Below are 144179 nucleotides of genomic sequence, written 5' to 3'. Positions count from 1 at the left end.
TCACCCTGAGCATGTCTTAGGCAAAAAGAACAGCAAAAGTGATGATGAAAGGGAACATGGGAAGAACAGGAGGAAGGTCTGGGAAAATCAAACTTCCCTCAGCTCAGAAGGAGATCCTAGGTTCTACCTCACTTTATCATATGATGGTGTTTGTGGGACTCCCCACATTTCACGCCCATATTTAACTTAAAGCATTCACCCACCCATTTTAACAGTAAAAATAATTTTTAAAAACTAGATGCATCTATCATTAATTAGAGAGTATAGCATGAGAGTTAGGGGTTCAGTTGAAGCCAGACTATGTGCATTAGAATCCCAGCTCTGTCCCTTACCAGCTGTATGAGAAGTTATTAAACCTCATGTGTAAAATGAGAGCAAAACACAGAACCTACCTTACAGAGTTGTGGGGATTACTTGAGTTATTACACATGAAACATTTATAAATGTTCATAGCACAAAGTAAAGGTTCTATAATATTCGCTTTTTGATTTATTAGATGTACTCTATACATTTCCATGCATGAGTCCTCATTTGACCCTGAGACGTGGGGTCTCAGGTATTATCCCCATTTTGTTCATCAAGGAGAATAATGGACTCAACTGAGGTCAGAGCCATGCTGGTGTCAGAACTGGGCCTCAAGCACTAGTAGACTCACTCTAATTGTCCTTTTCCACTTTGCTTCAGATGCCTCTACTTAAAGAAAGCCATCAGAGTAAGTATTCCCTGAGAGTTCTGAGAAATTTGGGGAAAATAGACAAACGCATCAGATAAGGAGCAAAAAGTGTTTTGATAATAACAACGTCTGATTAGTGTTTGGATCTGAGCCTTTTCCCCCTGAGTTGAACTTCCCTGCCCACTTGTGGGCCAACTCCACAGGGTGTAGAGACTGTCCTGTGAGCTAAGGTCCTGGAAGAAGGAAAAATGTGTGTTTTCAATAGATAATTCTGAAAAGGGGAAAGTCAAAGAGGGGCTGAACTGAGTACTCAATTTCCACTTCTTCACATCATCAATCAGATAAGTTCCTCCTCTTAAAAAAAGAGGATGGAGACAGGAACCGAAAATGTTGCTCCATTACTGTTTCCTCCCAGAGAGTACAAGGAGCCCCATCAAGAAATGTGGACCAGTTGGTGAACGGTCACTTCCCACTGTCTCACCAGTAGGATCATTGAGCCTCTTCCCATGGGGAAGAGACATGACAGAAGCAGGACAAGTCTTCCTCTACTGTCCCTCTGAGCAACTGGGGTAGAAGTTGAAGCCGGATTCATGGAAAGGTGAGGAATGGGGTAAAGGTGACCCCCCTAAAATAAACTGTGATGTGAAATGTCTCCCTTCATGTTTTCAATTATGGTGGACATTTATTATGAATCTAAAAAGAGTAAACACGATATACAGTAGTCATTTCAGGTAGCTCTTGGGATTTGTTTCTCTAAGAATTCTCCTGTGGGGCTGGCGAGTGGCACATCAGTTGAGTTCGCTCATTCTACTTCCGTGGCAGGACCCAGGTGTCCTAGTTCGGATCCAGGTGTGGGCACGGCACCACTTGTCAAGCCATGCTGTGGCAGACATTCCACATATAAAGTAGAGGAAGATGGGCACAGATGTTAGCTCAGGGCCAGTCTTCCTCAGCAAAAAGAGGAGGATTAGCAGCATATGTTAGCTCAGGGCTAATCTTCCTCAAAAAAAAAGAAAAAAGAATTCCCCTGCCCTGTTTACTACACCTGTTTTCTCCAGACCTATCAGAGGATGTGGAAAGAGAGTTCATCTTTGGTTTGCTTCAAGTCCAAGACTATAGTTGTCTGGGTATCTGAGCTGCAGCCTGTAGGGAGAGAGAAGTCTATTCTGTGAGATACTGGAGGCTGCTGAGAATTAACAAGGTTAGAATATGAAGCATACTCCCCTGGACCCTTAACATTGTCGATTTTAGTTTGAAACAACTTGGTTTTCATTTTTCCCTCATTTCCTTCTGGGGCATTAAAACACTGCTCTGAGGGCAGTAAGAAATCCAGTCCTAGAAAAAGTTAAATCAGAGCATGGCAGGTGTTATCCTCCCTCAAATTCCTTCATCCCAGCCCCACACCCACTCTCTCTCTCTCCCTCTCGCTCTCTCTCTCTCTCACACACACACACACAGATGTTGGCTCCACTGCAATATCACTGAAGAGGGAGAGAGGTATGGTTATAGTCCAGCCCTTGACTCAAAATACTAGCCAACTACATTTTCAGACTTGAAACACGGGCAAACTGCCATCAGGTTACAGTCGAAACCAAGCCCCACGTCACGGGGTTCAGGCCAGATGTGAATGCAGCAGTCTGGAGGTGAGGCAATTATGTGCAAGAACCATGTGACAGAGCTTTTCCCAAAATGGACTTATTTAAGAGGAACATTTTGGTGTTTATAGGACTTCAGCCCTGCTTTCTGGAGATTTTCCATCACTATAAACACTGATACACATACACACGAACATACATGGACTTTTAAAATTGGGTCCAGCATATGTAATTTCATTAAATTATCTTATTTGCTAGAAATGGGAGAAATTCATGACACAATATCAAAACTTTGGCAGTTGAAACAGTCACATAGACAAATGCTGTATGGAAGCTGGAGCCCATAGTCTGGTGTCAGTAACCTGAGTTGGGAAACTTGGAGCTGTTAGTAACGCTTGGATGAGGTTGTAATGCAGAGGTGGACGGCCCGCCTGGCTAGAGGGGGTGCGTTGAGATAACTGAGCCTTTTGCTGCAGTGCTTTCTACTTCCTTTGATCTGAAGCTCACTTTGTAACACTTTCAACGTGTTACAAAGAGAAGTTTCAGGTTTGATAGGTTGAACTGAGAGCATTTTGAAGTTACAGTCGCCTCTAATGTCAAGAAGCAACTACAATCAGTAGTGCCCATTTCCTCTACCCGAGTGTTATAGGAGTTGTTTTTAAATTCGATCACACTCCAAGTGGTGACAGAATTGAGATCCAGGACTCATCATCAGGATGGGGTATTTGTCCTGTAGCAGGCAGACTCCCCTCCTGCATTCTGTTTTGAACTACCTATTAGACACATAAGAATATTTCCCCATGCTTGGAGAACAGGGAGAAATCACCTGAACATGAGAATCTTGATTTAAATTAAAACATAGTGTTAATTTATCTTAAAAAACCTTAAAGAATCTTGGGCTTCATTATTGTTCCTTCTCAGGCCTCTTGCAGCTTTCCGGAATAAAATCTGAATTTTTGAGAAGGCTCAATAGCCTCGAAAGTGGTTACTAGGCACACACAGATGATGGTCTGCAAAGCTGAATTAGGATAAAAGAAAAAATAAAACAAGTGGAAAATGGACTGATCGAATCTACACATTGAACATTTACTTATTGCATGTGAAACTGGCAAACAGCCCTTGATGATTAAGTATCTAGGTACAAAAGTTTTTTCCTTTTTGCAATTACTGATGATAGCTTTTAGCGGTTTAACCCGCCCACTGTTAACTGTGCTGCTTGGGCAATATGCTATCTGACTCCCACCAGGCTCCTATAGAACACATCTCCCTGGAGCCTGGGTCACCATGGTAACGGGTGTGTGAGCTGTTTTTCAGGAATTAGAACTCCTTGTCCACTCCAGGCCGGTTGAGACCACCAACTCATCAACTTGGTCTGTGCAGATGTCCGATAGGCGACCTTTTGACGTCAAGAGGCTAAAAACTCCACCCTCAGATCATGCTAATGCCCCCATTTTGTGAACATGGGTCCTATGAAGAGACATGAAGTCTGACTACGCTTGTGCAGATCATCAGTTACCTCACCCCTCCTCACCTCCAATCACCTCTCTCCACATTTCAGACCACCTTGCCCCCATCCCGTAAATATCCCTGAGTCCCTATTTTCGGGGAAGCGAATTTGAGGCTCATGCTCTCGCTTCTTCACATGGCTGCCTTGTGAGTAAAGCCTCTCTCTGCTGCAATCTCGTCATCTTGGTGTTTGGCTTTTTAGGCAGTGGGCAAAAAAGAACCTGGTGCAGTACCACAAGGATTTTCTTTTATGTTTATTGACTTTATGGAAAAATGACAGAGCCAAGTTCTAGACATTTATAACTGATGAAAAATAATTAACTTGATTATAAAACCTCTTAGTCAAAAAGAGAAAATAAAAATGTCTGTTTCAACCACTGGGAATTTAAAGAGTACTATGACCACTGCTAAAGACCAGAGGTCCTGAGTAGTAATTATTCATTAACTGACATAAATAGCAGTGGCCGAAAGTGGAGGGATCCTAAATAAGAGATTTTTCAGTAGTTTGAATGACAGACAATTGAGTCTTAGTTTTGGCCCAGCTTTTAAAGGTCTAGCATCTGATAACAGTAAATCATTCAGAAAACTTCCCTCAGTGAACAAAAGACTGAGGAGAGCTTGACTCTAAGACTGCATGAATATAGTAGCTACTAGCTTTATGTGACTATTTCACTTTAATTAAAATTGAATAAAATTAAAGATTCAGTTCCTTAGTCCAACAAACCACGTTTCAAGTGCTAATATCCACATGTGGCTAGTGGCCACCTTATTGGACAGCACTGATAAAGAACATTTCCATCATCATAGAAGTTTCTCTTGGATAATGTTGACCTAAGGGACAAACAGGAAGTAGTTTCACTTTGACTCTTCAGAAAAATGTTATCTGTTTCATGTCCCACATCTAAACAAGGTGCACTATCAAATAGGGAGATCTTTGGTGAATACGCGGGCTCTGAAAAGCAATAAAAGATGCAGCGCCCTCAAGGCTGACTAAAATTGAAAAACTGCTACAAAATGTAATTTATAACCCATACTACTTTAAGATTATATGTTAATCACGCTCTGACCTAAAAGCTGCCTCAGGTCATTTCTCCTGGCACTGGATCTAGTTTTTACTCACCTGCTATTTATAATACAGATGTTAGTTACCAAACCCAGCTGTGCTACTCTTTCTGGCATTAGATTACACGCCGCAGAAAGCTCCCAATGCCTTTCCTCTGACGCTAAACAACTTTGTGTGCTAACGTTCAATCTGTCCACAGTTGTCCCTAATTCATTCAGTCCAGTTTTGCAAGAAACTCGTCTTTTGCCCTTTTTGAACATTTGGAAAATGTGTAGATGATAGATAGGTCGATAGGTAGATGATAAATACATAGATAGATAGATAGACAAAGTTAAATACTGTTAAACCATTTACCCTGTTTTTCATCAACAGTTATTTCAATTATTTTTGACAATAACTCTGTTCATTAATTTTTCTACAAGCAAATGATTTGACAAATGAAAGGCATTAGTTACAACCATGTAAAATCTTATAGAAAAAAAAATCCCAGTATTATTAAAATTCGATGACTATATATTTATATCTTATAAAAAGGTGAAATGTGTCACATTTTCTCAAAAGCCCTCCCTCCTTTGAGATAGATTGCTATCAAAATAAGTAACAAACATTTAAAAATAATTATGTCAGAAAGGTAACTATTTTCAAGGCTAAAATAGAAAGTTGCAGGTATAAACTGGAAAAAGCAAACAGTTTCAGACACTCCAGTTGCTTCTCTGTGTGACTCTGGGTCTTTGCCCAGAGAAGCCGCAGTTTTAGAGGGGAAATCTTCAGTCTCTATGACCCAGGGAACAGACTTGCTTTCTATTTTCTGAAGGCTTACGTCCCCATAAAACCCTTAAATTTTTTTTTTTTTTTAACTTTCCAGGGTGCAAAAGTCGGTGTCAACTGACTGGAAGTGTTAGTGTTTGTGGGCTAAGAATGGGATCATCTGTGTGAAATAGGTCTTAGTTATGTTTTCAAAGTGTGCAGGTAACTCTAGGAGTTTTTTCTCAGTTATCCCATCTACAGAGACGAATGCGTCAATGAAAATGGGTACTGAATTCTTCATTCTTGCTTACAAGACAGTTTGGAGAAAAACAATAACTGAAGTAAGATTTTTGAAATGGAAACTGTGAGCAATCAAGTAATCAAGATGATAATATAACAACATGTGGGTATAGATAGTGTTATGGTTGAGAAGTGTTCATAAATTCTGATTGAGAAATCAGTAAATAAGCAGACTTATTTGGTTAGAAAACTCAGTAGACTTAAATGAAAGCCTTCTAAAGATGGGAGAGTAAAGAGTTCTAAGCGTTTGCTTTGAAATTCTTCCATGGCTCAGAATAAGTTATGATTCTCTTTAGCAGAGTCTCTTTCCCATTGAATGTGGGGAAGGCTCTCCCCATCCCACTACTTTTTCTCATATGTGGTGGGTAGACAGAGATGCCTGTGTGTTCACATGCACACACACACACACACACACACACACACACAGAGTTACAGAAAGTATTTCTCCAAAGATTCTCCCCCACCCAACAAATCTACATTAAACTCCCTCCAGTCTCTCTGATGCACCTGCATTCTGATTTTCTGGCTAGGAAAGAGAGAGTGGAAACTTTTGGAAGCTATCAAACTCCTCTTAAATCAGCCAGGTAAATGAGTTACACATGGCTTTTAGTGTTCATGGGAACTCCCAAATAATATGGTGAGGAATAAATGCAATCCACAGTAAGTCATGGGAACCTAACAACAGCCCATAGTTTATTTTAGCGTTGTGAATCTTGTGGTTGTAGAAATACTTTGTGCACCATAAAATACTATACAACTTTTAGTTATTATTGGTTTTTATGCATTGTATCTATCAATTCTTTCTCAATTCCCAATAATAAAAATCTAATAAATCTTCCCGGTTTTCTAATTGTAAAGAAGAATGTTAACTATACTCTTTTATTTACTCTGTAGATAATAGAAACAAAAATCATAAAATTCTAAGATCTTAAACTAACCTTCAATATGAATAATAATATTGGTAACAATATCTTTCATTTATTAAACAATAGACAATACTAATTTCTTTTCACAACATCTAACTTAATCTTTACAACAGTGGAACCCAAGACTTGGGGAAACTAAGTAAATGTTCAAGATATAACAGTTAATAAAAAGTAGACAGATTCCATTTGAACTCTGATTCGAAACTGAATCCAAAGCTAATGGTACAGTTATTATGACTGACAGACTTACTCTATTAATAGTGTTTACAACTTATTGTGGTGGCTGGCATACATGATGCCACACTGTGAGATATTATTATTCCCGTTCTAAAGATATTGAAAAGAGGCCCAAAGATAATAAGTAAATTTTCTAAATTTATATGACATGGAAAATTACAAAACTCTTCCCATTTTCTATTTTTTGATTCCTTATTTCACAATTATTTCATCATTATAACTTTTATTTATTCACTCCACAATATTTATTGAGCTCTATGCTGGACACTCTAAGAGTTGGGCTCTCAGAATGCTCACGATCTAGTGCACCGAGCAGGTGGATCAGCCGGCAAAGCAGAGTGACACAACAAAATGCCAAGGGGGCAGCTGGTGTCCTACCTGCTCAGAAATTCTTAGAACACGGATCGTATGGAGAGCAGCAATCAGTAACCTCTATTCTTGACCCAACAGGCGGTAGAGATGATTGTTGCTGCCCCAGGCTGACCATGAGAGCACAATTATCCAATTGCTAGAAAGCTGGGCTTACTGCCAGGAACCACCCGGAAAGTGCAGAAGCCATTTCCTGGCATCTGAGACTGATAGTTTCAGGGCATCTGGTCATAAATTCAATAAACATTTATTGAGCCTGTACAATATGGTAGGCACCAGGGAGGTAAAGTCATGTAACACACCGTGCAGACACTGATTTGCAAGCAAATAATAGTAATGCAACAAAAGTGCACTAGAGATGTGTGCTCAGAGCATCTTCAGATTCTCCCAACCCATGTCCCATAAGGAAGTCATCCAGATTCAGTGCTGATAATAGAGCACCAACCATTGTGAACGTTGTACAGTTTGAGAGGATGAAATTAAGAACCCTATAATCAGAATGACCATCAGTTCCCAAATTACATCTTTCATCAGCATAACTAAAGCATGCCCTTTCACTTTGATATCATAGAGTTATTGAAATTATATAGTCACCCAATTTATGTCTACTGGAGGTTAATACCAGCCTCACTTTAATATACAGGAAATGGCTTAATTTTCATTTCTGGAACACTGACTATGTGCCAGGCATGGTTCTAGGTGTTATTGGCATCTCACCTTTCACAAGAATTAGATGCAGTGGTATTATCCCTGCTCTAAGATGAGGGAATTGAAATTCTTGAGAGTTTAGTTACTTGCCCAAGCATCACATAAATATTAAATAATAATGCTGGGATTCAAACACAAGTGTATCCAGCTCCTTGTAGAAGCAGGTGGAGTTAAGTTTGACAACATTATTAAGGACTAAAGAAGACAACTTCCTCCTAGAAGCTGCAGATAACATGCTACTTGTCCAGGTGGACAACAACCAGGGGCTTCACCATTCGTGCAGAGGCAGGAGTCTATGGACATCACTGAGCCCACAAAAGGCCTGTATCCTCAGCCATCCCCACCCCCACTTGTCTAGGCTCAGCTCTCACTGACCATTTTTTCAGCTTGGACACCTCGATTCTGATCACAGCCCATGCACCAGGCCCATGGGGGCCTGACTGCCTGCAGAGGGGCATGCGCCCTGACAAGGCAAGCTCTCTTTGCTGGCCTGCCTCCTTCGGAGCCCGTCTTTGAGTCTTTTTTGCAAGTTTCCTTTTACCTCCTTCCTTATGGAGCCTTAATACAGTGCCTAAGGGTTATGAGAAGAGAGAATTTTTCACCAGTGAAATGGAACTTTTATGGTCTGTGAAAGATACATCTCTTTTGTTGGTCCCTTTATTTACCTCTGCAGTGCTATAAACGGAAGCAGGAAATGATACTTTGAGATTAGAAAACATTGTGGAAGACATAGTCAGAGATTTTCATGGAAATTTGCCCCAGTTGCTCAGGCTTTATTCCTATCTTCAATAATAGTTGCTTAGTTGGTTTATCTGATAAAAGTAATTTATCATAATTGTGGGAAATACAGACAACAGCCAAAGATATAAAAAGAAAGTGAAAATTGTCTGTAATTTCACCATTAAGAGACAACTACTAGTAATGTTTTAATTTATATTCCAGATACTTTCCCTTGCTAATTGATGTGTACACGCAATTTACTATTTTCATAAAATTGTAGCATACTGTACATATTCCTTTGTAAGCTATTTTCTGCTTAACATTGTATGAGTATTACTATGTTATAAATGGAGATCTATAAAAATTTTCATTGTAGTGTAATAGCCTGTTATGTGGCTACAGCCTGATCATGTAACTATTCCCAAATAGCAAGATATTCAGGGTTGATTATTTATTGTTTGTTTTCTGTTATTTCTTTTGCTAAAATACAAAATGATGCAACAAAGATCATTACAAAGACATTTCTGTGTAGTTTTCCACCAACTTGTTTCTTTTAGACATATTCCTAAAAATGGAGTCTTTTCCATTTTGATTCATATTGCCAGGCTTTATCCAGATAGATTAGCAATATACACTCCCACCATCACGATATAAAAGCCCATTTTCTCCATGGCCTATTCAATACTAGTGACTAACCCTTTTAAACGTTGCTGCTCCAACAAGAAATTTTTAATTTATTGTTAGTAAACAGTTAATTTTAGCTAATTGAATAAATAGTAATTAAACATAATTTAATTACTTAAATGTTGACTTAATTTATCTAATTGTTGATAAGCTTAAATATATTTTTAACAGATTTTTTAATATTTGTAATTATTTTTTTTAAGTGACCTGTTCATATCCTTTGCTCGTTTTGTCACTAAGGAGTTTGTGTTTTTATTATTCATTTGGAAAAATTCGTCATACATTAATGATAAGAAATTTTTATCTGTTGTTCATGTTCCAAATATTTTCCCCAGGTGGTTATCTATCTTTTATTGATTGTGAATTTTTTAAATTGACTATGCAGGTACGTGTGTATATATTTATACGTGTACACACACGGAGACTAGACATGGACATGGATGCAGTCATAGACGGTCACAGACACAGATGCAGATACAGATCAATACTCTATGTCATATCTTCGCTCCTACCACCTAGGAGTAATTATCTAACCTGAGACTTCTACGTGGAACTCTCTCTTGGCCTTCTGGTATGGAATTTAGTGCCTTCTACAATGTATTCTAAACATTTACATTAAACTTTAACTCTTCTCTTGAACTTTGAGCTCCTTGACCCGCACAAACCCAGCAGAGGGGCTGGCAGGTATTAAATCAACCAACAAGCAGAGGAAAGCTTTACACTCCCCCTCATCTTAGACGCAAGGAAGCTGTCCCACAGAGTTTAGCTCCGCGGACCTGCCCAGAGTCACAGAGCAGAGACGACCTCCTGACACTCCACCCGGTCCTCTTTCCACCATCATAACGGTAAAATGCATCACACAAAACCGGTGGATTGAGCAAAAGCAGCGCACGCCTACAGGGCCTCAGGCACAGAGGCTCTGACCTGCAAATGGAGGTACCAGAGCGCCTGACGCGGAGGGCCTGGGGGCGCTGGGTTCTGTTGCTGCTGTTTTATTTAGTCACCTCAGACCCTCTGACAACAGCAGCTGTCAGATCTCAACAACAGTCTGTTTGCTTTGGTTTAAAGTCTCCTCATGTAAGCAGCTAGAGCCCAGTTCGTTCTTCTGACCGCTAGATGGAGTCCAGTTATTAGCCTGAAGAGAGGAGCCTGCACACGCAAGCACCTGCCAACTTCCACTTGCACGCGGTGACCCTCAGGTCAACCAGAAGGTGACCCCGCCTTTGGGCAGAAACTGTTCTTAGGCGGCCCTTGCTGTCAAGGGGGACAATTCCAGATAAGGCTGAAGATCAAAGGGTTTGTCTGTCTCTTTCTTGTGAGCTAATTCTCCATTTGTGAGGCTCCAGTGGAATTTTGAAGTTGCATTTAGATGTTCATAGCCTCCCTCTCTCTCCTCCCATCTCCCTTATCTTTATTCCTTTTCAAGCGAAAGAGTAGTCTGTGCATCCTTGTCCTCAATGAGATATTTCTGCCCCCAAAGTATTCTGAGCTATTAGATTCTCCTGGGGAGGGAAGGCTGCTGCTCTGAAATAGGAAACAGTCAAGAAATAGTTTCACCTCTTAATCTAAAGGATTAAATGTCAAATGGATCTGGAATGAAACTCCTCTTGATCTTGGATCCAATCAAAACTTTTTCAGGAAATAATATTAAAGAGCGCCTTTTGTCACATTATTTACTGTTCAGTCAGTTTTTCACAGAGGACATGGCAAATTTTGTAATTTTCCTTTTCTATGCTTTGGAATACTTCTTAAATTTGCAGTTTTAAGCAGTCACCCACATTTCCCTGACCCATCAAATATAAACACAAATGAGACATGGCTGGAAAGTTAGACAGAACAAGGAATGGCAATTACAGCTCTGGGCATTCCCACTTTTTAAAATTTAAGATCATTTGCTTCACTTGTCCAAAAATGGATCACCCCAGCTTCCCCAGGAGGCACACCATCAGTCAAGTTAACTCAGGCCTCATTTAGAAGTAGAGAAAATACCACCTTATAGATTTACACTAATATGTCTAAATATTTTCCCCTCTAAACAGCTCAAGTTTGTCATGAATGTGCCAGAGTTCCCCAGCATCAACCTTCACATTATTTAGCTTCAGAATGATTGAGGCTTTTAAAAGACAGGCTTGGGAAAATACCCAATCATTTAACCAGAGAGTAAGTGTGTGCCATAAGTGTGACTTGCACGACAGAGGAAGCTTTCAGGTTAAAACCCCTGGTATATTTTCAGTACGTTAAAAAATATATAACATTGCCTATCCCTGTAGGTTTTCTTTTAATCCATGCAGTTCAGACAGAAAAATAATCTAACACCTTTATTTTCCCTCTCTCTAATTCCCTGATAAACACTAAAATTCTCAGGCAAAAATGCATGAGGACAGATTGGGTCTTGCAGCTCGATGTGAAGGTCAGAATGTTGGGATAAAGTGGATGGTCCCATATAAAAACTTAAAGATGACATCCCCTGAATTTGCTGTAAATCTTGGCATTACTAGATAAATTATCTACATCTCATTGCATTCATAAAAGTAGAATTTTGCATATCTGTGCACAACTTGGTCTAACGTGCTCTTCTATTTAATATGCTGATTTGAACATTTTAGGGTCTTAGGTTATAGCTCTAATTTTAAAAAAAGCAGTCAAATTCTAAAAAGAAAATATTTGAGAAATCAACAGACTCAAGCTATACTCTAAATTCTGTGGTTCTCGTGTAAGGAAACAAAATCTATTCATTTGGAAGTATTTAAAAGTAACAGACAACCAAAACTAATTCAAATTTGTGATATGGATAGCACAGTGATAAAAGAGCATACTGGAGAACTATCTTGGGTTAGGGAATCAGAAGATGGAGGTGCTGATGAAGTTTTGCTAACATGGGTGAAGCTACTTAACTGTCTGTGTTCAGTTACCTCATCTGTAATTCATGCATTCATTCATTCATTCATGCAATAAATTTTTGCTGAGTGCCTACATATGCCAAGCACTGTTCTAGACACTGGAGATGGAGCATCAAGGTTACATTCTACTGGAGGAAGACAGAAAATAAGCAAAGAATGTAGGTAAATACATAAAATGTATATTGTATTAGAGAGCAGTAAACTCTATGGAATAAAGTAACAAGGGGAAGAGGGATAAAGAGTATCAAGACACTTGCAATTCTAAGTAGGGTCATCAAGAAAAACCACACTGAGAAGGTGAGATTTGAGTCAAAATCTACAGAAGGTAAATGTGTTGGGGAAAGGCATTTCTGGCCAAAGGAGGAGGCAGTGCAAAGACCCTGAGGTGGAGTGTAATCGCCATGTTTGAGGAAGAGCAAGGAGGCCAATGTGATTGTAGTGGAGTGAGTGAGAGAAAGAGGGGGGACAGGAGGTCAGGAAGGTAACAGACAGAGGTGTAGTGGGTTAGGCGACAGGGACAAATGATTTTGGCTTTTCCTCTGAATGAGGTGGAACGTCATCACAGGATTTTGTAGAGAGAAATGATATTGTCTAGCTTATATTTCACAGTATCACTCGGGCTGCTGTATTGAGAATATACAATGCGGTTAGAGTGTTTCAAAGTAGGAGCTTTGAGAGCAGCAAGGTCACTCTTTCAATAATCTAGATAAAAGATAATGGTGGCTTGATCCAGTGGAGAGCAGTACAGGTCCTAGCTACACCTCAAATCAACTTTAATAATTCACATGAGAATGATTTGGAAGTTGCAAATTTCTTCACAAATATAAGATAGTAATAATGTTCTTATTTTTTAAAGTTTTTGACTATTCTTTTGAATATATTATTCCAGATCAACTTTAGAAACAATTTGTCAAGTTCATTTGAAAAAATACCTAGTTTCTCTTACAAAGAGATTTTTCCAAATTGGATCTTAAATTTTATCTTTTTTAAATGACCTATTAATATGATTATATATTCTTCCCTTAATCTATTTGTCTTATAAATAACATTAATATATTTCCAAATAGTTAAGAGTTAAACTCTACTTGGTTACAGTGAATGAATTTTTTTGTATATTTTGTAATATGGTTTTGGATTTGATATGTGATATCTAATTTAGGACTTTGCATCCATTTTTATAAAACGATTGCTGCACTTTTTTTCCATTCTATACTATAGTTGGATATCCTGGTTATACTAGCTATAAAGAATAAACCGGGAAGAGTTTGAGTATCATAGGAATTGTCTATTCAACACTATTAAATTTTCTGAGCTGACTGCCGTGTGGGGGTAGATGGTTACCATTTCCTTTTGGGCAATTCAGCTATTCGACATGCGTTGACTTTTAGTAATTTACATGCTCTTGGAAATTATCCTTTTCAGCTATATTTGTTATTTGTTTTCTCATTTAAATTAATCCAGATCTGTAATTATTCTTTTTCTTAGTCTTAGCATCATTGTTTTATGTTTTCTCTTTTTCCTCCAGGGTCTATCTTGCATATTTTTTGTATTATAATGATGTTTTCAAAAGATCCCCTTTTTTCTGTAGTAAGGATGTAAAGTCTTTTTTCTTTCATTAAGTAATGCTTTGATCAATAAAATAATTTCTTCTAATTTCCTTGGAGTTTTGTTTTTCTAGTGTGGGGACCTGAAATTGGCCACCCCAAGATATGTCTCTTTGTCATCAGGATTATTTGAGGCTCATTGCTTTTGATAAACTGGGACAGGCAAGGAGGCTCTGAGGAATGGAACTTGCTCTTAGGACACGTTTACATTTGTAAGGTAAATCTCTATCTGTAAAAGGTGCCTCCCTCTCTGTACCAGGAAGAAGAAAGGTGATGACCTTCTCTCTGAAAACTCTTAATCAATACCAAAGGCAAGGACTTAAATCTGCATTTTATTGTGCTAGTCTGGTAACCTCCTGTAACTGACTTCCCTCCCCCTCCCAACGTTGGCATTTTTTAAGGATTGAGCATCTTTCCTTAGGCTAGGAACTGATTGCTGCGCTCACCTGTGACCGCCCAGCTCCAGACAATAGACTTGCCTCCTGCTATGCCCACCGAGATAGCAGACCACTGCCTGCTGTGTCCATCAAGCACTGTGCCGACAGGGCAGCCTCGTGACTATTGTAAAAGGGACATTTCAATCACATGTGAAACACCCTGTTTGGGGGTATATAACCACTGTCTGCACCCCACTTCTTCGGTGCCCTTTCTTCCTTCGGGAAGAAAGGCCCCGGGCCATGGTTTCTCATAAAGCTTTGTTTAATTTTCTCTTGCTATTCTGTCTCATGTGAATTTAATTCGTTCTCCGGCCAGACGAACCCCCATTTGGGAAGAGGAAATGTCTTCCTCCCCTACACTAGCCTCTTCAGGTGAATATGGAGTTCACTTATTTTCAATTCTCATAGTGTTTTAATAAGTTCATGTAAAAATCTCAACCTTCTTCTGAGTACTATTTAACTATATCCCACAGGTTTTTGAAATGTATTGCTCATGTTCTTATTAATTTATACCATGAAATTTTATATTTTTAAGTCATCTTTAAAACAGAATCATTTTGAAAAAAATTATCTAATTTCCTACTGAACAGTTGTTTGGGGCCTATCCTATTCCTGGTTCTAGTTTTATTACATTGTGTGCTTGGTTGTTTCTTCCAATCTACTTTGAACACAACACGTACCTCTTTGATGAATCTAAAGACCCTTTATCCAAAATTTAATTTAACATAAAACTTAAATTTTAATTTGGATGAAGTGCTTTTAAGCAAAATGAATATAGGCAAAGTGGTTTTCTGTCATTAAATTTGTGTTTTGGGTAAAAACACTCTAACAGAAATACCAATGCTAACTAACAGAAATCTAGGCTGGAGGCAAGGAGAACAATCTTAAAGAGTTCAAATAACCCTAGCAAGAGATGGTGTCAGCTTTAACAGAGATGGGAGATGCAGAAGGAGAAGTTAAGGTGTTTTTTTTTCTTTAGGAAGATTAGCCCTGAGCTAACATCTGCTGCCAATCCTCCTCTTTTTGCTGAGGAAGACTGGCCCTGAGCTAACATCTGTGCCCATCTTCCTCTACTTTATATGTGGGACGCCTACCACAGCATGGCTTGACAAGCGATGCCATGTCCACACCTAGGATCCAAACCGGCGAACCCCGGGCTGCTGAAGCAGAACGTGTGCACTTAACCGCAGCGCCACCAGGCCGGCTGCAAAAGTTAAGTTTTGAACTGAGTTTGTGGTAACCTGAAAATGTAGGTGGATACATTCGGAGGACTACTGGTCTGCAGCTCAGCAGTAAGTTTCGGTCTGGAGGTGGGGACTTGGAGTTACTGTTACACAGGAGATATTAAAAATGAAGTAGGAGCTGGAGTCGTTTGTAAGGAGCGATGGGTCAAAGGAGTTGAGAAGAGTGGTGAAGATTTGATTTGATAGAGCACTTGTGAAGAATGAAGAGAGAGAGAACACCAGAGTCCTGAATAGAGGATTAAATTGAAAGTAGTGAATTTACAGTTGTATCTTTATATCAGCTGGTTGGCCTGTACAGGCCATGGAGGTTGAGTTTGACAGCCCTTTGGCTTCTCCATGGAGAAGTGGGAAGAGAAGCAAGATTTGGGGGATGAAAGATGAAGAATCTTGTTTTTAGATATGTTTGGCAACAAGTGAAAAACCTTATAATATGGTAGAAGTTGAAAATGTGAATTCCCAGAATTTGATTAAAGAGTAGCAGTAGCAGCAAGCTTTAACTGAGGTAGTAAAAAAATTAAGATGAAAAAATCTGGCAAGTGTAAGAGGAAGGTGGGAGTAGGGTAATATGACCTAATATTTAGCAAGCGTGTTAGAACTCACTCTTCTAAATGAGTGCTGCCCTCCATGCCTACAGCATGGAGGCTACACACTGACTGCAAAAAGTTTGGCTACACACTTACTCCAAAAATACTGGCATCCCTCTAGTTTACAGGTCCATTTCTTCTCTTGATAACAGCCCATTATTTTGAACCCAAATGGTACTGCTTATCATTCCTACTCATCCATTTTTTCAGACTTGGCTTGTATAGATTTCTGATTTGTTTCCATATGACCTTAGGTTGCCCTTTCTATCTAGAGATCAGTTGGAGTAAAGGATAAATTGTTTCATTACGTGATTCTGCAGGTAACTTCCCTGAGTAGCCAACAGTCTTTTGAATATATATTTACTACCATCATAAATAATCTTGTTCATTTATTTCATACTTGCACATCATGAATGCAAGTCATAGAAACAAAAATATCAGTAAGTCCTATGTGAAAAATAGGAGATAAATTTGATGGCCCAGACCTGCTGGGGATGACCAGAATTGAGCTTGAGTTTGAAAAAAGTACAGAACAGCTAACCAAGGGAGGCTATGAAAATGGCATTGGAGTTTGCGGATTGGGTCTATTCCATAGAAGGGAGGTGTAGACTCCTGCAAAAGAAAGACTTGATGTGACTAGTAACTGAAGACGACTGATGGAGCAGCCACATGAAAGAGCTGGTGTCCCCAACTCTGCTTTGTTCCAACGAAAACAAAAAAGGTAGTAGAAGTTGAACTTAGCACGCAGAGAGAGAGAAAGCTAAGTTTAGAACACTCCCCGTCTGGTCACACTCCACCATCTAACACCATTACAACCTTACTTACACATAATATACATATTTTGATGACATCCTGGTACAGTGTATGTTTGAGAATATTTTTGACCACAGCTGTTATGTCTGGTTTAAGTTAGTGCATGAAAGGCAAGGTCTTTCAGGTTAACTAGTTTTGCACCCAGAAAATATACCATACAATAAGGAGGATTTAAAACTCTTTTTTTTTCCCCAGTAAATGGTCATAGTAATGGTAATGATGTTACCCATTCTGATCATCAACTAAGAATCTAAGGCACACAGTAGGTCCTTTAAAAATGTTGGTTGAATAAATTTTGAAGTGCATTAATTTTTTTTCCCTCCATGATCAAGCTTCCTTATCTATTAAATAGTAGAAACAATAAGTGTGTAAAGCTGAGGGATAAATTCCAAGGGAGAGAACATTTATAAAGTACTGGGCACACTGTCTGTTACATAAGTGCTTAAAATGTCAATCCCTTTCCTTTTTTTATGTTGTATAGTTGTAATCAATATACAACCTGGCAGCCCTACTTGAAAAATAACTCAGATCACAGTCTGCAAATTGTTTTTAGAAGAAGAAAGGGTACTTTTAAAGAATTAAATATATATTTTTATATATACAAAGACATATACTTACATATACACATACAGATATGCACACATACATATACCTGTATATATTTACTCACCTAGAACTTTGAAAACCCCAGGAATCATCTTGCTTGCTTCCTCTCTCTCACTCTTCACATCCAATCCTGTCACCTCTCTCCAAAACACAGCCCCAATCTACCCATCACTCCTTGTACATGACCCATTTGACATGCTAGTCTGAGCCAGCTCCCATTAGTTTCCCCCTGAATTAAAGAATTCAACTGCCTGCTAACTGGTCTGCCTGCTTCCTTTATTACCTGATCTATGTTCCATCATAGCACAGCCACCAGAGTGATCTTTTGAAAACATAAATCAGATCAAGTCACTCCCCTGCTCCAAAAGACAAAAAAAAAATCAAATGGCTTTATATTTCATTTGGAATAGAAACAAATCTTTACCATGGCCTATGGGGTTCTCATAATCTGGCTCCACCTACCTCTCTGAGCTCTCACTATTCTGGAAATTTACAAGACTTCTTTCTGTTTCTCAAACATGCCAAATTCATTAATACCCCCACAGCTTTTGCCTTTGATTTCTCTGTCTCAAGGCTGTTTCCTTTTACCCTTAGGTCTCAGCTCAAATGTCACCTCCTTGGGAAAGCATTTCCTGACCGCTTAGTCAAAGCCCTTCTCACTTCTCAGCCCCACTCTATCACATCATCCTGTTTAATTGTATGAATAGAGTTTATCACTGCGGTGAAAGGTTCTTGCTTATTTATTTTTGCAAAGGGGAAATAATTCTCTTTTAAATGATTGATGTGATCTTATTTTTGCCTTCCTGAGAATAAATCTTGGTTCTTTTCTAGAATCATCCACCTGCTGATTAGGATTAGTTCCAGTAGGTTGCCCTGAGAAAGTCTTTGGTAACATTAAGCATTTGAAATTCAAAAGCTAAGCTTTGGTCTTGAGAAAGGATTATCTAAATTCCTCTATCTCCTTTAGCCTATAAAGGATCAGGCTTTGTGGAAGAGACCAGAGAATTTTATGTGTGTAATGGAAGTCCAGACAGAAGAGAGAGGAGAAAGCCTGCTCCAGGAGGGCACTTTGGAAAGAAAGAGAGAGGAGAGGAAGCCCCTCCTTCCCGTTTAGGATTCATCACAGGCTGCCCTACAGCAAAGGCAGCAGAGTAACCTTGGGGGCACAGCACAGCCTGCAGAAGCCTCAGGCAGTCCTCTTGCTTCTGCATTGTAAAAGCAGGACCTATAACTCTCAGTAGGTCTCAGCTGGGGAGCTTATCAGAGGAGATTACCTTGTAGGGAGCAGTGGCCTTTGTAGTGAGTTCTGCAAAGCAGGTCTCAGCTAGAGCTGGAAGGGACCACAGTCAAACCCCAAAGGTCTGCAGTGCCAGGAGTAGCCAAGGGGAACCCAAGTCATCAAGGGAGGCCTTGGGCCCTGTTTTGGCCCAGAGAGGACAGATGATGAGCTTCTCCAGCCATAAACTTCTGCCAAGAACATCAGTCAAACAAATAGCAATCAAGTACTAGACATCTGGCCTTGGAGCCTTAACTCATCCTCCATCTTGATCAGGGATGTAATTAGAAGAGACGTTAAATGAGAGCCTGAGCATTTTTGCCTGAGAGACTGAACATTTTATAGAACAATGGTTTTCATACTTTGTGGTTTATCAGAACTACTTGGGGAGCTAACAATGCCCACAGAGGCTCAGCTCCTTGAAGTGGAATGGGGGCTGGGCCTTAATATTTGCATTGTTCCTCATCAAAATTTGATACTCACCAAAACTTGAGAACCACTGCCCTAGAGAGACTGTTTAAATTATTTAATTAGATTAACTTTAAACTGGATGAGACTTAATTCCCCACCTCCCACTAAGAAGTAGGTGGAAGCTCAAAGGAGACAAGATAAACCACAGCTACATTTTTTTAATTTATATTTTCTCTATGCACATCCAAATTTTATGTTGTTTTGTAATGTTCTCCATTTGTTTAACTACTTACTGTCACCGTCTTGCAACTAGACCATAAGCTTCACGATCAAGATCTTGTCTACATTGCTCATTGCTGAACACCAGTGCCTGGCACAGAGTAGGCACACAAATTTTTGAGAGAATCAATCAAACAGTTAATTAACTAATTAATTAATTCACGCATATGCATTTAGCAGAGAGAATTGTTGTCAGGAGATACTCTGCCTGCGGGGGAGGAGAAGGCGGAGAGCCAAGGCATCGGAAGTCTGGCAGAAACAGAACTAAGTATTCTTCAGAAACAGCTAAAAACACCTAAAGAAGTAAATTACCAGCTGCTATCAAGTGGAAGGCTTAATTTGCATCATGTGGAAATGTGTCAGAATGGAGAGGCAAAGAACAAAGAGAGTCTGTAAGAGTTTGACTCAAAGGTTTCAGTGAATAGGCACCTAATGCTGGAGAGGCCTGAGAGGTCACGTCAGCCTGCTGCCTATAACCTGATGACGGTGAAATTTGTCGTTGATGTTCAACAGTCCTTTTTTTTGTGTCTGAGGAAGACTGGCCCTGAGCTAACATCTGTTGCCAACCTTCCTCTATTTCATGTGGGATGCTGCCACAGTGTGGCTTGACAAGCGGTGCTAGGTCGGAGCCCAGATCCAGGCCTGCAAAGCCCGGGCCACCAAAGCAGAGTGCACAAACTTAACCACTACACCACCAGGCCAGCCCCAAGAGTCCTTTTTTTAAATGATCATTCTGGTATCTAGTCTATCTCTCTGATTCAGATTTATCTTTTAAAGTAAGTTTGGTTCTTTATTACATAAGTTCAGTGTATAAAACATAGAAAATAGACAAGGAAGGAAAGTATCCATAATCACACACCACCTGGAGATCATCAGTGCTAGCCTAGTTGTCTAATAATTACTAGTACACATAGGACTGACTTCTGTCCCTCTGCTGTGTCCTCAGCACCTACAACAGTGCCTGGAACAGTGCTCCATGAATAATTGTTGAATGAATCAATTAAGACATGTATTAAATATTACTCTTCACATTCACTATCCATTAGAATAAGAGGATACCCCTTACTCCCTTTGATCCTCATGGACCCTCAAAAAGAAAAACATATATTTTAAAGTTTTTATCAGACTTTCTATACTTTACTTTTTTTTGGCCTTGACTCATGGATGGAATTTTTAAGTATTTCTAGGCATACTTTAATTTTTTGACTATCCTTCCTAAATACAAAACTGAACACAGATGCTAAAAGGGGCTGATCCAGCAGAATACAGAAGAGAGCAACTTTCCAGGTCCTGCCTTTTATGATCCACGGAGCCATCTAGCACCTTCCTGAATCGTAAATGGCAGGATTGGATAGTTGACTTGTTTTCAGCTTGTGTTGCAGTGTGACCCCTGGCACTCTCCCCACTCCCTCCAGAGTAAGCCCCATTCGCTCTGCGTGGTTTCCAGGACTGATGCACTGCTGGTGATCTTCCTTTAGCACAGCATATTTTCTTTTGTTTTTTTTCTCAGCACATGTCTGTTTTTTCCTCACTGAGGAAGTTTATACTTACAACACATTTCATATTACTTTTCATTATATCACTTCTAATTTAGTAACCAACAATTAAACAAAAATATCTTGGGTTTATATTTTCCAAAATTGAAAATGTTCCAGCTCTAGTTCGATTTAGAGCTCACCTGTAAATCACCTGAGACAAATTGTTATCGCTGGTTTCATCTGAGTCATGTGGCCCATGTCCTCTGTACACTTTGATAAATGTTGAGCAGAAAGAGAGGAAGAAAATTTCATTACTTAAAAATTCAAACTAAATAAATTACCTAATAACCATATATTACATATTTTACTAGGTTTGAAATTGAGTGACTTTGTACTCCGACAACTAGCTAAGCTAGAAATATGTTTCCCAGAATTCCCTTCTCTGTATGGTTCTGAGTTAGGCTTTGCTACAAGAGAAATTTGCATAAGATCTGAAATGCAGAAGAGAGTAGCAGCCATATTTACACTCTGAAGATCAGTGGAAGAGCAAGTACTACTGCGGTTCATGCACACTGTTGCCGATCTGCTAGCTCACCTTTCGGCAAAGGGTGGCACCCAGGTCTATGGTTCCTCCAGCTCCAGCAAGACTGCTCCTTCAGCATCTGCAAACCCCAAGCCAGGGATATGTGAAAGGTGCCAGGTTATCCTGCAGGCCACCCATCTGACCAAGGTTGGCAACCAAGAAAGGCAGACCCAGGTTCCACTTTGTCCTCCTAGGTCTGGTTTGTCATCACAAATTCCAGTTTTTTCCTCAAGAATTCCAGTTTGTCTACTTGTGTCCACTTTGTTCTTGCTTCTCCCACTTCATGTCCATCTTTCCTTCCCAACTTGGTGGTTTAGAGCAACAAACATTTCTTATCTCACAGTTTCTGTGGGTCAGGAACTGGGCAGTTGTTCACCTGACACCTCTGACTCCCGGACTCTCACTAGGCAGCAGTCGAGGTGCTGGCCGGGGCTAGAGTCTCATCTGAAGGCTCTACGGGTGGAGGGTGTGCTTCCGAGCACACTCCTGTGGTTGTTGGCAGGATTCAGTTCATCACAAGTTGTGGGACTGAGAGTCTCATTTCCTCATTGGCTGTTGGCCAGAGGCTCCCTCAGCTATTTGCCACATGGACCTATCCATAGAGAAGTCACACCATGGCAGCTGGCTTCCATCAGAGTAAGCAAATGAGAGAGCAAGAGGGTGAGCAGAACAGAAGCAGAGTCACTTTGTAACCTAATCTCAGAAGTGACATCCCATCACTTTTTATTATATTCTATTTGTTAGAAGGAAGTCACTATGTTCAGTCAACACCCAAGGAGAGGGGATTAGAAAATGGCATGAATACCATAAGTAGGGATCATTGGAAGCCATCTTCTAAGCTGTCTACCACAATCTTTCAGACAGACAAAAGGCCTTCTGAGCATCTTAAGCATGTGCTGTGTACACTATTCTAAAACACAGAACTTCTAAGAGTTGCTTTTCACACCGCATCTCTACAGGAAAGATTTGTGAGTGTAGCTTTGTTAAATGGAGTGGATCATAAATTCACACACAGGAAACTCATGAAGTTTTTAAAGGAAATGTATCAGCTTGGCATAAAGAGACAGACAAATTGAAAAGAGGCATCTCTACCACCAAACATTTATGGGCAGGGAACAGGCTAAGAAGTCAGCTGCAAATACCAGCCATATCTTATAGAAAAGGAAGGAGGACTCAGAAGGCAGAACCAAGATTCTACAAGGTGGAGCCGAGAGCTACAGAGAACAACTCACAGGGAGTAGGACTTATCCCTAAGCAGAGAAATGGTAACATGTGTCGGACCAAATTTCAGAATTCTAGGGGCCAGTGATTGCTTTGTGCCTCCCATCTTCTCCTTCTCTGAATGCAGGGATCTATTGTGGTTATCCTTTGATCATCTCAGGATTTAGTGTTGTGAGTGTGGGGACAGATATTTGTTTACTTAGTTCACAGGCCTTCTGACCTAAAAGAATGTATCCAAGGAACTATACCTGAGGAGCCTCATCCATCCCAGAATGGATTTAGATGACACATTCCTAACCTTGAGTCTGAGCCTGATGCTGTAATGACATGATATTTTTAGGGAGGCTCTTCAGAGGGAATGAATTTATTTTGCATATGGCAGTAATATAAGTCATCTGTAGCCAGATCGTGGGTTGTGGCAGTCTTAAAACTTGCTTGCAAATTTTTTGAAACTTCACGAAGAAGTGGAGTCTCTGCTCCCTCCACTCAAATCTGGATGGGCTTGTAAAGTGTTTCCACCGATAGAGTATGGCAGAAGTGATGTTATGTGACTCTAAAGCTGGCTTATAAAGAATCGTGCAGCTTCTCCTTTGTTGGCTGGAATACTTGCTCTTGGAGTCCTAAGCTACCATGCAAGGAGTGTGATTAGTTTAAGGACACCATGATATGAGGAACCCAAGCCATGGAGGAAACATGGGTAGGCACCCTGGTCAGCAGTCCTAGTCTTTGAGGAGCTCCAGCCTGGGTTCCAGATATGTAGCTGAACAAGACCATCATGTGATTCTAGCTCCCAGCTATTGAATCATCCCAGTCTTTGAGTCCTTCCACTTGATGCCCCAGATACTGGGGCACAGGGACAAGCCATCCTTGCCATGTGCTGTCTGAATTTCTGACCCACAGAATCTAGAACAATAAAATGGTTGTCTTAAGTGACTAAGTTGTGGATAATTTGTTATTTGATCATAGTAACTGGGACTAAGCCAAGTAAAACCATCACAGCAAAATTGTGAATAAAATGCATATTTGAGGCCAATATTTAGCTTTGAGAGCAGTCAACAGTCAGTGTGTTTATAATTATTTTAGAATTTTATGCAAATGAGATAATGGTATAAATACTTCTAGTACAATGCCTGCCAATAAAGAACAAGGATTTGTTATTATGCCCAAAGAAATATAAGCATATATTTATTTCCAAATGTTTATAATCAATGACCTACAAGTAATAATATTCTGGCCCAACGTTTCAAAGCTTTACATGTGCAACTCAAGTTACCGATGAATAAAGATGTGGTTTGTTGTTCAAGGTCACACAAATCTGGGCAGAGCTAGAATTCAAACCCAGATCTTTTTTATTCCAAATCCCTTCCTTTTCACCACTACATTCTCCTCCCTCCATATATTTTAAATTTAGAGAAAAAATGATTAAGAAACTATAATTATGAAAAGTTGACCCCACAGAGAAGAGACTCAAGAATGAAAAACTAGCTTTGCACCTAGGAAAGAGAGCTTAAGAATTATTTAATGATTAGAAATATGATGGGTTTGTATATAGAGGGATAATTTCCTAAGGAAAAAAATATACACATATATATCTCCTTAATTCATAAAAAAATTAAAATTTAGAAATTTAAGTGAGCTCTTAATAAAGCACTTCATTTTGGTGAGGGTTAACTCTTCATCTTACGCACTAAAGTTTGATCAACCATCTTTACTTCATGGTTTAAAAGAAAAGGAAAAGATAGATACTGGATTTAATTGGTACAACTGTGCATACAGATACCAATGATACATAAGATTCAGAACTAGATGGTTATTAAGGCCCCTTTAATTCTAACTGAGACAGTTAACAGTAGCTCTCACCTAGGCAGCATTGATTATTTCACAGATATCAGTAAAGGACTCTCTAGATATCTTATTTAATCCCCAAAACAGGCATCTAAAGTAGTATTACTTTACTGTGCCTTTTTCTACAAATGAGAAAGCTGGTACTCAAAGAAGTAAAGTTATTTTTCCCAAGGTCACCCAAATACAAAATAGTAGAATTGGGATCATATTATAGTTCAGTCTCTCATTTCTTCATCTTTATAAAGTATTCTAAAGAAACACAGTAAAATCACATGTGGCAATTACATATTGATATGGCCAATCGTAGGCAAAATAAACCTGTAGTAACCTAAGTTGGTTTTTATTTGTAAATATGTCGGCCTTTTTTGAATTACAACTATTAATCTCCTTTGAGAATATCATTACTATTATAACTGTACAGTTCTAATATCCACCCAATACATAAATTTCCTACATTTATAAGTGGGTAATTTAAAAATATATACATGGAAAAACATACAGTGCTTACAAACCAAATGCAAATAAAAATCTTTTAAAAATCTTAGAAACTCATTAAGCAGGTTATGTCAATCCTATTAAAAATGGTTCTTCTATGTACAGTACATAATCTTTAAAAATACTACTCCAGGAAACAAAAAGTCTTTGGTTCAGCAAAAGGATTCTAAATGTGGGAATTCAGTTTGTTAAGGACGCACCTTCTTGGGTTGGGCCTTACTTATCTGGTCTAACTCTTTGGGAAGCATATAGCTGACTTTCTCTGAACATTGAATATACGGGTGGGGTATGGATAGAGGCTGCTTTTCCCATAGAATATGAGCAAATGAAAATAGAACCAGAACCTTGAATAATGCAATAACTTAGATGTTATTTTTACTCTGCCAGATCAAGAAGTTACAGAGAAAGCCTGTTTCCCATCCGTTCTGGAAGGAGGATAAGGGAGTGACGGTGGTGGACACATAAAAACATTCACTAGTAAAGCTCGTAGGTACTGGTGTCCAATGTTATCGAAACTACTATTCTCTTCAGTATTTGGAAGACTGCAAGGAGGAGACAGGAGGAGGGCAGATGCCAGGTGACTTGTACTTCTAAAGTTCCATCACTTCTCCAGCGGCTTGCCTGCCTTAACCATCTAAAATCATAAACACATCCATGACTCAAATGTATTTTAAAAGAGTTATTAACACAGCAGTGATTAGAGTGTACCAACATTTGCCAATGGGATCTTCATTAAAAAGTAATTGTGGTTCTTCCATACTCTTGGTCTTTTAATAGCAACAATCACAGAATTGGCCAAAATATCTGAGAGTCTGAAAGTCAGCAACCTCACCTATTAGAATTTCCTCTTCCATATTTCATGGGAAGGAAAAGCCTTCACAATTTTGTTGCTGTGTGTTTTCTACTTTGATTGTGAAAACATTTAGTATATAAGATAAAACCTTCCCAAGGCCCATCGCTTACCACACAGTATAACCACCTCTAAGAAGCCTTTGGAAGAGTCTCTGAGGGATCACAGCTGGTCACAGGAGAATGAAAAAGAATTTTTGCTTGGTTTATTTTTTCTAAGTTCCCCAATAGAATATAATTACTTGGTTGGATTAATTAATTCGTTTATTTTAGGGAGTGGTCAATACTGACTAAATACTCAAACTTGCCTTTCGCCAGACTAGTATCAGAAGCATAGTAATGTGTTTCTAGGTTGAATGCAGGTAAAATCAAGAGCTCTACTGACTGCGAGATTTCTGCAAACCACCACTTTAAGACGCCATAATGACTTCACAGAGTTGTTGAGAGCAGGGAAATCTTCCCTTGCAAAATTCACCTTGCTCTTCCTTCTATTTGCACGACTTAGTTAGTTGCTCAAGGGCAAGACAGTTTGTAAGCCTTATTAGGACTCAAAGGAGATGAGTCTGCCTGGGGTGGAGCAATAGATTGCAGAGAAAACTATGCCCCTTCAACAAAGATGGTTCTGACTGTGGACAGCCTTCAACATTTGAGAAAAGCGAAGAATGGAATATATGAATAATTCACAGCACTAAATGAGATATTATAATTTAGAACCACCTCCATACCCACTATCGTCCACCTCAGCCCATGGGCAGCGATTTCTTTTCCCTAAAGGTCTTTCAAAAGATATTATAGTACTCCAAAGAGAGAAATTATCAGTGTTGGATTATCGGTGCTCATAGTCCTCTTCGGTAGTAGACAGGCAGTAATCATCTTTTTTTCTGTCAGAAGTCTTTATCCCAGCCTGACAGCTCATCTGGAGGCACTCCCTTCTCAGGAGGATACTTGTCAAAGTAGCTGTGATCTGTGGGTCCACTGAGCTAATAGAGAAAGGATTAAACCAAAGGTGAGGACAATGTTGACTGAGCATGCTATTACACATGGAGAATGCTCTCTACATCTTCACACAGATTTTATACTGCAACCGCTGGTAAGTTACACATAAGGGAAGGGTGACCAATTATTATTTTTCAGTCACACTCTCAACCTCATGAGATATCCCCTTTAGACCAAATGGATGGGGTCACTGAATTACATTCAATAGAAGCTATCTGGCCCAATAAGTTATTTCCAAAAGAAAAAGTGACCGAAATGACATCTATTTTTTTTCAAATTGAAAAACATTTTAAAAGCAAATACTCAAAAAAATCAAAATTTTCCAGAATCTTTCTTCCACTTTATAAAAGTTTCTCACCAACTTTGAATTTTCATATGGTTAATTGACCCATATAAAAGTTTCCAGAATGCCAAACAAAGGAACAATTCAAAATATTATTGACTCTGTTGAAAGAGTGAAATGACCTTGGAATTAAACTATTTTGTGAATCAGGTGCTTTCCAGTTCTTTGCTTTGAAACAAATTTAAGAAGTATCTAATTGAATTATCAGCTGATATATCATTAAAAATACTATTTATGACAGATCATAATGTGTTTTTTGGGAGGGTGAGGAGATCACTCAGAAGGCATTCAAAGTGACATTGCTATTATAAAATCCTCACTTCCATTTACTTATCTATGTGAAAACTACTCTTAGCACTTTCATCTATAAAATTTTCAACAGGAATAGAATTGATGTAGAGAATGATCCCTTTTTTGGAGGGGCGGAGGTGAGGAAGAGTGTCGCTGAGCTAACATCTGTGCCCATCTTCCTCCATTTTGTGTGGGATGTGCCACAGCACGGCCAGATGAGTGGTGTGCAGGTCTGCGCCCGGGATCCAAGCCTGCAAACCACAGGCTGCCAAAGCAGAGCACGCAATCCCAACCACCATGCCACCAGGCTGGCCCCTGATCCCATTCTTTTAATAAACAGCATATATCCACAGGTACATTAAATAATTTCTTTTCAAAAAATATTCATTTAATAATTACTCGAAAATTTTGTAATATATTTATGTTGTTTGATACCACATGCTATAAAAATGTAATTATAATTGAATCCAGAAGACATATTTGTGTTGTCACAGAAACTTCTGCTGTCACAACAATTTTACAGTTCATAAAACCATAATTGAAGGCACTTAAAGAATTATCAATTCAGGGCTGGCCCGGTGGCGTAGGGGTTAAGTTCACATGCTCCACTTCAATGGCCCAGGGTTTGCTGGTTCGGATCCCAGGCACAGACCTATGTACCACTTATCAAGCCACAGTGTGGCAGGTGTCCCACATATAAAATAGAGGAAGGTAGGAACAGACGTTAGCTCAGGGCCAATCTTCCTCAGCAAAAGGAGGAGGATTGGCAACAGATGTTAGCTCAGGGCTAATCTTTCTCAAAAAAAAAAAAAATTATCAATTAAAGATTGCCAAGCATAAAATTATTCTACATTAGAATGAAATTTTGCAGGGAAAATGGAATAGAAACATGGAAATATGAATTCAGAGAGAAAAAGGAATGATGTAATAATTCTCTCTGTATTTTTTAAATAGCTGATGAGTATCAAATCTTAACAGTATTTAGATTACATTGGACATATTTAAAGGAGTGAAGTAACAGTAATGTTTTACTTTAAAATGTCAATATTTACAACATACTAGAAATTACATTCTACACAATGATTTAAATGTATGATGAAAAAATCCAGATGTCATTCTAAAAAGGTACAAGGGGAGACACAGATCTCCAAAATTCCTCTAGAAAGAACACAGCATAAAGTCTGTAGGGTGTTGACCTAGATCATTCTTGAGTCATTGGCTCCCCAAGTTAGGAAACGTCCTACTTTCTCTGGAGCTGGGCTGTCCGACCAGCAACATGTGGTGAGTGAGCACTTGAAATGTGGCTAGCCCAAACTGAGATGTGCTGAAAGTTTAAAATCCACTTGGGATTTTGAAAGCTTAGTATGAAAAAATAAATGTAACATCTCATTAATATTTTACGTTGATTAGACATTGAAATGATAATATTTTGGACATACTATGATAATTGCACCTTTTTAATGCGGTTACTAGAAAATTTAAAATTACCTATAAGGTTCATATTACATTTCCAGAGCCCTCTGCCAGCCTGACTAACGCTGATTACTTGGGGACTATGTAGTTGGTTCCTGAGAGCTGAGTTAATGCCCAGCAAATAGGTAATACTATTTAGTCCTTATAATCACAATTGCTATGACATTTTAACTTAATTTTTAGAAACTATTTAAAAAATCTAAAATCTGTTATACACACGCCTCTAAAATTTATTTACAAAAACAAATATCTACAAAAGAATCAAGAGTAATATGGTAGGTACCATACCTCTCTTTGTAAGGGTGATGGAAGGTTCCGTGCTTTCAGTCCCTCCCAATTGAAACCATTCAACCACCTGAGAAATGAGAAAAGTACAGAGGACTATTACTTGTCTGATAAACTATTTGCAAGTCAAGTATTTGTCAATCCATTTTGTTGCCTGCTCCCTGCCTGCAACAGGGCAGCTGCAAGTAGTCGGAGAAAAACACTCAACCGTGCTGGTCGTCTGGTCTCACATTAAAGTCATGCCCATGAACTCCAAGGGGCCCTTAATGCTGCCCAGCAATCAGTCTAGATTTCCCTGTCCCACTCACTGTCACACTCCCTTAGACTCCTAATTCATACTTTGTCCTCTCTCCTCAAACTTCCAGAACCTCTCCCTACCCTCATTCCCAAATGATGACCTGGCTTCCTTTTTCACAGAGAGAACTGAAGCAAAAAAGAGAACTTCCACAACCTTGCACCAGCGTACTTGCCTACCCACCTACATCTGTGTGTTCCCTTCTCTCCTGTACTATGAACTAACTGCCTTTGCTTCTAGCTAAGGTCTGCTTCTCTCCTGTGTACTCCATCCCACATGTCCTTCTCTATTCAAAGTCATGCTCCTACAATTCTCCTCCTCCTGAATCTTCAACATCTTCCCTGCTGGATCACTCCCATCAGCAGGGAGACATTTTATTTCTTCCAAACACAAAACATCCTCCAATGAGCTGTGCTCCCTTCCAATTCTCACTCAACTCTCACTCCATTTCTCTCCTTCCATTGGGGGAAAACTCCTTGAGTTATCTAAAGCACTCTATCTACTCATTTTCTCCTGACCACACTATAATCAGGTTTCACCCTCTCTGCTCCATTGAATGGCCTCAATTCTCAGTTTCATCTTATTTGACCTACATAGCATTTGCCACAGTTCATCAATCACGCTTCCTGAAATCCTTCTTCACTTGGCTTTGAGGACATGCTATTGTCCCAGTTTTCTTCCTATTTTCTTGGTTGCTTTCCCTCATTTTCCACTGCTTTTTCCATAGGAAGTTGGTGTCCTCCAGGGCTCAGTCCTTTGACGTCTTCTTTTTTTACCCACTCTCACTTCCTGGGTAATCTCATTCAGTCTTGTGGCTTTAAGCATTTATATCCTGATTACTCCCATGTTTCTGTTTCCAACCAAGATCTCCCCATTGATTTACAGGCTAATATCTACAACCGCTATTTGTCTCCCTACTGGATGTCTAACATGCATGTCTAACACGCATGTATCATGTAGTATGTATCATGTCCACAGTGGAGCTCCAAATTTTCCCCAAAATACTTGCCTCAACTCTTCCAGTTGCTCAAACCAAAGACACCTTGGAGTTATCCTTTCTCTCACATCCTACCTCAGTAAGCAAATCCTGTCAGTACCACCTTCAAAATATATCTGTATTCAGGGGCTGGCCCCGTGGCCGAGTGGTTAAGTTCGCGCGCTCCGCTGCAAGCGGCCCAGTGTTTCGTTGGTTCGAATCCTGGGCGCGGACATGGCACTGCTCATCAAACCACGCTGAGGCAGCGTCCCACATGCCACAACTAGAAGGACCCACAACGAAGAATATACAACTATGTACTGGGGGGCTTTGGGGAGAAAAAGGAAAAAATAAAATCTTTAAAAAAAAAAAAAAAAAAATATATCTGTATTCAGAATCTGACAAATTCTCAACAACTTCACTCCACCTGCATGGGCCAAGCCACAATTATTCCTTGCCTGTATTATTACAATAACCTCCCAATGGGTCCTCTTGCTCTTCTTCGTGGGAAACAACCCAGGAGCAAGAGTGATCATTTAAAACCTAAGTGAGCTCGCATCACTCCTCTGTACAAAACTATTCAATGCTTCCCATTTCACTCAGTGTAAAAGGCAAACTCTTTACTATATAACCCATAAGGCCTTACAAAACCATCCTTACCCCCTCCACACTTCTCCCACTTGACCACTCTCCTACTTTGCTCTTAATCTCACTCTTGCTTAGTCATCTCCTCGCCACTTCTCCAACAAGCCACAGATGCTCCCACTTCAAGACCTTTGCACTCTGGCCCTCTGGGTGGATTGTTCTTTCGCGGGATTTCCACAGGGTTTGTTCTCTCAACACCTTCAGGTCTTTTCTCAAATCTCTTCTTCTTAATGAGGGCTTCTTTGGTCATCCAATCAACATTGTACCACCCCCTCCATACTTCCACTCTTCTTTCCCTGCTTAATTTTTTCTCCTTAAGACTATTGCTATCTAATTATCCAGTGTATACTTATTTAAGTGTCTTGTTTATTTTCCATCTTCCCCACAAGAATGCAAGCTCCCTGAGGACAGGGATTTTCATCTGCTTCCTCTCCTTCTGTGTCCCTAACACTTGGAGCAGTACTTGACACAGAACAGGGGTTCAATAAACATCTGTTGAACAACTGGATGACTCCACCAGAGAACATGCTTACAGAGGACCTCTTACTCTCACGTCTATAATGTCACACTACCATGGTGGAGATAAGGATCTAAAAAGTACCAAGGGTTTTAAAAAGTATTCTACAGCAATCTGTGAAAATATGGGATTAAGCTGATGGCCAGCTAAAGTTCTTTCACTTATTGCTTCCGTATCATTAATCTAAAAGGGTTGATCTGCTCTTTACGATACATGTCAAGCTTGGTGGGCTAGTAATATAACAGCAAAAGTAAGGAGGCCTTTCTTTTTTCAGACACAAACAATGTACTCTGTCTCTCAGGATCTTATAAGTAACATGGAACAATATTGTTCTGTATCCACTGATCTCTTCTATTAGGTCACCAAGGTCAGGTCAGCCAGGCAACAAAAATTTGTACAAAGTCAATTTGGGCCCAGGCATCAATGAAATAAAGACTCTGCTCCTACGATGTTTTTATTTTGGTGGAAGGTAAGAAACAAAAACAAGTAAACAATAGAAATACTTAAACAAATTTCAGATACTAGTAAGTACTAGGAAGATAAAAGAGAATAAAGTGGTAGATGACGACTGGGATGGGGATGGGTTAGGAGAGGCTGCTTTTAGCTGGGGTGGTCTTTGAAGAAGTGATATCTGAATTAAGGCCAGAATGAAGAGAAGGGGGAAGCCATGGGAAGATCTCTGGCAAGTGATTTCCAAATGGAAGGAAGTGATGGGAATGAGCTGAAGTTTGGTGAATGCAGGGAAAACTAGGGAAAAAAAAAAGTGTCTGAGAAATGTCCAGAGACCAGATCATGTAGGACATTGTAGGACACCGTAAGGAATCAGGATTTTACGCAAAATGGGAAGCAATGAGAAAGTTCTAAGGAAATGATGCAGTCTAGATATGTTTCCCAAAGATAATTCTGGCTGATATGTGGAGAATGACCACAATGGTCTGTGATCGGGCAGGATGGTGGTGGGAGGTGTGAGACTGAAGACTGGGAGACTTTTAGGGGGCTGTCACATTCCTCTGCCCATCAGCCATACCAGAAGCGACGCTCTTCCACCCTTCTCAATCCCTCCCACCCCTGGAGTTCGTTTTGGTTCAGTCCTTGACTGGGTTTCCCACTCCAAGTCTAAACTTAGCAAGCGAGACAGTACTGAAAACAGAGAGGGCAGGCTCTGGTACATTCCATTTCAGACGTCATTCTTAACCCAGAGTGCCATTTTGGGATAAGCTGCCGAGACTCTAAATCAAAGAGTGAGAGTCAGACAGCAACCTCAGCTGTACGGCTTCCCCTGTCCTAGCTACGAAACCACAGGAGTCCTCTTCTTGACCCATCCATCAGCTTCTTTGCATGACTGAAGCTCCATTTTTAGGGATTTCTAGGTACACAGTTCTGTGGATTCTTTTCTTTGGCCACCAAATACTGCCACAATTCCTTTTAACATATTTTATAATGCTCTCTATCCAGAAGCTACTCTATAAATATTAATAAAAATCATTACTGTTACTCTACTGAATCAAAGAGCCTATGCATTTCTTGCTGAGTACTTGTTACAATTTGACTTACGGCAATATTTACTCAACATGAGTGGCTATTCACTTAACACTTGGCCTTTTGACATTAACCACATTTTAAGTAATGCAAGTGCCAGCATGCACTCGTGTGTGAAAAATATTCACCAATGAATTATTAGCAGCAACAGCACATAAATTGCTTCTTCATTTTTAGAAGACTTGTAGAAGCTATTCTTGAAAGTAATTTTAGGGACTAGAAATATTAAAGGTAACATTAAGACACTTGAAACAAATTGCTCCTCTACCTAGCAGGAAAGATTTAATTGTTCCCTACAAATATATTATACCTCTTTTCAGACAGGAGTTGGGAGATATGACTGCTGCCTGGTTTGTAAGTTAGCTCATAAATAGGGGAGGGAAGAACTCTATTTTTAGGAAAGATGATTCAACACAGACTGGATACACATATAACAATATGCCATGTTTCACTGTATTGTTTTTACATACAAAGTTAAAATGAACAGTCCTCTAAAAAAAAAAAAATCACAGTTTTACTTTAGGGAAGAGTGGGAAAATCTGATGGCAAATTTTAGAAAGAATTGTTTTTTTAATTCCAAGAATATACTGGGTAGAGAAGCTATATACCTTGGAGACTTGTGGAGGGTTTTAGAACATTCCTATTTGAAGGCAGAGAGATATCTACCTTTCAGGCACTTCTGCCCAAGCTTTATATCTTAAAAAGCACTACGAAAATAGGGTGAATAATGTTTTTAAGCTTCCAGGGCTCCCGAGAAGGCACTGTGCAAATCTGCTACCGCTTATTAGCGGACTCTACCCTACACACTGCACTCCGACTCCGCAGTTACTCGGCAAAGAACACCCTGCCTTCTAAGAAGAGTGGGTGAGTTAATTCCTACAGGGATGGAAACTCAAAATTCTTCGTTACCAGGCCGAGGTGAGAAAATCCTTTAGTATTAATTTGCATGAGCATCCAACTGCACTTTGACAGCTCCATTTAAATGAGCCTCAGGTAAATGAGAAGTAAAAGATAAAACTGGAGCCTGTTAACAATGGCATCGCTTCAATTTCCCAACTACCTCAGAGCAAAACATGAAGATGCTTCTTTAATGAGGGAAAGGAGGAAAACATATTGGAAGAATGACTTTAATTGACAGGACACTTGTTTGTTCAATATGAATGGGTGTGTTTATGTGTCATTTTATAATGAGAAAAGAAATTGTGATAACAGCACGTAGGAAGAAAGATAAATTGGAATCTAAGACAAATAATGAGCTTTACACTGAAGGCAATTCAAAGGATGACACAGAACAAAACAATAAGCATTTTGATGTCTATAAAATCGACAGATGTGTCTGTCTGTCTCTATGACTCCCTCCCTTCCTAATACACCCCAAGGCAGAGCCCATATGAATTTACAATGCTGAATACATGGCTTTATTTCAAGTAAGTTCATGAATAGATAGAGCAGGGTTGGCAGCTTGGGGATTCTTCTTTTGAAGCTGCACTGCTACTGTTGAGAAAAATGAATAGCGTTTCTATTGAGCAGCATCTCTCCCTTTATTTTCACACTGTGTTGATGTGCCCCTAATTCTTCAGTAAAAATATCCAGAAAGGAATGAAGTATAGAGAAGTGTTTTCATGTCTGAAAGTAAACATCAGTGTGTTCGAAGGTTTTCAATAATGAAATTCTCAAATTTATTTTTTTGTATTATCAATGGTACTATCAATAGGTAAGATTTCATATTTGTGAATCATAAGCAAAATTAAAACATCTTGAGGATTGCAGGATTTAGCTAGGCATAGATTTAAAAAAAAATCTTGAAGGCTTGAACTTCCACATATGTCACCAAGTCAGAGAGGATATCTTATGGAACTTATCAATGGTCTGAAGGCCAGCTTTGGAAATTCACAGAACTGAAAATGTGCATGTTAGATTACCATGTAAGGATAAAAGATTGTTTGAGGTTTTGTGCAAATCAATGTACTTTACACAAAAAGTAAAATACAACATGAGGTTTCAAAATTTGGAGAGCTAGTCAAAGGAAAATTGTATTTAAAAGAAAGATATAATATTAATTAAAAGTGGAGTAGAGGGGGCCTGCCTCGTGGCAGAGTCATTAAAGTTTCACATGCTCCGCTTTGGCAACCTGGGTTCACGGGTTTGGATCCCAGTTGTGGACCTGCTCCACTCATCACCCCTGCTGTGGTGGTGTCCCACATGCAAAGTAGAGGAAAGATTGGCACAGATTTTAGCTCAGGGCTAACCTTCCTCAAGCAAAAACAGAGGAGAATTGGCAATGGATGCTAGCTCAGGACGAATCTTTCTCACAAAAAAACTCAAAAACAAACCAGAAAAAACTGGGATAGAATACTATTTAACAGTTGATTTAGGGCCAGCCCGTGGCTGAGTGGTTAAGTTCGTGCGCTCCACTTCGGTGGCCCAGGGTTTTGCAGTTTCAGATCCTGGGCGCGGATATGGCAACTCTCATTAGGCCATGCTGACGCAGCGTCCCACATGCCACAACTAGAAGGACCCACAACTAAAAACTATATACAACTACGTACTGGGGGGATTTGGGGAGAAAGAGCAGAAAAACAAAAAAAGAAGATTGGCAACTGGCCAATCTTTAAAAAAAACAAACAGTTGATTTAGCTGACCCATCCTCTTGAATATTGACAACAATGACTGTATCCTACTTTAATTAGAAGCCAAATGTCAAAATTAGAACTTAATTCCTCTATAGAATCCAAGTTGATATGAAAAACAATAATAAGCATAGCAGTGGATAAAAGGCTATGTTGCTATAACTTGAAGATGTGATTTTGTAACTTGTTTTATATCTTCATCTATTCTTGATATGAATTTCCAGCATTAGAGAAATCACTTTGAGGTTGATTATGGTACCCACATCTAGTAAAACACAAATTAAAAATAAAACACCAAAAAGGAAAAATTGAGCATCTGTAAAGGGACCCTTGTGGCCTACTGAGGGAACCATCAAGATTACCACGTTTTTCTAAAAATTGCTATATTTTCTGGGCAGGGAACTAAGTACCTGTGTCTCTTAATGTCATTGATTCCATTCTTCAGATTTCCCAGTCTTTCTGTTGGATTTTGCCTAAAATAAAATTTTTTTAAAAGGCAATTTATAATAATTATGCTTTGAATTAAAATTTAACATTTTTTCTTTATTTGTTCATTCATTTACTTAACAATATTTATAGAGCAGGTATCTGAGTATAGGGAGATGAAAAACACATGCCCCTCTCTGGGGGAGCCACAGTCAAATCAGAGAGAGAGATATATCCCAGCTTTCTGAATAAATGCTTAAAACAACAAGAGGGTGCTATCTTAACAACTCTGCTGAGAAAACCCAGGAAAACTTTAGAAAATCATTGACATCTGAGCTGGAGTCTTAGAAGCATGCAGAAATTTCTGTGGCAACTCAAAGCTAGGTGTCACGTTCTAAATTTATTAAATTTTAATGCTTTAAAAAAAGTTCAAATATGCAAAAAAAATGATAAAGTGAAGTTTAAACAAAAATTCTAGAAGTCTTCTGTTCTCCAATGAATTATTTTTAATGTAAGTAGAAACTGAGAGTGTTGAGAACAAAGCCAGAGGGGTATTTTTTTTTAAAAGGAAGCTTGAAAGAGGGCATATATATAGTAACACTTTTCCATCATCACTGATTTTTCTCTCAAAATAGGGTTGTAAATTAATTACTCCTTTATTAAATTAAGGTTTGGGGTTCTATTTTGCTCTGTTACAGATAAAGATGCTCCCTAAAGATAACCTGAAAAATCTGGATCTCTTCTAAACTAGAAGTAAGTACTGTGATTCGATAACATGAAGTAAACTCAAATTCCCAGCACAGATGCAAAACAGAAAATGACTTTCTTTAAATATAATTTAACTACGTGGGACAGTACCAAAAGTAAACATATATCTAATTTAAAAATGTGTGGAAACAGAAATTAGAAGCCTTCACACTTTCCCCAAGAACAAGGAATTTTTAATTGTCATTCTCACCTGCAAAGCCTCCGAATCAAATCTTCAGGTCGTCTTGTTATTTTTCTGGGAAAATCCATTTTCTCAATTCCTTTGAGAATCAAATTGTAGGTCATCATTTGGTCAATCCCAGAAAAGGGCGGGCTAGAGAAAAGCCAAAATAGGACATTGGGACCAGCGCCTGAGACACATTTACAACAAAGTTTCTCCTTGTTTTCTCTCCCTTTTTCTTCCCATCCCCCCATTAGTTGTTTTATAACAAATCTAGATATATGCTAGAAAATAATTTCATTAATTTCACATCACTTAACAAAACTACACACACACATACACATACAGATAATTTGTCAAGTGGTGATAATCACTAAAAAGAAAAATAAAGGAGGAGACAGAGAGTGACAGAGAGGTGTGATTTTTTTCGACACGGTGGACAGGAAAAGCCTCTCTCATAAGTTGACAATTGAGCAGAGGTATGAATGAAGAGACAGAGTAAATGAGCCACATGGTTTTCTATAGGCAAAGGATTCCAAGACAGCAAGTACAAAGACCATGAGTCAGGAGTAGGCATAGGCTGTTTCTGGAACACTGAGGAGGGCAGTGTTTCTGGAATGAGTAGGCAGGAGAGGGGTATCAGAGATAAGGGCAACATCATATAATCTAGTGGGCTATGGTAAGGACCTGGGAATATGTTATGAGTCCGATGATCTAATTTACAGCAGGCAGAGTAAGCTTTCTTTAAATGTGTGGATAAACTGTGATGGTGCTAGTGATCAGGGAAGGAAGGCCTGGTGTCCTGGACTAGTGGGGAAGGTGGTGAGATGTGGCTGGATTTCAGATCTGTTTAGACGGTACAGCCAACAGGATTTGTTAATGGGGTGTGTGGGAGAAAGAAAGGATTCAAAAATGATGCTAAAGTGTTTTGACCTATAGAATGAGGCTATCATTTACTAAGAGAAGAAAGACGGGGGGGGGGGGGGGAGTGGAAGTGCAGGGGTGCAGAGCAGGTTATGAAGAAGAGACTCGAGAGTTATGTTTTGAACATCCAAAGAGAGATGCTAAGCAGACAGTTGAATTTATGAGTCCGTCATTCAGGGAAGAGGTTAGGGACGGAGGTATGATTCTAGGGAATCATCAGACAGTACTATGGCCATGGAACTCGAGGATATCATCCAAGGAGTGAGTAGATAGAAAAAGAGGTCAAGGACTGAAGTGGCCTAATGCTGAGAGGTAGGGACAATGAGAAAGATCCAACAATGGAGACTGAGAAGGGGCCACCAGTGTGGGAAAAGGACTGAGAAACAGAGAGGTCCTAGAAGCCATGTGAAGAGAGTATGTCATGGAAAGTGTTGCTAAGATGAGCAGGAAAGTAAGAAAGCATTGGGAATTGACCATTGCATTTGGAATACATTTTAATGTGTATACTTTGCTTTTAAAACATTTTAATAATCTATTCTATTGTTTCATTTAATTTTTTTTTTAAAGATTTTATTATTTTCCTTTTTCTCTCCAAAGCCCCCCAGTACATAGTTGTATATTCTTCGTTGTGGGTCCTTCTAGTTGTGGCATGTGGGATGCCGCCTCAGCGTGGTTTGATGAGCAGTGCCATGTCCGCGCCCAGGGTTCAAACCACCGAAACACTGGGCCGCCTGCAGCGGAGCGCGCGAACTTAACCACTCGGCCAGGGGGCCGGCCCCCTGTTTCATTTAATTTTTGAAAATTAAAGAAGACTTTCATGAATTACTCTGCTGTATCTTGGTCATGCTTCAGACGAGACCTTTTGATTCTGAGAGTTCTCACTCTTGGTAATAAACTTGAAACAAGGTCAGTACACCAACTTCTCAATAATGTAGGTTTCACTTGTAAAGAAAATGAGGCAGGAAACAAAAACCACTGCTATATTTTCAAATTTATATTTATATAAATTTATATATTTACAACCATGTTGTGTTTTGGGTTTTTTAAGTTCTTTTCTCATTTACTCCTGACTCTCGTCATTTAAAATTTACTTTTCTCATGCTCTACCCTGAAAACCTTTACAAACACAATTTCTTACCCTCTCCGACAGCTCAAGGTCACCTTAGCAACTCCAAGTTATTGGTTTTTTTCCCCCTCTTCCTTATTCCCTCACTTTATTTCCCTACTCTTTGAAACAACTGATTCCAGCTGATAAAGACTGAGACGTACATTCCCCAGTTACCCACAGGAACCATCAGGCATCTCTTAGAAAGGCAGCTGACAAACTTCTCAGGGAGGAGGAAACAAATTCTCAAACTAGAATTCGTGTGTCTCAAGACCTTAAGCATTTCTCTCTGAATGACGGTCTGGAAATTTTTCTCCTCTTTACTTAAAATCTTAAGCAATGAATATTTGAAAATGATTACAGATAATATAAAATAATCTTTCATATCTGCTTGCTCCATGTATGTGGACAAGGAAGTAAAATGTAGCCACAGGCAACCTAACACTGAAATTTGTAGTGTAAAAAATTCAAGAAGTTCTATGAAACTCTCTTCTTGTAAAGTATGTGTTGAGACTTGAACCCCATCAATGGGTTCATTCCAGTATTTCTTATGCCATTCCATATGCAAATCCTCCCTTAAATTAAGAGTGAGAATATTTGGTTATAAAGGTTTATCGGTTAGTGAGAAATGGAGGTAGAAAACTGGAAGGAAAACTGATCTAAATCCTGTGTGTGTGTCCATGCATTTTATTAAAAACATATATATCCAGGGAACTTGTGTAAAATGGAAAGTGTGTCACATTTAGAGTCAGAACACCTGGGATCAAATTTCTGATCTTAGGCAGATAGCTCTCGGACCTGGTTTTCTAATCTTCTAATCTATAAAATTTAAATCATAAAATAATAATACAAATTCCTGCTTTAACTTTCACACGTTTGTAAATTCTAAACTAGAAAATACACATGTATGTGCTTTGTAAACTGTAAAGAGCTTTACAAATGTGAGGTAATGTTATATACAGCCTACAAATGTGTGTGTACGTGTGGATATGTGTGTCTGTGCATGTGTGTACTGGTGTCGAATATTTGGGATCTTGAATTCATGAATACAGCCCTTTAATCTCTTCAGGAATGACAGTTCAACTGCTAAAACTCCTGTTGTGTCTTGTCTCTGTTCATTAGCACCTTTAGAAAGCAGTTGACAAGGGGATTAAAATTTAAATCCAGCAATGTTGCTTTCTCTTAGCATTTCTTTCTCTCTCTCTCTTTTTCTTTGGTGAGGAAGATTGGCCCTGAGCTAACATTTGTTGCCAATTTTCCTCTTTTTGCTTGAGGAAGACTGTCGCTGAGCTAACATCTGTGCCAATTTTTCTCTATTTTGTATGTGAGGTGCCACCAAAGCATGGCTTGATGAATGGTGTGTAGGTCCACACCCAGGATCCGAACCCATGAACCCCAGGCCGCTGAAGTGGAGCAAGTGAACTTAACCATTATGCTACCGGGCTGGTCCTCTCTTAGCTTTTCTGGTTAATGATTTATTGAGGAGATGGAAGAACATGACTAAATTTAGTTTAATTGATCAATGGATTTAATGATTGCTATTTTCTCAATTACAAAAAATACATACAGGAGGAAATAATAGCCCACAACTTCAATTCCTTTTCTTTTTCTTATGATGGATTACCAAAATATTCACACACTTAATATGCTATCTGCAATAACAGGCCTTGCCATTTTAGGTAAACCACAGCTATTCTGTCCTTTCCAACACCTTCCTGAATCTTTTCTCCTGTTATAAACTAGCAAGCATGCTATGTGAAATAATGTAAAAAGGAAAAGGCATCATACTTAATCAAAAACATTTCCAAAATTTTAAACTCTTAAGTTATATATTTTTTATCATTAGGAAGTTATTTTTGCACTTCTCTGAAGAAGAAGCTGAACACAGCTTGAAGGTACTTACTTGCCCGTTAGGAGCTCATACACTAGAATTCCCAGGGACCAAAAGTCCACACTGAAGTCATGTCCTTTGTTAAGAATGACTTCAGGAGCTACATACTCTGGAGTTCCACAGAACGTCCATGTTTTCTGTCCAGATCCTATTTTCTTAGCAAATCCAAAGTCAACCTGGAAAAGAATGTCAAGGAAATTTTCAGAGACCATAAAACTCACGTTCGTCTTTAAGTTTCTCTCTAACTTCTCCAATCTTCTTTCTCCACCTCCACCCTTCCCTTCACAGTATACACACACACACACACACATCACGGACCCTCTCATCTATTCTTTTGCAGGGCCAGGTGTAAATCTAGTTACATTGGAGAAAGTCATATGCACACACATCTACACCCAGGACCCTTAAGAACAAGAGGAATAGTTTAGCAAGGGGAGAACCAAATAACAAATGTGAAGCTCAGGGCAAGCAGAAAAATAATTTTCAAATCAATGGTGGGATTCATTGGGAAGAGGGGAGAAGGGGGAAGTGATCAACCCTTGTGCACTTCAAGCTCCATCCTAAAAGGAAAAACAGTGGCAGAATTGAGTTTGGGAAAGGGACTATTGTTGAGAAAGGGTGCTTAAAATACTAGACAGTCTTTAAAAACCATATGCATAATGTTTGTACCCTCTAAATTTTGGCAGTCCACAGAAAAAGCCAGGATCATTCCTTCCCAACTTTGGCTGGACTCTGTGCACTTTCAGTCCTTCTTAGGGAGGCGGGTTGTAGATAGCACCTGCAGTAACTTATTTATTCTGAAAAGATACAGTCAGCACCTAATATAGGCCAGGCTCTGTGCTAGGCTCACAGATACCAAGTTGACTGGAAAAGCTCAGAGTGTTGGGAATACTTACACGTACATGATTAACACTGTATCATGTGATACAGGATATAGTAGAAGATTATGCAAAGTGTAAACTCAAAGGGCCTAAAAACATGTCCTTCTGGAACATTAGGGAGAAGATGGTTGGGGAAGATGTCATTAGGAGGTGACATCTGAGGTCTGCCTTGACTGGTGATTGGGAACTCTCCCAGGGTAATGAATTGGAGCTACCCTCATCTTTCTTTTCAGAATAGGCCCCTCCCCTTTTCTGAGACTCTATTCAGTGAACTCTGTGCACAAAATAGAGAGCGGAAAGAAGGCTGGAGCAACGGAAGACTCGCTCATCGAATCGAGGCAGTGTAGACGACCGAAATCGTGCACTGCAAACCAAACAGTTGGTTTTCTTCCACAGGGGTTGTTTAGCACTTTTCATCTCCAATACATACAGACATTGTTTTAATAAAATCGCCCTCAACCTCCTTCAAGTAAACAGACACGCACATTATACCTGGGCTTCAACATGCACATTTTAATGGCTGCATTATGCATGGAGTGTCTCAATAAAACAGCAACCATCTTGGCTAAAAAGCTAAATAAATAAGGTTAACGTATCAAAATACACCCTTACCTAAAGAAGCATGAGTTGGCAAACTATAAAATTCAGCTCTCACTTATTTATTCAAATATTAATACTTAAAATCTTTGTTTTACTTTAAATAAATCTCTTAGAAATTTATCTTCTTACTAAAGCATTTTAGTATTTATCACAACAGCAAGGATTTCCTTATTAGAAAAAGGAAATTTAAACAATCTAATTTGAAGCAGGCTTTTACTGTTTTCTTTTATCCACACAGAATGACTTACAAAGATTATATCTAAGAGATGGCTGGGGATATAACGAAATTAAAATTTGTAACCATCTGAGATTAGCATATCTACTTACTCCTTAGAGAAAGAACCAATATGAAAATCCTAGCTAATTTTATAAACACTGAAATTTAAGAGACAAGAAAGCAATGCTCATAATTGCATTTCTATGCATGTATATATGGAAACATTATATTTTGTTATCTTATAACAGCCTTTCAACTCATTCTTTTCATTGCATTTAAGTTTCCTTTTAAAGATGACTGGAAGTTCATTAGATGTTTAGGAGAGATTTCTAGCTCTGAAAGTGGTAAGGTTTAATTTGAATAGCTGGTTTTGCTTTTATAATATTTGCATATTGTCCCAAACAGATGGTAATAATTATATTAAGATTTTAGGATTTATGAAAACTTACTACTTTCTTTAACTCCTTTGATCTTCTGAACTTTAGTCTAATCCTTTTTGGTCAGAGGAGGCTGACACTTGGACCTATCCAAAGTCATACGCCTAATCTAGAAGGCCTCAGATCTTCCGATGTCAAGTTCTGTGTATTTTCTATAAAAACTCACACTACTTCTGTGTTGTACCACCATGGATATCACCTCAAAGCCTCAGTCTTTTTTTAACCCTATCTCTTCTAGGCAACAGAAATGTAAGTTCCTTCTTTTATTCATTCAATGAATATTTATTGAATACCACTATGTACCAAGCACCAGGATACAGACAAGTCCCCCTCCTCTTGAAGCTTACATTCAAGAGAATGAGGAGAACAAGCATAAAACCACAATATCATAAATAATAATGCCAGATAGTGACATATGCTATGAAAAAACATACGGCAGAGTTTGGTACAGAGATCAGCAAGAATTGTACTTTAAATAGAGTGATCAGGAAAAGCCCCTCTGAGGAGGTAGCATTTGAGCAGATTTGAGCAGAAATCTAAGTGAAATAAGAAAGAGAGCTCTGTAAATATCTGAGCAAGAGCGATCCTGCCAGTGGCTGCCAGGCTAGCCCAAAGGCTAGCCTTTGGGAACATGCATGGCAAGTTCAAGGATGGGCAAGAAGGCCAGTGTGGCTGGGCCACAGTGTGTGAGGGGAAGAGAGGTAGGAAGTGAGGGCAGTTTATGTAGTGGTCTGGTAAGCCACAGAAAGAACTTCAGATTTTTTTTTCTAAGAGGCCACTGGAGGATTAAAAGAAGGGGGAGGCATGGCTTAACTAACGTTTTAAAGGGATCATTGCTAGAATGATCTAGAAGACAAGAAATCTAGAAGACAAGAATCTAGAAGACAAGAAAGTAGACCTCCTCCCCTCTTTTAAAAAATTCTACTAGCAGAACTGAGCTTTCAAGAAGAATCTCTGGAGAAGCTGCATACAGGTTTTCCCTTGTTTCTATTAAATTCTCAGTATTAAAGATAGCTTACATAATGCTGAAAGCTTAAAAACATTAAGTCTCCAAAGATTTTAATAAACTATAAGGTTTTAAAATGCTCCTAAATTTGCAGCGATGATTGCATCATTCAGAAATAGAAAAATTAGCACTGTGGCTTGCTGGAGCTGGTGTCCAGTAAGTGTTAGCTTTTCCCAGAAGTTTCTCTCTAGTTCAGTAAATTTGTCAGATATTGGTTGTCTTGGTCACATAAAAAATGGACATAAAATGACCAGTCTCATTAAGCCAGATGATTCATGGAGACATAACATTCCGAAAAAATATTCATGTGGCATTTTTAGGGCACTTACTTTGCCCAAGTCTAGACGAGGGTAAAATGGAATCTGTTTATCTGTCCACCAACAACCAAAGATGATTTCACGTCCTTGTGATACTAACATCCCTCCACTAAAACGGGCAACACTTGAATGGAAGTGAGAGTGAGGGAGGCTAAGCTATGGGATGGATGAGTTTTTCACAGCAACACTCATTCTTTACGGGGGTGTGGTGACTCACTTGAAACACTTAGTGTTTAGTAGAAAGTGGGCAAGATGAAGGGGAGCTTTGCATCCACGAGATCAAACTGAAAAAATCATTGGAGGCTCATCTCATATGCCACAACCTCTTTCAAGCCTTCCTTGAGTTTAGAGAAACAAATCCTTTCTCCTATGAGGTTCTTTCATACTGTTTATGTTCCACAATTACATCCCTCACGGCAGCATCGTCTAGTTGTGTGTGAATAAATCTAGCTCCTTGAGGAGAGGCATTATATCCTATCGTTTTGTAGCAGATGTGCAGCATGCTTGGTGAAAAAATCTGCATGAAGAGATAACCATTAACATCAGTTTCAATAAGATATATATAATCTGCACGACAACTTTGTAAGCTAGGCACTACTATTTCAATGTTAAAGACGAGAAAATTAAAGTCTAGGATGGTCCCAGATACTTGGGGTAAGACGTGAACCAGGTTCCAAAGAGAATCTTCCCATTATAGGTAAACTGATGAGGAAGCAGAATATTTTTAAGGAAAAAGAAGCAACATACGTCAAGCACACTGGCGGGAAAATCTTAACTGTCACTTAATAAGTACAGCTATTAATGGTCTGGCAAAAAGACTATGGTTGGAGCCAATGATTACTCTTATTTTTCAAATTATGAATACTTGATACATATAAATACTGTGACATATAGCTACGTCATAAATGATGAGAATAAAAACACGCCTAACCCGACACCAGTTTAATAGACTAGAACCAATACAGAAGCCCTACATGCTCCTCCCAAAGAGTCCTCCTGCCCATTGCCAAGAGGTCACCATCACCCTAACTTCTGTGTTTATCACTGGCTTGCATTCATTTTTAATTTTATCACATATCTAATATCATTGAATGATGTACAGTTCTCATTTTTAAAAAGTTTAGATAAATCATATCTATTCTTGGGCTAACTGCCTTTCTCACTTAAAATCATATTTAATCCATATTGTAGTATATTTATTTTCGTTGCTGTGTCACACACCACTGAATTAACATGCCATGATTTTTTTTGTCCATTATGCTGTTGATAGACATTTGTCTATTACCTAATTGTGTCCTGTCACAAAAATGCTTCTGTTAACATCATTTTTCATGTCACCTAGTGAGCATGTCTAAGAGGGTAGAATTGCTGTGTCAAAGATGTGCTATCTTCAACTTTATTATAATAGTCAAATTATTTTCCATAGGCGTTGTACTATGTTAGCACCCCTTTCACCAGCAGCAGTGTATACGAGTTCCTGTTGCTTGCCTTCAGAAATGTCTTGGCCATTCTTGGCCCTTGGTGAGTTTATATAAACTTTAGAATCAGCTTGCCAAGCTTCATGGAGGGCACTGCTGGAAGTCCACTGGAAATGTATCAGATCTGTAGATCATTTTGGGGACTACCGATATCTTTAGGATGTTGAGTCTTTCTATTTTTAAACCTAGTACTTCTTTCTGAGTTAGGTAGGGTAATGCTAACTAGTGTAACAAGCATATCCAAGAAAGCATAAAAGCTTAAACTCTACATTTTTTATTTACTTCCTCACATAATGGGCTTTCCTGAGCAGCAGGGGGATCTTGAGTGAGACTGGACATTAATTTGCCTTCCTTAGGAGTTTCCTTTGGAGAATCAAGTTTATACTAAAGTCACAGAATAAGATGGAAATTATCTTTGACTGTTTTCTGGAAGAATTTGCATAAGATTAGATTAATATTATAAATTCTTGAAGCAAATTCCCTGGATCTGGTGTGCTATGGACTGAATGTGTCCCTCCAAAATTCCTCAGTGGAAGTTCTAACCCCAAGGTGATGATATTTGTTGGAAGGGCCTTTGAGAAGTAATTAGCTCATGAGGGTGAAGCCCTCAGGAGTGGGATTAGTGCCCTTATCAAAAGAGACACAAGAAAGATGATCTTTCTCTCTCTGTCATGTTAGGATACAGCGAGAAGACAGCTGTCTGCAAACCAGGAAAAGAACTCTCACCAGAACCCGACCATATAAATAAATATACAATAAACATATACCATATACGAATAAATGTATACAGTTCACATATAGTAGTAGAGTTGCCCAAATACTTTCTAATCCATGTAAATCTCTGCTTAAACTGTAATTGCGTTGTTGTAATAGTTGTAATAGTAATAGTCTTTATCTGTACCTCTTCTCTTTTTCTTTTGATCAGTACTACCACAGTTTGTTAATTTTATTAGTCTTTTCAAAACATTAACCTTTGGCTCCATATCCCTTATCTTTTATATTTTATTAATTCATGGTCTTAATTTTATTTTTTTTTCTTCTCTTTTCTTTGGTTTTGTTTCCCCCTTTTCCATCTTCTTAAGTTGGATGCTTAACTCATTAATTTTTAGCCTTTCTTATTTCCTATTGACACATTTAAGCCTATAAATATTACTCTTCCTATCATTTTAGTTGCAATCCACACGTGTTGATATGTAGTATTCTCTACTGTGTAACTCTGTTTTGTAATTTTCATTAAAATTTCTTCTTCACTGATCCTTGAGTTATTTTGAAATATCCTTAAAATTCCAATGAGATGAGTTATGATTTTTGTTAGTGGTTTTCTTATTGATTTCTACCTTAAATACACTGATATCAGTGAACAAAACTTTTATGTTCCCATTTTGGGAGTGAGGAGGAAGCTGCCTCACTGACCTTTCAATTCATTCTTATATGCTCAGCAATGTGCTAAATCCAGCAGTAACCACTGCAGCACAGTTTCTGCCATCGTGGGGCTACCAGCATGAGGGGCAGATCGATCACGAAGAAGCAAGCAACAATATCAACATTTAGTATGTTTTAAATTGTATTTTCTTACATAATATTCATAAGCAAGATTAAGTTGCTCTGTCACCACATGAGATATGTTACTCACATGAGTTAATATCATAATCATAGAACATTTGTTGATGAGTGACAGCTGAAATTTATTCGATTACAACCAAGTTTTCTCCTGAGCAACTGCAAGAAGGCTAGCTACTACACAAATTCTTCTTGGGTTGAGAACAAGGTGGGTTTTTCTTTAAACTCTAAGTACTGTCTTATATCTTAATATAGTCCGTAATTCATTCATGATAACCGTGACTCTTAACCATTATTACCTTCATCAGTTTTCCTTGGGCTTGAAAGTGCAGAAAGATTTAGAAAATTATTAGATGGGCAAGTGAGAGATAGGGATGTGAAAGTCTTCATGGTCCTTTACTAATACCAGCTAATTCTTAATCTCTACCCAATGTGTTTCCTGATGGAGACATCCTGGATCAGTTGGGATCCATTTGGGAACAAATCAGTCTGGCAATCTCAATCATGAATTGGGGAAGAAGTGTAGAATGTGGTCTTCATCCTTCACTACAAACTTATCCTTTGTAATGATCACAGAAGGGCATACCTCTATAGCTTCTAGAGGAACACTTTCAAAATCTAGACCTTTCTCTTACTGAGGTCTTTTTTCTAGGCTTTCATTGTTATTCCTTGCTGGAGAAAACACCTTTCCTTACTTGTTGTCCTTAGATATTTTATCCCTCACAGATATTGCCGAGAAAAGATGAAGGAATATGAAAACACCACATCACAATTTGAAGAATGAGGCCAAGGTCACCCTTATAAGGAGTCTTTCATTCTCAAAGACTTGGTGTCCAAGTCTGGTCTGCCCAATGTCCATCATCCAGATGTGCATTCCTGCTGTGCTGTCACTAGGCACCCCCACCGCCCCCACCTCTACAACAATGCCCTCAGAAACTCTCAGTGGAGACAGCTTTGCTGGGCTGCCAGGCAACAGCCCAATTACTGTTTTTGATATTTACTGAAACTTGCTTAATGGCCCAGTATGTGATCAAATTTTGTTAATGTGTATTCTCCAACTATTGGAACAATATTCTATAAGCCCATTAGATCAAGTTTATTGTGTTGTACAATCTTCTAAAGCTTTAGTGATTTCTGGTCTGAATGTTCTATCAATTTCTGATAGAGGTGTATTAAAATTTCCTAGTTGTTCATTTCTCTGTATTAGTTCTTGTCAAATTCTGCTTCTTATTTTTGAAGCATTTTAGTAGGTAAATACAAGATCGGGATTTTTCTATCATCTTGGTAAAATGAAACTTTCATCATCATAGGCCAACCATCTTTGTCTCTAGTAATGCTTCTTCCCTGATACCAACATAATGAAACCTGCATTTAAATTTGTTGACTATTTCTCAGACATATTTTCTATGCTTTTAATTTCAATCTTTCTGCATCCTCATATTTCACGTCTGTCTCTTATCAATATCGTATAACTGATTTTTATTTTTTAAATCTGTTTGACAATCATTGGTTTTATCTGGCACATTGACTATTTATATATGCGAGATTTCTTTCTACACTCAATTTATGCTTTCTCTCTGATTGTTTTCTGGGTTTCCCGTTTCTCCTTTGCTGCCTTCTCTTAAAATAACTGACATTTTCTCCTACTTTAATTCCAATTATTCCTACTCTGTTTTCATGCTGCTGTTGGTCACTTATTCAGCATTTTCTCATTTTTAATACTATTAGGGTAGAATGATTATTATTACTTTATACCTTAATTTTAAAAGATTTTACAACATATTTGCCATTTTTCTATGGTCACCACTCCCTGTTGCATCTTAGACCCTTTACCAGGGATCATTTTTCATCCCCTTTAAGCACATCCTTTGAGGTAGGTGGTAAGCACCCTTCATTCTTGTTTGAAAATGCCTTTATTTCACCCTTCTTGAAAGAGAGTTTCCCTAGATTTATAATTCAAGTTGTCAGTTTTCTTTTCTCAGAACTTTTAAGATATTATTCCACCACATTTTGGCTTCCATTGCTGCCATTGAGATGTCAACTCAAAGCCTAATTCTTACTCCTTTATATGTAAACTATCTTTCCTCTTTGAAGCTTTTAAGACTTTCTTTTTGTTTTTGTTCAGTACTTTTGCTACTACAACGGCCAACAGCCAAGATAGTCCCAATGATCCACTTTTTCTGGTAATCAGAGGTGTCCTCTCCCACAATAAATCAGGGCTGGCCCTGTGTGGCCAACAGAATACAGTGAAAGTGCCCACATATAACTCTGAGAGTAGATCTTAAAAGACACTGTAGCTTTTCCTCAGTCTCTTGGATGACTCATTCCAAGGGAAGCTAGCTGCCATGCCATGAGGACATTCAACCCAAAAAGCAGCTCATGTGGAACAGAATTAAGGGCCCCAACTAACAGCCAGCATGAATTTGCCAGCCATATGAGCAAGTCTTTTTGGATCTGGATGCCCTACTCAAACCCTAATCAAGCTTTCAGGTGACTGCAGCCCCAGCCAACACGTGACCGAAACATCATGAGATCTCTAGTCAGAACCATCCAGTGGAACCACTCCCAAATTCCTGACCCATATAAACTGTAAGACATCATAAATGATTCTTGTTTTAAGCCATTACATTTTGGAGAGATTTGTTATACAAAGATAGGAGCTACAATAAATACAATTTGTCCCAGTTGGGATTTGTTGGGAATCCTTTACCTGATGATTGGTGGGTTTTTTTTATAATTTCCGGAAAATTCTCAGCCATTATTTCTTTAAATCCTGCTTTTCCTTCATTTTCTATGTTATTTTTATCTTTGACTCCAATTAAACATTTTAAGAACTTCTCACTCTATTCTCCAAGTTGCGTCATTTCTCTTATTTTTCATCTTTTTGTGTCTCTATGCTATATTCTGTGTAAATTACTTAAACTTATCTTTCAGTTCACTGATTTTGTGAATCATCTGCTATTTAATTTATTATATTTTTCAAATTGATGTATCATTCGCAAGCAATAAAATGCACAGATTTTTGGTATACAGTTCATTGAATTTTGGTGCAGATTATACTCATGTAACCACAACCACCATACGGTCAAGATATAGACACTTCCCTTATCTCACAAAGTTCCCTCAAGCCCCTTTCCAGTCAAATGCCCCTACCAGAGGCAACCATCACACTGATTTGTACCATCTATCCCAGAACATCAATAAATGTAATCATACAGAAGATAATCTTTTGCATCTGGCTTCTTTTGCTCAATAGGTTTTGAAATTCATTCATGTTGTTGCTTGCAGTAATTCATTCCTTTATACTGTTGAGCAGCACTCCATTGCTGAATGGACTACTATATGTTTATACATTCAATTGGTGATGGGTATTTGGGCTGCTTCTGATTTGGGAACTTTTAGGAATAAAGCTGCTATAAATATTAGTGCTCAAGAGTTTTGAAGACATAATTTCAATTTTCCTGGATAAATACCAAGGAGTGGAACATCTACCAGGGAGTGAATTTCTTGTCAAAGAATTGGCGTATGATTGATTCTATGAGAAACTGACAAACTATTCTTCAAACAGCTTTCAATTTTCTTTTCCCACTAGAAATTTAGGAGAATGATCTCATCAACATGTGGTATTGGCAATCTTTTAAATTATAGTCATTCTAGTGGGTGTGAAATGGTATCTCTTCATGGTTTTAATTTGCACTTCCTTGATGACGACTGACATGGCTTATTGATCATTCCTGTATCTTCTTTTGTGAATTGATTTTTTGAGATTTTCACCATTTTTCTTCTTAGATTGGGTTGTCTTTTTATTATTGAGCTGAAGGAGTTATTTATATACTTCAGGATACATTCAAGTCCTTTGTCATATAAATAGATATTGCAAATATTTTCTCCCAGTCTATGGCACAATTATTCATTTTCTTAACAATATATTTTAATGATCAGAAGTTTTTAATTTTGATGAAATCCAATTATGATAGACCGCATGTTTGTGTCCCACCAAAATGCATATGCTGAAACTCTAATCCCCAGTGTGCTGATATTTGAAGGTGGGGCCTTTGAGAGGTAATTAGGTCATGAGGGTAAAGCGCTCATGATGGGATTGGTACCCTTCTAAGAAGAGACAGGAGAGAGGTTTCTCTCTCTCTCTCCCTCTTTCTCTCTCTCAATCTCTCCCATAGGAAGAAGTGAGAAGGCAGCTGTCTACAAGCCAGGAAGTGGGCCCTGAACAGACACCAGATCCACCAGTGCCTTTATCTTGGACTTCCCCACCTCCAAAACTGTGAGAAATAAATGTTTGCGGTTTAAAACACCCAGTCTATGGTATTTTTGCTATAGCATACTGAACGTTTTAAGATTACTACTATTTGTGTTCTAAGAAATCTCTGCCCACCCGTGTTGTGAAGATATTACCCTATGTTTACTTCTGGATGCTTTATAGGTCTATGATCCATCTGGAATTAATTTTTGTATATAGTGTGAGGTGGGAGCCAGGTTCTTTTCTCCCCCACACATGAATATCCAGTTGTGTCAGCAACACCTGTTGAGAAGACTAGTCTTTCCCCTTTTGTTAAAAATCAGTTGACTGTATACGTCTATTTCTGAACCTCATTCTGTTAGATTAAGCTATTTGTGCATCGTTACACCATTTTCACACTGCCTTGATTACTGTAGCTTTATAGCATCAGATGTTATAAATTTCTCAATTTTGTCCCTTTTCAAAGTGGTTATTAACACTTCCAAACACTGCATCTCTGAGTAAGCTTTTGAATAAACATCTCAGTTTCCAAAAAAGTGGCTGCTTAAATTTTTATTGCAATGGCCTTAAATCTGTAGAGTGATTTGGGGAGAATGGACATCTTATGAAGTATTGAGTTGTCTAATCTACGAACATAGTGTAGCTTACCATTTAGGTATATTTTTCCCAGTAATATTTTGTGATTTTCAACATAGAGCTTTATTTATTTATTTACTTATTTATTTATCTTATGTTTTTTTTTTTTTTAAAGATTGGCACCTGAGCTAACATCTGTTGCCAATTTTCCTTATCTTATTTTCCCCAAACCCCCCAGTGCACAGTTGTATATTCTAGTTGTAGGTCCTGGTTCTGCTGTGTGGGATGCTGCCTCAGCCTGGCTCAATGAGCAGTACTAGGTCCACGCCCAGGATCTGAACTGGCAAAACCCTGGGCCACCAAAGCAGAGCGTGTCAACTTAACCACTCGGCCACTGGGCTGGGCCCTCAACATAGAGCTTTTACACATTAAATTTAATCACATTTATTTTATGATTTTTGACGTTATTATAAATGGTATTTTTAGTTCATTTTTAAATATTTATGGTTAGTATATAAAAATAGCATGTTTACTGGTATATTGACTTTGTACCTGTAATCATGCTTAATTTACTTATTCTTTCTAATAATTTTTGGCAGATTCTTTAAGCTTTTCTACATAAACAACTATGTTGTCTGCAAATAAAGACAGGTAAGTTCTTCCTTTCTAATCTTTTGCTTTTCTTGGTTTCTTTCATTTACTAAGATCTCTGCTACAATGTTAAAAAAAAAAGTGGTAAGAGAAAAATTCTGGCCTTGTTAACAATTTAATGGAAAAACGTTCACTATTTCACTGATAGGTGTGAGGTTAACTAAAGGTTTATCCCACATGCCTTATACATTAAGGAGTATCCTGAAATGAACAGCTGTAAACAGGTACAAAAATGTCAATTTTTCACCTAGTGTGGTTCCCTTTTGCCAAGGTTTGACTGTCTATCTTTCATTGCTCTCCAATGCCTTCACACATTTTTACACATACATTATAATTAATCTCAGTAAGAAGCATCGCCTAATGCAAGCTACTCCACCATTACTGAAAACTTCCTTTGAATATTTAATTTCAATTAAGTTCTTAATTTCTTAATAGAATTTTTATTTGCTAGCTCTTTTCCATACCTGTTAGATCTTTTTCTTGAAAGTCTCTGTCCCTCATTCACTTGTCATTCCCTCTCTTGTTTTAAAAAGGCATTAAATGTATTCATTTTACATTCAGTATCTGATTACTCCAGTACATGAGGCACTTACATGCCTGTCACATAATGCTCAAGGTACCTTTTCTTCCTCATACATTTTTTTAAAAATTATTTTTTCAAATGTGAGCTCATCTTCCTTGGAACTTTATCTCTGGGAGTTCTTTGTATCCTGGGTTGAGACTACACTATTCCAGAGGGAATACACATTGATTCCCGGAAACTTGGGCATGCTACCAACATGGATCCATTTTCATTTAAATTCTTGTTTGGCTTTTTCCACCCTTGAAGACTTGGCACCCAGCCTCCATGAAGACCAGCCTATGGCCAAAAATTCTTAGAAGAGACTCTTTTGTTCCTCCACCAAGAGCCCAATAATGAGAAACGCATGTTTTCTTGCATGCGTTCTGTCTTTATAAAATTAGATATTTTTTCTTGCTTTCTGTTTCTCTGAGAGTGTAATCTGTCTAACTCCTGGCTCAGGGCAATGTTCTCTGATTCAACTTTCCACATTGCCCAGGTCCAAAACTTGGTCTCCTGTTCCCAGAGAGTGCAGCTACTAAAATCAAACCTCTGGGCCACCTAGGCTTGCTGGGTGCCCGCAAGACAGCAGCTTCAGGGTTTGAGTTCCACCCTACACTACTGCTCAAGATGGGTTCCCCGCCTCAGGGGAATCCCAACGCTGTCTTATAAACTCAGCCATGCATGTAATACTGCTTTTTCATGTTCAATCCAGTATTTTTAGACTGAATTTTGTAGTGAGAGAATTTCAGTACATCTAGTTTGATATATCGCTAGAAATGGAAATATTCAACATTTACTTTTTAATCTCTCAAGGCTTTTGTTATGACTATTCACTTAGCTAGCTGGCAAATAAGTAAGCTAGATGGGTAACAATGGCTAATAGGAGGGATATTTACTGATGTCTCTGCCTAAAAATACTGAATATGCAATCTGATTTTTTAAAAACAGCTAAGATAGAAAGGAATGAATCTACTGGATAGTCTGCATCCTCCATGAAAGTTTTACTTCTAGAATATTCCAAAGGGTTTCCCTAAAGAGCTGTAAGAGGCATAGCCAATGAAGGAATTGTGAAGAAGAAGAGTGATTGAGGCCTTGTGTTAGCACCTCACCAGTTCTCAAAGCTGTCTTTCATGAATAAAATAAAGCTTGAATGGATCAAAATGTTTCTTGGAAGTTAGCCAGATTTCACATGAAAGGACTTATTTTGCTCCTTTACTATAGAGAGAAATCGCTTAGCAATCGCACATAATGAATTTAATTCCTAAGGCTAAATTACACACTGTAACATGTGGACGATAAAACCTATTTCATCACTTTTTAAATATCCTAATTGCAAAATGTTTAGCACAGTAGCTTTACACATAGTAAACTGCTCATTAAATGGTACCTATTATTATTTCCATATATAAATGTTCTGATGTGAGAAACTAATATCTTTGTAAAGGTTCAATTCAGAGATGGTTTAATGTCCTCGAGGTACTGAGAAAATGGACTCAGGAAAACTCAGCCTGGGTTCCCCATCCTGAGGGAGTTCCCTCCTGAGGTCCGTAGTGCCCGGGTTTCTCCTCAGTTATGACTGCCCAGTTCTCTTGTAGTTTCACACTGCGGTTTATGTGAGTGGGAGCATTTTTTTCTGTGGTGTGACATCCAAGGGGATTCATGTTAGTATAAGAGGGTTACACAGATGGATAGCCTCTGTCCTTAAGGAGGCTATAGTCTGGTGTTGTGATTCTCAACCCTGATTGTACTTTGGAATCACCTAGAAAGGTTTCAAAACAATGACCAACATGCATATGTATATTTTTTCTCCGTATACAGACAGTGGACATGGGGGGCAGAGGCCATGCAATCTTCTTTCCTTGTTCCTTATAGCCAGCCCCTATATGTAGCAGGAATCGATTAAAACATGTTTAAAATTATTAAACAAAAATACTAACACAATCCAATTTTAAAGGCATGCTATTATGTGAATCCTTAGTAAGAGTCACAAATATGGTTGAAACATTAAATTCCTAGGCCCAAAAGAAAGTGCCTGTAACACTGCTCCCAGTGTTAAGTGTGCCAGTTTCAAAGGTCACATCCCCCAAAGTGAAAATAACAGGCGTACCAAAATTAAAAGAAAATTGCAATTATAACACAACTTTGCATTTAGAAATATCTTGTATGATACTGTCACGTACAGAATTTGTCTTACCAATTTAAGATAACCCTCAGCATCCAGAATTAAGTTTTCTGGTTTCAGGTCTCTGTAGATAATACCCAGTCGATGCAGGTAATCAAATGCTTCGGTCACACAAGCAACGCAGAACTTGGAGGTGGGTTCATCAAAGCTGCCTCTGCAATGAGACCATTTTCCCTATTAATACTCTAGACACACCACTTTGTTGTCTGTTCTAGGTGTCAATTATTGCTTTGGTAAACTGATGCAGTATAAGTGTTTTGTAGGGCATCAACACTAACAGGTATTTAAGCTGCCAATGAATTAGACTACTGATCATAAAGACCTTCAGCGGTGGTACTTGATACAAACAAGAACTACTACTTCACTAAAATTAAAATATCTACATCCAAATGATTATTTCTGGTAGCCATGTATGATCATATAAAATAGAAAGATAAGAAAACAAGACTTTTTAGACATCTATGGCCAACTCTGGAGAAAATGCAACGATTTCAATGGAGAGCTTGACCCAGACTTCTGTAAATGATTCCCCGACTAAAAAATGACTCAAATGATCATTTTCATTCTCTGTTTGTATATGTAACAACAACCCACGTAGAAACAGGGTCATAACCTTTTCTGTTTGGTGCACCTTGATGATATTAGAGTTTCCCTGGGTCAGCACTGTCAGCAGGTTTACATGCTGAATTATGAAAATGTGGAGGTGATTTGTGGCATGGTGTAATAGAAGGGTGTGGCTTTGGAGTGAGAGAAACTGGCTTCAACTCCTGCTTCTTCCACTCACTGTGTCCTTGGGCAAGTTGTTTAGCTGCTCTGAGACCCACATCCCCTATCTGTAAAACATTTACTACTTCCTTACCAAGGTTTATTACTTCCTTACCAAGATTGTTTTGAGGATCAGGCACAGTGCATAACAGGTAGTAGGAACTCCTGTTTCTAAATAGATTTGGATTTTCTAAATAGATTTGCCTGTTGAAGTAAAGACGGAAGATGCAAATGCTTTTGCAGGTATCATGCAAATCTCCTCACCCTTCCAGGTTTTCCTCATTCAGATCCATCCATCAAGATGTTCCTAACACAACACAGTCAACTCTACTCAGATGCTCTAAGGTCTCTGATTACCTAGGTCCGTGATTCTCGACCATGAAAGCATGTTAGAACTGCCTGAGAGGCTGTTAAAAAATCACTTACGAGACCCCATCCCAGATGAACTGAATCATAACCTCTGGCATTTGAGCCCAGCATTTTTACTTTGTAAACGCTCCCCATGTGATTGCAATGTGAAGCCAGGGTTGAGAACCACTGGCCCAAGTAATACTGTCTAAGTGTTTGGCCTGTCATTAACCTCCACAACCGAGTGCAAACCCACTTTTGCATCTCCTCTTCCACTGCCTTTGTCTTCTACTCAAATTCTGCTGTCAATCATCCACAAAGAGACCCAACCCTATTCCAACTTTTCCGCCGAATCTTCTATCAGTTTCTCTTCCCCTCTGCCTTTACAAATTTTGGTCATCTTTAGAGTTTAATTCAAGTCCTTCCTCTACCATCTCCTTTTTCTATCTTTTATCTCCTCTGAGCTGACTATCTACAACACTCATTTGGCATTTAATTACAAATTGTCAACTTCTTTGTCAGATTTAGTTTTTGCATTAAATAATGAAATGTTTTAAAATTGTACATTACATGATCTCCCCAAATAAAATCTCAACTCAGTGGAGGAAAAGTTTATACTTTTTACTCTTTCAGCTAGAAAAGATTACACTGTCTAGAAAACCCCCACACCGTCCACTGTGGAGCCTTGTACCAGGTGGTGCTCAGTAAATACCTGTGGCTTTGCTTGTGTGGAAACCATCCCTTTCGTAAAACTGAATCTTTGCAGACCTCTTACTCTGCTTTTCAGGGAGGGCTTCACCACTCCCCACCCCTTTCTTCATCTCCCTTCCAGAGATTTAGAATCAGTAACATCCGGGTTTAGACCCACTCTGCCTCATACAAACCATGTGAGCGAGGATAGTTTACACTGTGTCTAGGCCTGGGATTCTTCAATCCCTAACATGCGAATGGCCATGACAGCCTTACAGGGTGCCTATCACGTGATTATAATGCCAGCTAAGAAAATACCACTATTACCACTTTATTTTATCAAGGGCTAATATTTTCTTGGAATCATTTCTTAATGACTTTCTTCTCATCTCTTTAAATGATCATGAACAATAGCATCCTTTAGACCAGATGTGAGTAGACAAAAGTTATTGTTTCTAATCCTTTTTCATTACCTGTCTCTTAGTATACTCCATAACTCCCCTCCTAAGCAGGCCTCCAGAAGCATATATACATACTTATTGTCCTTGAAAGTACGATACAATCTGTGAAGACAAATAAAAACATAGTTATTATTAGAAATCTAGTGTTTTTTGATTTTTTTTTTGAGGAAGATATTAGCCCTGAGCTAACTGCTGCCAATCCTCCTCTTTTTGCTGTGGAAGACTGGCCCTGAGCTAACATCCGTGCCCATCTTCCTCTACTTTATATGCGGGATGCCCTGCCACAGCATGGCTTGCCAAACAGTGCCATGTCCGCACCCAGGATCCAAACTGGCAAACCCCGGGCCACTGAAGAGGAATGTGCGCATTTAACCGCTGCACCACTCGGCCGGCCCCAGAAATCTAGTCTTAAAGTCTTGTTACAGTTGCCTAAGAGCATCATGAGTAACATTTTGAACAATGGTCCTCATCTCTTTCCAAATATCCTCCAGCAACACTGGGCTTCCCGCTGAATACTCTGATCTTTCCTCGAGCCTTGCTTTTGCTCATGTTGACCCCTTTACATAGACTGCCCTCCCTCTACCCACAGACTGAACTTCTTACTCTCAATTTTGCTGTAAAAGTGTTATTCATTCCTCAAGGCCAAGATCAGGGGCCACCTTCCTAATAAGGCAGCTCATTATCCTACCTACCAAATGTGGCCTCTCCTTCCTCCAAATACCCAGAGACTTCTGCAGATATCTCCTTTAGGATCTGCCTTGCATAACAGTTATTCATGTGCATGTCTTATGTCCTCTAGTTGGTCTCAGGAAAGTGAATCTGAGACAGAGATTTGAGCAGTAAGTTTAGTGAAGAGGGCACTTGGGAATAACACCCATGGGGAGGAGGGAAGCAGTGCTGGGCAGAGGGACAACTGGGCTATACTCTAGTTTCAACAAAACCCTCAGCTTCAAGGAGCTCTGCCATCATCGGATGCAGGAGAGACCTGGAGAGAGAGTATGATCGCGGGCAAGGTGGTTCTCTTCACTTTAGAGCAACAGCCAGAGAGGGACTGAGCTAAAGTCCTCAGCTGGCAACACCCTCAGAAGCTGGGGGAATGACAGCCTCAATCCTGACGTGGGACGCAGGCAGATACCATATTTCAACACTGACTGAAAGCAGGTTCTGGGTCTTAATCAAGAGACCTCCCTTTTCTCCCTAATACCACGCCCAGGCTACAGCCAACAGTAGAGCAGCCATATCATGTGCAGACGGCAAAAGTAATCTAGTAAAGTGGTTCAGTGTGTGCTCTGGAATCAAGCTGCCAAGGCCTGAATTGCTGATTGGCCATTTATTAGATATGCAACCTCAATTTTCTTACTGTTCTTGTTCAATAAGGATAATAACATTTACCTGATTGTTCTATTATGAAAATCAAATGAATATTTATATGACTATATATGAATATGAATACATACTCATTTGATTATATATTGATTATATATTGATGTATATTATTGATATATATTAAGGTAATATAGATAAAATAAATAAATATTATATATTCTATTACATATATAAGATATATATAAATATATTTTGGTTAGAAGAGTGCCTGGAACATGTTAATTTCTCAATAAATGTCATCATTAGTATTTATTCTTAACATTATTATTGCCCTACTATACACCAGGCATTTTGCAAAAAGTTGGAAAGGAGAAAATGAATAAAATCTAATCCATGCCCTCAAGTTGCTCATGACAGTTTTTTAACGGATGATTGACAAAAAAAAGGGGGGTGCATTCTGGGAACATGATTAATATAAAGAAAATTGGGTGACTCTATTGCCAGCATTGCCAGGGTTCAGACTTCCGTTTTTTTTTCTTTTTGAGGAAGATCAGCCCTGAGCTAACACCTGCTGCCAATCCTCCTCTTTTTGCTGAGGAAGACTGGCCCTGAGCTAATGTCCATGCCCATCTTCCTCTACTTTATATGTGGGACGCCTACCACAGCATGGCTTTTGCCAAGCAGTGCCATGTCCACAACTGGGATCCAAACCAGCGAACCCCAGGCTGCCGAAGCAGAACATGCACACTTAACCACTGCGCCACCGGGCCGGCCCCCAGACTTCTTTTTTAGTCTTAAAAAAAATGGGTCTGGGAATACGGATAGGCCGGAAAATTCTCTTAAGGCATTTGATCAAAAAGTATAAATGCTATTTATTATAGGGGCACTTTACATCACCCAGAAATCACTAATGCTACACTCTGGGGAATTGAGACATATATGAAAATACGTGAAAATCTATGTCTTAACTGGCCTACACCACTAACCCATGAATTCACAAGTAAAGAGAGCCATGGCCTACAATAACATATTTCTCTTCCAAACTCTGGTGATAGCTACAGAAAGAACAGTAACTATTAGGAGGTGGCTCTTTCGGCATCGAGGCACTGCTAGGACCATAGTCCGTTGCTCCTCAGCAGCCTACATGTGCCCAAATGCCACTTCTTGCAGAAATTCAACAGCAGCATACCCCCTGAGGGGTTTTGAATGAATTCTTGCTTCCCAAATTCTGCATTAGGTCTGGATTAAATAATCAGTTCAAATTATTCCACAATAATTTTATATTCTCTCTTTCTCTCTCTCTCTCTCTCTCACACACACACACACACACTTTCTTGAGATTTACTCAAGAATAAAAAAATCTGGACTCTTGCCTCTAGATCTCAAATTTCTCATATTTTATGTATTGTTGCTATGACTGGGATGGAGAATTCAGAGTGGGGCCTCCTCTTTCTCTTCTGTCCTCTTGCAAGGAAATACTCAGAAGAGCCTAAAACCCTAAATTCTGGGTGCCAATGTGCACTTACTTCACAATGAAGGGAGAACACAGCTCTTCCAGGATCCTCTTTTCTGAGTAGACGTGCTCCTGCTGCTTAGTGTCAACTATGTGCTTCTTCCTTATACACTTCATAGCAAAAGCGACATTCTCATTTTTTACCTTAACCTACGTAAGAAGAGAAAGATCCTTCAAAATTAACTTACTAGGAAAGAGTTACAACATCTACAAAAAATATGTTAACTAATGAGAGTTAAAATTCTTTCACATTTAAATAGCAAGTAAGCTTTTAACCACTTATCCCTCTGGGAACTGAGTTTTTTCAGTATACACACTTCTCTTTTGTTGTAATTTCCCAAAGAGCTTACATATCTGCAACACGGTTCTAAAACACTGGTATTGAAAGAAGAAAAAAACTCTAGTTAGAAGATTCAATGTTTAGAAATCGATTCAGTTTCAAGTGTGTGACATGAAAAACTGACCAGAATTGCCAAAAATTATTCTGTCTTTATATTCACTTCTTTGATTTTCAAAACATTAAATCAAGATCCATATCCGCACTATCCAATGTGACAGCCACCAGTCACATGAGGTTATTTAATTTTAAGTTAATTAAAATTAAAAGTTCAGTTTCTCAGTTGCACCAGCCACATTTCAAATTCTCACCAGCCATATTCAGCTAGTGGCTGCCCAATTGGACAACGTGGATACAGAACATTTCCATCAGAGCAGAAAGTTCTATTGGACACTCTGCTCTAGATGGACAAATAAAATTTTCCCTTAAAAGGAAACAAAAAATTTTAATAGGTAACTATTCAGATGGGCTTAAAACTCCATAAATAGACTATATTCGACAAGTAATGAAATTGTGCAGAAATGGCTGCACCCCATATTTTGCTCACATTTGCCACTAGTGCTGCCTGTGACTTTTAAATCAATGGTGGAATTATTGTTTCAATCATTATTATCTAACTATATAAGAAATAGAACTCAGCATTGTTAATTCAATCCTTTTGCCAAGATCCTTGATGAAAAATACCACTGCAGACGGATACTGCCCTTCTCTCTCCACATGGCAGAAGAAACATTACAAATACTCTTTGGCCTATTAAGAAACTGTTTCCTCCCCCCTCACCCATCCGAGATGAAGTACTGACTGTGAAGGGTACTAGCCAGAGTGTCCTGGAAGCATTTGAGATCTGCTCGTGCCCAGGGCCATCCAGCAGACGGAGGTGTCAGCTTAGTTCCCAGAGGCTAAGGTACAATGAATCATTAAAAATCCGCTAGGCAAAGACGGGCGTGGTAACTGCCAAGGGTTCAGAGTCATCTGTACCTGGTAAGGTCACAGATCTCCATTCTACAGTTTCCTCAGAGGACTTGATCTGACAGCACCACTCTGCTGCTCCTCTGAAGCTGGTGATAAAGCTCAGAGAGGTGGTGATGTGGAAGATGCAGCCGAAATCAGGCCATAAGTTCCCAGCTGTCCTGATCAACACTACAGGAGGCTGCTCTTCAGACATCCCTTGCATTCATCTTCTTTTTTTTTTCGATAGAAAATTCTGAGCAACCCAAAAATAGGATAATGAAGGCCTAATACAGATATGGCAGTGGCATTGTTTAAGAAACAGAACTATAATGTTAAAGATTTTGTTTCTATGACACTTCCACTGGACACATTCTTCTTTTCTTCAGTATATAGTTAGCATCATGAGTGTATGTATACACACATTTTGCTGTTAGGAAATACATTTTTTTTTTTATGTTTTACAGCTTTTGGGAATGCTTACTTGGTACATTCTCCAATAATTACTATCAAGAAAGAAATTCACAAGAGGATATGATGTAAAAAGCTTAAAATAGCAGCTATGTTATTACAAGTTACTAGCACAGACCTGCTACTATACAATATACAGAGTGAAAAGTGTACTTTCTCAATTTCAGTTCAAACCAACATTTAAGACAGCAATAACAATTCATACATTCCTCCAGGATACACTGGAATATAAAACAAAAAAAGTCAAAAGGCTTCTCTCAGATGCTTGAAACGTAAACCCCTTACAAGCTCAACTCTTCCGAACCCACCAACGCCCAGTGTTGCAATAATCTCAAGGTTCTGGAATGGGGACGATGAGGAAAATCTGGCCACCTTCTCCTTGAGCTGAATCATCTCCAGAGAGAGTGCTTTGGACAGCTTCCAGTTAGACATGGATCTCCTGCACAAGAGAAGTGAAATTTACATACACCCCTTAGTCAAGCAGGGGCTACACCACACATAAATTCCACTCTCACTGCAGTCCTATTTCTGCCAGTAATTACCGCTCATAATTTCCCCAAAAGCTATCTCAGCTTTTATAGGATCAGATTCAGTTATATCTAGGGAGAAAAGCAAGAGAATATACAAACAAAAACCTGAAACATGCACAGTAAGAAATAGACAAATGTCAACTGAATCCCTGAGAGGTAAAAATGGAATTGTCTCGTATTTAAAATATATCTCAATAAAGCAGTTAACATAAAAAGGGGGAGGGGGCTGGCCTGGTGGCATAGTGGTTAAGTTCGCACATTGAACTTTGGCAGCCCACGGTTCACAGGTTCAGATCCTGGGCATGGACCTACATGCCACTCATCAAGCCATGCTGTGGTGGCACCCCACATACAAAAATTAGAGGAAGATTAGCACAGATGTTAGCTCAGGGACAATCTTCCTCAAGCAAAAAGAGAAAAATTGGCAATAGATATTAGCTCAGGGCCAATCTTCCTCACCAAAAAATAAGGAAGAAGAAAAAGAAAGAGTCAGTGAGAGGAAATGAAACCAGAAAGTCATTTCCTTTGCTGCACATACAGTAGAATGCTACACTGATCTTTGCAGTGTTTTGATATTTTGTCACATCTTGAAGCTTTCCATGGCTGAACCAGAATAACTGGTTTTGTGCAACAGGACATATACATTTCTTACTTTCTGTCTACTGTTATTTGGAAATACTCATTTTTTTCTCTTAATTAAGGTTTGCTGCTCTGGATTATATATTCATAAATTGTTCTGACTACAAAAGGTCTTTGGCACAAAAATTGCAAATACATGCCTTGCAAAAAAAAAAAAAAATGAAGTCCTGACTGAATGCTCTAACTTAACTCAAATGTCAGTTTTCTAAAACTTTTGAGTCTTCAGCTTCGACAGTACCATCTGGTGAATATGTTCTTAATTATTCACTCTACAAAATGTTTTAGCAAAGGATTTTCAAATAATTTTAATTTTAAAAAGTAGATTTTTCTATTAAACAAAAATTTTTTCCTTAGTATTACTACATTTAGAGCACTATCCAACTCCTTCCTAGACACACACACACACACACACACACACACACACACACACACACACACACAGAGCCCTGGCCAAGAGCTCCCTTATATTTGGAAATCATTCTAACTCTACCCCTAGCTCTTTACCTGGAATCAGAATGAATGGGCTACCCTAGTGCGTGGCAATCCTGTTTGATTTCCATGGGCAAGAGCAGCTTCATTTCCGAATTAATGTCCTTTTCAGCTAAGTCACCAGGCAATGTAAAGAATTCCTTTCCCAAGGCCCCCTATCAGGAAATTTCTCCCTAACCTTACTGCTCATCGACCAAAGTAACGAGCTGACTACTTGTAGACTAAAATAACATCCATGCTAGTGGTAAGTGGTATCCTTTTTGTAGAACAATTTAAAAGAACACCGCCCCCCGCAAAAATTTTCTACTGATGGCACACTAAGAGTTACCGCATGGTAAGTCACAACACCATGTCCCCTTCATCATATCCCACTTAGGAAAATATTCCTCCACTTACTTCGCATGTCTTTTTTCATCATCGCGGTTCAGGTTTGCCACATACCCTTCAAGGTATTTTTGGAGTTCTTCAAAAGTCCCGACTGTTTGGTTGAATGTTCTAAAGGAGTAAAATAAAATAAAATAAAAAGCCCTGTGCTGACAGTTACCATTGCAACTTGACATTCTTCTTAAGCTTATAAAACACTATTTGTATGGTTATTAGCAGCTTTGTAAATTGTTTCTCAATAATTTATGTCACATTGAAGTTGCCATAATATGTAGAATAGTTATTAGAAGTTATATATAATTGATCCTTTGAGTTTATGAAAGCAAAGAGGCTATCAGTGAGAAGAGAATTGTGCAGTTTCCTGCCTTGCAATTCACATTTACCAACAATTGCTCCTTCTTTTTTTTTAAGAAGACAGGAGAAAGGAAATAGTCTACATAATCTGTTTACTGAATCACCAGGTTCATAGGTTACAGATTTTTCTAACTTTTCTTAATCAAATTAAGCTCTTTATTTCAAAAATTCAGAATAAAATTTACCTCTTCTTTGTCCCTAGATAATACTCCTCATTTCACATTCCTTCATAGTTAAACCCCAATTTTTACCTTAACTTCGTAGTGCTCTGTCGGAGGCTCAGCCAACATCTTCCCTTGATCTCCCTCACCCTTTAAGGCTCAGGTGTGTTGTGGACCCCATCTGATCTCCCCACCCCCAGCCCACTGTCTCTGGGAATTCTTACATACAGCACTGCTCAAGGAAAAAATAATCTTCCTTACCAATAAAACATACTTTCTTGATTAGTCTTCCAATGCTTCCCCACCCCAACACTGGACAATCTACCTTGATGTGTGATTTTTAGGGTAGTTCTCTTCCCTATTACAAAATAGTATCCTTCTAGAAACCATATTTTAATCATCCAGTAAATCTTAAGCATCTGGACACAGCAAAATGAAAGGAATGAAAATTTACCTCCAAATACCTGAAACTAATAAACCAGAGCCACATCCTTAGTACTGTTGCTACTTACTGCCTGCCTAGCCCTGAAGACCCCTACCCACGTTTAACTGACCACCAGTCTATACTTATGTTATTAAGCATATCTTAGATACTGTGCTGTGTATTTTCCATTTTCCCCTCCAGATCTACTCTCCACTCTTTTCCACCCTTCTCTGTGGACTGTCCTTTGTTGACTGCAGAATAGTGAGAAACAAAACAGTACTGCCATGGAATTTCAAGTTTCCAGTGATCGAAATTTTCAAGTAAAAAGGAAAGACTTCTTGTACTTTGCTTTGTTTTTACTTATTCCATACCTGGCCATTATTTTGCCTGCTATTAAACTAACTGAAGTATTGTTGTAAACAAATCTTATTTTTTAAATATAGGTGACACTACTGTCACAAGTCCCTAGACATTCTCCACAAACTAAAGTCAAGTTTAAACAACAACAACATTCTAGCTGTAACATTCAAACAGACTGTATTCATTCTGATGTTATCGCCTGAGGGGTAACTAATCAACTCCTGTGAGATTGTCCCAGCAACCAACAATGATAGAGATGTCCCAAATAATATTTCCCATTTGTTTAGAGCTATTGCCATTTTTCACAATTATTTCACACATTTTTATTACATTTTAAAAATAGGAAATATAGCTCAAACTTTAACTCTTCTTCTTGAAATGTATTCATCCTATGCATTTTTTTAAAAGGATGAATTAGGAAAGAAGAAATAAAGAGCCATAGGCTTTCAGTCACAATATTTCATTGCCAGGATGGTGCCCTTCACTCAGCCAAAATCTGGAGCACTTCCCATACGCCAAGGACTGTGTCAGATGCTGGCAGTGCAATGGCAGTGAGCAAGTAAATGTTTCTGTAATCATGAAGCTTACAGAAGAGTGGAAAGACAGATATTAAATAAAGCAATTAAACAAAGTATGAATAATGATATGATAAGGAGAGAGAGGGTGCTATGGGAGAATTATAACGGGATCTTAATCTAGTCTATAAGACACAGCTATGATGATCATCTAATTTATCATCCAAACATAATACTTTTCAGAGTGAAAGGGGGTGTTAATAATAAATACACTGGCATAGCCAGAACTGTCTGAGGAAATCCAGGCTGTAGGTCAACCTTGTCATACCTGATATTCAGCTTCTCACATCCATAAAATAAACCCACGTAACTTTTTATGTCTCGTTGTGCCTAACCCAAGATTTTGTATATTATTGAATCTCAACTATATACACGTAAACTAAACATTTTAAAATTATAAACTTCCAAATAATTTATAAAGTCTATAAAATCACTGCATCCTTTTCATGGATTAGGAATACATGAGATATTGGGCAAATATTTGGTTATGTGATTACAAGAAGAAATAGAGAAGGAGTTCTTCCTTTCTATCATATTTTTAACCCTAGCATTTTGGGGCAATTTATAAGATTTAACCCCACAGCTAATGCTATTCACTGCATGCATGTATTTTTAAGGAACTCAAACAATGCATTATCAGGACAATATTGTACAAACATATTTTCCATTTAAGAGCTGGCATCCAAAGATTACCTGTATCTGAACACACTTTGCACTTTCTAGCACTGTACCTTTGTTTTTAAGTTTTACTCCACCTGGAGTGACTTCTTGATTTCCTCTTTGCCTAGAAAACTCCTATTAATTTTTAAGCCTCGTTTTCTCACTTAAAAATAAAATAAAGCCTTGCAATTGTGATTGCTTCCCTTCCTGAACCCATGCTATGGGAGCCAAATGGCACAGTAGAAACAATGCGGAAAGGAATGGGGAGACCTGGGCTGTAGCAGTGCTCCAGCACAGATGGCACTGTTGGGGCAATTCATTAGCCGATCTGTGACTAACTTTTCCTATCTGTAAGGGAGAGATGAAAATAACTCAAAGTGATATTAAGAATTCCTGTTCTCTCTTTTTATGTAAGGATGTTTCATCTTGAAGAGTATCTGGCTGTTTGGGACTAATTATTTCTAATTTTCTTTTTACTAAAAAGCTGCCTGTTGGACCAGCAAAAAAGTCATGGTGTTGCAGCGTCAGTGCAAGTTTCTAACCAGTGGACCAGGCTACTAAGCAGAAGGCAGGAAGAACCCGGATGCATGTCTCACTCTGAATACATGGTCATTACTGACTGTAACTTTGGGAACAGCTGTCATTGCGTACCCCTCTGACCACGTGGCTTTTTCTGGTGGAATAACGATGGGCACCAAGGCATTTTTGCTGTTGTCCTAACTGGAGCACTAGCCCTGTGTGTAGTGAGCCAGAACTCACAGACAACGTTACACGGCGAAGACTGGAAGCAGGAAGGAGGGGCAGAAGGACCCAAGGCAGTACAGAGCCTTCAGTGATGAGGGACCAATAACCAGCACCTGGCTATACTGGATACTAAACCCTGAAATCCTTGTGCCTTTGAAACTTTAAGTCTCATGAGCATTGATCTTTACATACAAATAAAATCTGGCTTCTTAAAAAAAAGAGAGAATTACTGTTCTATGTGTGATGATGGATGTTAACTACACCTATTGTGGTGATCATTTCACAATATATACAAATATCAAATTATGTTGTACACCTGAAATATAAGGTTATGCATGTGTTAATGATATCTCAATAAAAAATAAATGAAAAAAGAAGTATTGTTAACTTTTTGGGCATGTTAATGTTATTGTGGGCTTGCATTATAAATAATACTTAGCTTTTAGAGATGCTACTAAAATTTATAGATGAAATAATTTTACATTTGGAAGTTCCTTGACAATAACGTGGGGAAGGCAAGGAGGGGTGGTGAAGTGGTATAGATAAGGCATTAATTGATAATTGTTGAACTTGCATTACAGGGTTCATAATACCATCCTATTTTTTAATATGGCTCAAATTTTCCATAATAAAAAGATTTTTTAAATCTTATAAAGTTCTTTCCAGCTCTAAATCTCTAAAGTTCTTCATTCAATAAATATTGTATTCAATTAGCAATCAATGACATTCTCCCTTGTGATACCTCTTGTCACTTTATTATTTTTTGTTAATATTTCATGAGTATGCCCTATTTCTTTGACTACACTATGACTTTTCTTAGACAATGGCCTAGCTTTGGTATATTTGAAATTTCGATTATTACATCTAGATTATCAATAAATATTCAACTGATTAATGAGAGATCCAAGTGGCCAGATTCAAATATAATTTGAAGTGAGTTAAGGACACAAAATGAGACTTATTCTAAAAAATAACCCAAGACATTTAAAGATTAATATTGACATACAACATTTGCAAATTACTAGAAATATTCAATTAAAACTTCTCTGGAAATATATATAGTTAATGAGCATCTCATATTTTGTCTGAGAGAGATAGGTTTTGTTTAAAAAATTTTTGGCTGCTTGTAGTATTTTAGAAATAAATCATGAAATTGTTCACTATATTGTGTTGGGAAAAAATCCATAAGAGTATATTACTAATAAGCTTATTTCTCTGGAAGAGGCAGAATTTAAATCAGTCTATTGCTGATATTTATGTACGAACTTTGCACACAAAATATTTAGCCTGCCAGCATCTGCCACTGCCACAGACAGATTCAGATCAGAAGGCCCAGTTCCTTCCCATGAATTTTAATAGAATGTACTCGCAGCTGAGGATTGGCCCGCATTTCCAAGTGATGATGAATGAGAAGACAGATGGGCTCCTGGAGTAACAGAAGGCCAACTCTTCAAAGGTGGCACTATCCTGCCTTCTCTGGCAACATCAGTATACTCACTCTCGATCTATAACCAGGCAGGCGACATCATTTTCTTCAGCTATGATGTTAGCTGATCTGACATCTTCACTGCAGACAAAAACAGGAAAGTCAATTTCCTACAGTTAGAAAACAGTTAAACCTTCCAAAGACTATGCTTTTTTTAACATCATAATTTATATTCCACCTCTTTCCAAAAAAAGGACTTGAAATGTGTCCCAATAAAGGTTATGTACACAAGGAATTTAGAGGAGAAGAAGAAAATTGCACTGGGAACATGGAGGAATCAGTGACTTCAGCTGTGTATGGAATCTCACTCTGCACTTGTCAGCCAAAACAAAATAGCTCTCATTGGGCTCACACAGGAATTGCTAATTAATAAGCAGGCAAAACGGAAATTAACTGATCAAAGACACTTACTTGAAAAATATTCAAGTAATTAATATATAATAAACCAATCAAGAATAAAACCCAAAGAAAGTGTTTTGGGTGCCATATCACTCAATGAATTAAATAATACTAAAATACCTTCATTCCATAGAATCTAAGATGTACATTTTCTATTAGAATCTCTGAAATCAGAGCATGTCTTACAATCGATAATGAGTCATTGTGTCATTAAGAGCATTGTCTTTCTTTCTCAGGAATACATAATATAATGATGCATCTTACAATCAATAACTTAAATACAATGAATTATGGCTTATGATCCAATGATGGTAAATTTAATTACCTAATGAATACCAATGGGTCAAGCATCAGGTAAAGTATTTCTTTAGACTGTTATTGATGTTAGTTTCCTCCCTCTGTTGGTTATGAACTAAAGACACTGAAAAAAGTTACACCCATATGGTACCCAGTGCTCTGAGATTCATTTAAGGTCAGCTGGAGCAGCAAGCATATTGAGACTGCTCTAAGCAACTTCATAAAAAATGGCATCACACAAAGTAGAGTTCTTTTATCTTCCTTCGTGATGGGACGGGGAAAACCCGGTCAGCCCACCTCTACCATTCCAAAGAAGTCCCCCATCCACATAGCTGGCATCCAGAGACCTTCTGACAAACCCGCAGTCCCTCCCAAGCTTATAGGGTCCTTGCTAGAAGGCATGAGTGAAAGCAGTTCAGCTTCATGGGCTTTTGAATTGGGAGCTGGGTAATTTGTACTGAACTTGCATGTTTGTAGATATCTATAGATATATAGCTATAGATATGATCTTGGATGTAGAGAAGTATAGCATCCTTTTCACTTGTCAGTGTCATCATTTTGACTAGGAATATTTTCTGCAAACACTTTATAAGTATTAGATGTTTACAAATACACATATGTTTCTTTCACAAGAACTGTAAGTGCCGTGGACTTATTTTTGCACATAAAATTCTGAAAGAACACCTGGGACTATTTAATGTCAAGTCATGGAAATATATAGAATATAAGGAACATTGAGTCACAGTCAGTGGCCCTAAAAAGCGACAGCATAAAAATGCACAAAACTGTAGAAATATTTGTATCCAGCTCTCCTTCACACTGATTTTAGCTTTATGCTTTCAAATGCTTAGGGGATTTGGGTGTCTATATTAAGTATAAATTCCCATGTTTCTCATGGGAAAACACTGTAACTGGCTAGCTGCAACATACAGCATAAATTATTTCAGACCCGGCAAAACCAGACAGCATATTTCCTTTCAAGAGTTATTTTGACTCTATAGCACATTTATAAAGTTCTCTGCACTTTCGAACTTTAGTTGTTTTGCTTGGAGGCATGAGAAAAATAATCTGTGAATGCTAAGAACAAATACATTGAAGTCTTGAATAATGATATTACATGATTACATTGCATGAGTGTATTCTATTTTGCCACAAACAAACAAAGAACAATTTCCCCATTATTGAAATAAATTCATTACCACCTAGAAAATGGAAAGTAAAATTCAACTTGTCTTTAAATTTCATTTTTGAATTGTTTAGTAATAGCTGTAACTTACAAAGTTTAAATACTTGGATTTTCTTTTTTAAAAAAAGAACTCCATGATTTTTAAATAATGAAATTTGTCTTCAGATATGAATTTATGAAGACCTTTTCTTTGCTCTGTACTTATGTAATCCTGACATACAAATCAGCAGAACTAGGCTTCCCAGACAAAAGGTAGGAGGAAGATAAATGAACAGAAATACCACTCCTTTTTATAAGCATAAATCTGAAACAAAATCATTTAGTAATAACATACATTTTTATAGATTTCTTAACTAATTTCAAGTATGCATTTAAAAATATATATAACTCCAAAAAGTATGTTACTCAAACTTTAACTTGATCTTTTATAAAGTTATTAATATTTAAGAAAATGTATGTCTTCAGACTTAAGGTTGTTTTCTGAGTTCCAGGAAGAACAAAGTATCTCCTGAGCCATTTGATTAATTTTTATAAATATTTCTTCTATAAGTTAGATCAACAGTAAGTAGACTCATATCTCAAAAGACCTAAGGTTCAGGTAGAAATTTCAAATACACTATTTTGAGTTGTTTCTGAGCTGATAAAAATTCTTAAGAAAATATTACCTTTGGCATGATGATTTAAAAACACACAAACTATGTAAAGTCATTTATTTGACAATTTTTTTAAAAGGAGGAAGAGAGGGCAATATTTCAAACCTTGGAAATATAAAAACTCATTCTTAAGGGAAGATTATAATTTTCACTTCTGTAATCTCTTTCTCTTTTTTAAACTAAAAGAGACTTTTTTAAACTAAAAATTCTAATAGAACTCCAATTTTATTTTCACTAGCAAACTGAAGACTTTCCGATTTATTTCCTGTGCAAAATTAGCATACTTCTTTGCTGCATAATACTGAAGTTTTTTAGAAGTCAGGTTAAAATTTTTGTTTAATTCCTGGACTGCCATTAGTTTGGTAGCTTAATTTAACAACTCTAAATCAGTAGTTGCATACACAAAAGAGTCAAAGAATTATTTAAGTATGGTATATAAATTCACAGATTCACCTGATAAGAGCTTTTTCTCCAAAGTATTCTCCTTTCTGCAGTGTTTTTATCAGTTGTGGTTGATCGTGGCCCTCTGTACTCTGGGTGACTTTTACCTAAACGATGTCAAACAATTAAAAGCAGAGAGAGAAAAGAAAAGGAGAATCTGAACATATATCCATTCAAGCAGATCCTCCAGATCTCTATAAACTTGACTGAATAAGGAAAAAAAGACAAGTCTTTGCTTAAATTTTGCCAAAGTTAGGACAATCTAACCACAGTCTGCTCTGGATGGACTGAGAAATCCTGTGATTTAACACAGTCAAATGACTCCACCCTCTCTAAGAGGAAGATTCTCCATTTAAACCCCACCTCCCAAAGCTAAAAATTTTATGTGAATCCAGTGACTCCTTCCTAGGGATTCTCAAAGCACGTAATAATGGTCCTGTGGGAACTTTATTTCAAAAAGCCAAACAGAAATGACAAATGAAGAATAAGACTGAGTATGAGGAGTTCTGAATCTGGTATCCACCACGGACTCACTGAATCCTGGGGATCCTCTAAAACTGAACAAAAAATGTGGATACGGAGAAGGGTCCACAGCTTTCATGTGTGTCTCAACGTGATCCACGGCCCAGGAAGGTTTACGAACCCACATGGCAGAGCCAAACAAAAACTTCACCATTGTTTGTGGCTAGAATTATTCCAATTCAACATAGTAACAAGGGTTGCTTCATGCTGATTAGAAATTCTGATTACCATTTATCTAAATTTCAATGAACTAAAATTTAAAAAAATAAATACATGCAATTTGTTTATTAGGCAGAATTCTTTCAAAGCATGGGGTCCAGGCTGGGGAGAAATGATAAAAAGCGTTTCTGAGTGTTGAAGAGTTTCTGAGGTTTGAAACTATTTTGTTAATTTTTTTCCTTTACTGGGGGCCCAGTTCAAAGTTCAACCATAAACCAGTTTACCGAGGGCAGTGCCTGACTCTCTGATGATAAACTCTTCCGTGGAAGAAAGGACATTTGTGAAAGTCCGACAGTTTATAGACACACGTGCTCAAGTCTACTCTTTCCTGCAGAATTTCACAAATGCTTTTCTTCTCTGAGGAGCATTGTTAAGAGTCAACATAGGAGCGACTGGCAACACGTTACCCACCCAACATCTAGGTAAAGATCTATTGCATATATTAGTATAAAACCTTCATCAGCATCTAAATCAACTTGAGCTATTGTATGAAACAAAGTTCTGAGCCATATCGTTCTACAGCTTGATGTCTGGACACTGCTATCCTCAAATGCCAAGGTCATTCTCCTCTACCTGCTGCTCGTCATATCTGTTCGACAGAAAAATGTTCCAGCCCTCATCTAGGACCCTTGGGCTGACTGAGAATCACACCCTCACAGCTAGAAAAAACCTTAGAAATCATCCAGTCACTTTATACACAATGAGACAAGGTCCAAAGAAAGTCAAGTGACCTGCCTAAGGTCACCAAGAAGTTACTGTCTCAGCTGGAACCCATCACAAGTGTTCTGTGCCGCCAAACCCAGCATTCAGACCAAACCCCATAGGACTCTTCTGGGAAAAATCTCCTTCACCAGTCACCGAAGAAGACCTCTTAGGATGCGATGCAGAGCACCGCTGTGTTGATGGCAAACTGACTTGAAAAAACTTTTGATTTACGTGAAGTAAGCTTTAACTAATATTTACCTTTCCTTTTGCTAAAATGAAAAAGGTACTTCCTTCCTCGCCCTCTCTAATAATGTAATCTCCTTTGTCATAGTATTCCTGTTGGGATGAGAGAAAAAGAAAAGGTTAGATCCCGTGAGGACATACAGATGAAGATATAAGGAAATAGAACAGCTTGTGTCTCTGAAATCAGCATTCCACACCTGTTTCTTTTATTTTTTTCCTTATTATAACTGTAATCTTTTTTTTAACATTGCAGTGGTAAACTGTGAAAAAGTAAGGATACTGTGGATTTATCTGAATTTATGTTTATCTTTCACAGAAAAAATTCCCCCGGAATACTGAATTTCAGGCATGGACATTGAAGACATGAAGAGAAAGGAGAGCAAGGCAATCACCACTGATACACGGGTCAGCTTCCACCTAAATAATCGAAATATAAACCATTTCATGATCTGCAACAGTCTGAACTAGGTCTAGAGTTTAGAAAAAGAACAAATAATTATCTAACAAATTGAAAATACTACCCTCAATGGATATTAGGAACATCAGCCCCAATTTCTAATCCCTTGAAGAGCAGCTGCTTAGAAAATTCTACACACACAGTAAATAGCTCTTTCATATGGATTCTCTCCAAAGATTTATCATCACAAAGATTGACATTGGAACTTTTTACATATAAATTCTATTCTTCAATGTAGGTTTATCCTCATGAAATCTCAAATTGTCACGTCTTTCTTTCTTGCCCTCATATGTGTGTGTGTGATCAGAGAATTCTTGGCCAGAGAAAATTCATTCACCTGTCAGACCAAAAGAGCAATTCAGTCTCTTAGAAAACAAAACATGGATTAAACTGTCCACTTGTACTTGGCTTTAATTTGATATTGTCTCAAAGTCATAGAACTAAAATAGATCTCTTAATTATTTATACAAACAAAAATGGGCTTGTTTAATTTTTTAAGAGGTCCTAATTAACAACATAATAGCTCTCTCTTGTTTTTCTTTTAGGCTTGAAAATAAAATCCAAACAAAACTACTTTTGTATCTGCTATATTTCAATATCATTTTGGTCATTTACTCTTAAAACCTATTTATATTTATGGAATAAATATTACTCCTAATACTAACAAACATATCTTTTACTTAAATAGCACGATTTACATTTTACAAGACATTTCAACATTTCAGGGAAGGAAACAAAATATCTTAGGGCTAAAGTCCTTTGAAGCCAAAGAGATCTATATTCAAATCCCAGTTCTGCTTGGAATTTCACTTCCACCAATTCATAAAATTCACATACGAACATTCACCTTCAAAGGATTTAGAGAAGAGAAGCACATTAGTTTTCTACTGCTGCTGTAACAAATAACCACACAGCACGTGGCTTAATAACAATACCCATTTATTATTTCCCAGTTTCTTTGGGTCAGAGTCCAGGTACAACATGGCTCAACTAGACTTCTCTGCAGAGGGTCTCTCAAGACTGAACTCAAGGTGAGTAGGGCTGTGTTCCTTTCTTGAGGCTCAGGGGAAATATCTGCTTTCAAGCTCATTCAGGTTGTCAGCAGAATTCAGTTCCTCACGGTTGTAGGATAAGGTCCCATTTCCATGCTGGCTGTCAGCCAGGGGCTGCCCCTTAGCTCCCAGAAACCAGAGACCTCTCTCTGGTCCTTGCACAGAGACCCCTAAGTTTCAGAACCAGTAATGGCACATCTTCTTATGTGAGAAGAAATTCTTTTTACATTTGGAATCTCTCTGACTTCCAATTCTGCTGCATCTCTCTGGCTCCAGCCAAAGAAAATTCTCTGCTTTTAAGGGCTCATCTAATTATACTCAGCCCACCACAATAATCCAGGATAATCTCCCAACTTTAAGGTCCTGAACCTTAATTGCATCTGCAAAGTCCCTTTTGCCATGTAACATAATATATTTACACATTCCAGGGATTGGGGTTTGGACATTTTTTGGGGGGTCCATTCTGCCTATCACAATAAGCCAATTAAAGACATTGTTTTTTGATGAATTAAAAGCATCTAAAACATAGTGAGCCTTCAATTAGTGATTGCCATGTTAAGGAGGAGCATCATGGTTTGCTTAGCTGGTACTTCAATCCTCTACACCTCAGTTTCCTTTTCCGTAAAAATTAAGATGATATGACCTAAGGACAGTGTCAGGATGGCAGCGTAAGCAGACTCCGAACTAACCTCCTCCCACAGACACAACAAATTTACAAATACTGTTGGAACAAGTACCCCTGAGAGAGAACTGAAAACTGGATAAACAGAATCCCCGCAACAAGGGACAGTGGTTACTGAGGTGGAAGAGGCAGAAATTCCTTTCTGGAGAGAAAAAACATCACCATCATGAGCCACATTGCTTCACAGCCAGCTGGGAGCAATCCTAAGATACAAAGCCTTCCCTGGAGGAGTGGGGCATCTGAGTGGGAGAGCATTACAGCTATAAGTAGCTTTTGGACTCAGCACAATCAAGACAAGTGTCATAATGTCTGGCTTTGCTGGCTACTAACAACAACGGGGAATACCCCCAGAAAAGCTATCTAACATAAGGAAAAAAAAAAGCCTGCTCTTAAAGGGCCCATGCACAAATTCACTCATTTCAGAAAGCAACTTAAAAAAAAAAACAGAAACAAAGGTACACAATCCTTTGCTGTAAAAGAGATTCACCTGATAGGCTCTGGGTGCATCTCAGTGAGAGATGAGACCTCTCCAGGGACTGAGACATTGGTGGCAGCCATTATTGTGACCTAGTACAGGTGTGCTCACACAGACGATGGCAGATGCCATTAGAACTTTTCCCTTGGCCTCTTAGCCCAGGAATCTGCCCTACCCACTAGAGCACCAATTAAACCCAGCTCAGCCAGGACAAGCAGCCCACCCGAGTGACCAGCCCCACCCAACAGCAAACCCTGGGCCTGCATAGGCCAGGAGCCTGGAACCTCTGCAGCCAGGCCAGTGGCTCTGCCTCTGTGGGGCAGGCCTGACCTGGTGGAGTGTGTGGGGACTCTACAGCAGGGATGCAGGGATGGTTCAACATCCACAAATCTATTGATGTGACACATCACATTAACAAAATGAAGAATAAAAATCACATGATCATCTCAATAGATGCAGAGGAAGCATTGGACAAGATACAGCACCCATTTACAATAAAAACTCTGAATAAAATGGGTATAGAAGGAAAGTACTGCAACATAATAAAGGCCATATATGACAAATCCACAGCTAATATAATTATAAATGTAGAAAAACTGAAAGCTATCCCTCTAAGAACAGGAAACAGACAAGGATGCCCACTTTCACTGCTCTTATTTAACAGAGCATCAGAAGTGCTAGCCAGAGCAAGCAGGAAAGAAAAAGAAATAAAAAGGATCCAAATTGGAAAGGAGGAAGTGAAACTGTCACTATTTGCAGACAACATGATTTCATATATAGAAAACCCTAAAGAATCCATCAAAAAGCTTCCAGAAATAATAAATGAATATGGTAAAGTTGTAGGATACAAAATCAACATACAAAAATCAGTTGTGTTTCTATACACTAACAACAAAGTAGCAGAAAGAGAAATTAAGAATATAATCCCATTTACAACTGCAACAAAAAGAATAAAATAGCTAAGAATAAACTTAACCAAAGAGGTGAAAGATCTCTACACTGAAAACTATAAAACACTGTTGAAAGAAATTGAAGACACAAAGAAATGGAAAGATATTCCATGCTCTTGGATTGAAAGAATGAACATAGTTAAAATGTCCATACTTCCTAAAGCAATCTACAGATTCTATGCAATCCTTATCAAAGTTCCAATGACATTTTTCACAGAAATAGACCAAAGAATACTAAAATATATATAGAACAACAAAGACCCTGAATAGCCAAAGGAATCTTGAGAAAAAAAGAACAAAGCTGGATGTATCATACTCCCTGATTTCAAAATATACTGCAAAGCTATAGTAACCCAAACAGCATATGTGGTACTGGCACAAAAACAGACACACAGATCAATGGAACAGAATCGAGAGCCCAGAAACAAACCCACACACCTATGGACAGCTAATTTTCTACAAGGAAGCCAAGAACATACAATGGAGAAAGGAAAGTCTCTTCAATAAATGGTGTTGGGAAAATTGGACAGCCGCATGCAAAAGAATGAAAGTAGACCATTATCTTACACCATACACAAAAATTAACTCAAAATGGATTAAAGACTTGAATGTAAGACCTGGAACCATTAAACTTCTAGAAGAAAATATAGGCAGTACATTCTTTGACATCAGTCCTAGCAGCATATTTTCAAGTACCGTGTCTGACCAGGCAAGGGAAACAAAAGAAAAAATAAACAAATGGGGTTACATCAAACTAAAAGCTTCTGCACAGCAAAGGAAACCACCAACAAAAGGAAAAGACAACCTAACAACTGGGAGAAGATTTTGCAAACCATATATCTGATAAGGGGTTAATATCCAAAATATATAACAAACACATACATCTCAACAACAAAAAACTAAAAACCCAATTAAAAATGAGCAAAAGATCTGAACAGACATTTTTCCAAAGAAGATATACAGATGGCAAACAGGCATGTGAAAAGATATTCAACATCACTAACTATCAGGGAAACATAAATCAAAACTACAATGAGATATCCCCTCACTGCCTATCAGAATGGCTATAATTAACAAGACAGGAAACAAAAAGTGTTGGAGAGGATGTGGAGAAAAGGGAACTCTCATACACTGCTGGTGGGAGTGCAAATGGGTGCAGCCACTATGCAAAACAGTACGGAGATTCCTCAAAAAATTAAGAATAGAATTGCCATACGATCCAGCTATTCCACTGCTGAGTATTCACCCAAAGAACATGAAAACACGAATGCATAAAGATACATGCATCCTTATGTGCACTGCAGCATTAGTCATAATAGGCAAGACTTGGAAGCAACCTAGGTGCCTGCGAAGGGATAAATGGATAAAGAAGATGTGGTACACATACGCAACAGAATATTACTCAGCCACAAAAAAAGATGAAATCTGGCCATTTGTGACAACATGGATGGACCTTGAGGGTATTATGCTAAGCAAAATAAGTCAGAGGGAGAAAGTCAAATACCGTATGATCTCACTCATAAATAGAAGATAAAAACAAGAAACAATCACAAAGAGACAGAGATTGGAGTGGTGGTTACCAGAAGGGAAGGGCAAAGGGAGGAAGGCAAAAGGGGTGATTCAGTACGTGTGTGGTGATGGATTGTAATTAGTCTTTGGATGGTGAACATGATGTAATCCACAGAGAAACTGAAATATAGTGATGTACACCTGAAATTTATATGACGTTATAAACCAATGTTACCACAATAATAATAATAAAAAAAGATAATATGACCTACCATACCCATAACGTTGTTTGAGGACTAGGTGAGATAGTGTATCTAAAGCACCTGGTGGCATGTTTGGTACACACTGGGCACCTGGTGACTGTTAATTCCTGTGAAAGAGGCTGTGAGCTGGTCATCAATGTCTTCCACAGTGACCTGCACTATCCATCCTCCCTGCTGTTAACTATGGCCATGTGATGAACTGGCAGCTAAAAGAACCTGAGCAGAAGAGATGTGTGCCACCTCCCCAGGCCCATGAACCATTTCAGGGATGTGACTTCATACTTTTCCCCCAATTGTAATGGCACAGCCCAGAGAGGTTTTGCGGGACAGCCCATGTGGAAAACGACAGAGTAGCCATCAGCTTGGCTTCCTGAATGAATCTTTGGAGCCAACAGGGACCACCCTCCCTGGACTGTTATATAAGCAAGAGACAAAATTCTATTTTATTTGGAAGATGATATTTTGAGTTTTTGGCAACACAGTTTGCATACTCCAACTCTTTATTCTTTCTCATTTTAGCTTTATCACAAACTTTCATGGTATACAAGCTCAATTTTACAGTTGAGATGACTATGACCCTTAGAGGTTAAGCGAGTGACCACGACACTGCAGTCCAGTTTTCTTCATTACGTAGCTAACGTTCTTCTCTTTTCTAAAGCTGCTGGTGCCATGTTAGATGTTCCTGCTTCAGTCTGCTCTCCTGTCTCTCCTGCTCCCATCTCATCTCAGTCCCCATTACCCACATGGAGCAGAAGGAACAGGAGAATTTTTGAAGTGCTGGTAGGCTGCTCTTTAGTTATTATAAAGTCTCTGGTGTGTGTGGATGTGCAGCTTTAAGTCCTGTCAGCCAGATAAATTAAAACGGAGAAGCTTGAAAGGAAACACTGAGAAAGAGCTTTGTTGTTTCCTAAGGGGCAACCTTCCTAGTGGTATTTTTCCCAGGGATAATTCTTTGTCACCCAAAACCACAGGAGGAAGATAAATAATACCTCCCAGTGTGTTGACAGTAACTTCATAGATCAGGACAGGCTGTGGATGTAGGTCAGACCAAAAATATATAGTGGCAAGTACTGGCTATGATGCTAGACTGGCCAATGTTTGTCAACTGGGGAGTGCAGCCAGTCTAGCCAGGGTGGTCACCAAGACCAAAAAGAGAAATGCAAACAGTGTCGTTATTGCCCTGTGGTTACACTGCAAAGGGGTCCCTTGGAGGACCAAGAAGCCATAGACTCTATCCTGTAAAGAAATGGTTTTCAAACATTTTTTATTCTTTTCTACAGTAAGAAACATATTTTACATGTATGCTAAAACACACAAACGTGAGCATGCACACATAGGGATATTTATGTAAAATTGAAACATATTTAAACAATACTTATACTTACTATTCTGATATTAAAAAAATGTTCCTCTAAATTGCTTTTATGGCCTACTGATGAGTTGTGACCCCCAATTCATCTGTCAGTCTGAAAAGATGTTTTAAAAGATGTTAGAAACCCTGAGAGTAGTTACTTAGTGTTAGGCAAGAGTGGGAAATAAGAAAATCAATTCCAGGGCAGATTGAGAGGTACAGGTAAGAAGAAAACTACACAAACAGCCACAAATCTAGCAAAATGCTGGAGTCTAAGTGCATGTAAATAGAATACATAAAACCAGAAGAAAAATCCAAGGTGATGGAAGACAAAGAAGTGAGCCAATGATTTAGAATCTTTAGAGCATGGCTAGAAATCTTCATTACAAGGAGGTATTGATGATACACAGAGTTATGATTCACACACACACACACACACACACACACACACACACACGCTCCCTGTAGCATGTGACTATGTACCCACGTTGGTTGTTTAAAAAACTACATACAGTTGTTTGGGTTGTTACCAGCTGTTTTTTTTTTTGTTTGTTTGCCTAAGTACAATAGTTAAAACGTCTTAGAAATTTGAAAGCAAACACATCTGGATCAGGTGGACCTTCTCAACTATTCAGGCAAAATTTAGTAGATTTGAGGTTATTTATTTCCAAGGAACCAGAGCCTACAAAATGAAAACCAACAGAAATTCCTCCAATTTAGGTGAGGCAACGATATAGAATTCTGTAACTGAAGAAACGAAAGGGCCCTTAGAGATGTGGTCCACTGCCCCTTTATTTTAGAGATGAAGAGACCCTAATGCTCACCACAATTAACTGACAGCTGCTAGTGACAGAGGCTTGACTATAAACTCTAATCTCTAAACTCTGGACTAGAGAACTTTCTACAACACCTAGCTGCCCAGTGTTTAACTAACTGGTCCATAAACTGTGGCAAAATCCACAATTATCTCAACTTTCTTAAGGCTCTGGATGTAATCATTAAAATGAGACAAACTCTCCAGCTTAGGCAAGTGTTAGCAGAAACTATAAGAAAGGAGGACTATACTTTTAAAAAATGATAAACAGTGAAAAATTCCTGAATAAAGAAGCAGACTATGGCTAACTCTAAATATATGTGTAGTCATGCACTGCATAATGACGTTTCGATCAATGACAGACCACATATACAATGGTGGTCCCGTAAGATTAGTACCATATAGGCTAGGTGTGTGGTAGGCTATAGCATCTAGGTTTGTTTAAGTAGACTCTAGGACGTTTGTATGACGAAATCACCTAATGATGCATTTCTCCCCATCATTAAGCGAGGCACGGCTGTATTCTATTCAGAACATTAAATTAGTGCTTCTCAAACTTTAATAAGCATAAGAATTGCATATTTAAATGTTAAAATGTGGATTTCTGGGCCTCTACCCCAGAGTTTCTGATTCACTAAGTGTGAGATGGTACCTGCGAATCTGCCTGTTAAGCAGCACCACAGGGGATCTGAGTAAGGGCAAGAACATTCCACACCACCCCACCCCGGTCCCGCTCCCACTACACCTCGAGTTCCATGCAAGATGGCAAATGTCAGAGTCACAGTGCAAAGGGTCACTGGGTCAAATGCCAAAGCTCTGTGACAAAGAGTTAGGTGACTCAGGTCAGCCCTACAGTCACATTCCATGCTTCCTGGATTGATCACCACACATGGGAGCAGAAACTCCTTCCACTCTTGTCTTCCGTACTGCACAACTGCCAGGTGCAGAAGTAACATTATCATTTTCATTATCATTAACAGTTACACTGCTTTTGGAATCTGTATCATGCTTCATGATGTTCATTAGTTAACTCTTAGAGCACATCAGTGAATATGTTGGTACTGTTCCCACTCTCCCACAAGAACAGGCTTAAAGGCAACGTCTGCCTCTAGAACTGAATGTTCTGAGTGACTTAAGCTAAAAGAAGAAATGCCATTGGAACACTGCCCAATCAGGGCTATTTGGTCTAGGAGTTTAACAGTCAAAAGCTTAACAAACACATCAGATCAATGGCTTGGTGATGGGAAACTCCAGACCCCTTTCCCCACCCCCACGAAAAATAAAAAACCTTCCAAATCAACTACCAAACAGCATTCGAGACTCAGCCTGTTTTTCTCGAAGATTATGCAGCAAGTTTGTGGGACAGCTGGTCCTGGAACTCAGCAGGCGTTCTGTCATAATTCCGATGCATTAGTGATTGGCTGTTGTCAGGACCCTGTTGATGGGTCATTAGTCCAGGCTATGCTGGTAAATTATGTGCTTTTCTTAGAGCTAAACAGATCCCACGACGCCCTTGTTAATCACTTTCGCATTTGAGAATTTTCACACATTACAGAGACACATTTTTTGCCAGGTATTAATAAAGAGCCCTTTATAAAACTGCCGCCGTCTGCAAATGCTGAGATATAATAAAGCCTTTCTAAGGTGTTTTAAAAGATGAGACTTTCAAACTCGAATTGTGTGTTAATTAATACTGGATTTGAGCCCCCATCTATATATTCTGTAGCTATTGCCTGTGGCTGCTATAAATATGTCTAATTTACCACTTATTTTTAGAGATACTAAATTTTAATATTTGCTGTCAGCATGGAATTCCCCTCTGGTGAATCTACTCTATTAGCATTATATTAAAAACAGATTTCCTTGGTTAAGAAAGAAAATATAGGGCCTCTCCAGCTTTAAAAAAAAATTTCTCAGAAATTACGATGAATTATTAATTTGTAACATCTGTGATTGGGTTATGTTACACCGGGAAAATCCCAAGAGATGCAGGGCAAGCAGTCCTCTTGAAAATGACTTCATATCTGAACGCTCTGGGGACACAAGGCCAGGCACTGTGTCATCATGGCCTGTCCTTGATAAACTGTTGGATGGGTTCCATGAATTGTAAATAGAAACATTACTGGTGTCACTTACACTTAAGGATAAAATGGTCAGTGCTCCCTTCTCAACAGATATTAGTTTACATTGTATATTGTGATTGACAGAGGCATGAATCTGTCAACAATCAGTCTTGCAGAGTTTTTTGGTCCCCCACTGAGAACAGCTCTATAAAAGCTTAAAGTCTACATGTGACTCCTTTACTATTGCTTACCTCCTTTAAATTCTATAAAAGCCATGTTGGTTCCAATGAAACTGACCCCAAAAAAAGTTAGAGAGAGGTTATTTGCTTTGAATTTTAATCTCCGTACTCTGAAGAGGTTTTCATACAATGCATATCATAATAATCCAAGGTACATGTCATAAAAGCATTATTCACGGAAGACTTGACTAGTCTTGGACTAGAACCAACCATCTGGGTGATGCCTAATATGAGTTTTTGAACACATTCCAATATGCTCTTTTTCCCTCGATGTTAAAATAGGCAAAGTGCGTCTTAAGTGCAGTTTTGTTTTTAGTTTTCAAGTATGGAGTATTTCACAGGCTGATTCAGAAGCCTGTCACCAAAAGCCCCAATATACCCTTTCTCTACTCCATTACCTAATTATGCATCACTGACTCCTTCATACTATGAAAACTCTGTAAGGAATTGTGATGTTAATTGCAGAAAATCAAATGCCTCCTGAGTAAGGTGGATTAGTTTTATAAAATATACTAAAAAGATTAAAATATGTAAATCAAATGTCAAGTTACACATGCAAACCCAATTTCCTTTTATACATTTCAGATGAGTCACCCAAACCCATCCCAGCCCCTTAATTCAGTGAGTCGGTCTAAGGTTTTTCACAATAGAAAAAGGCTCTTGGCCTCTGTAGATTGGTGATCTACCATCTTTTCCTTTTTATTCATCAACAGTGCTAATAATGATGAGATTATACTATCTTTTAATAAAATGTATTTTTTACTTTAAAATTTCTTACCACTTCCAGGCAGTCAATAATCTTGGTTAATTTATCTTCAGGTAGATTCTTCAGCAAGGATACACTTCAAAATTAAAAAAAAAAAAACCTTTATTTAATTATCTTCCTGAATTAAACTGCAAATACACACCTATATGTAGATTCAAAAATCTTTATGTGCATTTAAAAAAATAAATGCACTTTTATTTTTCCAAAGTAAACCTCCAAATAATGTCACACATAGATAATTGATTTCAAATACACTGAAATTATATAATCACAGACATTTATCATAGGTAAATGAATAAAAATAGTAAGATACCATAAAGAGAAACAATCAAATTTTGCCTGTTTGGCGAGAAAATATTTTACATTTGTTGGTTTTCAAAGTGAATCATGTCCAGAAATGCGTTTCTCTCCACATCTCAAGATCTCATTCTTATTACCATGGGTGAGGAGCTCTGTATCCAGAGAAGGATCAGATTTTCATCTAAATCCTTGAAATTAAGTAAAGACTGAGTCCAAGGGGGAATAATGTAGGAATTAGCATGGAAATGATCTTTGATTATCAGTCATACTGTACTGTCTTTTGAAATTAATGGTAGCCAGAGGCATGTAATAGAAACATTTTTACAGATAATATACAGAGGATGAGACAGAATCCTGAAACATTATTTGAAAAATAATCAGAAATCTCACTATGATTAACCAATCAACAGATTAAATTGTTCTTTTAGAGAAATTCCTCGTCTACTTTACCCATTTTTACTCAAGACTGTTAATATAATTTCTCTAAGATAAATACTTCTTTCTTACCATCTAAAATTTGACACTGCTATGGAAAAAATAATGCTACTCCACAAATACATGACTGGATCTGATTTGTGAAAAGAGAGCTCTAGACTGATCCTTGCACACGTGCACCAGGAGGCATGTGGCCAGGAGGTGTGTGTAAGAATGTATGCATCCGACACATTTGTAATTGCAAAACAGTGGAACACCCCCGCAATGGGAGCAGATAAACGCACTAAGGTAGTCATATAATGGAACTCTACGACCGGAGAAATGACTGAACTAACCAAATGGATGAATCTTAGAAAAAATATTGAGTGAAAAAATTGAGTTGCAAAAATAACACCAATTTTATAAAGTTCAAAAATAGGCTAAATCAAGCTATATATATAAATCAAGCAAAACAATAAGGAACACCAAGGGAATGATTACTAAACTTCAGAATATAGATTACCCCAAGGAGAGGGGATAGGCGGCTGGGAAATGACGTTGGGGAGCACATGAGAACTCCAACAACGGGCTGACTCTCTACCTTTTAGGCTGGGCAGCGGCTTGACAGCACTCATTGTGTTATTATGTTTGATAATTCATGTACTATGTATCTTTTATATATATCACACACTCCATAATAAAAAGATGTAAATGGAAAAAGAAAGAGCTTAATGTATATTATGAAACAAAGAGAAATGTATTTCTCTAATATGTCTCCCTATTGATGAAAAGGTAAAAGGGAACCAGAACTTTTTTTTTTTGAGGAAGATTAGCCCTGAGCTAACTGCTGCCAATCCTCCTCTTTTTTGCTGAGGAAGACCGGCCCTGAGGTAACATCCATGCCCATCTTCCTCGACTTTACATGTGGGACGCCTATCACAGCATGGCCTTTGCCAAGCGGTGCCATGTCTGTACTCGGGATCCAAACCAGTGAACCCTGGGCCACTGAGAAGCAGAACATGTGAACTTGACCGCTGCGCCACCAGGCTGGCCCCAGAAATTTTATATATATATATACACATATAGTGGCACTTACTGCAAAGGAATACTTCTGTTCCTTTTTTTTAATTGATTAACACACGCTCATCATGAAAGTTCTACTTCTGGTCCAAACTAGGATCTACAATGTTAGCAAGATTCTCTCCTGTAAACCGTCACTTTTGGGGATTAGTGAGGAAAGTGATATGAGGAAAAATCTTCTTTGTCTCCCCTCTATGAAGGCAGAGATCAAGTTTTTCTTGTTGAGCACTGAATCCACAATGTTTAGAGCCTGGCAATAAGTATTTGTTGAATGAATGCCTGACTGACATAACAAAATGAAGAAAGGAATATGTACTAATACATTCTCTCAGCCCCTTCCCCTAAGACAGAACACACTAGACTCCAAGGGAATGAACTGCTATGCCCAGTGGTTCAGGTTTTATCTCAGACATTCAACCCATTAGCACTGGTTTATTTATTTATCCCTTTTTGGCTTTTGTGTGAGAGTCATTCATTAGCTTTAAATGCTGACCTGTGTTGCTCAGTTGTTGGATTTTGAGATCACCTATACTCAGGTAGACCCCACAACACGACGGCTAAGGCACTGGTCGACATATAGGTAAAGGCACCTGCTTGTCATTATGGCTGCCCTCTGCCAGGAGTCATTATTGTCTCTGTGAGAGTAAATCAGCAAGATTCTATAGGAGAAACTTAATGCCTGCCACATTCTACTGATTAGCAATGCCTTCATTCACTATTTATTGAGTCCTCACTATATGCTAGGCACTGAATAGCCCGAAGATCACTGACTTTGCAGGCTAGTTACACAAGATAAAATTATTATACTCAAACAGAACTTAGGAGTTATTTTTTGAAACTGCAGGATATTTTACTATTATTGCCACTTATAGGTAACATTTCATTACAGTACGTATTGCAGCTTCAGAGACTGTCAAAGCTCCCACAAAGGCAGAAATAGTTTAAATAAGAAAATTGCATTTGCCAGAAAAAAAATTTTAACATATAACTGACTTTTTCAGTTACATAAGTATTTGTTTCTCTATAATTTGATGCATCCAAGTCGTTGGGGATACAGTACGGTTCACAAAATAAATATGTTCTGAGGATCCATGCCATCAGGGCAAGCATAATAACATTTTTGGTAAGTTAATTTGCTACAAATAATAGTAATTTGAAAGATGGTGTGGCTATGCAAATAAGAAAAAGAACGTCTCAGGTAAAGCAAGTAAGGACAGCAAAATAAATTAATTTTAGTAGTATTCTAGGCAAAGCATTATTAGAAAGATTATCTTTAGCTATCCACTTCCAAATTATAGAATGTCTTTCAAATATCAACTGAGCAATCCAGGTGAATATTTTAGGATTCTTTGCACATTTTTCTATACTATATACAATGACTCCATCAATACAAGAGCAAAATTAGCAAGAGAACTAAACCAGTGCACAAGGCTAATGGGAATTAAATAAAAATTTTTATATATAGTGGCATTTACTGCAAGGGAATACTTTTGTTCCTTTGGTTTAATCACGAGGAAAGTGCTTAAATGAGAGAAGCTATAGTAAAGTAATTATTCTGATAAAATCCTTGTATCCACAATATGGCTTCACCATCTTCTGCTCTTTCCACCAATGTGTTTTTCTTACCTTCTAAGGAAGTTTCTGTACTGTTCATCTCTCGCTTGAGCTGTCCTTCTCATTATATTCTGGAATACCTCTCGATCTAGTGCCCAAGTTTTAACATTGGTAATAGCTTTAGAAAAATCAAGAAAATAATAAAATATTATTTAGCCCCACATTAAGAAAACACTCTAAAATGTTAATCAGTAAATTTTTCATATATTCTCATAAAATGGTATTTCTTGGAAAAACGCACAGTCCACAACAACAAACATGCAAATAGAAGAAAGTAGTGATATAAATAGTGGGTAATTTTATAAAATCATTTTTGGCTTTGAAATGAAGCGATTTGGAAGTGAGTAGCAAAAAATTTCCTTTCTAATTATATTTTGCTTAGGATGATATCAAAATTAGTTCGCAATTCCTAATTACACACTACATCATCAGAATGTATTTCAGATTTGTGCTGTGATACAGGAGAAAGCCAGCCAGCCTATAGCTAAACAAAGAGTGAAGAATTCACAAGCAGAAAATTGAAAGTAAAAGATCTCTGTGTGTATAAGTGTGTTTTCATGTCTTTTTATGTTGTTTAGGCATCGTTGTAAATGAGAGCCAAAATATTTTAAGGGTATCTTTACGGTTACTTTTGTATAAAATGTATACAAATCATTTTCAAAGAGACTATGCAAGACAATTTTTGGAGATAATTTTTTTATAGGAAAGACAGAAAGCAAGAATAAAATCTAAAAAGGAAGAGGAGCAGAAGTAGCAGGTCTAAAAACATCTATATGAAATTATGGTTGTAAGCTTTTTTAAAAAGGAGAAATGAGAGCCTATAAAACAGAACAAAATCCAAAGCTCTGGTTTATTAAACTTTAGAGTGAATTAGAATCATCTTGGCATTCTTGTTAAACATGCAGATCCCTGGGCCCCATTGCCAGAAGTTGTTTAGAGCGAAGCCCCAGAATCTGCATTTTTTTAATCAAACACTGCAGTAATGATGAGACATGTAATGCAGTCCCAAACACTGAGAAAAATTACATCTAAGTAATTCAGAAGAAAATCCCAGATCACCAAGAATAAAGTCAACAAAAACAGGAACCCTAAGGAGAAGCAATTAAACTAATCCCAAAAGTCATTCATGGAAACTCTCATTAATTAATTCATATCTCTTTTGATATATACACATTTTCATTGGCTTAATTATTTTTTTCTGATTTATAATATGGTCAGAACCTCATGGAGAAGAGAAAGCAAACATTCTGGATGAGCCAAAGGCAGATGTCTACACAGTAAACAAGTGAAGTGGCCATTAAAGCAAATATTGGAATCATTCAATTTAAAGCTATTTTCCTATTTGATATACAGGTATCTGATGGGAAGGTTCTTTTAAGCTTAAATCATTTAGACAAGGTTTCAATATAAATTCTTTCATAAGCATAGCACTTCTATTAATAACAGCATATGAGACACAATGGGAGACAAAAACCTCAGGAGGCAATAGTGACTTAGGTTATTTTAACGCTGTGTAACAACTCAAAAATACAGCATTTCATCTCCTGTTACCTTTCACAGAGGCAGTCCTTGTACAGTTGTATAAAATGGCTAGTTCCCCAAACGTGGTCCACATAGGGATGGACGATAGCAATTTCTCCCCTTGGAACACCTCTAGTTGGCCCTCTATCAAGTAGAATTTAAGAAAAACACAAATAGTCAAAATCCACCTGAATTCCATCAATTAAAAAATAAAACAATCAGAAAGTATAAACAAGAACACAGGTAAGATATCTTATGGTTCTCATTATAATCAAGTGGTTATGAGTACAGACTGAAACCAGTACCGCCACTTACTTACTGTTAACCAATTCACCTTAAAGGAGTTACCCACTCTGCCTGCGTTCCTCATTGATAATGGGGATGATAACAATATTTACTTCATGCAGTTGTTGTGACAATTAAATAAGTTAATATAGATAGGGAACAGAGACACATAATAAAAGTCAGGAAGTCTTAATGATGCTGTTAATATTATTATCATTGTTACAAAGCTCTTTCCCTAAAGCAGTGGATGGCAAATGTTTTATCTAAAATTCATTCCACCCCATGAAAAATGCTGTACATGAAACTATTTCTCTTGTGCAAGGAACACAACAATCACTGTATGTCTTGAAAACAGGGCACAGACATTCATACCGGCAGAAGGACTAACTTGTCATAACTGAGAGGTGAACTGGCCCTGGAGTCACACTGCCTGCCTCTGACTGGTCACTGGCTGTGTGACCTTGGGTGAGTTACTTCACCATGCCTCAACTGTTGTCTAAGCCCCATTCACTGAGATGAATTAATGAATGGAAGTCACTAAGAAGAGTGCTTGAGAACAACAATATCAAGACAATTAGAAGACAAGCTACAGGCTGGGAGAAAATATTTTTGCAAAAGACACATCTGAGAAAGGACTGTTTTACAAAATATAAAAAATATACTGTTTTCTTAAAACTCAACAAAAAGAAAACAATCCACTTAAAAAATGGGCCAAAGATCTTACCAAAACTCACCAAAGAAGATTTACAGATGGCAGACAAGCATATGAAAAGATGCTCCACACCATATTTCATCAGAGAAATGCAAATTAAAACAATGAGATACCACTACACACCCATTAGAATGGCCAAAATCTGGAACACTGACAACACCAAATGCTGGTGAGGATGTGGAGCAACAGCATCTTTCATACATTGCTGGTAGGAATGCAAAACAGTACAGCCACTTTGGAAGACAGTTTGGTGGTTTCTTGCAAAATTAAACATATTCTTACCATACAATCCAGCAATTGTGCTCTTTAGTGTTTACCAAAAGGAGCAGAAAACTTAGGTCCACACAAAAATCTGCACATGGATGTTTATAACACCTTTATTCCTAATTGCCAAAACTTGGAAGCAACCAAGAAGTCCTTCAGTAGGTGGAAGGATAAACTGTGGGACATCCAGACAATAGAATATTATTCAGCACCAAAAAGAAATGAGCTATCAAGCCATGAAAGACACAGAGGAACCTTAAATGCATATTACTAAGTGAAAGAAGCCAATCTGAAAAGACTACATACTGTATGATTCCAACCATATGACATTCTGCAAAAGGTAAAAGTATAGAGAAAGTTAAAAGATAAGTCTTTGCAGGGGTTGGGGGGGTGGATGAACAGGCAGAGCACAGAGGATTTTTAGGGCAGTGAAAATACTCTGTATGATATTATAATGATGGATATATGTCATTACACATTTGCCCAAACCTATAGCATATAAACATCAAGCATGGACTTTGAATGATTCTGATGTGTCAATGTAGGCTCGTCTTTGATAGAAAAAAAAAATGTACCATTCTAGTAAGTTATGTTGATAATGGGAAAGGCTATGGATCTCTAGGGGCAAGGGGTATATGGGAAATATCAGTCCCTCTCTCTCAATTTTGTTGTAAACCTAAAACTGCTCTAAGAAATAAAGTCTTATAAAAATAAAAAGAAGAATGCTTGATATTAATCTCTATCTAGGCAAAGGCTGGGGGAAGAGAGAAACAGAACTTCAGGCAACCTCCTCACAATTCTTTCGCCCTGGCAATTCTCCTCTCCTTTCCCTTCAAACATGCAAATAAAGCTCACCTAACCAAAACCTTAGGCAAAAAAGATCTATATTCTTAGAGGAAGAAAATTGGTGGGGTTATTTCTCTTTCCCTTGAAGAATTAATCTTTCCTTCTCCCAATTACCACTATGTAGCTCTAGTCATCTCTGTCCATCCATTCATTCAACAAATCTGATCTGAATACCTACGTTGTGCCAGGAACTAGTCCAGGTGCCAGAGAGACAGGGTGGACAAAGCAGAAAAGATACTCATGCTATTAGAACTCCTATTCTAGTAAGAAATAAACCCTGTTTTGGCTCCAAATCCTAAAGATTAGATATGCAGTTTAATAATTTCTCATTACAACTAAATTCTATTCCATTGAAAGCACTTAGTTGGACTGTTGAGTTGATATCATGGATCTCAATGCATTTCAAGTTTTTTTCCTAATTGGTTATGGCTCATGCAACTTGAGCAATACTGAATAATTATATGGAATAACAAAAGTTTAAGCTAAATATGCTTTTATTATTTGTTATTCATGCTATATTTTATAAAGGCAAGATTTTTAATTAACAAATTAATTAGCTCAATTAGTTAAGTTACACAATTCAGTCTTTAGGTAACATCATGATTAACTCAAATAAGAAACTATCCGATTTTCCTTTTCAAATGTGATATATCCTGATTTCAGTGGCTGTACTGATGCTGACTTCTGTTCAAACTCCTCTCCCCAAGCCTTTCATCAGAGTTACTGACAAGGAACAAGATGGGCTGACGTGAGTTCATCCTTTCCTAGCAGGTTCCATAAATATTTCTTGACTTAATGACCTTTCTTCTCTTGCCAGAACGTTCTAGCGTTGCTAAAGTAGAAGTGAAATGGCCAAGAGAAAAGTTAAAAGAGGAGAGGATTGTTCTCGATCACCTGTCCCTAAAAACTTGAAGGCTAGCTAAATTGACTATAATCTACTTCTTGGGTAGAAAAATTACTTGAGAATCACTACAATTTTAAGGGTGTCTACAAAGATGTTTATAGCATATAATACATGAATACTTATGAAACTGGCATGTTTAAAGAATCAAAGTATATGAAAACAATCTTTTATACTCTATAAATAGAATAATAAACATTTATTTGTTTGGATAGGTAACTTCTGCCCCACACCTAAGGCCCCAAGGAAACAAGAATCATAAAAGATTGCCAGGAATTATAATGCAAAATAGAAGGCCACAGCACATCTCAGGTTACCACTCCATATGAGTAAGCCAGTTTAACTTTTTTCCCTAAAACTCCAAAAGTTGGGACAAAATCAGAATTTGACAGAGTGTTCAATAACCATAAGCCATGTTCAGATAATTTCTTGCTCCTATATCTAAAAAAATTTCTTTAGGTAGCACTATAAGATTTATGCATTTGATATGCATTTGAGAAATAAATCCTTTGCCTATCCAACCATTATAATCCACCCAGCATGTAAGCATGTTCAAGTGATCATATATGGTGGAAACCATTGAAATGGCCCTAAAAACACCAGTTTTAACCTTAAGGCATTCCATTTGATTCATCTGTTGGTTAAATGTACCTAAATTATCTTTTGAAATCATTGGTATATAACCAAAATACTTTACAGAACCATGGAAATAATTGTTTTCTTTTTCCTGGTATAACAACCTAAAAATGTCAATATAAGCAGCAGTATTTTCTATACTTTGAAAGACGTTTTTGTAGTTGTAGGGTGAGTGGCACTGTGATTAAAAGTATGGACTCTTGAGTCAGATTGTCTAAGGTTGCATTCTGCCTCCACCACAAATGAGTTGTGTGGCCTTGGGTAAGTGACCTAACCTCTCTGTGACATAGTTCACATTAATAACATGGAGATAATGGCACTTGCCTAACAGAGTCAGTGAGCTGAAATGAGATCTCTCTATTAAGTAGTCAATAGGATGTCTGACATATAGAAAGCATTCAGTTAATACTAAGTATTATTATCATCATGATTGGATCAACAACGTAACTATTTCATGAGCTCAATCTATTATATTTTCTACAAATAGAGCAAGTAGTTTTGTATTTTTATAAATGTTTGCAAAAAATTATGAGGCAAATATTTGTTATATGATAACTAGAAAAATCTGTTATATAATAACTAAAAAACACTAGTTTTATGATAATTAGAAAAACCCACCTGCCAGCACAAAGATATGGTTTCCTGGTTCTCCTTGCTTAATAATGTAACTCCCTTGCTGGTAGTTTCTCCCATACATGCATTCCACCATGTCTTTGATCTGCTGAGGATCCAGTCTCTTCAGAAACTGATTTTTATTAAGGGCATCCGTAATGAGCTTCTTCTCACTGTTATAATGGAAAAGAGACATTAGTTACAGTTAATGAAAACCTGAATCTTGCCATTACTACTATATACTTACAACTTTTCCAGCAGGGATAAATTTTTTTTCTAGCCCCACCAATACCTGACCCTCATAACTATCATACTTTACATGGAAATCCTTTAAAAATATTTTTGAGTATTTTTCTGGTAATCATTATTAAATCAATTTTTATCATCACTCCTAATTGTCATCATCACAAATGTACCATTTATCAAAATCCCTGACACACTACCAATGGATATATGACTTTTAGATGGAAAGCAAATCTGGTTGGCAGGTGGACGGTGTATTTAACAGATTACAACACAGTATTCATCCACTGACATGCACACACGCATAGTGCCGATGGCAATAACTTTATATTTTATTTAATCCTCACCACTCTCCAGTGAGATAATTACTACCCCTACTTTATCAATAAGTAGACTAAAAGGTAAGAAGCAACTTATTCCCTCTAGGATTTATATCTAAGTCTGTGAATTTGAAGTCTGAGCTACTTCCATGCCATCACTTGCCTCTTCTGAGCTGGAAAAGTCGGCTCCCTTGGGACTTGGTTTGATCAATCACAGAAGATACTGGTGGTGGTCTGGGTTTGCCTAGATTTTGAACTCTTGGTATATCTAGACTAGACAGAACCTACATTTCCAATCTCACAGACTATTCATTCCCAAATTCAAGGTCCACTTGTTGATAATCCTAGAACATTCTATTTTCTTTTGGAAAAGAAGTATCTCAAAATAATTACCCAATCAACATTACTATAAATTTCAAATGTTTTAATTACCATACCTTATATGGAGCTATCATAGAATTAATGAGCTGAAGAAAAGTTGCCTTGTGGGCTAAGTCAGAATCTTTGCACAATATATTTGCGCTCACTCAAACTCAGTGTGATTTTTTTAAAGAGGTTTTTTTTTCTGTATTTGTTATTCAAATTCTCTCCCATCACTAGCTTTACTGTTTCAAAATTTGTTATCTTTTTCTACATAGAAAGTTTTCAAACCCAAGGTAAAATTTCACGGAATTAGATACTTCCTTTATGACCCCATCCATCAGATCATTAGGCTTCATGGAAGAAACAGAATGAATTCTTGTACAGAAATCTCTTCTTCCCTCCAGTCACTCCATCATCCTCAGAGCCATCTAAACCTTGAGAACTTCTTTCCTCCTTCACCTAATCTATCACCAAATCTTGTCAATTCTCTTTACAAAATATCACTGTTATCCATTTTAGTTTCCATTTTCAAGGACGTCACTACAGTCCAAGAAAAAACCTTAGGTCTGGACAACTTTAACAGCTTCTTTTTTTGGTATTTTAGTTTCTAGCCTCTTTCTCCCACAGTCCATTCTATACTGTATTATCAGGTTAATCTTGCTAAAAAACTAACTTCACTCTAATCTCATTCTTCCTTCATCCACTAAAACCAACAATTCATTCAATTGATATAGCGTATACTGAGAAAATACTTTCGCTAGATGTTCTTGTCAGTGCAAGTGGTAGAACTGTGAACAACAACCAAAAGCCCCAGCTTTCATGGGCCTTTCATGCTAGTGTAACTTTCCAGGAAATGTTTCCTCAAGGCCTACATATCCCAATATCCTAAAATACATTCCAAGAAGCACTGCTCCTTTATAAGCAAAAGTGTGCTGAGTTTAAACAATTTTGGAAATTCACAAAGCATACCTTAAAGGTTCAAAGAAATCTTGCGGTAAACAAATCTTTTTAAACCTTTTCCAAAACCTCAATGGCTTCTTTATTTATTTCTTTTTTTGGTTTAACTTTTATTAATACTCCATGGAAGTATTGTGAAAACTCTTTTCACCATAGAAGAAAATCAACATCCCACAATCTGATATTGCCCATTTCCCACCACATGGCTTCAGTATATCCATCTTGCACTTACTCCTTAAAATAAATCCTTTGTTATAGATAGACTGGTATCTTCATTGTCTCCTATGCCTGCCAGCTTTACCTTCAGGCTTGGCATGTGTTTTCTCCCCTAACTTAGTTTCTTCTCCCCTCAACCTATCCAAACCTTACACTCTACCAAGAAACCTCTCATGACCTCATCAATCCTGCCCGGATACCATAGCTCAGACAATCTTTTTATTCTACTCTAAACTCCTAAAGTACTTGTATTCATGTCCATTCAATTCAACAAATTTATCAAGCATTTACTTAGGACACAAAAATTAACTAAGCATGGCCCATGGCCTCAAAGAGTTCCCAGATCCTTTTAAACTAGTTTAGTGAATAAACATACTGTAATATTCCATTAGAAAAGAGCTCTCTCTGAGCTTTCCTCCAAACTAGATTATAAATTCTTGGAGGAGTGGGTCTTGTCTTGAATTTTCTGTTTAAGCAGCAGAATAAAGCACTGATTAAGTGTGTGAACTTTGCAACTCCTCCTACAACTGTGATACGCCTGCTATTATAAGCACAACTCTCCCTGCTCACAAGAAACAACTATAACAGGTGATTAAAATATAAATTTACAAATCTGTTTGAAAGCTTTGGAGATCTATGAACATAACAAAAGCTTGATGAGCCATGATCAATAACAGAACATGAGCTTGACATTCACCTCTGCTTTTCTTTTCAAGGCATTTACTGACTTATAGGCAGCACTGAGTAGAGTTTTGGCAGTCCCAAAGGGTTAGAAAGACAAAAGTTTGTGTTCAAGACACACCATGATGAAGGGGTCCTGTTAAACACTGAGGATTTCAGATGGGATATCTAAAGGGCTGCAACCTAGAATTAAGGACTAACCAAAAACAAGCTAGCTCTCAAAAAGACTGAAAACCAACTTTGAAATGACTGATTCCTATTTCCTATTTTGGTCAAAATAATTTTCCCCTAGCCTAACCGCCTGGTAGAAGCAAAGGTAAATCTTTTCTGTAGGATGTTCACAAAATCTAGAACTCAAATTTTCTCTACAGTTTTTCATAAGAAACATCTGGTATGAGATCAAAAATGACTAGGCATACCAGTAGAAAAGATCGAATGACTGAAGACCAAGAAGAAAAAAAGACAATAGAAATAGATCCATAGTAGATAAAAATGTTGTAGGAATCAGATACATACCTTAATATAATTGTAATTAATGTTTAAGAAAATCAAGGACAAAATGGAGAATTTCAGCAGAGAATACAAATCTTTTTTAAAAGTCAAATATAGATTCTAGGATTGGAACACATAATATTTAAAGCTTGGAACTAATAGATGAGTTTAAAAATCTCATAAAACACAGTTGAAAAGGGGTAGAAACTGAATATAGGCATGTAGAGTATATCTGGATGGAAGACTGAAGAGAACCTAAGATGGAAAATAGAGCAATAACAACGAAAACAAAATGAAACATAGGAAACATATAAGGCATGACAGAGAAGTTGAACATATGTGTAATCTGGGCCACTGAAGAAAGGGAAAGAACTGGCCTGAAACAATATATGAAGGTATCATGTTCAAGAATTTTCTTAAATCAATGAAAATACATCAAGTCACAGACAAGATGTACAACAAATCCCAAACAAAATATATGCAAAGAAAACCATATCTAGTCTCATCATAGTCAAAGTACTGAAAACCAACTACAAAGAGAAAACTCTACAAAGTAGCTGAAGAAAAGAGACACATTATCTTCAAGACCAACAATAGGACTGACTTACTCTTCAACAGAAATAATGGAAGCCAGAAGACAATGGAATACCTTCAAAGTGCTTGAAAGTGCCTATTTTAATATCTTTATCCACTGAAAATGTCTTCAAAAATGAAAGCAAAATGAATATATTTTCAAAAATGTTATTCCATTGACAACAGACGCAGAAGAAAAATTATCCCAGATGGAAAACAGTAAATGTTAGAAGGAAGAAAGAACAATGGAAAAAGTAAATACATGTGTGACTAGAAGAAGCTTACCTTGATAAAAGAGTAATACCTTGTAGAGTTTAAAATATATGACAAATAAAATGTAGGAAAACAACAGCCAAAATTATAGGGGTGGGAGGGACAAAGGGGTTGTCAGTAAATGGAGTCAACGTAATTTAAGGTCTAGAAATGCATAAAAATATTGACCTATAGTAGAAATTTAACAAATTAAGGATGCATGTTATAATGTAGGGTAACCCCTACAAGATTAGTCAAAGAATGTTTAACTAGAAAGCTTTTCTCTTCACAGAAGAGAAAATGGAATAATAATACATACCTGATCAATCCAAGAAAATGGCAAAAAAGTAAAGAAAAAGAAACCAATGAAGTGGAGCAAATAAGAAACAAATAGTAAGATGTTAGAGTTAAGCTCAAATATTTTGTATTTACATTAAACATAAATGTACTAAAAACCCTAATTAAAAGACCAAATTGTCAGACAGACTGATAAAAAAATTAAATAAAAAAGAAATACTAAATATGTGTTGCTTATAAGAGGTATGCCTTAAAGATAAAAATATAGAAATGTTCAAAGTGAAAAGATGGAAAAAGATATACTATGTAGACACCAATTATTAAAAATATTTTCCTGTATACAGGAAAGTAGACTTTAATGAAAAACACATTTCTAGAAATAAAGAGGAATATTTCATATTGATATCATCAGGAAGACATAAATATTCTAAATGTATATGCTCCTAATTAGATAGCATCAAATTGACAAAAAAAAAAAAAAAGACAAAATTAAAAGAAGAAATAGACAAATCCATAATCATTTTGGGAGATTTTAACACATTTCTCTAAGTAGCTAATAGAATAAGCAGACAAAAATTAGTTAGAAAATGGAAGATCTAACTGGTATTTTAAAAGACTATATTCAACTAATTCAAATTACACATTCTTTTCAAGAGCACATAGAACTTTCATGAAAATTGATCATATGATGGACCACAAAGCAAGTCTCAATAAATTTCAAAGAACTGAATCATACACAGCATGTTCTTTGAATACAGTAGAATTAACTAGAAATAAATAACAAAAATAATCAGAAAATCCTCAAATGTTTGAGAATTGAGCAATACGTTTCTAAACAGCCCATTGATCAAAGATTAAATCATAAGGGAAGTCATAATATTTTGATATATATGAAAAAATATGACATATCAAAACTTGTGGTATGTAGTTAATGCTAAGAGAGAAAGTGACAGTATTAGATACATCACAAAAGAAGAAAGACTAAAAACGAAGGACTTACGTGTTCATCTCAAAGACCTAGAAAAAGAAAAGCAATTGAGTTCAAAAAAGGGAAAGGGAAAGAAATAACAAAGTGGAAGCAGAAAATAATAACACAGAAAGAAAAAAGTGCAATGAAGAGAATCAACATAATACAGCTCAAAATAGTTTATTTGAAAAGACTAATAGAACTGATAAATTCATGGCAAGACATGGAGAAAAAGAGAGAAAGAGATGGAGAAATTACCATTATTTGATACGAGAAAGGAGACATTACAGATATGAAAAAAATGAGTGGATAGTAGGAACAACTATTTTGAAAATTTACATTAAATGAAAAATCCCTAGAAAAATACAGCATACCAAATCTGACATAAGAATAGGAAATCTAATTAGCAATAAAGAAATTAAATAAAAACTCTCCCACAGAGAAAATTCTAGACCCATGTGACATTACCATTAAGTTTTCTAGACACGTAAGGAAAAAATATTATTAATCTTACACAATATTTTCCAGAAAATAGAAAAGAGAAATTTTTTCCCAACTTTTTTATAGTGCCAGAATAGCCTGATTACAAAAGCCCATATTACAAGAAAGGAAAATTAAAGGCTAGTATCCCTAATGAAAATAGGTGTAAAAGTTAAAACAAAACAAACAAAGAAACAAGTACATAAGATAACTATTCTAGATCAGACTGAAAATTAATTAATGTAATTTACCACATGAAAAGAACAAAGGAGAAAAAAATACTACAAACTCTTATTGGATGAAGAAAAAGTATTTGTAAAATTAAACAGTTGTATACGATTTTTAAAGTCTAAAAAAGCTCTTAGAAAATTGGAACAGAGGGGAATTTCCTTAATCTGATAAAAGATATCCATAAAACAAAACAAAAACAGAAAGTATTGCGTCACATGTGAAATACTGAAAGCTTTCCTCCAGATATCAGAAATGTGATACTTCAATTCCACCCTGAGTCAGAAGTGTGAGCAAATTTAATAAGGTGAGACAAAAGAAACAAAAAAAGAAAAAATATCAAAGATGTAAACATAGGAAAAGAAGAAATAAAAATGCTATTCTTTCTAAAAGACATGGTTGTGTAAGTGAAAAATTCAAAAGAATGTACAGGTAAAACTATCAAAATTAATAAGTGATTTCAACAATCATTGGCTACAAAATCTATAAACAAATTCAATTGTATTTCTATATCCCAGCATCAAACAATTAAAAATCAAACTTTAAAAATGACTATTTTAAAAAGATCAAAAACATAAACTGTATTGGATTATATCTAACAAAAATGCTTAAGATCTCTATACAGCAAAGTGTAAAATATTAAGAGAAATGAAGGAAAATAAATGAAGGCATGTACCACAGTCATGGATGAGAAGATGAAATTTTTTAATGATGTCAATTCTATTCACATTGATCAGGTTCAATGAAATCCCAATCAACATTCTAAAGAAAACTTGATGAAAATTGACAAGCTGATCTAAAATTCTTACAGTTATAAGAAGGCCCAAGAATAGCCATCATAAAGTTGAAGAAAAATAGTAACAAAATTGGGAGACTCAAAGTAATGGACAGCAAGAATTAATATTATTCAAAGTAACTAAGAGAATATACTATTGGCACAAGGATGGACAAAAAGACCTTTGGAACTGAATAGAAAGTCCAGAAACCCACCCAAACACACACAGATACTTGATTTATGACAACAGCTGTACTACAGTCCTGTGGGGGAAAGCAGACATCCATGGAAGATTTGTACAGTATAAAGTGCTCACCATCAAGGAACTTGTTAACTATCAAGGAAAAGCAAACCAGAGACACAATGAGCTACCACAGCATACCCACCAGAATGGCTGAAATGAAAGACCAACAATGCCAAACGCTGGTGAGGACGTAGAGTAACTCAAGTCTCGTACATTGTTCAAACATTTTGGAAAACTATTTGGCAATCTATATTAAATGTGAACTTCAATAAAATGTACTACCCAACAATTCTACTCCTAGGTATATATCCATCAGAAATCATATATATATATATATATATATATATATGTACATACATATATATACCAAAGATGTGCACAAATGTTCACGGCAGGATTATTCAAAATCCCTAAACACCAGAATCAACCAAAAGCCCATAAATAGAATTGATAAATTGTAGTATGGTCACACAACAAACACTATATAGCAATGATAATTAATGAACCACTGCTATGTACAATGACATGAATGAACCTCACTGTATAAATAAAGGAAGCCAGACTCTGTAGAGTACATACTCTGATTCCATTAAAATAAAGTTCAAAAATAGGCAGAAAGTGATCTATGATAACACTAGTGCAGACAGCGGCTACCTTTGAGGTAGATAATGGGTAGGGATTGGAAGTGAGCAGGAGAGCCTTTTGAGATGCTGGTAATGATTTATTTCCTGATCTATTTAGTGGTTACATGGGTGTCTTCACTTCATAATTTGTGTACTTTGATAAAAAATTCACTTAAAAAAATAAAACCTGTGTATGGCTTTGGAGTCAGAAAATCCTAGTTTCAAATCCCAGCTCTGCCACTTCCCAGCTGTGTAACTTTGGTCAAGTCACTTAACCTTTCTGAATCTCAGATTTCTCTGTGAATAGAGCATAGTAATCATACCTACTTCATAGGAATATTATGCATATTAACTAGGACAAGGTGCCAGTAAATATTTAATAAATGGCAGCAATAGTTGTAGTTGGCAATGGTAGTAGTTATAACATGTTTTTTGGGGAGAAGAGTGGGATGGGAAAAGTTCTGGAAATCTTGGAGAAATAGAGGCACTGCCAAGACCCTATGCTAAGGTCAAAGTTCCTCCAGTAGGGCTGAATCTCAAATTTACGCCCATCAGGGGCAGCACTGGTAATCCTCCTCTAATCCCTTTCTACCCCCAACTTACAAAATTAATATTCTTTGCAGCAATAAACTTCTGCGCTCTAAGTTGCTTTGGAGGTCTAACTTTCAACGTCCACTGATGGTTTTTGTTATGCTGGGCCCTCAGACTTCCTTCTCTGGTCCTGTGTATTTTTTTTTTTTTAGATTTTTTCATTTTTTTCCTTTTTCTCCCCAAAGCCCCCCGGTACACAGTTGTATATTCTTCGGTATGGGTCCTTCTAGTTGTGGCATGTGGGACGCTGCCTCAGCGTGGTTTGATGAGCAGTGCCATGTCCGCGCCCAGTATTCGAACCAATGAAACACTGGGCCGCCTGCAGCGGAGCGCGCAAACTTAACCACTCGGCCACAGAGCCAGCCTGGGTCCTGTGTATTAAAGGCCAGTGTTCTCACTGTTTTTGTCATGTGTAGCACGTATCTTGCAACCTCCTTTGGGTAAGGCTCAGTATAAAGTAGGGACCAGCAACCTCCCCCTCCTTCTTATCTATCAAGGATTTCTTGTGAGCATAGAGCCAAGGCAACTTTACTTGTGTAGCGTGTCATAGCCTAATCATTTATACCAATAGAAAGCCTATTATAAAACACATCTGTCAAGGGCACAAAAAGTGGGGCTGGAGTGTCAGGGTATGATTCCTAATTCTGCCACTTACAAATGGTGGAACACTGCACAAGTCACTTAACCTTGCGTTTTCTCAGCTGTAAAATGACAATAAACACAGTCCAGAGGTCATAGGATTTCTATGAGAATTCAATTAGTTAACAGTATAAGGCACTAAGAACAGGGCCTGGCATGTAAAATATATTACATAAGGGATAGCTATTACTAATACAGGTCAGCAAGTTTCCAGCAACTTAAAAACGTTCGAGTTAAAACAGTTCTAAAAACTCTGTACTTGAGACCTGCCTTTATTTATTTAGCGAGACTTCTTTATGATGTTGATAAGATTTCTGACCACCCAGCCCCACTGCCTGTCCAGCCTCCCCCTGCTCAGCGTACCACAGGCCCATGGAAGTACTTGCGGGTCCCCAAATGTGCCAGGCTACTTTGTCTCCCTGCTATCTATTCCTCCTTCAAAACTCAGGTCAAGTCACCTGCGCTATGGAGGTTTCCCTGATCCCACCAAGCAAAGTGTGCTGCTCCCTCCTTCCTTTGTACACCTATCTCTTAGAATATTAATCACAAGACTGCAATAAATTTTCATTTCCCCAAAGAGATTGCAATCTTCAAGATTGTGACTATGCTTTCTTCATCCGCTTATTATCTAAAATCTAGAACTGTACCTGGCACACAGTAGGAACAAAATTAACGCTGAAGGGCCTTCAAATTCTTTCTCCTAGGTTAAAAATCATGGGTACAGAGAGAGGAGTGGAGGTGAGAAATGTCAGTTACCTAGGAAACAAGGCACAGACAATAAATAGGATAAGCATCTCTTTATTTCCTTCTCCAAAAATTTTTTTAAGTGATAAACCAACAAGAAAAAAAAACCCTAATAAATGCACACGTTTATAATTTGAGAAACCAGGATGAGAAAGATGAGGGCATTCCATAGGTAATCAGAAAATAAGTATGACTTTCTGCTGTCAACTCTCTCACCCTTTGCCCATGTAATTAGTACGGTTGTAATTTAATCATGTTTACTGTTACTTCATGCTCACAACAAACATTTTTCTCTCCCTTTCTTACGTGTGTGCAGATGATCCTATTCCCATGAGCATCGAAGAACAGAGTTTAATAATGAAATACTGAAAACAACCAAAACTTACAAGGAAGTTCATCTGACACACTCAATGATACGCATAATCATGAGTGTGCTGCATGGTAATTAGGTAGAAATGGTCAATAGTCCCCTTAAGCGTCTGTGAAGAGTATTGCTCTTAGATCATCAAACTGAATATTTCTGGAGTGAGCTGCAGGGAAGGCTGTTCCTAGAACAAAATGGTTCCCCATCGTCGCTGCACATTAGAATTGTCAAGGGAGCTTTTATAAACCCTGTAGCCCAGGCCCTTACCTCAACTCAATCTAATCAAACCCTCTGGGGTTTTGACATCAGTATTTTTTAATACTCCCCAGGTGACTACAATGTGCACTTAGGGTTAAGAACTACAGCTGTAAACAAGAAAATGCAAGGGAGTTTGAAAGTGTCCTCTCCCTCTATTTTCCCACAGCACTGGGAGCAAGCTTCCATTGAAGGCCCATCAATCAATTACTATCAAGTAATTAGCAGTCATTGATTAATTAACAATAATTAATTAATGTTTGTTTGTCACAAGACTTTGCCATGTCTTACTCTCCTTTGCAAGATAAGAAATAAATACAGAAAAGAGAAAATCAGTACTCTTCTTTCCTTCCTCCCAGCATCCTGTATGGATCCCGAAACAGTCTAGCACTTATGGGTATGCTGTCAAGTCAGCCCCAGGACTCTGGACTTTTTTTTATTGTGTAAAACATATATAACATAAACCGTACCATTTAGACCATTTTTAAGTGCACAGTTCAGTGGTATTAAATATATTCCCATTATTTCGTAACTATCACCATGATCCATCTCCAGAACTTTTTTAATCGCCCCAAACTCAAACTCTATACTCATTAAACAACAACTCCCCATTCCCTCCTCTTCACCGTCCCTGGCAACCTCAATTCTGCTTTATGTTTTTGTAAATCTGACTGTTCTAGGTACCTTATATAAGTGGAATAACACAATATTTGTGTTTTTGAGTCTGATGTTTCATTTAGCATAATGTCTTCAAGGTTCATTCACATCATAGCATGAAAAAGGAAGAGACTTATCTTTGTGTGAATATCTCATTGTATGTATATAATGCATTTTTTTCCCATCCATTCATTCATTAATGGACATTTGGGTTGTTTCCACCTTTCGGCTATTGTGAATACTGTTGCTATGAATATGTGTGTACATGATTCTGGACATTTTATGTATGACTTTACATATCCAGCATAGCCAAAATTCTTAGCCAAAGAATCTCACCCCAGAGAAGCAAAGGGGCCTGGTGTGGCACGCAGAATTCCAAGATGGCCCCATGACCTCTACCCCTCTGCTGTCACGCCCTTGTACATTCCCCTTCCCTTGAGTAAGGATGGAAACTGTGACTTGCTCCTTGCCAACAGAATATGGCAACAGTGATGGGAGGGTCACCCCACGTATGCTACTTAAGGCTTCATCTCAGCCAACTCTAAAGACATTCTCTAGCTGGCCTTGAAGAAGTCTGCTGCCATTTTGCAAGAGGGCCCAGGGGAGGGGACATTTGGCAGGAACTCTGGGCAGCCTCTAGGAGCTGACAGCAGTCCCCGGCTGACAGCCAGCAAGAAAATGGGGACCTTAGTCCTACAACCACAAGGAAATGAATTCTGCCAACAATCACATCAGCTTAGAGGCAGACCTCTTCTACTAGAAAGCTCTAGAAAAGAACACAGCCAGTTGACAACTTAACTGCAGCATTGTGGAACCTGGAGCAGATGACCTAAAGAGCTGTGCCTGGAGTCCCGACCCACGGAAATGCTGAGATAACAAATACGTGGTGTTTAAGCTGCTAAGTTGGTGGTAACTTGTTATGCAGCAAAAGAAAACTAATACAGCGGGTTTCCCTGAGTTTCTGTTTCCAAGAGATTTTGAGTAGTATCTTCTTCTGCCCACTTTTTTTACCTCCCTTTTTCTCATCTCATCTGGAGAGAAGGGACTGGAAGCTACAGATCTTTCTTTCCTTCATATTTCCCAGAGCTTGATCCATAAACCCCAAAAGGACAATCAAAACTGATGCTTGAAATTTACCAATTAAAATTAATTTGGCTTGACAAACAAATACTCCTAGAAGGATTAAAAGGAAACTGGGAGTTCCTGATCACTCACACTTTAGTATGAATTACGTATAGGACATCCTCTGGCCATTATAGATCTCAAAAAAACTATCAAACAAGACTGCACTGAAAAATCTACAACTAACAAATACTTCTAAGGGGAGTCAGCATGGAGAGGAGGAGACAAATTATTTTAAAATGAGACTTTAAAGAAAGGAAACAGTTTCAGTCAAATGATAAATAGAAGAAATGTATCTTTCACATAGAAGGTACTTCCAGAGTCTAAAAACTGAAAAGCTTTATCCTTGGCTTCAGATCTTTTCCCCTTCTTGAGAATTTTATTGCAGTTTAAACCCTAGCAAAGGTCAGGCAGCAGGAACCGAGCTGTTTAGGTTTTCAGAAAGAAAAGGAAGGCTCCCCTGGAAAGTGATTGCCCTGCATCTTAGGAGGCAAAGGTCAGTGACAACACTTCCCTCTGATTCAACAAGTAAGAAGAAAAAGGCCTCCGTCTTCTCAACTATACTATTTCTACCATACTCTTTCCTGGCAAGGAAACAGACAGTATCCAGAATGGCACGGAATGTTTGTGAGGAAAAGCAGAGGTAAGAAGTGAGTGAGGAGAGCTGTAGGCTCCTGCCCGAGCCCCCAGGACAACGGTTCAAAGCCAGCACTGCTACAGTCACCTGAAGTAACTTATTTGGAGCCAAGCAGATCCGCAAACTGCTACAAATATCCTATAAATCAGTAAGATAGCAAGCAAAATAAAATGAGTACAGGTTTCAGAGTTGCTCCAATTAAGGGGTAGCTGTCCTGACCTCTAGGGGAGGTTAGACAAGCTTTAGGCGCTACTAAAGATGACCATGGGCTAGTTACTTATGCTTGCTAAGCCTCAGATAATACTACTTACCCGGCAGGTTTGTTGTGAAAATAACTGAGACAACTATAGCACACTGTGGTCATAGCGCACTGCGCCTGGTCTACAGCAAGTACTCAAAATTGGTGTTGGTGGTCATTGATTAGTCTGATATTGAGAACAGGGGAAAATTAGGAGAGAACAAAATAAAAGTACAAGTGAAAGAAATGGAGGCAAGAAGACAGAAAGAAATACAGAAAAGAGAAGCAGAAGAGGAAGAAAATAAAATTAAAGCATGAGCTTCACTGATTCAATATTCAACAAATATTTGTTGAATTGAATTGCTAATCTGAAGGAGTAAAGGGAATCTTCCTAGCCAAGACTACTGGGTCAAAAATTGCTATGCTTTCATGAAGGATAAAAATATCATAGTGCAAGTTCCGACTCCTAGGAACATAGACCAGAGGCGAGGGGAGGCTGGGAGTCAGCTGCATACCTACAATGGGCGCTAACACTTTTGACTATTCACAACAATAAGTCCTCGAGTCCTGAGCATTTTCGGAGGCTTAATTAAACATTTTTCCTAACAACTAGCAATTGAGAGACTGGAAGATTTGAGGATAAATTGAGAAGGAGCAAAGGGCAGCCATAAACCAAGCAGAAGACAATTTGAGAGGCTGAGAGAGGGCCGAGAGGAGTGTGCAGAGTGAGGAGAGCCAGTGGCCCTTGCCTCCTAGAGAGAGAGATGAAAGTGCAGGGGCAGGAAGTGAGAGGGGCCTGGGGCCAGGACTCAGAAAGTCTGCCCAAACCTATTTAACTGCACCCAGAGCCATGAAGGCAGCTGCCACTGAATTCTAGGCAGGTTCTTCAACTTCTCCCTGCTCCTTCTCTCTCCTTTTCCTTGAAGTTTAACAGCACCACCCACCCCACCCCACACCCAACTCCAAGGGGAGCCATTCACATTGTAGGCTGCACCATCTGGAAGGGCTGTGCACACTGTGGTAAAGAACACATTTTTGACATCAGGCAGCTGCAGATGTGAAACCTGGTTCAACAAACTACCAACACAGGAGCTTGAGCAAGTTGTTGAATGACTCTGAGCTTTCACCTCACCTTTGGGACAAGAGGAAAGCAACACCCACCTCACCAGACTAGTAAGTGTCCAGCCTCCATGAGATAAAGGACAGAAAACAACAGACATCTAGCAGTTAAGTGACAACTTGGTTTCCTCACCCCACCCCTGAGTAGTGAGTTCTGATCTGGATGGCTAAATGCACATCCTTCTGTTCTCAAACACCCTGACAACTTCCACCAGACCCATCACCCAGCTGCCTTCACCCATAGCTTCTGGCTATCAGATCACCACACAACTGGACTTTTCTCTTCTTCCCTCCCTTATTTAAGGAGCTTCATTTTTTGCTTTTCTGAAGACCCACGATAAGGCAATAGTATTCATAAGCACATGCATGTTTTTTTTAACTGGCCAACTGATAATTAAAAGTCTGTACATACACTCTTAAAAATCTTTAACAATCTATGTAAAATCTAGATATATAACCTCTTATACAGCAACATCTAAGTGACTACTTCATAGAAGAAAAAAAAGAAGGTTTCTTTCTCTCCTGCTTCCGGCAAAATTTTCCTCTACTGCAAACTGGAACAGGGCAGCACCTTCTAGAAGCACAATTTTTAGGGAGAAGTAACAACAGCAGGGAGTGGTTGTACTCACACACAAAAAAGCATTAGAAGAGTATTTACTTCTAATTATATATTTAATTTTTTACATGGCTTCCCAACTAAAATGTGAAGAGCCCTCCTGTAAGATTTATGTTGGAAAAGTGGTATATAGGAGTTGATAGAACAGACTTTAGATAGCGGATTTCCTGGCTTTGAATCCTGGTTCCAATATGAAAAGCTGTGTAATCTTAAGCAAGTTATTTAATTCTGCATCCCTCAGTTTCCCAAATATAAAATGGGAGTGATAATAATAATATCTATCTTACAGGTTTTTTGTGAGGATTAAATAATCCAATAGTTGGAAGCATTCAGAGTGGTGCCTGGCACACAATTAGTATATATAAATGTTATTATTATTACTATCATTATTATTATTCCATAGAAACACTCTTGTTCAATAAAGAAGCCACATTTCTATAACGCACATTCAAATGCTCAGCATGGCTTTAGAAAGGAGGCACAAATAATCACAAACATACTCTTCCTCACTCCTTTTCCACGTCTTTTTTAAAGGGATGACTCACTCACATTTTCCACTTTTACCTATTCTGCTCCTGGGGTGGGAGTGACAAATGAAACTAATTGTCCTTCCTAAAACTAGAGTCAACATCTGAAGTCAGACGGCAAGTCTTTGTTTTATCTTTCCTTTTCACAGAACAACAATAGTTTCAAATGATAGTTTAAGCGTTCTTAGCAAAAGGCACTCATACCAGCAACTTGCCAGATGTCTCCGATTAATTTGCCTGTGCTCCACCAGACATGCAGCCTGAGCTCATAATTTTGCTCTGCCAGTGCTGAAGTTTGCTAAACAATGTCTACATAAACAGAAAATTTAATTTCAGTAAAAGGTCTGACCTCTGGATGCACAGTTGTCTTGGTGCTCAAGGCAGGTCAAACATGAACAGAAATGCTATCCGAGCTCTTTCTCACCCTCCTTTGCCACTGATTCTCAGTTCTCAGCGTTGAGAAGCACTATACTCATTTGGGATCCCATTCGTGTCCCTCCATATAAATCACCGTCTGTGCCATCAGATGGATCAAACCCATTCTCTGTGTCCTTTTCACACACGCCTGAGCTCTGGGGATCCAGCACTTGGTGAACATTGATGCAATGGGTAGGCTCTGCTCAGCTCTGCTTGGAAGAAGCCAGGAAGCACCAACATTCCTCCTATCAATCAATAGAGCATGTCATAATACAGCAGACTGCTGCCCAAACTGGTCTGACTTGAGGCCTTTCATCTTTGTGAGGAGTTCTAAGAGCACTAGGATTGTAGAGGGAGAGAACTGGTTTCAAAGTCAAGAGTCTTGGATTCTAAACTTAGCTCTGCCACTTGCCATCGCATATTCTGCAACTCCCCTGCACCTGTTTCTTCGCTTCTCCAGTAATGGGAGTAGTGTGAAATAATCTCTAAGGTTCTACTGGCTCTAAAGTCTTCTGATGCTCACTATGTTAAATTTAACCCAGAGATCAGAGTGTGTGATATACTGTAATATTTGGACTCAAGAAAATTTACAATCCCTGAGTAAGGCTGAGTACCTGTAATAGAAATGGGCTATGTGCCCGCATAGTCGTATGCTTCTGAATATCTAAAACGGTCAGCAGGCACAAAGCTAAGTCACTACAAAAGCCTACGACATACTGCATGTTCCATGCAGTTTAAGAGCAAATCTACATTGTGGCCATCTCAATCTGACAGGGACATTCTCATTTCTGTGACTTTGTCCTAAAACTGAACACAGGTCTTACCTTGTCTATAAAGTTTTCCCAAACTTCACTAGATTATAATTCCCATCTCAAGAGATAGCAATCACAGCCAAAAACACATAAGAATACATAAATTACAACTGCAATATCCAATACAATAGCCATTAGACACACGTGGCTATTCAATTTTAAAATTAATTACAATTAAAAATTCAGCTCCTCAGTGGCACTGGCCACATTTCAAGTGCTCAACAGGTACATTTTGCTATTGGCTATCATATTGGACAACACAGACTATAGAACTTTTCCATCATTGCAGACAGCTCTATTGGACAACACTCAATTATTCCAGAACCTGATCTTAAAAAGTAGACCCTTGGGGCTGGCCAGATGACGTAGTGGTTACGTTCGCATACAACGCTTCAGTGGTCTGGGGTTCACGGGTTCGGATCCCGGGCACAGACCTACACACTGCTCATCAAGCTATGCTGTGGCATCATCCTACATATAAAAAACAGAGGAAGACTGGCACAGATATTAGCTCAGGGTCAATCTTCCTCAGGCCAAAAAAAAAAAAAAGGTAGACCCTTGAATTTTGCAAGAGACAAATTTCAAGAGTTCTCCAATGCCATTAGAGGATATAAGTTCTCCATAAAAAAAGGAAGGTATAATTATACAGTTTAACTTACCCCTTCAGACTCTACAAGTACACTTGATGGGTACAGGACAATGAAGCTAGCATGAGCTGGCTGCCTGGAGGTTGACAAGGTTCACTTGCCACTTGAAATACATTTGAGCCCAGGGGCCTCAGCAAACTCACAGACCGCTGTGGCATGGGTTTTAGAGTCTCTCATGAGTTACTGAAAGTGAATCCTCACATTCCAAATCTATCATTTCTCCAAACGTTATGCTCTGGTTTCTGTCAGTACTTGCTGTCTCCTGATGCTGCTGATTGCAGGAGGGCTGGGAGTCTCCTCTCCATTTCCTGCTCACTGTTATGTACTCATCAGAGACATCCTTTCTGACAAAAAGACTGAAAAGCCATTCAATGGCTTTCCGATCCAGTATGGAGGGGGGACTTCATCCAAAATGTAATTGGCATAGATTAGTAGGAACAAATTTAGTCATAAATTCAATTAATAAACTTTATAAAAGTTCAACAAAATGTCATGAGAACCTAAGAATATAGAGAGGAGACATTTTGACTGATGTCTTAAATTGTCTCTTATCTAGCGGGAACTGCTTGGAAAAGTAGCCAAACCAGGCTACTGTATGTCATCCTTGTATTAGTGAATGATGCTCCCATATTTTTTAAAGCTCTAATTTCTAGAAAATTGTTTCTTACAAAATTTTTGATAGATAGTGTAAAAGGTAGACAAAAATATCCAAGGTTTACTTATGGCTTTCCTCCAAAACTGGAACTATCTGAAAATAGAAAATGAACTGTAATATTTAGCACTGTCGAAAAACTGGAAAACTAAAAATCTCTGAATTGATGATGCTAGCTGTTTCTGTTTAGCCAGTTATTCCAGACTTCAGGAAAGATATATTTTGCAAGGGAAATTAAGGCACAAACCAGTCAACAAAAAAAGAGTGGTTCCCATATTCTATTTAATTTTCGAATTTAGAACCACAAGGCTCTATGAAAGCATATGGGGAATATTAGGACCTGAATCATCTAGTTTGCTCTCTTTAGGACTTAATCATTAGGAATCAGTTAGCCCATTTCTTCATCATGACCTCAACACAGACTTGAATCCATCTGGCTTGCCTTTATGATGAGGGGAATCATTACTAGTCCTTTCTCAAGAGCTATAATGTCTTTCCTCTCATGTCCCACTTACGATAGACAGACGAAAAGGAGTATGGTTTGGCCCAGCAATTGCCTGTGCAGAACTACTGATTTTCTTCTTCATAGTAGAGCTAATAAAGAAATTCATAGGAATATGCTTATATTGGATTGTTCAGTTACCTAACACCAGGAGAATAGTGTATTGCCTCAAGATGCCTCAAGTCTTTGGAACAAAACAATTGAACATTATCTTTGTTCAAGAGGAGAAATCTGATGGAATATGTAGGAAGAGGGTCAAAGAAGATGAATTGCTATTGAATTCTCTTACACTTCTCCTAGATATACAAGCACACTGATATTTGAAAGATTTTTTGTGGGTAAATACTATATTATGCTTATGTCTATATAGTAACATGATGCATGACATATAATGTCACCATATGTGCATATATCTCTGATATATCAAAAGAGAACCATGGATGATGTTCAGTTTTTGAAAAGCAAGCATAAGTTTCTAACATTTATAATTTCTGAATTCACACCATTAAAAATAAATAATTATTACTTTTGCAAAGGGAATAGATAAGACCTTTCTAAACCAACTAATAAAAAACTCTTGGTTTAAAAAAACTCTTCTGAACTCTAATATTAATCAGATTTCTTTCAGCCACAGAGTAGTATGATTAACAATCCAGCATGACTTGTTTCCTTAACAAATATTTATCAATCATTCACTATGTGCCAAGTACTGTCAACAAATTGATGAATTAAACCTCCCTTTATGATTCTGTTGTCAAAATTAATCATTTATTTGTTTAAGTCAGATGTTTTAATCTTGATTTATATACTTGTGTCTGTGAATAAATTAAAATTTGTTTTAATTTCACAAATATTGCAATTTGCAAGAGAGATCCAGGCCCAGCCAAGACATTACCAAGGCAAAAAATCTAATTTCAACTAATAAATATTCACTCATTTAAAAACAATGTAGAAAGGAGACTGTAACTTATAATGTTTCTAGTCAATCTTTCCTGGTTAGGAAGTTCAGACTTTAGCCAGAAAGTACACACACACACATGCAAGAATGCCGTGATAAATATTTACACGTTCTTTTAAAAATCCTTATTTTTATAATTAATTCTAGCTTTTAATTGTTTCCACCTAGTCTATGCTCCTTTTCCTCCTCTGGGTCTCAGTCAACGGTCACCTCATTAGCCACATCTCCGCGACAATCTCAATCCTGTTGCCTCCTTCCCATTCTCTCTCCCTAATCCCAGATACTACCCACTGTACTCTTGGTTTCATCATGTCATGTATCCCAATTAATAATTACAGAATGCTTACTTATGTCCGTGTACACTGTCTACCTCCCCACGAGAAAGCCTCTGTGTCTATTTATTCACTGATACATGCTTAGCATCTAACACAGTGGGTGGAAGACGTAATGCTCAGCTTAAACTGTGGAATGAGTGAATGAATGAACTCATCCCTTTGAGGCTCCAGCTCACTCCTTTTTCATGACACTTGCAGACTAAGTGCTAATAAGTGGTTTTTATTATACATACTCATAATTCATTGTGATTTGTGTACACTTTTAAGTCCACTCCTATAGAAAGAGAGAAGCACAGACTTCCAAAAGCTACCTCTTCACTCCCCTTAGGGTTTTCAAGACAATGGAAATTACTTTTGTAATCTCAGCTCCTCAGTTACACATATCACAAATCAAAGTCTAGGTTAAGCACAATTCCAACTTTAAAGAGAAGTTCTGCTTAAAGGGACACTCTTTTGCAAAACAAAACCATTTTAGAAGTCCTTCTATCTCCAAATCTGAAAGAGTCAATATGCTCTTTACCACTGAGGAGGATTAATAAATATCACTCTAGTGTTTCATAACATGGAGGCCATCCAAGTTAAAAGGGTGTGGAAACTTCTTACCTGGAGTCCTTTCTGACTCTTGCTTTCTCAAAGGAAAATTCAGGGGGTTTATTGAGGTCATAGGTTCGGGTTGTTGGCTCAGCAGATACCCCAGCCTTTGCTCCCCTTCTGCTATGGAGAGAGACCAATCCTGAGGTCTTCCGGTGGACCTCAAGAGGCACTTTATCTGGAGAGGCCTGAAGCGGGCTTCCTCCCTGCATGTGCAACACATCCTGAAGCTTGTTCAGCTGGATGCACTTGTTCTGGAGCTCCTCCGTGAGCTCTGCAATGGCTACAGTCTGCTTCGACAGCTGCTCCCGCAGCTCCTTCAAATGGTACTCCCGCTCCTGGATCTCGGCATCCTTCCTCCTCAGTTCTCTCTCCAGTTCCGTCACCTTGCTCTGCAGGGCATCGGTGGTGAGGTTCCCAGAGTGGCCATCTGGATGCTTGGAATGTTTGGGTTTCACTGAACCATTTCCCATTTTGCTCAAAGACCTGAGAGAAGGCACAGAATTCGAAATTACCTAGTGGAGTTTCACTTCCCAACAGCCGCCACCACTCCTCTCATTCTGATCTGTTTCATAAATAGAAACACAGCAGTCATCACTGTTCGATAAGCAATAAAATTCCCCATGCTTCCAGAAGGAAAGCTATTGACTGATTTCCTTAATCCCTCCAAGAGGCGGCATTGGCACTTGGTTCCATTCTTACCTGCTGTTCTCTTTGGTCATTGTCTCCGGACAGCTGTCAAAAGCATCCCAACAAAACTGTGATTTGGATGTCAGCATGGCCAAGATAAAACGGAAATGAGCAGCTCCAGCAGCAGAGGCTTGAAAATGTCACAACTCTCAGAGCTCCCTGGGCAGCTACACTCAAAGATCTTCCCCTGATTTAGAAAATCACACATCTGCATTCCTCAGAGGAGGAGCCAGAGTCGCTGCTGCTTTATTCACACTTTACTCCTGCTGTACGTACCTATTAAGTTCTGCATTTCTGATAATGCTCACTGTTAGAAACTTCTGGACTGCGGTTACCAGAAGGTAAAACAGAGGTATGGGGGTTCTTCTACATCCTTTACTTTATATCCTAGAGCAAGTTTGTCCCAAAAAACCATCACCTACAGTACAAGGCTCTCTTCTTTTCCTATTAAGAATACCCTCAGTATGGGCCACCAAATAGTCCTGGGATGTGAAATGCAGATCAGAAACCATGAGGCATGATTTTAGTTGACTCAGAAACGTTGTTTAGTTTATTAGTTATGTATTTATTTTAACATTCATTAGAAACATAAATAATTGGCACCCCAGGGTTGTGAGGCCAAATTAGGTATTTAGGTTTACTGAGTCAATTCAATGAAAATAGAAAATAAATCATCTGCAGATAATACACACACATGAGCAAAATCAAAAAGGAGAATTCAGGAGGGTGAATTTGGAAAATACTGCTTTGATTAATTGTCATAAAGTTGAAGTCTTTTTAGACTACCTATTTAAATTTCGTACTTTTACACGTGCTATGTTTTGTGTGTGTGTGAGGAAGACTGACCCTGAGCTAACATCTGTTGCCAGTCTTCCTGTTTTTGCTTGAGGAAGATTGTCCCTGAGCTAACACCTGTGCCAAGCTTCCTGTGTTTTGTATCTGGGTCGCCACCACAGTGTGAGTTGATGAGCAGTGTAAGTCGCACCCGGGATCCGAACCCAAGGACCCTGGGCCGCTGAAGTGGAGAGCACAAACTTAACCACTACACCACTGGACCAGCTCTTACAGGTGCAATTTTTGACAGCCGCAACCCAAGAAGCATTATAGTGCTTGTAAACTGAGTTTGAATTACTTATGATTATCTAATGTCTGAAGAGATAGATGCAACTTTGAAGTTACACATCCCATACATTTGTGCCCTTCTCTCCCTCCAAATTTCAAACTCAGAGAGAAACGAAATGCTTAGACTGATTTCACTAGCTCTACTGGAATAATCATGAACTCTATGACAATAAAAGCGTAGATGGAAAACAGCCTGTAAATTTCAAACAAATGCAATCAAATAGCCACTGCAGGTCACCTAAGATGGATGGTACAAACAGAAAATAAATGTACTTATAAAAGTAATCTTGCAGCACCCAGATATTCCTCATAGAGTTCACGTTCAAAGTAGTCATTAATAAACATTAACCTCAAGAGAACTGCCTTAGTATGTTACAGAGATGAAGCAGATTTAACCTTTAAGTTTCTGTTGACTTGTTAGCATTTACTGTTCTTACATATTAGGAATACATAAAAAGGAGATTAGAATTCAAAGAAGCAGCCCTAGATACCCTTGGATTCTGAATAAGCAATTCAGAAGACGTTTAAATGGGACCTGAGAATAAACTTGAATGAGATTCAGAATGACAGGCATGAGAAAGGTACTTCCAAAGGTACCTTAAATTAACATGTGCGTAAGTTTCTAACACGTAGCAGTGAGCCATCTTCTAGACATACTTTTCTGGTTCGTGGACAAGTACTCCTCTGCCAAGGCAGGACGGAGGGAAGGAGTGGTCAGAGGAAAAGGAACTGCCTTATAAAGAACAAAAGTAAGCACAAAAACTGTTAAATCTAATATTAAACTAACAACCCATTCTTTATTCAAAAAACAATTGTTTACTAAGACCTAACTGTCACATACTCTATCAGTGTCATAGTTCCATGAATTTGCAGTCAAATTTGACACAGAAAACAGTTCTAGCATTCTAAATACGAAAAGGCTTAGCATCATTCTTGCTCTATGTATGGCATTCAAAACACTCTGTACCAATCCAACAATTTTACAAACTTGAAGCACAATTAAGTAGAAGATATTAAATTTTCCCAAAACACAACTATTCCCTGATTTTAACGAGGTCATTTTGGAAGCTGTATAAATCTTTCAGGCTGTTTAGAATTCCAAAGATGGGTGCAATGAGAGTAACTAACTCATCCTTCAAGTCACTAATTTAAGATGTAGTAAGTAAGTTACTAAATGGCTCAATACCAAGTCTGATTTCCTGGTTAGTTCCCCCATTTAAATACCGATGTACCTCAAGCCAAGGCTTCAAGTGTCTGGCTTCATAAAACCCAATTAGATTCACTCTGTTTCCTGTATCAGTCACTAAGACAGATAAGCTATTTCTCAAATATGTATTACTAGCCACAAGGAGAAGTGAACCACAGGATATTGCTCCATCAATCTAGCAACCATAGGTTACTAGAACCTTTCTTATAATCAGAGGGCAGCACATGATGTAATAAGAAATGAACCTGGAGATAAAGATCAGGATTTAACATGAGCAATGGAGTCAGGCCAGCCAGAGGAGGAAGACAATCTGCCCTTTCCCAGCTGTGTAACCTTCTATAAATTACTTAGAATCCTCTAGTACGTGACTAGAGACAGGGCACTTAGTGTCTTGGTGTGAGGAAATGTCCAGAGGGGATCATTGCTAGGTGGGACAGAAGTCTAGTCTGGACATCTTCCAGGCAGGAGGTCTTTAAAGATGCAAATTATTCCCCTGGGGTGGGGGAGGGGAATCTTAGTCTGTCTGGATCACATGTTCTATTAAGAAAAGAAGTCACTCCGGAACAAATAGCCTGGGAAACTTCCCCGGTAAGAGAAGCCTCATCAAAAGATGGAGACTAGAAAACATTGTGAATGACCTAGCCCTGGTTCCAGGACTGCAAGGACTCCTCAAGCTCTGTAATTTCTTCATGTAGCCACCATGTATTTTCACATATTGTAGTGTAATCCTTAAACCAAAAAGGCCCACGTAATAATCTTTGAAGACAACAAAAAAACATAGTTCAACTGCAGCCAGAGACAGGAGAGAGGAATAGAATGAGCAGTGGCATTTAACAAGAAGAGAGGAAAAGCATATAAAACTATAAATTATTATTACATTAATTTAAATACTATTTAGGAAATATCACACATAAGAGGTAACTAGAAAAGACACAGGAAAAGCAAAACTGACTGTGAAGGCTCTTGCAGGCGGATTAACACCTGGCAGCCAATGTGGGAGGAATTAAGCTTAGTTGTGTTTTTCCTCCAGCCTCAAAGTAGTTTGAAACCAAAATCTTGGCTCTGATCTAGATAACATCTATTTCTCTCTCTGTCCATCTGGAGTGTGATATAAATACAGACACACACACACATTTATACATATATATATATATATATATATACGTATACGCATATATACACGTATAGCCACATGTATATCCGCAAATATGGGAGATGGTACAGTGCTGGCTAAGGTTATAGGGCCAGAGTCCCAATCCAAGCACTGTCACTTGGGCATGATATTTGGCTTGAGAGTGAATAACAGAAGAGAGAGAGAGACATATAGATAGATCAACAGACAGATAAAATAATGTTGTGTATAATTTAGAGTTGTTAGAGTTAAACGAGATAAACCACGATAAGAATTTAGCACAGTGACTGACACATAGTGTGTGTTTAGTAAATATTAAATATTACCATTTTTATCACTGTTAACATTATTTATCCAACAAAATAACTCAGTAGAAAAACTTACTGATCAAAAAATATGAACTAAACCAACACAATATTATTACAGGACAACAAAGTCAGAGTGGTGATACTACCAGACTTCAAGGCTTACTATAAAGCTGCCATAATCAAGACAGTGGGGTATTAGTGAAAGAATAGAAAATAGATCAATGGCACAGAATAGAGAGCCTGGAAATAGAACCACACAAATACAGTCAACCGACCTTTGACAAAGGAGCAAAGGCAATCCACTGGGGAAAGGATTGTCTTTTTAACAAATTGTATTGCAACAACTGGATATCCATATGCAAAACAAATAAATCTAGACACAGACCTTACATCTTTTATAAAACTTACCTCAAAATGGATCAAAGACCTAAAGATAAAACACAAAACTATATAACTGCTAGTAGACAATCTACTAGGAGAAAATCTAAGTGATCTTGGCTTTAGTGGTAACTTTTCTGAATAAAACACCAAAAGCATGATCCATGAGAGGAAAAAGTGATCAGCTTGACTTTATTAAAATTAAAAACTTCTGCTCCCCAAAAGACACTGTTAACAGAATGAAACAACAAGCCACAGACTGAAAGTATTTGTAAAAGACCTATCTAATAAAGGATTAGTATCCAAAATATACAAAGAACACTTAACACTCAACAATAAGAAAACAAACAAGAAAACTCAGCTGAAAAATGGGCAAAAGATCTAACCAGATACCTCACCACAGAAGATACACAAATGGCAAATAAGGATATGAAAAGATGCTCAACATCATATGTCGTTATGGAATCTCAAAACAACGAGACACCACAACACACATATTAGCATGGCCAAAATCCAAAGCACTGACAACACCAAATGCTGGAGAAGATATGGAACAACATGAACTCTCATTCTTTGCTGATGGGAATGCAAAATGGTACAGCCACTTTGGAAGACAGTTTGGCAGCTTCTTACAAAGCTAAACAAACATGATCCAGAAGCAAGCTCCTTGGCATTTATCTAACTGATATGAAAATGTATGTCCACACCAAAACCTGCATTCAGATGTCTACAGCAGCTTTATTCATAATTGCCAAAACCTGGAGGCAACCCAGATGTCCTTCAATGAATGATGGATAAACAAACAGTGGTATATCCAGACAATGGAATATTATTCTGTGATAAAAAGTAATAACTATTAAGCCATGAAAAGGCATGGAGGAACTTTAAATGCATATTGCTAAGTGAAGGAAGCCAATCTGAAAATCCTACATATTGCAGGATTCCAACTATATGACATTCTGGAAAAGACAAAACTTGGAGACAGTAAAAAGATCAGTGGTTGCCAGGGGCTTGGGGAGAAGGAGGGAGAAATGAATAGATGAAGCAGAGGGGAATTTTGGGGCAGCGAAACTATCTGTATAATATGGTAATGGTGGACACATGTCACTATACATTTATCCAAACTCACAGAATGTACAACACAAGGAATGAACCCTAATGTACACTCTGGACTTTAGTTAATAACACTGTCAATATTGGTTCATCAATTATAACAAATGTACCACACTGATACAAGATGTTAAGGAGAGAGCAAGGGGGGCCTATATGGAAACTCTCTGTACTTTTCACCTAATTTTTCTGTAAATCTAAAAAATAAAGTCTATTAATCAAAAAAAGAAAGAACATGTACTAACAAATGAATACAAGAAAGCTGATAGCATACTCAGGGAACAGGCTGAAATGCATGATAAATGAAGGAGAATGAGGAGAAATGATGTGAAAACCAAGATACTGAATAAGGTACTAAAAAATTTCATATGCCATGTTATGGTATCTGGATTTTAGTGTAGGTCAAGTTGTTTTCACGTTATGTGGTCAGATTTGTCCTTTAGAAAAATAATTTTCTTCGTAATAAGTATGGAATGGAGTAAAAGGAGCTTAGAAGAAAGATAAAGTAATAGACTATTGCACCAATCTAAGTAGGAAGTGAGGAGGACAGAATTAAGGCCAGACAGAATCCCAATCCCATCCTATTGTCTTGAACTCAAGAAAAAATGGACCACATCCGTGGCAGCCAGAAGAGAAAAACATTCTCATAGGAGATTTGGTAAAAGCTATGGCTACAGGCAACTCTGAAATTTCCTTCACTTCAACAAATCATGAAAAGTAGAACACATTCTTTTTCATAATACGTGCAGGTTTGCCTGAAGTTAAAGGAGTGAATTATACAGGCTTTTATAGACAGTCCTCTAAGTATATATGAAACTGATGCAGTTGCTGTTACTCTTAACTTCGTCTCATCAAAATTCTTTTAGAAAATAACCATCATTGAACATATAAATCTCTGCTTCACCTCCCCGAAGCAAACCACACAGAGTGGTCCTTGTGAGAATCAGCTCAACCCCATATCAATGCCACAATTAAAAGCATCTGTCCATCTGACCTGACTGTTGATCTGGGGCTCAGTTTTGAATCTACTGATTGCTTTCCCTGTCCACGACATCTTAGTTTGGAGGGTAATTTTCTCTTGTTAATGCAGTTATAGGAGCTTCTTATGGAACCAAAGTTTCAGCTACTCCCGAGGCTTCTTATCACTTTGAAGTGTCCCTCCCCCAGCAAAACGTTTACAGTGAATTTTATAAACGCCACATATCCTGTATTTTCACTGCCAAATGTGGTGGCATTCCATTCAGCTCTTTTTGGTTGCTACCTTTGCAGATAAACAGGCAAACACACATAAATATAATTTTATAGATGTAGGTCCGGAGATTACAGCTGATGAAATCTGAGCACTGATAAGATAAACAATAAAGATTTGGAAGTTTCCATTGTAGCAACTGAGTAAGAGGTGATGTCATTAAGCAAAATAAGGAGCAGATCTGAGGGATAAGACCGTGAGTTTAATTTTGGACAAGCTCGGTTTGAGGGACCTGTGGAAACCTTAAGGTAGAGAAGTTCTGTAGGCAGTAAGAAACAAAGGAATAGAAAATCCAAAGCAGGAGCTGAAAATATTTAGCAATCATCGATACATAAGTAGTGGCTGAAGCTGAAGCAGAAGAAGAAAGTGCCCAGCACACTGGCAGTGAGGAGAGTAAGAGTGTCTCGGTCTATACGAAGTTTGAGAGAAAAACTAGAGATATGGTAAGAAGAAGCTATTGCTTTGGTAAAAGTGAGAGAAGACATGGAGGGAATAATAGTAAAAATCAAGCATGACGGGAGGAATACTGCAGGGACAAAATTTCTAAATGTGGTAATTAAATAGGTGTACACAAGAGGGAAGTCAAAATGATTCCAATGTTTTGATCTTAGAAGGCTTGAAGGAAGGCAGTACTATTAACTCATTCATTCATTCATTCACCTAAAAATAGAGCACCATCTATGGGCTAGGGCACTGTGACACTGACCACAGTTAGAAGAATAAGTATGCTTTATGGAGAAGGTAATGAATCTGGATTTATATTTGGTGAGTTTGAGGTGCCCGTGGGTCATCAGGGTGGAAATGTCTAGCAGATGGTAGTAAAGAAGAAAGGTCAAGTCAAGAGACCGCTATGATAGTAGTAAGAATTGAAGTCCCATTAGTAGATGAGATCACTAAGGGAGAAAAGCAAGGAATGTCTCTATTGTTAAGTATGTACATTTAGATAATTCCTGTGGATATTATTCATAGGAGAAGAGGAGGAGAAGCAAACAACAAAGATGGAGAAGGAATAGTTGTACAAAGAAGAGATGCATCATAGAAGCCAGGAAGATAAGATTTTCAAGAGGTGAGCAGGCTGCGGTTCACATCCCACAGACATATCAAAGCAAAGGAGATCAGACGGAAAAGCACTGAATTTAGCCTTTCACAGAAGACTGGGATAGAAATCCGATTACAAAGCTGACACTGAGAGTAGGGACTTCAATATGGTATTATGGTCCATGCAATGGATTTTTACAATAGTGAAAACGTGAGAGGAGTATTTGTAAGCCCAGAATAATGAACCAGCGAACATAGAGAAAATGAAAACATAGGAGAAGAGGGGATAATTGATAGGAAAACAGCCTAGAAGAAGAGAGACAATGTGGGATCTAAAGACTTGGGCAACATCCAGGAAACATATGCCTTAACTGTGAGGTGAATTAGCTTCACTTGCAGGGATTTCAGAGGACTGGAATGAAGTATTTCATGTAAAAAAGAAAGCTCTCTGTGCACCATCTTTTTATGTCCTTTATTCTTAGTTACGAAATGTTCCAATAGAAAGGATGGCCTCTAATTCTCCAAAGAGAATTCTCCACCATATTAGCTCCCACGCTCCTGTGTAAAACTAAACAGGAGTACTGGCAACAGCTACTGTATGTTATGTGGGTCGATCGCCTTCTCCAGGAGTTAAATAGAAACTTGCAAAGAAAAGAGATAATAATTTCTAAGGGGGGGGGGGGGGGGGGGGGGGGGGGGGGTGTATGTTGCTATCCTCCTGTATAAAAAAAGCCCCTGGGAACTTCGGGAACAAGATGAAGATCAGGAAACCAAGGCGTTTGTCAGAGGGTCATCCTGTCTACCTGTCCATTCTGTCAGCGTCGTTTCTTTCCATTCTCAGCTATGGTCTCAACTGCTGTATATCTGCACTCTAGTTCTTCTCAAACTTGCACCCATTGCTTTTTCTCTCATCCCCAAAGTGACTGATTTGTTTATTTGCTCGTTTCTGCATCACCACGAAATACACAGCAAGAAACTTGAAGGCGCCTCACGATGCTGAGAGTGACACAGGACACCCACACAAGTTTACAAGGACTCAAAGTATTCGTTTCCTAGCAGCTACCCAGAGCTCGGCAAAGCGGAGCCAGGAGCGCACGCCCTGACAGCACCGCGAAGCCCCCAGCCCGGAGCAACAGTCTCCTCGGGGGCCCCGGGCTACAGGCATGCGAACCCTGAGCACTCCTCCCTGGGGCTGAATCCCCCCTCCTGCCCCTTCTTAAAATCAAGTAGCCTTCCCCGGCCTCCAGGAGCTCACGAAAGGCTGCCACACCAAGTTAATGCAACGCGTGCACACGTCCGCAAGCAAACACAACAGTCCAGAGACGAGACAGGCTGGGTGTGGAACAGAGGCGCACAGCGCGCAACCCACGCACAGCAGGCACACGCGCGCACTCCGACCCCGTCCCCCCTGCGCACCCCGGTGCCCAAACCCCTGCCCGCTATCCTCACCAGGCAGCCGGGTAACTTTCCAGGTGCGCAGCTCGTCCCCTCGGCACCGCCGCCCCTGCGTCTCCGCGGCCTCGCCACGCCGCCCTCCCCGCCGCCGGCGGCGCCCGAGCCGAGCGCAGGTCGGCTCAGCGAGCCCGGGCTAGGCGCAGGGCGCGCCGCGCGGGCCCGGGGCTGCGGGCGCCGGCGCGCGGGCTCCGCGGGGGCTGCTGGGGGCGCAGACGAGCGCGCTGCGGGCCGGAGCTGCGGCGGCCTGGGTGCTGTCGCCTGGCTCCTCCGCGGGGCCGGTGCAGAGCGGCCGCGCCGGGAGGGAGGGAGGGAGGGAGGGGAGGAGGGAGGAGAAGAGGAGACAGAGGGGGCGGGGGTCAGCCGGGGCTATGGCGTGGAAGAGCGGGATGCCTGTTTCCCTAAAGGTGGGGTTACCGCGCGCACCCACAGCGCCGCACCTTCGCTCCCGACACCAGCCAGCGGTGACAGCCGCAGTCTGCGCTTTATACCCCATACCCTCCAGAGTGAGGCAACTTAAGTAGGGAGATAACATCGGGCTGTAAGCATTTTTTTCATGTTGTTATTATTTCTATTTCAAGTGTGTGGGACGAGGGGAGAGGAAAGTTCAGGAAGGTGTTCATCTTTTCCTTCCCCGCCCTTTCTCCCCACCCCTCCAGTGTGTTTTCACTGCGAGGTGTCTCCCACCTCTCCTTTGCTCCCAGAGCGCAAACAGGCGCAGGTATCCTGGACGCGCGCTCCCCCGTCACACCGATGCCCTTCTGGAAGACATCTGACCACCGAGCAGCTCGGCGACGCGCTTTTCCTGGACTCTGGAGCCATAACTTGCATCTCGTTTGCTAATTCACGTGACGCTGGGGGCAGTGATTTGAACCCAGTTTCAAGGGACAGAGATTATACCTTCGGAATCCATAGGTCTTTTGGCAGAGAACTTTCTTGATCACCCAAGCTGGTAATGCTCTCGCTGACGCCTTTTGATTACATGTTTTCTCCTGAGGCTTGCATTATGGTTTTCTAAATATATATATACCCCACCGCATTATTTGCTGTGCTCTGGAGTTGTGAGATCTTCGTGTGGCTTTTCCCCTTTCCTCCTGCCCCCAGAGGAATTTCTCTGGCAAATCCACCGAGGACAAGGGCAGTTTCTGTGTTGAGGAATGGGCAGTACAGTGAGGGTCTATTCTTCGCTGTGCCTCCAGAGAATGTCAGAACCCAGCTCTCCAGGGTTTTAAACCACATGGTGCAGTGGGACTCATGTAATACCGGTCTGCACTATTACATACGTAAACTTATGTAGAAATGAGGCGCGCATAAAATATGTTGAACGGGGCCGTTAAATTTCAGAGGAGGAAAAATGTAGTTCTGTTTGGGTTTGTGCTAACCGGAAAAAAATAAGCAAAAGTGCAAAGTACTATTTCATGAACATATGCCAGAATCTTTCCATTTTATGCAGGCCTTCAAAATTGCCCAACTAGAGGAGATGGGGATGGAGGAGAATTCCACAGAAAAAGGGAAAATAAGTCTTGTTAAGTCACAGTAATAACTGACTTTTAAGTCAACGGGCTGGATGTTTATGAACAGTTATGAACAAAGGAGAAAATCAGAGATTTTCAAAGTCCTTACATTTCATTTAGTCCATTTCTGGGGGAAACTGTGAGTTGCTAATTAATGAGTCCAAAAAATGATGTATCGGGTCAAAGCTTGCATTTTTTAAATAAAGTAGAATAGAATAGAATAAAAATATCCAAGTATATCACTCATCGTAAGAGTAAATATGCTCTACAAATCTTTCATTTCAGTTAAATATGTAGGTAAGTGTGTACTGGGTCAGTCACGTAATGTGTATTTTCTTATTGTTCCTTGAGGTAAAAACTTGAAAACCACTGGTAGAGTGCAGCTGCTGCCCGCGATCAGAGTCTGAGGAGAAACTTAGGTTCCTTCCCAGAGATCCTGTACTCTGTACAATACAATACCATGTACAATACCATGCTGAATTGCAGAGACCGAAGAGGAGGAGGAGGTGGAGGAGAAAAGGGGCTATTTTCAAGCCCTGTGTTCATTCTTTCAGCAAATATGTTTGAGCGCTTCCTATGCTTCATGCCCAGTGCTAAAATCTGGGAATTCACTGGTGAGAAACATCAACGTGTGATCTCGACAGTTTAGAATCTACAATCTCGAATTAAAAAACATGAAAGTAACTATAAATGTGATCAATGCTTGAAGGAAAATATGAGAGTAAAACTTATGGGGTCATAATTTAGATGTAGGAGGCTGCAATTAATAATTAACCAGATTTAAAATGTCTTCAACAATAAGGAAATTTACTGTTTAGTATGGCAAGAAGTTCCAAGGTTGAGAGGCCCTAGCTGGTAAATTCAGCAACTTGATGATGTCAGGGAAGGCCCGCGCTGTTTCCGGTTTCCCCATTGCCGTCTCCAGGACACCAGCTTTGTACCTGGGTCTGCCCCACTCATGGTCCCAGGATGGGTGGAGCAGCTCCCATTATAATCCTGACAATGCCCAATGGTAGCAGAGTGTGTCTGTTTACAAGAGTGGGGCAATCTCTCAGAAGCTTCCTGCAGACTTCTCATCTGTCATTGTCCAACATGCGTCACATGCCCACGCCTAAATGATAGGAATGGAGGGAGAATTACCGCAATTGGCTTAGGCTCTTCAGGATTTTCCCCTGAACTCTTCAGGATTGCGTTCTTTGAGGAGTGGATACCCAAACAAAAAGGAAAAGGTGGCAAGGCAGAGTCTGCTAGAAGGGCCCAGGGATGACTCCTCTGAAAAAGTGACATTTAAACTTAAGATGAGCAAGAGTCAGCAAAGAGTGAGGAGGAAGCAGCTGCAGGCAGATGGAATTGCATGTGTGGTCTGACTCTGTGCCACGTGTTAAAGGTGTACATGCAGTTTCTCATTCACTACCTTGATCCAAAGAGGTAAGCATCCCTCAGGAAGCAACCTCAGAGCTTAATAGCCTGATCCAGTTCACAGAGCTAGTAAGTTGCAGAGCCAATCTATCCAATTTCAGAGCCTAAAATCTTTGACCTTTCCTGCCTCTGCAGAGACAGTGAGAAGCCAAAATCCCCCGGTCTTTCTTGGCTACACCCCCTCTCCAGGCACCCTCTGCAAGGTTTCTCTGGGCCCACTGCTAGTGCAGGGCATGTACGTTCTCCTCTCTGCCAAGCACTGTGACCAGAGCACTAGGGTTCTTGTGATGTCAAAACTCGAAGGTAGGCTGTGGAGATGTGGAGGGTAAAATGCCCATCTTTGGGTTACACACAGTTGGAGAAGGACCTAAATAGCCTCGGTGTTTTAGAGAAATCTCTGTTTTTCCTATTTCTGTTTCTCACGTGGACCTGCATCCAAGGGACTGAGCTGGGAACAGATTACAGTGATGCTTCCATGCTGAACTCAGACTCCCAACACCCTGCACGACTAAGTTCTAATTCAAGCTCGTCCAGCCTGAATCCTATTTTCTTGGGATAAATTCCCTCCCAGGAGGCTGTATAGTTGCCCTTGCACACAGACTTCTGCCAGGTTGGCCCATCAGCTCAGTCTTCATGCTCACAATATTTGAGTCCCAGCTTGGGGCACCCCCAGGATGAAGCTGAGCTCTCTTCTATCAATCACCAGAAGATTTTCTGAAGATGTAAGAGAGGAAAACCGCCATCCTGGTGGTTGCCACTCCAGTTTCTCCTCATCTCTTCGGTTTTGCTGCCCTCCCTCCTTTCTTCTCTCATTTGTCTTTTGGCTTGCTTATCTTACCACATGGACCCCATGGGCAGTCATTTTAATTGCTAAGGCTAGCACCTTAGATCACTGTGCCCTTCTGTCACATTAGCTTTGCCAAACCCTAACTCAGGAAAAATACTACCATTTGCCTTGGTGTTTCTGCTCTCCTAGTGCCAGCATCACTTGATGTGGTTATGAAGCTGAACCAATTGATTCCAGCATAGGTTTTCAGTTATCTAACCTCCCTGCAGCCAACAATCCCTTTATTCACCTTGTTGAAATACAAAATTTAACTGAGTAAGTGTTAAAGATCTTATTGGCTTTATTCAATGATTCATGAATTGGGCAGCATCCCATCTAGCAAATAGAAAGGAGCTCCAAAGAGTCGTATGAGATGAAAGACCTTTATAGGCAGAAGGGAGAGAGACAAGGAAGTTACACTAGCAAAGAGAGGATTGTTTGTGGCTAGGTCACCTTCCTTTGGGGACAGCAGGGGTCTATCAGGCAGATTACTTCACTAGTGCTGATCAGGTAATTCCAGATTGACTGGTTTAAGATTCCATTCCTGGGAGAGGTTAAAACTAATTAAGTTAGATATTAAGTCTCGCTTTAGTGATGTGGGGCTTAGCACAAGTGACTCCATTTTGGCCTATTGTCTTTTTTTTTAACAATTCTTCCCTTTTGGTCAGACGCTCTGCCTGAGAGATATCATCAAAATTTAAGGCATTAGAGCCACTCCCAGTTACCACTCTGAAGTTCTCACAGTTTTTGCTAACTTTTCTGTGGTAGTCACAGGTCATAGCATCTTTTTGCTAAATCTCTGTGGTATTCACAGGTCACAACTTCAAGTTCACGTTCTTTAAGTCATTCATTCTCTTCATTCCTTCTCTGACGTTCTAGACTTAGGGAGATCATTTGCTTTTTGATTAGCAGCTGCAAACATGCATGTAAAGCTTTTGAGAGAATACAGTGCACCAGAAAGACTACTATGATTATTATAAGCAGGGTAATTCCCAGTGTCTGGAGTTCACTTTGGAACCATGGTCCCCAAAACCCAAACCAATCAAAATCAAATAAGTCAAAAAAAGACTCCCTTGAAGGAGTCACTTTCTTAAGTCAAGTGGCTTATTCAGTGATCCTATGTAGCTGAGTTTCCACTTCCCCAGAGGTGTTAATCCAGGTGCTGCAAGTGGTGTTGGCCATGACACAGACACCTCCTTGTTAAGCTAAAAGGTAATCAACGGCTATCCTATTATCCTATTATCAAGAACAACCTTGGCCAGAGAGTCTAAGGATTTTTGTTGAGTAGCTATTGCTTTAGTAGTGAATTCTGTAATATCTTCAAGAGTTAGTGAGAGGTTTCTGATAATAGCCTCATTTGTGCTCATTCCTAACTAAGGGAGTAGAGACCTGTCAAAAGAAGCGAATCCTGAATCATGAACACCTCCTGGTAGGTCCTTTCTAACTCCATAGTGTAAATTCAGGGGAGTCAACCAATGAGATATCTCAATTTGTGAAGAGTTAGGGCCACAGTTAGATAACCTAAGAGGCATTACCTGATTATACACCAGCCACATGGGCATTGATAGGCTCCAGGAGAGTGATAACCACTGCAGACAAAGATAAATCTCATCAGGGCACAAACCACTCCCATTAAGGTGGCACTGTTAATGGATTCATTCCCGGGGATTGTTGCCTTTGCTCACTCAAGCCAGGCATCATTTAGGTTTTTAGTGCATACAGGAAGTAAATCTCCTAGCCTGAAATAAAAAGTTGTTCTAAATTCCTTGCAAAGATAGGTATTGCTGGTGAGATCTTTTCATGTTTGGGGGCAGATATGATTTAGATAATCCTAAGACCATGGAGGTACAAATGTACTATAAGTTGCTTAGGTTTTGTGTCTAATTGGGCAAATATAGTTATAACTGGAGAAAGGTGAAAACAGGACACTGGATGTTCTGGCCATAAAAGTTGGACTCTGTAAGTGACTCCTAAGAGGGGAGTTGATTGTAGTTTATGGGGACATTGGGAAATAAAAGACATTGGTCACAGGGAGAACCAAGGAGTCTTTAGCATCATGGGCAGATTGGAGTTTTTGATGACAAATGCAGCAGTCTGAAAGGTTACCGCCCTTGACAATGGCCTGCAAGATACAGATGATGGCATTATCTTTCCAGGCTTATGCCAGAGTAAAGGAGAGAAAAAGAAGAAAAAAGGGTTCCATGTGTAGTTAAAGTATGAAGTCTTGATTGGCAACTTGAGTGGAAGCAGTCTACATAGATGTCAGCTACTTCTCCTCCTAGTCAATTTGATTTGGAGGGCTCCAGCATTTGTGTAGGACAAGATCTCAGGTGGAGTCTTCTTCAGCTGTGAGATCTGTGCTCAAGGTTCAAGGCCTTCTAGTTTCACAGCAGTGTCAGTGATCAGGAACACTGGTCTCCTCCAGTGGGGCTCAAGAGCTATCTTCTTTTGTTGATGTTTCCAGAATACAGGAGTCACCAGGCTCCAGAATGTGACCAACAGGATCCCTTGAATTGGGATTCCAGAAAGCTTCTTTAACCTATTGATGATAGGCTTTAGCATAAGACAGTAAAGATTTACAGTAGCTGGTCATACTAGCAGAAAGTTCTATACCAATAGACAGTGATCTACTGGTGACAGTCTCATGGGGAGTGAGTTTATGTTTCCCAACGAGAGTACTGTGAACAGTCAGCAAGACTAGAGGCAATACCTTAGGCCAAGGGAGTCCAGTAGTCTCAGTAAGTTTAGAGATTTTGACTGGAGGATCCCATTAGTTTTCTCAACCTTGCCTGATATTTCAGGGTGATAGGGACAGTGAGAATTCCAGGACGTTTGCAAGGTTTTGTTAAGGCTTATATGATTTGCCCAGTAAAATGGGTACCTTGATCACTGGCGATTGTGCAAGATATAGCCCAAATGGGAAACACATTTTCTAACAGTTTTTTTGCCACTGTGAGGGCATCATCCTTGTGGCAGGGGAAGGCTTCAATCCATCTGGAAAGCATACATACAATACCCAGAACATATGGATAACCTATACTGGGTGGTAGTTGAATGAAGTCCAGCTCAAAGGGTCCAGGAGGAGGTTGTTTGAGGCCCCTTGGAACAAAAATAGTTTTCCCAGGATTATGGACCTGACAGGTCAAACTTGGTGGTAAACTGTTTTCACAATTTTATAGAAGTCTCCCCACCAATGTTTATTCATAATTTGAGTCATCTTAATTGTACCATGGTGGGTGAAGGAATGCAAAAACCAAAAAATGGGCTTTGCCAGGGAGCCAGGAAGAACCAAGGAGCCATCTTGGGTTTCCCACAGCCCCAGCTCTTCACTGAATTCATAACCATTGTTTGCTCATCAAGATTTCTCTGATTCAGGAGCAAAATGTTGCCATGTTGCAAGGACATCAGGATGTCCAAAAGGCTTTTGCCATCAGGCAAAAGTCTAAGAACAAGGAGTCGTTTTTTGCAGGAGCAGAATGGACTTCATCCACATGAGCCACAACCTTTATAGATTCTGTCGCTCCTGCCTTTGTGTGAAAATCAGCCAGGGCATTTCCTTGATACTGATTCATTCTTTTTACCGTGCTCTTCAATTTCAATGACAGCAATTTCAGAAGGTAAAAGAATAGCAGCAAGAAGGTCATTTACTTGTTGTCCATTTTTTATTGTTGTCCCAATGGAAATGGAAAACCTGGGGGCTGGCCTCGTGGCCGAGTGGTTAAGTTCACACGCTCTGCTCCAGCAGCCCAGGGTTCCACCGGTTCGGATCCTGGGTACAGACATGGCACCACTCATCAGGCCATGCTGAGGCAGCATCCCACATGCCACAACTAGAAGGACCCACAACTAAAATATACAACTAGGTACTGGGGGGCTTTGGGGAGAAAAAGGAAAAATAAAATCTTAAAAGAAAGAAAAAGAAAACCCCTTTATTTCCCTAACATCTCCAAATCATGGATGACCCCGAAGGCATACTGGCTGTCAGTAAAATATTAACAATTTGACCTTCTGATAACTGGCATGCTCTGGTAAAGGCATGGAGCTCTGCTTGTTGGGCTGATGTAGCATGTGGGAGGTTTCCCCTCTCAAGTAGTTCATATTGGGTGGTAACAGCACAAACAGCTTAGAAATGCCCTTTTCCGTTTTTACGTGACCCATCAACAAAGAAAATTAGATCAGGATTAGTCAAAGGAGTTTCTCATAAATCTGGATGCAGTGTCACAAAATAAGACATTATTACCTGGCTGTCATGCGGTTCAGCCTCGTCAGGCAGGGGTAGTAACATAGAGGGATAAAGAATGTTGCAACATTTAAAATGTAGATTAGATCATAAAAGCAGAAGGATCTCATAGGAGGTTAGTCTGCTTGCAGAGAAGTGTGGAGTCAATTCAGAATTAAGACTTCAGGGGCCGGCCCCATGGCAGAATGGTTAAGTTTGAGCGCTCCGCTGCGGCAACCCAGGGTTTCAAGGTTCGGATCCTGGGCCCGGACAGAGCACTGCTCATCAGGCCACGCTGAGGTAGCATCCCACATGCCACAGCTGGAGGGAGCCACAACTAAAAAATATTTACAACTATGTACTAGGGGGCTTTGGGGAGAAAAAGGAAAAATAAAATCTAAAAAAAAAAGAAGACTTCAGCTGACATGTAGAATTTGTGAATAAATGTCATTTCCTAAGGTCAAATCTGCTGAGACCTACTAATTTTGTCGCTGCAACTATAGCCTTAAGTCAGCTGGGATAGGCATGAGCAACTGAATCAAGTTGTATGCTATCATAGACAATAGGCCTATGATTATTGCTGCATTCTTGCCAGAACAGTCTCAGGTCTTGGTTCTCTCTCTCATGCACAAATAAGTTGAGAGGTTTTGTATAGTTAGGTAGCCCTAAGGCAGGCGTTTCTTGTACCTCTTGTTTTAGTCTCATAAAGGCCTGCTCATGTTTATCTTCCCAAGGAAGGGGTTCCAGGACAGAAAGTTTAGGAAGTTTATAGAGTGGGGAAGCCAATGGAGAAAAATTAGGAACCCATAGTCTATAATAGCCAGGCCTAGGAATACATGAAACCATCACTTAGTTGTGGGCCTAGAGAATTCTTTGATTAGATTAATTCTTTTTGGAGATACCTGGATTCCATCAGTGCTTAGATTATGATCTAGGTAATTAACAGTGTCTAGAGATAATTGTAATTTTTTCGTAGAGAATTTCTGTTCTTTTTCAGCTAACTGTTTCAGCAAATAAATGGAATCCTTTATGGATACCTCTTTGGTAAGTGAGCATAGCAAGAGATTGTCTACATCCTGTATAAGGGTCAATTTCCCATGGAACTGGAGGGTATTTAAATCTTGAAGGAGCACTTGGGAGAAATAAGAAGGGGTTTTAGCAAACCCTTGTGGCATGACTGTCAATGTCTATTATTGATTGTTCCAAGTAAAGGCCGGTAGATATTGGCTGTTGAGGTCTACAGGGTTGCTGAAGAAGGCTGATCAAAGGTCCACAACAATGAACCATTTTGAGTCTGGTAGAACTTGTGACAAAAGGGTGTTCAGGTTTGGAACAACAGAAAACGGAAAATGGGGAATAAGTATCTTGCTAATGGCTCTCAAGTCCCAGACAAATTGCCATCCCCACCCATTAGGTTTCTGGACTGGCAAGATCGGCATGTTACAGGGGCTGGTACAGGGAATAATTAGCCTCTGGGAAATTGTCTTCTACTCTTGGTGTGAGGCCTCATATGGCCTCAGGCTTTAATGAATATTGAGACAATGGGAAGATCTTTAGTTATGTCTATCCAAATTTTTATAGCTTCTGCACTTTTTATTCTCCCAATGTCCATATTAGAGATAGCCCACAGATTTTCAGGCACCTCGTTTAAATTAGGGATCTTGTGCTGGAATTCTTCCTCTTCTATATCAAGAACCGATTTTAAGAAATATAAAAGATCAGATTCGGGGCCAGCCCCTTGGCCAAGTGGTTAAGTTTGCGCGCTCCACTGTGGTGGCCCAGCGTTTCGCTGGTTTGGGTCCAGGGCACGGACATGGCACCACTCATCAGGCCATGTTGAAGTGGTATCCCACATGCCACAACTAGAAGGACCCAAAACTAAAATATGTAACTATGTACTGGGGGCATTTGGCCAGAAAAAGCAGGAAAAAAAAAAAAGATCGGCAACAGTTGTTAGCTTAGGTGCCAATCTTTGAAAAAAAAAAAAATGTCAGGTTCAAATTGGTGAGGAAATTCCAAGGCGAGGTCTCCATTGGAAGCAAAACATATTAGACCTTTTAATTTAGAAAGGAGAGCTCTACCTAATAGATTGACTAGGGCTGTATCGTATAGCAAAAAGAAATGTTTTTCAGTGAAAGGTCTCTGAGTCATTTGTACTGGTTGGGATAGAAACTCATTCAATTTTATTAGATACTCCACTCTGGAAACTTCTTTTGCACTCCAAGGGATTTGTTGTCCTATGACAGTGGGGTTTAAAGTAGAGTGTAGCTCTGTTATCTGTCAGGTTTTGGCAAAGTTTCCCATTAATTTTAATTTTAGTTTCCCCTTGGCTGTTTAAGGGAATTACTGGTAGCAGTTTTCTGGAGAATCCCACGGAGTCTGTCAACTCTGGGAGAGGCCCATATGGGAGCCCTCCTTTGGGGCTAGATGTGGGGGCTTTGGAGTTGATGTTGAAGGATTTGCATAAGACCTTTGAGGACAATCTTTTTTCCAGTGTGCCAGTTGATTACAAATGAGACACCCGCTGGGCCAGTGTTTTGATGACCCACCCTTAGGAGTGTGCAATGCAGGAGGCCCAGGTGTTATTTTAGGTCCCTGGCCTTGGAGCTGTTGCAGCTGTAAGGCTAACAGCTTGGCGGACTTTTGTTACCGTCTTGTTCAAAGTCCTTTCAAAGTGTTCAGTTATGGTCACGAGTTCAGTCAGACCTGTGGCCTCTCATCCTGTTTTCTGCCTTTTTATCAATTCACTAATCTCGGGAGATAATCCATTTACAAACAGGGCAGCTAGAGCAGATTGGGTGACGTCATTTATTACATGGAACCCAGAATACTGCAGGAAGAGAGCTTCCAGATGGGCTTTAAAGTCTGCCACAGGTTCATCTTTCTTTTGTTTACATGTTTGAATAATAGACCAGTCAGTTTAGGCCGGGAAGACTCTAGGAATAGCTTTTAAATGATGAGTTGCTGTTTTTCAAGCTTTTTCTAGCCCATAGGGAACCATGTCGAAGATCAAGGATCTCAAATATCATCCTCGGGGTTACACTATTCTGCTTCCCACATCCTTTTTTGGGCTTCATCAGGTCCTACTAGCATGTCACAGCTGGTAAGGATCTGGCAGCCCAGGGTCCCAGGCTCCTATAAAGACTCTATATTCTTCAGAAAACTTTTGGGGATCCTCCCTGCATCTAGGAAGTTCTTTAAATATGGCCCTTAGTTTGGTCTTTGACCAAGGAGTGAAAGATACTTAAAGAGGATTTCATTTTAAAAGGTAATTGTTTAATAGTCTCTTTAGAGTGAAAGGCAGTTCAGATAAAGAATTGTAGAGCGTGAGTACTCCAGTAAAAGAGGACAGAGGGGAGCAGTAGGAGTCATGTCAGTCTTATTATCTCTTGTTTAAGTACCTCTTGTATCTTCAGTTTTCATTTGCCTTCTGCCACAAATCTTTCAATGAAGCTATTTTGGAATCTTGAACCCTTTTGGAGGCTTCTGCATGCCAGTTAAAATAGGATCTGATTCTGTTTGTTTGATTTGGGAACCCTTGCTTTCAACTATACTTCTTAAATGAATGACCTTGTCTAATTAGAACATTGCCCATAATGGCCATTGTAATTCTAGGTTGTTTTTAGTAAGACTTTTTCATTTTTGTAGATATTTATAGCTTCCAGGAACATGGTTCTTAGACATAAAGTAAGCAGGCATGCTGGAAGGTGGCATGCTCAACTCTTCGGAACTGAAGGATCCCATTTCTTCTTTTTTTTTTTTTCTTTTTTACTAAGTCTTGGGTTTTTTGGAGCCAAACTAACACCTAAGAGGGATGTGCCATTGGGTTGGGGATTATATGGTGTTTTACAGTGTTGCACAGAAATTTTCCTGAAGTTGGCAGGTGACCTAATGTCAATCTCACCTGTTTCATGACCAGCTTATGCCCACACAGAAGTCTTAGAGTTAGGCGGCAAATGTTGTAAAAGCTTTTAAGTGCTCAATCCATCCCCACCAATTTTTTGGCCTTGTCTTCTGAGATTCCCATTAGAAATAGATCTTTTATTCCTTTACCTTATGAATACATTAACAGAAACCTACAGTAACCAAGGAAATGGGACTATGGACGCAAGAAGTAACCAAAGAGTTGGTACTGTGGATTAGCCAAGAGAAGGCCTCAGTGCACATCACCAGCAATTCCCAACATGAAACTACAGATCAAACCCACAGATCCCAACAAATGGGGCTGGGGACTCAGGTTCCAGGTGGAACCGTCTGCCAGCTCAAGCTGACTCTAAGCCTTGGACTGGAAACCACAGTGTAACCAAGGGCTGAGGACTTGCACACTGTTAGCAGAACTTCTGTTAAGAGTCTAGATGGCCTGTTAATCAGAATTGAGAGGATCTACCCACAGCTCTCAGAAATGGTGGGAGAGACAACTCAAAAGGTTTGCGAGTATTAGCACCTGTGTTTTGTTTTGTCCCCAAAGCCATCAAGAAGTTTCCTCTGGATCCTGTCACCGCCAGCAAATCTGTTAAAAAACAAAATTCAACAGAATAAACGTTAAAAATCTTATTGGCTTTATTCAATGATTCGTGAGTGGGGTGGCATCCCACTTAGCAGAAAGAAAGGAGCTCTGAAGAGCTGTGCAAAATGAGAGACTTTTATAGGCAGACGAGAGAGGGACAAGGAGTTATACCAGCAAAGACTGGATTGTCTGTGGCAAGGTCACCTTCCTTTAGGGGACAGAAAGGGTCTATCAGGCAGATTCCCTCACTAGTGCTGACCAGGTAATTCGGATTGACCGGTTTAAGATTCCATCCCTGGGAGGAGTTGACTGTTATTAAGTTAGGCATTAAGTCTTGGTTTGGTGATGTGGGGTGTAGCACAAGTAACTTCATTTTCAGCCTGTTTTCTCTTTTTTAACAACCTCAAAGCCGTTTCTTCTTCCATGAGATCTCACTGCTTCCACAGCATTAGTGGTTCTCTCCTCTGTGATCCCACAGTGGAGTGCTGCTCCAACTCACAAATACTTGTTAACTTATCTATCTCCTTTATTGGAATTCAGAGCAGGGACTTTGTTGTATTAATTCTTATATCTTCAGAACATACATAGCTCAGTTGTTTTCAATATGTAAAAAACAATCAATCAAAAAGAAACCTCCACTCTTCAATCTACAGTCTCTGTTTTCTTTAAAAAAAAAAACAAATGCAGTTTACCAAGATGCTAGAGACTTGAGAGAGAACCCTATGCTGAGGATCTCTACTTCCTCTGTGAGAGCTCATCACACAATCTTCCAGGCCTGGCCCTGGGAGCACCATTCTCCATTCCACTCTTATCTCTCCAAGGGGACAATGGCCTCTCATTTGCCAAATCCCCCCTTGCTGATCCCTGGTGGGGAGGAGGGTGAGCCCCACGGGCATTAACTCACAGCACATTTCAGTGATTTCCCAGTGTCGGGGAGGAAGACATTTCCTCTATCCAAAGTGGGTTCATCTGGCCGGAGAACGAATTAAATTCACATGAGACAGAATAGCAAGAGAAAATTAAACAAAGATTTATGAGGAACCATGGCCCGGGGCCTTTCTTCCTGAAGAAAGAAAGGGCACCGAAGAAGTGGGGTGCACAGAGTGGTTATATACCCCCAAACAGGATATTTGACATATGATTGAAATGTCCCTCCCACAATAGTCACAAGATTGCCCTGTCGGCAGAAGGCTTGATGGACACAGCAGATAGTAGTCTGCTATCTCAGTGGGCATAGCAGGAGGCAAGTCTATTGTCTTGAACTGGGTGGTCACAGGTGAGCAATCAGTTCCTAGCCTAAGGAGAGATGCTTAATCCTTAAGAAATGCCAATGTTGGGAGGGGGAGGGAAGTCAGTTACAGGAGGTTACCAGACAAGCACAATAAAATGCAGATTTAAGTCCTTGCCTTTGGCATTGATTAGAAGTTTCTAGAGAGAAGGTCATCTCCTTTCTTCTGGTACAGAGAGGGATATATCTTTACAGATGGAGAGTTCCTTTACAATGTAAATGTCTCTTACAAAGGGTAAGCAAGTTCTACTTTTCAGTTGCTTTCCTGTCTGCAAAGTAACGAGCCACAAATAATCATGCCAAAGAGACATATGTTGGGGTGGCCAATTCCAGACCCCTACACCAGCCACTCCAGGCAGCAGCCAGAGCCTATGTGTGTCCCCCATTTTGAATTAACCAGTCACTTACCCCTGCTCTCCTTGAATATCCTGCCTCCTCTACCCCTACTCCCACTCATTCTAAATTTTCCCAGGATTCTGTCCTTAGTTCCTTCTTACCTTTCTCTCCTCTCTCCTTCCTTCCCTCCTTCTTTCCTTCCTTTCCTCTTTCCTCTCTCTCTTTCTGTCTCCTCATGGCTTCACTCATTACTTCTACACGTGTATGCCCTTTTATCAGAACTCCCACAGGACTGCACTTTATCTCAGTCCTTCTTGTGGTATTTATCACTTTCTACTTTGTATTGTTGTTATCTATCTACGGTTCTTATCTCCTCTGCTTGACTGTAAACACCGGGAGGGCATGGTTCAGAACAGATTCATCTTTGCTCTCTCTCTCACAGCACCTACTACAGGTCCAGATGCTCTGGACAGAGAGAGCCAGGACTTGTCACCCAGAAGAATTGTACTTATGTTTCTGAAATTCTATGGAAAGAATTAGAAATATGTTCTTGATTTTTCCCTCTGGAATAAAGACAATTGTTTGGAATAATGACACAATTTAGAAATTAATAATCTGCCTAATTAACAACCAAGTAATAGCAAATTTTACTATAGAGGACCAACATATATATACATTTAATTTTCTGTTTTTATCTGCAGATACTGAATTTCAGTCTCTAGTGCATTGCCTTTCCTAAATAGTGAATTTTTTTCTAGTTACGGGTGTCTCAGGGTGGGGAAAATCCCCTTTCTTGCCCTCTTGTGTTCTTATGGCTGGACTAATAGTAAAACTGACACAAGACGAGGTTCACAGGAGAAAAACCCAGCTTAATACATACATACTGGAGTCTATAAAGAAAAGATGCTCAGAGAGTGAACAAAGCAGGCGGTATAGATATCTGCTACACAAAGAAACAATAAATTTGTGAAGAATTGACAGGACAAAGAAACTTAGGTTTGGGGTACGTAATTAGTGAGGAATTTAAGCAGAGTTGAGGATTGAGGTAGTAAATTAGCGAGGTTTGTTGATGCAGCTTCTCAGCCCAGAATTCCCCAGCTCTGGTGATGAGGATGCAGGCAGAGCACCTTTCACAGGGGAGATGTATTTCCTGCCTTCAGGGGAGCAGAGACAGGAGGGTCAGAATGCCCTCTTTGCTTCTCAAGTAACTTTAATTCAATATAATTAATATGTTATTGTAGGATATTTTGGAGCAGCCTGCCTGGGCCCCAACAGGTGCTCATTAAATAATACAGCCAGTGTATACTAACTATGCGCTAGGCTCACAGTGTTTGGCATTCCACCATCCTGTGCTATTTCGAAGTCAACGTGGACCATCCATCCAATACTTTGACCTCTAAACTCCTTAGACTTCTTTTTTTTTTTTCCTAAAGATCGGCACCTGAGCTAACTACTCTTGCCAGTGTTCTTTTTTTTTTTCCCCTGATTTTCTCCTCAAATCCCCCCAGTACATAGTTGCATATTTTAGTTGTAGGTCCTTCTAGTTGAGGCATGTGGGATGCCGCCTCAGCATGGCCTGACGAGCAGTGCTATGTCCAGCTCAGTATCCGAACCAGCGAAACCCTGGGCTGCCGAAGCAGAGCGCGCAAACTTAACCTCTCGGCCACGGGGCTGGCCCTTCATTAGACTTACATCCAGTTTCCTTCATCTCCACTCAGCTTCAGCCATCCACTTCCACAGTCACACCTGGAATATCCTTTAAAATTACTGATTCAGATGTTATATGTGTGCCCCAGATCAGCTTGGATCTGCCTGCCCCCAAGGCTTCAGGCGTTTGCCTTGCTTCTTAGACACGATAGTCAAAGCAGTGCCTCATGATTGTAAAGCCCAGTCTAACACTGACACTGACCTCAGCCTCCCCTAGAGCAGGGGCCAGGCTAGCATGGCCCCTGTAACACCCACTGTAGAGGGAGCCTTAGTAGTTCCAGCTCCCACGTTGGACCTGACTGTACCTGCAGAAGCTCTTCTCCGGCAACTGCCTGGAGGGGCCAAAACACACCTTAGAAATACAATGGAATTAATGCCCTGTGGAGCCAACTTTGACCATTGAGAGAGAAGAGCCAGGAAGAAGCAGCAGATAATTGCTCGCCCTTCCTACCCACCCAGGAGCTGTTCAAAGATGCAATGGTCCTGTACTTCTGGCTGCTCTAGCATGACTCAACAACCAGCTTTATTTTCTAGAGAAGCTGTGGACAAATTGGTAATGCACCACCTTGACTCTGCTGTTTCTCCTTCTCTCCCTCATTTCACTTTCTCCCTTACTCCCACTTCCCTAAGATAAAGCCCCCTAATTAAGAATTGGTCTTTGCCTCAGGCTCTGTTTTCTACAGAACCCAGGCTGAGTTAAGACAGTACACTCCATGACCACAACCTTCCATCCTTCAAGATTGTTTGCTCAATTACCTTCTCTTCATGTGTTTTTGACTTTAAAGTGACCTCTAATTCCCGACCCTCTATTTCCTTCCTCCCGGTCTTTACTCCACTTCTTACTCAGTTTAGTATGCAGTGCAGTATTTCACACTCCTGCATTGCCCCAGCGTTGTATCCTGCAACAGCCAGATGAAGCTTCCATCCTGGAGGAAGCCCACTTCTTACCTTCTCTTTCTTGTACTTGGACAGTGAGTGCTAATGGAGCAAGGCTAACATAGGCCCTGTTCTCATGGAACTTAAATTCTGGGTCAACGGTAGGAGATTAGACTGGTAGAGCCAAGCTAGAGAGCCATCTTGCATTATTTACTCTAATTAAGAACAGCCCAATGGAAATTTCACTTCTGAGTATACTATATGTCCTAGAGGAATTCTCACACAGGTCCACGTGGGCACATGTTCAAGGATGTTTATTGAAGCTTCTTTTGTGTTGTGATGGTGAGGGGCTAGAGCGTACTGTGGTGTCCATCTCTAGGACGATGGATATGTAAGTTATTGATGGATATTTGCCATAGAATATTACAGAACACGGATTTGATATTCACAAAGCAAGAACTTACTCCTCCTTCAATGTTTCTTATACAAATAAGCCATTTTCCACTTAGATTTCTCAGTTTGGAATTCAAGGAATCATCCTTATCTCCTTCTCTCCTTCACTCTCCATAAAAATATCTGTCACAAAGTTCTGACAATTCCGTCACATGTATCTCTAATATTCATCTGATTCTCACTGTGAGGATCATCTTGTGCCTGAGCTGCTGTGAGAGTCCCCTCGCTGTCTCCCTGCTTCCACTCCAACCCCCAGCCCTTTCTCTACACTGCTACCAAAGTGATCTTTTTAGGACACAAAACAGGTTTTGTCACTTCTCTGCTCAAAGCTCATTAATCTAATAGGCGTATAGCCACAGCGCTTAGGACCATAGGTTATGAAGGACCTGTAGAATTATATGGGACTTGGAAAAAAATCATTGCCTCCATAGTACAAAAGAGAAAATTACAAAATGTTTAAATATCTACAAAGCATGATATGATGCCAACTAGCAATTCAAGTGTACGTGTGAGTGTGTGTGTGTATTTGCATGTATGTATATATATCAATTTCATTTAACTCAGAAAACAAAAGGAACAATTTAGTCATATAAAAACTCAACTTATGAAATTATAAAAAATTTCCTTTTTTTTTCAAAAAAATATATCTGCATATTGAATGGGATACCAGTGTATTTGAATGTGCTTAATATGTTGTGGAGGTGGTGCCTCCAAAAGTCAGAGAGCAGAGGGCCTATCAAAGTCCTGAAACAGTTCTGCCTCCAAGGTCTTCCCACTGCTCTTACAATGAAGTCCCAAATCTTTAATGTGACTTTCCAGCACGTCACAGATGAATTTTGTAGCTTACTTTCGGAGGTATCCATCTTGGAGAAATATCCTGGCCTCGTAGGAGACGCTAGACGAGTATTTCTCAAACTATAATGTGCATCTGATCACCTGAGGAGCTTATTAAAATGCAGGTTCTGATTCAATAGATCTGGAAGGGGTCTGAGACGCTGCATTGCATTTCCCGGGTAGATACCTCTGCTGCTGGTCCACAGATCACGCTTAGAGTGGCAAGACCCAGAGAGCAGCCCTCCTCTTTATGCTGGCCACTCCAGTAATGCTAAGAGCTCCGTAGGGTCTAAATCGGCTTGGAGGTGCAAGGGTTAGGAGGTGCTTATAGCCTGATGGAAAATCTTTATAGAAGAAGATGATTTTAAGGATTAGAAGATGAAAGACCTTGATGCTCTCTGTATGCAGTATTGGAGCTGAGTGCAAGGGATGGGATAGCAGGACTAACTAACAAATTCACTTCCCTTTGTATGAGTTGCTCTCTGGACACACACTCACCCAGCCTTGGGCCTGCCCCTAAGCCTGTTTCCCTAATGTTAGAATCTGACTGAGGCTTTGCCTGTATCACAGCTTTTATCAAGTAGTTTTATAATCATATGTTCATGTACCTGTTTCAGGATTAAACTGTAAACTCTTATGTGGCCAGATGAGCTCTTCTCCTTCATGGTATCATTTAGTGCATCTCAATTAATAAAAGAATGATGTTAAATACCTACTCAAGTGTAACTTCCAGCCAGAAGGCAACATTGTTCTGGAACCCCGGGAAATAATTCCATCCCACAGGACAACCTTGTGTACAGTAACTAGAGATGGATTAGCTGTTTTGGCACTCAGATGCTGCACACCCAACAAATGGAAATAGAACATAGCAACAGCTCTATAAATCGAAGCCCTAGCTATAAATTTTAAAAGAACATCCATGCCTATCCAGCAGTAGCTGGGATAGCTAGCATAAGTCGTTTGTTAACAGTGGCTGGTTTTTCTTGTTGGTTCTTTTTATTTGTCATTTATGTTGCTGTTATACACTAATTTGTATTAGTGGCAATGACAACTTTACCTCTAAAGTAATGGAAGATAAATAAAAATAATTTGAGTGTTTTTATTTTTTCCACTTGACTCCTTTAGAGTTTTATGCCGTGTACATATGTGCTATTATTTGCCCATCCTGGCATTTAAACAGCAGAAACTTGGATTGGACTATATTACATTTATCTTTTCACATAACCATTCAAGAGGAACTGAATCCATTAAGACCTCACTGAAGATATAACGTTGTCTTATTTCCAAAACCCAGACTGTCTGTAACTGATTCGTCCTCCCAGAAAGTCCTCCAGACACCAAAGGTTTCATTTAATCAGTCAGCAATAATATTTTCCTGAAATAAGGGTAATTGAGAATCCTGTTTACTTTCAGTACTTTATTGGGTCAAATTGCTTTTCAGATTTTGTTTAGTCTGTGTAAACAGTGTACCACTAAGTGAGCTCATTTGACGCCATAATGCCAGGCAGAACCATCTGCTCAAAGACAGTAAATAATAAATCATCTGCAGGCCTGTATCTAGCCAGCATGTTGCATGAAGAAGCCAGTAAAACACAACTACATAGGCTTCCATCTTAGCACATTGTCAGATGCCACTGTTTATTTCCATTTCATGATTGTACCCATGAGGATAACCACAGGTTAACCAAAACTACGTGACTCTCTCCTTTTCTCTGACCATTTTATTTGTTACTGACTTTGCAATTACACATCTTGGAGACCCTAATTGGGAGTAAACTACCAATTTAATTGTCCAGTGTGGTCCATTTAAAACAGGCTCCTATTACAGAGAACAGAATGGTGGTTGCCAGAGGAGAAGGGGGCTGGGGAGTGGGCAAAACAGGTGAAGGAGGCCAAGAGGTACAAACTTCCAGCTATAAAATAAATAAGCCAAGGGGTTGTAATGTACAGCATGGTGACTATTGTCAATAATACTGTAGAGCATACTTGAAAGTTGCTAAGCGACTAAATCCTAAAAGTTAATTTTGTATGGTGATGGATGGTAAGTAGACTTATTGTGCTGATCGTTTCACAATGCATACAAATCTGAATCATTATGTTGTACA

At 38.9% G+C, this 144179-nt stretch overlaps 1 protein-coding gene across 1 annotated transcript; it reads right to left on the bottom strand.

Moving 5' to 3' along the window:
• Positions 1–26981: 26981 nt before the first annotated feature.
• PRKG2 (protein kinase cGMP-dependent 2) lies at positions 26982–114882 on the bottom strand. The gene is made up of 18 exons (XM_046657150.1): positions 114422–114882; positions 94282–94448; positions 90050–90163; positions 88511–88616; positions 85103–85166; positions 74485–74562; positions 72793–72887; positions 69817–69885; positions 65053–65151; positions 63284–63437; positions 61256–61392; positions 58416–58505; positions 56152–56293; positions 41430–41593; positions 37528–37650; positions 36554–36616; positions 29545–29611; positions 26982–27133 (listed from the first exon to the last, which is right to left on the bottom strand). The coding sequence occupies exons 1-18, from the start codon at positions 114880–114882 to the stop codon at positions 27038–27040; spliced, it is 2289 nt and encodes a 762-aa protein (XP_046513106.1). The 3' UTR covers positions 26982–27037.
• Between the last annotated feature and the right edge of the window lie 29297 nt (positions 114883–144179).

This window comes from Equus quagga, chromosome 3 (assembly GCF_021613505.1).
Source record: "Equus quagga isolate Etosha38 chromosome 3, UCLA_HA_Equagga_1.0, whole genome shotgun sequence".
Lineage (NCBI taxonomy): Eukaryota > Metazoa > Chordata > Mammalia > Perissodactyla > Equidae > Equus > Equus quagga.
The sequence above is the reverse complement of the archived record's forward strand: the minus strand, read 5'-3'. Positions and strand labels throughout refer to the sequence as shown.

Excerpts from the sequence above, each read along its gene's own strand:
- PRKG2 (XM_046657150.1), bottom strand. The coding sequence starts at position 114,882 with ATGGGAAATGGTTCAGTGAAACCCAAACATTCCAAGCATCCAGATGGC. Across the intron at positions 69,886-72,792 it reads GGAGAAAAAGCTCTTATCAG|TGAAGATGTCAGATCAGCTA; the intron begins GTGAATCTGTGA and ends TTTTGTCTGCAG. Across the intron at positions 36,617-37,527 it reads TTGATTCGGAGGCTTTGCAG|GCAAAATCCAACAGAAAGAC; the intron begins GTGAGAATGACA and ends ATTTTATTTTAG.